Here is a 144,179-nt window from a genome sequence, read left to right on the forward strand (position 1 = left end):
CCCCTCCCCCCCAAAAGAAACTCATTCCTTCCAGCTGATTCCAGCTACAAAAGCTGAACTCTTAGACTGGTGTCTTGTTTAGGGTGGGAGTGTTGCAGGCTTTTGTTTCTGTTCTTGATATTCCATTTTTGTATCTTCATTTTTAGATCTTATGTGGAAATAGTTCCGTTTAGCTGTGTACTTTTGGGTGTGTTTAATTTATTTGTTTAAGACTACTTTTGTTGTGATTGTAATTATGTTAATCTGTTCAACATTGTAAGCTGCCTTCAGCACAGTTTTAACTATGGAAAGGTGGCATGATTATAAAGAACATGATAGGATTTTCTGGAAATCTGGTCAACAGGCAACAACATCCCATTCAGCCCTTATGTGATCAGTACTGCAACCTGATGATGCTCGGGTGGGTGCTGAGACAATCACAAATTAGTCAGACTAGGAGTGGCTGCTGTCACTCACAGGCGTCAATAGTTCACCTGGGCTCTGTCCACAGTCAATGTCAGATGCATCATTCAATCATTTGCTGACACCCTCACTTCATCCCCACTTCATCCAAACCTATATCAGTAGGGCAGTTCAAGTGCTATTTTCACTACAATATGCATTTTAATGTGCACTGGATAACTGGATTGCAAATTTCCAAGTGTGAATTTCACAAGATGGCTGTTTTTCCAGTTGTGTATTGCTTCAGAAACTGCAGGTTAACTTTAAATGTGAACTGAAATGGATTTTTTCCCATTCCTAGTTAGCCCCGAGACACATGTCTTCTCTCGACATCACAGGTATGGATGCAAACACTATGCCAGGCATCCCCAAACTGCGGCCCTCCAGATGTTTTAGCCTACAACTCCCATGCTCCCTAGCTAACAGGACCAGTGGTCGGGGAAGATGGGAATTGTAGTCCAAAACAACTGGAGGGCCGAAGTTTGGGGATGCCTGCACTATGCTGAAATAGAAAGGCCTTTGATGTGACCCGACAAGGCTTTAGAAATCTATACATCAATCTATATGTTCAGAAAACGTCCATTCTTCTTCTGAGAATGCGGCCATCTCACAATGCATTCGAGGAACTGCATGCTTGAATTCTGCACTACCCATTCAGTTTGTTATAAAAAGAAAATTGTAGGAACTACTTTCACGTGCAAATCAGAGATTTTTGAATTCATCCAGTAAATCGGTAAATCTAAATCTCTGGCTCTCTGCCTCAGCGCATATAGCAGCTCCCAACTTCCTCTGGTCATTCAGCTCCTCAGCTTTGTCCAGGAATAGTCAATACTGAGAACCATTTGCCAAACATGTAGAAAGTCAGTACCTCCTTTTGCATTCAGCTACATTTGGTAAATATGAACTTGGCAGACATTGATTTCAGCTAAATGGTCTTTCCTAAAGCTGAAGATATATTTCAGGAATGTCTTCAGGCACCCTGTCAGGGTCTCTTTAATAGGGACCAGCAGTTCAATTAATAATGTCTTTTGGAATTTACCAGAAGGGAGACAATTTAACTAATTGCTTCAAGGTTCATATAATCCCTCCACGTCCTCCGGACATGGATCGAAACCCTCGGCTCATGCTACTTTTTTGTTAGCAACAGCATTCCTGTTTTTATAGCATCAGTTTTCAGCTTTTTAGTTGAGCAAAATTAACAAGGTTTGAATGGCAAACGGGGGGGGGGGTGCACATGGTGGCACAATGCTGACCTCACCTAATTCTGGCTCTTTAATATTCAGTGGGAAGCACTGCCAAGTAAAACAAAATGCCTGTCCCTGGGCAAATTTATAGATAGTCTTTCCACCTGTAGGTCAGCAGGTCACAGGTCTGTTTGAAATGCTGCTAAAAGCTCAGCAATGTACAATTGCAAACTCTTTATGAAAAGGAACTGTTTGGGGTGATGACAGACCTTCTAAATGTGAGGTCAAGCAACTTGTTCTGAACGGAGGCACTAGAAATAAACCGTTGGGTAGAGGGCTTCAGTCAAAGGTGTCAGGAAGAAATTACATACCGTATTCACAACCAGAGTCAGTTCTAAATTCTGCTTGAAGGACATATTGCATTTAATTTATAACGCTCCCGTTAACGTCTCCTTCAGAGGTGGATGTTTTGAGGCAAGGTTTAGAAACTGGGTGAGTTTATCCAATCAGCATGTGTATAGAAATGTCAAGGCAGCCTTCCCACTGTGGTGCCCACCATATATTTTGGACTGCGATTCCCATCTGCCCTGGCTGACATGGCTGCAGCTGCAGAATGCATGCAGATTGCTACCATGCAGATCTTGGGATCTCAAATCTCAGCGTGAAAACTCGGCTCACCTACCCCCCCACCCTTTGCCTCTTGCCTTCCATTCTACATCATAGTTGCAGCACCCCCTGCAGCTCCCCCAAGGCTTTGTGCCCAGTGTAACCGAACCGGCCATGTGTGGCGAAATAGTGCCTGATGATGATTCCAGTTCATCATGGGTTAACCTATCACTCCCATGATAGGGAGGTGTTCCCTGGGAGGCGGAGCTAGTCAGCGTTCTAAATGGAGGGGGAACAACCATTAAAAGGCAGTTGGGAGTGGAGGGTTAGAGAGGGAGGAGGAGGTTAGGTTTGGGTGGATGGGAAGAAAGGTTATAACCATTATTATCAAGATGCAGGAGATGTATTAACAAGTCTGTGTTATATGAAAAGAAGACAGGCGCTTTTAAGAACCAGAGAAATCCATGTTTTCAAGTTGAATAATAAAGTTAAATGTGCCTAAACGTTCGTGGACTCGGGCAGTGTCTCAGTACCTTCAGAGGTGTGACAAAGAGGCGAGAACAAAGCTTTCCTGTGGAAGAGGAAACTGTTTGCTTTTTCTCCTGTCATACAAAGGGCTGGTTAGCGAAGCCAAAGGAGCCACATAGTTGCCTAAGGAAGAGGCACATTGTAGCAGTAGGGATCCATGGGAGGGAGACCCCACTGGTGGCAATAGGTTTCGAACGCAGAGCCTGAGGTACCCTGGAGACAAGTCCAATTTGGACACTGGAGGTTTTCTCCCGTTTGTAAGGAAGCACAGGGAGAGCTTCTGTTGTTAAAGCAGTGAGGGGTGGGAAAGTGGGAATCCCTCACACCATGCTCCCCTAAATTCACCTCTCTTGCTACCCTTTTGTGTGTCAGAATATAGGCTGAGTCAAACTGAGCTGCACTGCAGACAAATTATTAGCGTTTCTATTTTAAATTCATAAATTACTTCCCAAACTTCAGGTGGCGTGCTCCCTTACCAGCAGGGAGATTCCGTGGCTGCATGTGCTCCTAAGAATAAATGAAACAAGTGAAATATAGTTTTGTAACTATTTCACCTTTTTTTGTTTTTTGCTGATATTATGCCTACACGTCTCAGTTTAATCTCCCCCCACCTCTCTGCCACAACCACCCACAGGTTTCTATCATTTGCTTGCTTGCCTCTCCTCCCCACCCTCTTACTGGGTTTGGAGCCAACATTATATAGGTTAAAACTGACAGTTATGAACAGTTCTGGGATTATTTTCTCTGTGGATTTGTTTTCAACTCAGAGCTCACCCACACTTCCTTTGGTCCGTGATTTCTTAAATATTTGGTCCATGGCACAGATGTCAGTCCTCAGAAAACCTGATTGGCATTTGCTCTGGTTCAGCAGCAAATGACGAGATTTCCTGGGCAAAGCAGCAAGGCCAAAGAAAAGTCTCTTGGAGTCATGCTTAGAAGTCAAGGACCCAACGGAATTGTTGGTGAGCCCCCAAACCAGCACTGGGAAGACTTTGTCAGAGTTGAGAAGCTTGTGGTCCTTCAGATATTGCTAGACTCTAACTCACATCCAGGATGATAGAAGTTGAATTCAGCAACTTCTAGAGCAGGCATCCTCAAACTGCAGCCCTCCAGATGTTTTGGTCTACAACTCCCATGATCCCTAGCTAACAGGACCAGTGGTCAGGGATGATGGGAATTGTAGTCCAAAACATCTGGAGGGCCGAAGTTTGGGGATGCCTGTTCTAGAGGGTCACCAGTTTTCCAGGGGTGTCTGAGTGGTAGAAAGATGGGTGGAAGATGCAATTCAGTCATTTTCTCTTTGGTTCCTTTTCAGGTGAAAATCATTCTTCTCAAACTTCCCTTTCCCCTGTGAGGAGAAAGATACAGGGATTCTCCAAGAGCTCTATATTTTCCTTCTGTAGGTCCAAGAGCTGCTTGTGGACAGGAATAGGTTTGAACGGCCATCTTTCCACAAGATCTTCCCGAGCTCCAATTTGCAGGTTGTTTTGCTTTTTAACTGCAAATAACTTAACTGCAAATAACTTTGCATGATGCTCCTAAGTATTCCTGAGAAAAGCTGGGGTTTTTTCCTTCAAATTAATCTCTGTGTGAGCAGAATCTAATATAAGCAGAGGCCTCCCTCTGTGATACATGAAGAATATGCCTTCATTAGTGTCATCTTCTGCAAGCTGGCTGGCAAGACCTTGAGGTGAAATCAAAGACAATCAAACATGAATAAGCAGACAGCAGTCTTTCTTGCTAACATGGATATATTTAAAAGTGTACCTGAGTGGCTGGAGCATTTTTCCAATTTACACTGTCTTGCTAATGAAGACCAAATTGCCCTTTTGCAGCACTCCTGAATAACTAATAACCTTTAAAAGCTTTTTCCATGCCACTGCTTAGTTGCTTGTCAGTTATTGGAGAGCCCCTAGGAGCTTAAAAAGAAGAAGAAAACTTCAATATTGGGGGGGGGGGGCAATGAACTTCCTGCACCACACACACACCACATTTCAAAGCACACTGTTGTTCAAGGAATAATAGCTTGACCTTTGAAAAGAGTTGATAGGAACTAAGAGTCATTAAAAACACTTACACAAAATAACCTGCTGTGACACCAATTTGGCTCAAAAGAAGAAGCTTGCCAAGAGCATCCCAACCCGTGTCAGTGTGTGCAGAATGAACCGTTGTGGCCCAGTCTTTCAAGTAGCTCATCCTTAAAAGTTCAGAAGCAAATTCTGCATAGTAGGGTTCTTACCAACCGGAACACGACTAGCAATAGCTCACCAATGGAAGAAGGAGACTGCAATGCCCCTGAATTAGTCTTGCCCCACTGACGGAAAACAACACTACAGTATTGACAAAATTGCAAGATCTGGGCTTTTCAACCGGAGGGTGGCAACACGAGAACAGGCCTTCTCTGCAGTGGCTCCCCGGCAGTGGAATGCTCTCCTCAAGGAAGTTCGCCTAGTGCCTTCAGTATACACCTTTAGGTGCTAGGCAAAAACGTTCCTTTTTAATCAGGCCTTTGGTTGATCTTACAGTGGTACCTCGGTTTATGAACACAATTGGTTCCGGAAGTCTGTTCATAAACTGAAGCGTTCATAAACTGAAGCGAACTTTCCCATTGAAAGTAAAGGAAAGTGGATTAATCTGTTCCAGACGGTCCGCGGAGTACTTAAACTGAAGCGATCATAAACTGAAGCAAACTTTCCCATTGAAAGTAATGGAAAGTGAATTAATCCATTCCAGATGGGTCCGCGGCATTCGTAAACCGAAAATTCATAAACCGAGGTGTTCGTAAACCGAGGCTCCACTGTATTGACATCCTTTGACCTTTTAGAATGTGGCTTTTGGGGGGTGGGCTATTGAGTTGTTCTTTGTATTTTTATTAGGTAGTGTGAGGGACAGGGGATATCGCGAAGTCCCTCCCCTCCTGAGTTCAAGCCCATCCCCGAGCACAGGGGAAAGCAGAGAGAGTTCCGATTCCAGTGGGGAAGCAGGAAGTCGTGTCCGAGGCTCAGGCAAGGTAGAGGAGCCAGGGTCCCAGGTGGGACAGGAAGGGGCAAATAAGGGGGGGAGACCCATCCCCCCAACTCCGGAATTACGCAGAAAGAGGAGGGGAAAGAGGATGGGTCTGCCAAAGCTTTTGTGTTGGAGAAAGACGCGCCAAAAGCCATTCGGAGGTTCTGAACCCGACTGAACACATAGCTCCGTGTATATAGCAATGACTTCAGCACTGTAAATACGCAGCACCAATAAAAGAATAAAATGCAGAGCTGTGTAGAGTCGTTACTCTGAAGTAGCCCGCTCCGGCCACTGTGACAGCAACCTCCGAATCTTTTTTTTGGGCTACTTTGGAGTTGCCGGGATGAGTGCGTCAGAGGCGGAGAAATGGCGGCAGATCGCGGAGAAAGCCCAACAGGACCTGCAGCAACTGGCGCTGCAGGCACAGGGGGAATTAAAGGCAGCTAAAGAAGAAACCAAGAAGGTCCAGGAGGACCGGCTACAACTTGCGGAACAGGTGAGAGCGCTTCAGGAAAAAGAGCAGCAATTAAGGGCGGTGGCGGTAGAGCTCCAAAACAAGCTGGATGCCGAGAAAAACAAGGCGGGAGGGGCCCCCCAACTCCAAGTGCTGCCAGGAAGGAGAGCGGGGACCCTAGTAAGCAAGTTCAATGGAGACCCGAGGGAATATCATGGCTTTGAGACTGAGATCGTGTATGCTCTTGAGCTGCACCATGATGAGTTCCCTGATGATGAGCACAGGGTAGCGTTTATTGTGGAACACCTTACAGGGGCAGCCAGGGAGTGGCTAAGACCGTTAATCGCGACAAAAAATCCTTGCATGAAGAATGTCAAACTATTTCTAGAGGCTTTAAAAACTATGTATGCGTCCGATAGTCATATGGACCAGACCAAGGAGGAACTGCATAATTTAAGGCAAAGAACAATGACAGTTCGCGAATATTGGGCGAGATTCACCATGCTAGTGCACAGACTGGGGTGGGAACTGCACTCGCCTCCGATGGAAGCGGCGTTCTACCTGGGGTTGAATGAGGATGTGAAAGATGAGCTCTCGAGAGGTCCAAAGCCCAGTAATATGGATCAGCTGAGCAAAGCGGCTCTGGCGGTGGGGGTGAGACAGGAATCCCGGTGGAACGACAAGCAAGCAACGCGCGCAAAGCGGGCTTGGTTCCCACGGTCGCAGGAGAAGCCACTCCCCCAACAACCCTTCCAAGCCACGCCTGGGACCAGCCAGGACCAGGAACCCATGCAAATTGATAGCGCTCGCGCGGGGGCTTTTCAAACCCCAGCGGCGACAAGACGCAAGGAGGGAAGGGGCGGGAATTGCTTTCTCTGCAACTCCCCCCAGCATCTCGTCAGAGACTGCCCACATCGCAGAGAGTGGCAAGGAAAGGCGGGAACGGTTGTGCCCTCCCCCACTGACGCAGCACCACAGCAGGGAAACGGGAAAGCCTGGTTGCAGGAGACAAGGGGCAGCAGCCAGGCGCAGTCAGCAGACAACAGCCCCAGCCCGCCCACCCGCACAGCGCGGAGCAGAGCCAGCCCACCCCTCCCAGAGCAGGAGTGGTTCTAGAAGTGACGTTAACGCTCCCAAATGGCTATCCCCTGACAGTCCTCGCCTTAATTGACAGTGGTGCATCTGCCAACTTCTTCTCTAGAAACTTTGCAGAAGAGCACCAGATCCAGCTTCTGCAGCTGGATTTTCCCCTGCACGTAGCCACCATTGACGGCAGGGAGCTGCTGGGAGGGGCCATCACTCATCAACCCCCCCCCCATGAGAATGACGGTGGGAAGGCACTCTGAGACACTGGCATTCAACGTCACCACCATCTCAGACCCCCCCATCGTCTTGGGCATGAGCTGGCTGGCGCGCCACGACCCCTCCATCAGTTGGCACCAGAGATGCATCACGTTTGGGTCGGACTTTTGTCTGGAACATTGCATGCAGCACCAACCAGGGGAGGGGCCTCCAATAGCCACGGTGGCCACCATGCACATCAAAGGGGGTGAGGCGATACCCAAGCCGTACTGGGACCTGCAGGAGGTCTTCAGCGAAGCGGAGTCCGACCACCTACCCCCACACAGGCCTTTCGACTGCCAGATCAACCTGGTGCCAGGGGCAACTATACCCCCAGCCAAGCTGTACGCCATGTCAGATCAGGAACTGGAGGATCTGCGCGCTTTTATCGACAAGAACCTCAAGCGGGGGTTCATCAGAGAAAGCAAGGCAGCAGGGGGCAGCCCGGTCTTCTGGGTGGACAAGAAAGACACGCAACAGCGCCGTCTTGTGGTGGATTTCAGACGACTGAATTCAGTGACAGAGCCAGTGGCTTTCCCCATGCCCAGAGTGGATGATCTCCTGACAGCGGCACGCAGGGGCAAGATTTTCACCAAGCTAGACCTAAGGGGGACGTACAACTTGATCAGGATCCGGGAAGGCAATGAATGGAAAACCACGATGTTCACGCCTCTGGGCTCTTTTGAATATCTGGTGATGCCCTTCGGGTTGCAAGGGGGCTCAGCATGCTTCCAGGCCTTCATGCACCACGTCCTGGGGTCCCTCCTCTTCAAGAACTGCTTGGTCTTCCTAGATGACATCCTTATCTATTCCAATGACCCAGTGCAGCATGTGAAGGATGTCAGGGAGGTGTTGCAGCGCCTGAAGGAGAACCACCTGTATGTGAAGCTGGAGAAGTGCAAGTTTCACACCAAAGAGGTGGACTTCCTAGGCTACAAGCTGTCAGACAAGGGGCTGGCGATGGACAAGGACAAGGTGCAGGCCATCCTGGACTGGCACAGACCCAGGACGCGCAAAGATGCCCAACGCCTACTAGGCTTCGCTAACTTCTACAGGAAGTTCATCAAGAACTTCTCTCGTGTCACGGCTCCTATCACCGACTGCCTGAGAGGCAAGCAGAAGTTCCGGTGGACACTGGAGGCGCAAGCAGCGTTCGAAAGCCTCAAGAGGGTGTTCGCTTCAGACCAGCACCTGTTCCACGTGGTGCAGGATGCGCCCCTACGCCTGGAGACAGATGCTTCAGACAAGGCTTTGGGAGCGATTCTGTTGCAACTGGACGCCAACAGAGAGTGGAGACCCTGTGCCTTCTTCTCCAGGAAGCTGACCCAGCCAGAACGCAACTACACAGTGTTTGATAGGGAACTTCTCGCGATCCATGCTGCGTTCCAGCACTGGCGACACTTCCTGGTGGGCGCCAAGCACCCCATCCAGGTGTGCACAGACCACAAGAACCTGGAGTTCTGGAGAACTGCCAGGGTGCTCAACCAGCGGCAGATACGGTGGGCAGAGTTCTTCTCGAACTTCAACTTCTCCATCCACTACATCCCGGGGGAGCAGAATGTCAGGGCGGATGCCCTATCCCGCAAGCCAGAGTACATGGAGGAGGAGTTGCCACCAGCACCCAGGCACATTTTCCCCCCATCAGCATGGTCCTGCGGAGCAGCAGTGGTGAGCGAGGCAGAACTCACAGCACTGACAGCAGCTGATGAATTTGCCACCCGCATCTTCAGAGAACTGAGAGGGGGGAGGGAGCAGGCAAAGGACTTCACAGACCGCAGGGGGCTGCTTTTCTACAAGGGTGCACTGTACCTGCCCACCACCCAGCTTAGACGTAAGGTCCTCAAGCAGATGCACGACAACCCAACGGCGGGTCATTTTGGAAGGGACAAAACCGCTCACCTAGTCATGAGACACTTCTGGTGGCCAGGGGTGCGGGAAGATGTTAGAGACTATGTACGGGGCTGTGACACCTGCCAATGAGCAAAGGTGGTCAGAGCAGCACCAGCAGGGTTGCTGGAGCCATTAGCCACCCCGCACAGGCCGTGGGAAGTAGTGTCAATGGACTTCATCACAGACCTGCCGTCGTCCAGGGGCAAGACCGCAGTGTTGGTGGTGGTGGACCTTATGTCCAAAATGTGCCATTTTATACCGTGTGCCAGGGCGGTCTCTGCAGAAGAGACAGCCAAACTGTTTGTTGACCACGTATTCAGACTGCATGGATTACCTTTAAGGGTTATTTCGGATAGAGGCCGCCAATTTGTTTCCAGGTTCTGGAGGCGGCTCATGAACCTCCTGCAGGTGGAGGTTAGCTTGTCGACGGCTCGGCACCCGCAGACCAATGGACAGGCAGAGAGGGTCAACGCCATTCTGCAGCAGTACCTGAGATGCTACGTCAGCCAGAGGCAAACGGACTGGGTGGATCGCCTGCCACTGGCAGAATTTGCCTACAACAATGCGGTGCACGTCTCCACAGGGGTGTCGCCCTTTAAGGCCAACTACGGGCGCGACCTCAGATCTTTCCCGGAGAGGGAGGGGGAGGAGGAGGAGGAGGGCCCGCAGGCAGAGGATTGGGCAGAGGAGCTGGAGACGGTGCACCAGCAGCTCAGAGAACACTTGGAGAGGGCCAAGGAAGCGTACAAAAAGGGGGCAGATCGCCACAGGCGACCGGGGGAGGTCATCAGGGTGGGGGACAAGGTTTGGTTGTCCTCGGAGGGCCTTCCCACCAGAGGGAGGTGCAAGAAGCTGGCACCCAGAAGGTTGGGCCCTTTCACGGTCACGCAGCAGGTAAACCCGGTGGCATACAGGCTGGCACTGCCAGAGGACATGAGGGTGCATCCAGTGTTTCATAGATCGCTGCTGTCGCCGTACAGGGAAAGCAGCAGGCTCCGAGACAGCGAACAAACCCCCGAGGGAGGGGGGGAGAGGGAAGGCAGGGAGCAACTCAATGAGGCCACGGCCATCCTTGATTCACGGAGAGGGGTGGGGGGCCTGGAGTACCTCATGGCATGGGAGGATGCTCCACCGTCACAGAATGAATGGGTCCCAGCCACTCAGATACAGGAGGAATTCCTGGTAGAAGAATTTCACGCCCTCTTTCCCCACAGACCCAAGCCCTGGCACATGGAAAGGGAGGGGGAGGGGGAGGAAGCACGGGAGAGCAGTTCACCATGGCGCTGGGAAGCGGAGTTTGAGGAACCAGAGGACGAGGTATGGGCGTCACCGAGATCCACCCAGTCAGAGGAAGAAGCAGATTGGCAGAACATTTTTACCCCCACCAGCTCTGACGCCACGGACTTTTTAGGATTCCCGTCCTCCCAGGCGGAAGGGGGGGGCTCGCAGGACTGGGGGGAGGTGTTCACACCAACGGGCTCGGAAAGTACTGAGTTCTTAGGCTTCCAGTCGTCACCGACACCTGGGGGGGGACCTGGGGAGGGGAGAAGGAGAGCTTGGGAGGGGGGTGGATGTGAGGGACAGGGGATATCGCGAAGTCCCTCCCCTCCTGAGTTCAAGCCCATCCCCGAGCACAGGGGAAAGCAGAGAGAGTTCCGATTCCAGTGGGGAAGCAGGAAGTCGTGTCCGAGGCTCAGGCAAGGTAGAGGAGCCAGGGTCCCAGGTGGGACAGGAAGGGGCAAATAAGGGGGGGAGACCCATCCCCCCAACTCCGGAATTACGCAGAAAGAGGAGGGGAAAGAGGATGGGTCTGCCAAAGCTTTTGTGTTGGAGAAAGACGCGCCAAAAGCCATTCGGAGGTTCTGAACCCGACTGAACACATAGCTCCGTGTATATAGCAATGACTTCAGCACTGTAAATACGCAGCACCAATAAAAGAATAAAATGCAGAGCTGTGTAGAGTCGTTACTCTGAAGTAGCCCGCTCCGGCCACTGTGACAGGTAGTTTGTGGTTTTATATCTTGATTTTATTCTGTGGTATATATATATACACCTGAGGTGTAGGGTGGTATATAAATTTGTTGTTAATAATAATAATAATAATAATAATAATAATAATAATAATAATAAATGGTTTAGGACACACTAAAACTAAAGTGGCTATTATACAACAAACCAGAGACACTGAATTGCAAAATCACCTGAGACTGGGTGCACACCATCTCAAATACAAGGACATTTATAATGCCAAAATATATGTCAAATTCATCAATCCCCAAATACGGGAATTTTTTTATGATAACCAGTTTAAATGTTTTACCTTCTGCACTCCTCGAAGGCAGATATAATAAGATCCCTGTTTGAGAGCAGTTATATCCCTGTGACAGATGGGAAGTGTGGAAACTGAAGTCCACGTACTATTCCATTGCCCTTTTTATCATGACCTGCATAAACAGCTCATTACCCCAATCCTTTTAAAAAAAGAAGAAGAACAGGGAGAACTGAAGCATTCTATTTAAAATACTTACTATCAGATAAAAATCTTCTGACACACAATGTAGCACGATTCTGTGCATCTGCTATAACCTGCAATTAAATCATGATAAATCAAGGACAGCAACCCTGACAGAGGCATTATTATTCAGTTTATGAAATCTTGTGCTTCAGACACATGGTTCTTTTTCACCAGGGTTCAACTGGGCAAAGCTCTAGTTGGTTAGCGACTCCCGTTTCTCTGCTTTTTTCTGGCTTTTTAAAAATATATAACAATTGTATCCTGTTGTCATAATTGTTGCATTTCTAGCCTTTTAAAGTTACTGGTCTTTGACCAGGTAGCGCTCTGTTCTAAACCACTGAGCCTCTTGAGCTTGCCAATCAGAAGGTTGGCGGTTCGAATCCCCGTGGCGGGGTGAGCTCCCGTTGCTGTCCCACCTCCTGCCAACCTAGCAGTTCAAAAGCACGCCAGTGCCAAGTAGAGAAATAGGTACCGCTGCGGTGGGAAGGTAAAGGGCATTTCTGTGCGCTCTGGTTTCCGTCACGGTGTCCTGTTGTGCCAGAAGCGGTTTAGTCATGCTGGCCACATGACCCAGAAAGCTGTCTGTGGACAAACGCCGGCTCCCTCGGCCTGAAAGCCAGATGAGCACCGCAACCCCATAGTGGCCTTTGACTGGACTTAACCCGCCCAGGGGTCCTTTACCTTTTACCTTTACCTATGATTGTAATACAGGTGGCGCTGTGGGTTAAACCACAGAGCCTAGGGCTTGCTGATCAGAAGGTCGGCAGTTCAAATCCCTGCGACGGGGTGAGCTCCCATTGCTCGGTCCCAGCTCCTGCCAACCTAGCAGTTTGAAAGCACATCAAAGTGCAAGTAGATAAATAGGGACCGCTACAGCGGGAAGGTAAACGGTGTTTCCATGTGCTGCTCTGGTTTGCCAAAAGCAGCTTTGTCATGCTGGCCACATGACCTGGAAGCTATACGCCGGCTCCCTCGGCCAATAACGCGAGATGAGCGCGCAACCCCAGAGTCGGTCATGACTGGACCTAATGGTCAGGGGTCCCTTTACCTATGATTGTAATAAACAGATGGATTGAACTGATTGACGAAGAAACCTGGTAAGCTACGCTTTTAATTTACTAGCATGCCCTGCGACATTTTTAGAATGATATCGCTAATAACGTTCTAATAACGTTAAATAGGTTAGCGTAGATTCAGCCTATGCCTCTGGATACCACTTCCTGGGAATCACAAGCGAGGAGAGTGCTGTTGTTCACATTCACTTTGTTTTGAAAAAAAAAGTCCTTGCTGTTTTCAGGTGTTCACACACCCTTAATTTATTTTTCTGTGGTGTGGTGACCAACAGATGGACAGTGAGAGTGGTCCCTGCGAGCCCTTATGGTTGCAAAGAGAATTATACCGAAAGGCTGGAAGGATAAATACCCGACATGTCCCACTCAGCGGTCTGAATTTCTCACTGCCTTTTCTGTGTTTGAAGTTATAACTCATAATGGCCTATCTCATTTGGACATAAGGACTGCCTGTATAAATTTATAATTTTCAAGTCAGGAACAATGGACTATTCTTACTGTCGGCAGTAGCTGACAATGACTCCTTTTTTCTGTTACATTTCCAAAATTAAAAGAGTGCTGTTGCGCTCAAACTTGATTCTCATATATATATCTGGTTGGCAACTGTGGGAGTAGGCTGTTGGACAAGATGGGCCTCTGGCCTGATCCGGCAGGGCTTTTTCTCATGTTTTATGTCCTTAATATAAAAATCTGGTGTCTATTGCTTGAGCATGTGTATGTTACACTCTCTGTTACAAAATTAACTGGCCTGCTCAGAGCCAAGGGTTCCACCCATATGTGCAAGCAAGTAATGAGTTCCTGCCAAACATGCCCCAAGGCTTACAGAAGCATTTCCTCCTTCCTCGCCAATACAGCTGCACCTCCTAAGAGTAGCAAGCTCAGTCCTCGAGGACTTCCCACAAGCAAATGCTTGATCCCAGATGCCTGCTATTTCATTTTATTTTTGCAACGACAGGCGTCACATCCATCCTCATCACGAAAGCTTGCACAGCTTCATTTTAGCCGTGAATTGTGACACGTAAGCCCTGTGCGTGGCTTTCACACTCTTGCCGGTCTCAGCCATGTGTTTGAGACACGTTTGCCGGGCTCTTCCCACAAGCTCCAAGCAGACAGTAGATAAAACACACAACCGGCAAAGCAAAACCTCCAGCACCGACGAAAACAAAGCCTACGTGGAACGGCGAAAGATAACAGCATCCATTAACTCGCAGCTCACCCATTCCTGGGCGTAGCCCTCAATCATACAAGCCAAAAGCCGGCTAGAACAGGAACATCTTGCAACCCTTCCTCAAAGCAGGCAGAAAACCACAATCTTGCAGATCGTTCCACAAGTTGCTGTGAGGAGAGGCGGTTTTAGGGTGGCACGACTCGTGAAGTCTCACTGGGTGCCGCATTGCCGGGGCCGCCACCACAATGCTGTAGAATGGAGCGTGAGAGGCAGGGGGAACCAAATTTTAACACAGGGTGCCACTGAAATTTGAGATCCCAAAGTCTGCCACTGCTGTAAAGGCCCTGCTCCTACCAGCTGAGCTTCTCTCCTGTCTAACCTAAGGTTGCCAGAGTTTTTTTCCAGTGAATCCGGGGACACTTTTCAACTTCCTATTAAATAGATGGCTTTTGTCAGGGGACTGATTTCTGAATCCGGGGACTGTCCCCGGGAAACGGGGACATCTGGTAACCTTATTCTAACCTGCAACATACAAAGCGAACAAAACACAGTGTGTGTGATTAGGCTCCTTCCTTAGCCCAATGAGCTTACGGAGACAACTGTCATTATTTTCGTTATATCGATGTGTATTTGTATCAGCAGTCATGACCCAGCCAAAACAAAGCAAGTTTAAATGGATCTCAACAGGATGGTTGAGCATATTTAAATATTTTGCATTGAAAGCAATGAGACTTCTAAACGTTTTCGACTCTGATCGGATCTTGCCCAAACCCAGGTTGGCTACCTAGTGGTCAGACACTACTAGGCAATCAAGGCACCAGTAGAAAGCAAATGATAATTTTTTTTGAGATGATGAAATTGCCAAGTTTTCAGCATCCGCCTGAAACTGCTTCCCTTCCTTAGCAGCAGAAATGTTGGGATTGGCACATTTTAGAATGACGTGGAAAGATTTGCCAAATCTATCACTTGTTATTAATGCGCCAGCTTTTTATCAACTCAAGAACCTTGGCTTTAGTTTCTTCTGCATTACAGGGAGGGAAACGCTACCGTTCCACCTTTGAAGCCGTGATGATAGGAAGATTGCCAAAGTGTGATATGCAGAGTGGCTGGAATGAAAACAAAACAAAGCCAGAAATACTTACTTTTCAGTCTTCTAAGGTACATAAAGCCAGTTCGTTTGAGGCAGTGTTGCTAAATCCCTTAATGGTATGTGGAAAAACATCTATTATTCAGGATCTGATCCTGCATGGGAGTGCCAGTTTGGCTTGCATCACCAAGAATAAGACAATAAGAGAATCTGGCAATGCTGGGGTTCTGGAGCAAACTCTTCCCCTGATGCTCACATTGGTCCGGGCAGCTCAGGCCAGGTGCATCCACTTTGGAATCATGGCTCCCTGGATTCCTCCCCCAGCCATAAGTCAAGGACTTTTAGTTTTTGAGAGTGCATGTCACCTAGGGAGGCACACTCCTCCCTGTCTTTCAAACAGCCAGTTGCTTAGCTCCTGCCGGCAATGGAACGAGCTGATCAGGCGCCAGGGGTGGGACCAGCTGCCTGCGGGGGTGGGACCAGCCAGGGCAGGATGCTCCATGGGGCATCCGAGGAGTCTGCCTGCCTCCTCCCACTCAGCTGAGGGGGAGGCAGCGGGCAGACTGTTTGGGGCAGCGCGGAGCCTGCGGTCGCCCAAGCCACCGCATCACTCCCAGGAGACATGCGTGGCTTGGGCGCACTGCAGGCCCCGCGATGAGTGCTGCCCGGCATTTTGTCATCCACCTCAGTGGTGACACCTGGGGTTCTGCCCCCAACACCACACCACACACCCCTTCCTCTGCCCCTGGCTCCTGCTGGTATTTCTTATGCACAAACGGGAGGAGCCAACGGGGTGAGGCAGTTGACTGGCAGCAGGAGACCCGGGACAAGAGTGTAATATTCAAGGATGCTGAGATCAAGGACACACCAGCGGAACTCTGTGCTGCTGTTACAACAGCACAACAGCAAGTGACTTGGGTCTCCAGAGTTTTTGGAAGCACCGGTGCTCAATCCCAGGGACATAAAACAAGTATTTAAAGGACATTTGTCACTGCTACCCAATAATATGCACATGTTCTATACTGCCAGGTCTAGCTATAAAATACTGTTGTGCCCTCCTCACTTCTCCAGGCAGTTAAAAGTCCTGGGGCGAAGCACTTCCCCAGGTTTCCTTTGGAAGGAGGCCACAAGGGGCTTGTGGTGTCTTTTAATGCAGTATTTAATTGATTCCCAAATATACACATTGAGAATAGCTGGAGGCACAGCTTTAAAAACCCTCTGATACAGCCAATGCCTGCCACTCGCACATCACATCTCCAGAGCTGAAAACTGGCAGAGCCTTAATTCACATCTCTCGCTCTGGGGAGATAACCATTGAGGGGCGAGAAGCAAAAGCGCTTGAGAACCCTACAAAAACCCATACATTCCTCTCGTGTCTTCCATCCAGGAAAACAAGAGGCATCACAGGTAGCTCAGTTGGTTAGAGCATGGTGCTGATAACACCAAGGTTGCAGGTTCGATCCCTGTATGGGACAGCTGCCTATTTCTCCATCTCAGGGGGTTGGGCTAGAAGATGGTCCACAGGATCCCTTCCAGCTCTACAATTCTATGATTCTATGATCAGAGTTCAAGGAGACAGTCCAGCTAGGCAAAAATGTTCAAGGAGGGTATTAAGGAGCTGGTAAGGAGAGGGGCTGAGGCAGGGGAGAGTCTCAGGGGCCAGACAAAGGTCTGGAGGGCCACATGTGAAGGGACCCCAGACCCGAGATTCCACATCCCTTTCCTAGTCATTTATAAAAGCATTTCCAAGCTGCCAATTCGTTAATAAAAAAAGAATCATTAAAAAAAACTATGGTGGTGAACAGAAAAATTTAATAGCATTCTAAAAGGCATTAAGAAGACCTGAGGAAGATCCAGCTACCAGACAAGCTACCTGAGGAAGAGAGCAACCAGACAATCTCTCTCACAAAAGAGGCACTTGCCCACTTTGCCCAGGCTACTAAGGGAGTCTCCGGCAGTATAGTTGACATCAGGTGGGAGGGCGTTCCACAGGGTAGGCACCACTGCTAGGAAGGCCCTCTGCCTGGTTCCCTGTAACTTCACTTCTCGCAGTGAGGGAACCGCCAGAAGGCCCTCGGAGCTGGACCTCAGTGTCCAGGCTGAAGAACAGGTGTGGAGAAACTCCTTCAGGCTTTAAAGTTCAGCATCAACTCTTTGAATTGTGCCCAGAAATATGCTGGGAGCCAGTGTAGATCCTTGAGGACTGGTGTTATATGGTCCCGGCAGCCGCTCCCAGTCTCCAGTCTTTTTCCTCCTGGTGATTAGGATATAACCTGCTTCTCCCCCAACCTCAAATCGTTCTGTGAGTTTTTGTTTTTGTTTTGGGTTTTTTATTCTTAAGGCTTTTTTAGACCATCAAGGAAGACTCACTTGTTTATTATGAGTTTGTGAAGCTGATCTGTTTATTCATAAATTTGCCCAGTGGGTGGAAATTACGGTCCCATCTCTCCCACGGGCTGGGATTACTTTGGGGAGTCAGCTGAAATGTTGTAGTTATTAAAACTGAGCCATCTTGATTCAGTTAGCAGTTTTATGCAGCAATACAGACCTTTGGTTTTCAGCAACAGTTAAATATTATAAGCTCATAATGGAAAATATGTCCAAAATCATTACTGCTCCTTTCAAGGAGCGAAACATCTTAAGACCTTTGCTCTGTTCGTCTTTTTCATGTAAGACAGTTCATGCTTTATGTGGTGCAATGATGGATCCGGGTATTTAAAAGCTCTTCCATCAACCCATTTATCTTTCTGATCACTCTGTAAACAGCTTTCGTTCAGCTTCATTATATCCACCCATAAAACAGAGCTGATAAATGAACTTATATCCACCCATAAAACAGAGCTGATAAATGAACTTGCATGATCTCCTTTCAAACTCTGGAGATAAGGACGCTGTCTCCCTTGCCCTGCTTCATTTAAGAAGTGAGGGTTGAAAAGCAGCAAAGGGCTGAGGGTTAACTAGGCAGCATTCAATGGCTGCATTTGTGTCACCAGCAGAGATGTCAAAAGAGGCCACCGATTTGCATATAATTAGCATATGCTAATTTATATGTTGTTGTTTAGTCGTGTCCAACTCTTTGTGGCCCCATGGACCAAAGCACGCCAGGCACTCCTGTCTTGCACTGCCTCCCGTAGTTTGGTCAAACTCATGTTGGTAGGTCAAACACTGTCCAACCATCTCGTCTTTTGTCATCCCCTTCTCCTTGTGCCCTATATCTTTCCCAACATCAGAGTCTTTTCCAGGGAGTCTTCTCTTCTCATGAGGTGGCCAAAGTATTGGAGCCTCAGCTTCACGATCTGTCCTTCCAGAGAGCACTCAGGGCTGATTTCCTTCAGAATGGATAGGTTTGATCTTCTTGCAGTCCATGGGACTCTCAAGAGTCTCCTCCAGCACCATAATTCAAAAGCATCAATTCTTCGGCGATCAGCCTTCTTTATGGTCCAACTCTCACTTCCATACATCACCACTGGGAAAACCAAAGCTTTAACTATACTGTACAGACGTCTGTCAGCAAGGTGATGCCTCTGCTTTTTAAGCTGCTGTCTAGGTTTGTCATTGCTTTTCTCCCAAGAAGCAAGCGTCTTTTAATTTCGTGACTGCTGTCACCATCTGCAGTGATCATGGATCCCAAGAAAGTAAAATCTCTCACTGCCTTCATTTCTTCCCCTTCTATTTGCCAGGAGGTGATGGGACCAGTGGCCATGATCTTTGTTTTTTTGATGTTGAGCTTCAGACCATATTTTGCGCTCTCCTCTTTCACCCTCATTAAAAGGTTCTTTAATTCCTCCTCACTTTCTGCCACCAAGGTAGTGTCATCTGCATATCTGAGGTTGTTGATATTTCTTCTGGTAATCTTAATTCCAGTTTGGGATTCATCCAGCCCAGGCTTTCACATGATGAATTCTGCATATAAGTTAAATAAGCAGAGAGACAATATACAGCCTTTCCCAATTTTGAACCAATCAGTTCCATATCCAGTTCTAACTGTAGCTTCTTGTCCCACATAGAGATTTCTCAGGAGACAGATGAGGTGATCAGGCACTCCCATTTCTTTAAGAACTTGCCATAGTTTGCTGTGGTCGACAGCAGATACAAAATTATAAATAACTGGTATACTTCAAAGAGAAAAACAGAACATCCCTAGTGCGGGAAGACCATGACCAGGTGACCTACATGCCTGTTCATTTTCATAGAATCATAGAGTTGGAAGAGACCACAAGGGCCATCCAGTCCAACCCCCTGCCTAGCAGGAAACACTATCAAAGCATTCTTGACATATACCTGTCAAGCCTCTGCTTAAAGACCTCCAAAGAAGGAGACCCCACCACACTCCTTGGTAGCAAATTCCACTGCCGAACAGCTCTCACTGTCAGGAAGTTCTTCCTAATGTTTAGGTGGAATCTTCTTTCTTGTAGCTTGAATCCATTGCTCCGTGTCTGCTTCTCTGGAGCAGCAGAAAACAACCTTTCTCCCTCCTCTATATGACATCCTTTTATATATTTGAACATGGCTATCATATCACCTCTTAACCTTCTCTTCTCCAGGCTAAACATACCCAGCTCCCTAAGCCTTTCCTCATAAGGCATCGTTTCCAGGCCTTTGACCATTTTGGTTGCCCTCTTCTGGACACGTTCCAGCTTGTCAGTATCCTTCTTAAACTGTGGTGCTCAGAACTGGACACAGTACTCCAGGTGAGGTCTGACCAGAGCAGAATACAGTGCTACTATTACTTCCCTTGATCTAGATGCTATACTCCTATTGATGCAGCCCAGAATTGCATTGGCTTTTTTAGCTGCTGCACCACACTGTTGACTCATGTCAAGTTTGTGGTCTACCAAGACTCCTAGATCCTTTTCACATAGAGTCAGAGGGACTATAAAACTAGCTGGGGGGGGCAGTTAGCTCCCTCAGCCTGAAGTGAGATGAGCGCCACAACCCCATAGTCGCCTTTGACTGGACTTAACTGTCCAGGGGTCCTTTACCGAGGAGGGGGGGAGAAGATGTGTTAGAATAATTCCAAACAAGCTAAATAAAAGAGGAGTCATGTGTATATCTCCCAAAGTGAATGCAGTTAAGATGAGGAAGTTGCAGAGTGGTATTTAAAAGGTGCAGTACAAAGACTGTCCTTTGATTTTCTGGACGCTTGTTTCTCACACCATCTTTATACACCCAAGAGACATTTATTACATATCTTACTGCTATAATTGCCTTTTAGGAATTTTGCAGCGTACCCTCTGGCAAGTGATAAAAACTTTTAAGTGACACCTAAAGAACTGTTAAGCTACTATGTCCCATGGAGGCATCTGGAAGTGATTTCTTTCTCTTTGCATGGATACCTGGGGGAGAATGTACATTTATGGCTGTTTGCTTCCCACCCCACCTCCCCTCTAAGTTCTTAATAAACTGAGGTGAAAGGTAGCCCCTCTAAAAACTGTAAAAATAAATAAATGCACAATTCATTGCATGCTATATTTACTATTTGGTGGAAACAAGAGAAATAATGACCACTAACCAATGGTTGATATTCATAATTATTGTTTCATCTGCTGTAAAGTAAAAAATCTGATACATTTTTTTAAAAAGTGGTTAGCTTGGACATTGGGCCATTCTGGGGGTCTCCTCCCTTGGTTCCCCTCCCTCCAAGTTTGCATTTTTGCAAACTTTGGGTTGCCTCAATCCTGCTGTTACCTCCCTCTTGTTCATGGATGTTTCTGTTTGCACTGCATAAGGATCCATCCTTGGACAATAACTTTCCCGTTAAGTACATAGCCCGTTTATTGTCTTGCAAAGAGTAGCACAGCATTCTAAGGGGATCAAAGCCAACTGAACAAGCCTAGATATATCCATGCAGCAGAATGGTGTGGGGGAATGTGATGGCAGACCCTTGTGGGAGAATGGACTGTATCCATTTTTAAAAGTGTTGTATTGTATTTTGAGGGTGGGGTGAAAACTTGAATGAATTTAATACATGGTGTGGCGATCACACAGGGTCCCAGGATGTTTCACGGTCTATTGATCCCTGTGCCACCACTTTATTTCCCGCTGCCACCAACCAGGCTCCACTTGGTAAAATACTAAGACCAATCAGGGTTAAATTGGAACATAAAACTTCTGTTTATTTATTGCAGTTAACAAGCGCATGGTTTCATAAACGGTCTTCAGTCAATTATAAACACTTGGTGCCTATACCGGTCTATACCTTCCTATACCTGCTAAAGGTAAAGGGACCCCTAACCATTAGTTCCAGTCGTGACCGACTCTGGGGTTGCACCCTCATCTTGCATTATTGACCGAGGGAGCCGGCGTATAGCTTCCAGGTCATGTGGCCAGCATGACTAAGCCACTTCTGGCAAACCAGAGCTGCACCGTTTACCTTCCCGCTGTAGCAGTTCCTATTTATCTACTTGCATTTTGACGTGCTTTCGAACTGCTAGGTTGGCAGGAGCTGGGACCAAGCAACAGGAGCTCACCCCGTCACAGGGATTCGAACCGCCAACCTTCTGATCAGCAAGCCCTAGGCTCAGTGGTTTAACCACAGTGCCACCTGGGTCCCAGGATCCTATACCTGCTAACACTCCCTAAACCAACCCCCTTCCTGCATCTAGTTCCACCCTTCAGTTATCTACTCAACTTCCTAGCAACTAACTGTTGCTGACTCAGCTTATATTCCGCTACACTAACTCAACCTACCCAAAGACTCCCCCGCAATTCAACTCCCACTCCAATCCCAACTGAATGAACTCTGAACCAACTGAACTAACTGAACCCCTCCCCCTCCCCAGAGCTAGTTTTATAGCCCCTCTGACTCCAACCCCCTGGGTTCTTATTGGGTAACCCGTTTAACTGTTTCACCTCCAGCACTATCACAGGTCAACGTCACACATGGTATCAATCAAACCAAGCCTACAAAAGTCAGTGCTTCCAGAAAATGGACTGCCTGCAATTCATTCAGGAGGAAAGGTGTTTTACAGCTCCAGGTAGTGTGGCCGATGGTCAGGGATGATGGGAACTGTAGTTCAAATCCACCTATCATGCTGCAAGTTTATAATCACTGTTTTACAGCAGTAAGGTGGCAACTTCAAAGCAATGTTCAAGGGGCACTCAGTGTTGATAAAATCTACATCCATTTGCTTTGAAAACACTGAAAATTTATATGTCTTTTTAAAAAAAAGCACCTAGAGACTTTGTGGATCACATTTTTAAAAAACTGGATTCCCTTGAAATTTCTCAGAAGTTGAAGATGAAACTCCTGGATTTGGTTTTGAATTCTTTTGTTGCCAGTGATGTTTCATTGTTAGTACTGTACCACTTTTACCCATATACATAGTGGGAGGAATCCAACACAGCACTCTTCTAATAGTTCCACCACTCCTCTCCCCATGTGCTGTTTTAAGGGGGTGCATAAGGCAGAGGACGGGGGGGGGAACCCTCTTTTGCAAGCAGATGTCCTTGTGCAGGGCTTCTGCTGGCAAGACCAATGCACAAAATCCCCTGGACTAATTTTGTGGCATGTAAAAGTGCAATGCAGCTTCTGCTCACAATTCTAATTGTTGTTTTGATTAAGTTTAAGGTGATCAAGTGGGACATGGTGACAACTGATCTGTATGCTTAAACCTGGATCTCCGCAATCATGAATTCTAGAGGATGAGTTCTGGTTTCTTGGAGTGCTACAGGTAACATTTTCATTATTGTATGGATGTTAGTTTGCCGCGAGGCAGTTATTACTTAGCTTTGCTTATTGATTCTTCTTTATGGGAAGAGCTATAGTCTTTCTGGCTGCCTCTCTGGGGAGCTTTCTCATTTCCAAATGTTGGGTGACGTCTGCTGACTCTTCACTGTCTCCCAGCTTGCTAGAGAAATGACTGGCAGCAGACAGAGGTGGACATAATGCAGAAAGATGCTTTTGTTGGCAGCGAGCAGATGTTAGAGGTCAGTCATCTCATCCTCTGGAAAGCCTTGATGGATTGTGTGGCCTTACCTACCTGGCAGATGAGATGTGACACTTGTGTTTCAGAGGATGGGAAGGTTAGCTAGGAGGTTAATCACCCCCCGTTTGCTCCAGGATGCAAAGAGTGCCTTCCTTATAAAAAGTGGTTAGCAATACATCAAAGTGACTTTGGACGGAGGGGACAACATCAGCAAAAGGAGACATGGGTCAGTCAAACAGGCAGGATCACCATGAGGTCACAATTATCAGTTGCTCTCCCCTTTAGGCAGCCATCATCAGCATATGTCACAATGGCTGCTTGCTCTCCTTTATCCTGGCAACATCAGTGTGGGGTCACAATAGCCAGTCTCCCTCCTTCAAGTGGGCAGCATTGGCATGAGGTCACAATGGTCAACCTCCTTCCTTCAGGCTGGCAGTAGCAGCATGAGGTCACAAAGACTGGTCTCTTTCCTTCAGGTGATGACCAGCATGAAGCTTCTTCTTTTTTTATCCATCCCCACCCCTCACAAGTGTTGCTCATTGTGTGGGAATGGGAGATAGGGCTTCCTAAGTAATGGTGTCCCATCACAGCCCAGGAAGATACCAGACCCGCCAAGTGTCCCTATTTTCCAGAGACAGTCCCAGACTTAGAGAAGCCATCCCGGTTTCTGATTTGATCCTGGAATATCCCGATTTCTCTTAGGATGTCCCTATTTTCATCTGAGAAATGTTGGAAGGTATGGAGTTATGCAAGCACCAAGCCAAGGAGGTAAGGAACTAAAGAACCTTTAGAAGACGTCTGAAGGCAGCCCTGTATAGGGAAGGTTTTAAAAATGTTTTATTGTGTTTTTATATATGTTTTTATATATATATTTTTTATATATGTTGGACCCCTTCATGGATCAATGCCTTGTCGTGGCGAAGGGGCTTGAATAACTCGGAGAAGCTATGAGCTATGCCATGCAGGGCCACCCAAGATGGACAGGTCATAGTGGAGAGTTTTGACTAAACGTGATCCACCTGGAGAAGGAACTGGCAAGCCACTCCAGTATCCCTGCCAAGAAAACTCCATGGACAAAGACAACAGGCATATAAAAGTTATGACGCTGGAAGATGAGCCCCTCAGGTCGGAAGGCGTCCAACATGCTACTGAGGAAGAGCGGAGGACAAGTACAAGTAGATTCAGAGCTGATGAAGCGGCTGGGCCAAAGCCGAAAGGACGCTCAGTTGCGGATATGCCTGGAAGCGAAAGGAAAGTCCGATGCTGTAAAGAAAAATATTGCATAGGAACCTGGAATGTAAGAACCATGGATGGAGGTAAGCTGGATGTGGTCAAAAATGAGATGACAAGAATAAATATCGACATCCTGGGCATCAGTGAACTAAAATGGAAGGGAATGGGCGAATTCAGTTCGGGTGACTATCATATCTACTACTGTGGGCAAGAATCCTGTAGAAGAAATGGAGTGGCCCTCATAGTCAACAAAAGAGTGGCAAAAGCTGTATTGGGATGCAATCTCAAAAATGACAGAATGATCTCGATACGAATCCAAGGCAGACCTTTTAACATCACAGTAATCCAAGTTTATGCACCAACTACCGGTGCTGAAGAAAGTGAAATTGACCAATTCTATGAAGACCTACAACACCTTCTAGAAATGACACCAAAGAAGGATGTTCTTCTCATTACAGGGGATTGGAATGCTAAAGTAGGGAATCAAGAGATAAAAGGAATAACTGGCAAGTTTGGCCTTGGAGTTCAAAATGAAGCAGGGCAAAGGCTAATAGAGTTCTGTCAAGAGAACAAGCTGGTCATCACAAACACTCTCTTCCAACAACACAAGAGACGACTCTACACATGGATATCACCAAATGGGCAGCATCGAAATCAGATTGATTATATTCTCTGCAGCCAAAGATGGAGAAGCTCTATACAGTCAGCAAAAACAAGACCTGGAGCTGACTGTAACTCAGATCATCAGCTTCTTATAGCAAAATTCCAGCTTAAACTGAAGAAAGTAGGAAAAACCACTGGGCCAGTAAGATATAATCTGAATCAAATCCCTTATGAATACACAGTGGAAGTGAGGAACAGGTTTAAGGATTTAGATTTGGTGGACAGAGTGCCTGAAGAACTATGGATGGAGGCTCGTAACATTATACAGGAGGCAGCAACGAAAACCATCCCAAGGAAAAGGAAATGCAAGAAAGCAAAATGGCTGTCCAACGAGGCCTTACAAATAGCGGAGGAGAGGAGGCAAGCAAAATGCAAGGGAGATAGGGAAAGATACAGGAAACTGAATGCAGATTTCCAAAAAGCAGCAAGGAGAGACAAGAGGGTCTTCTTAAATGATCAATGCAAAGAAATAGAGGAAAACAATAGAATGGGGAAAACCAGAGATCTGTTCAAGAAAATTGGAGATATGAAAGGAACATTTCGTACAAAGATTACCATAATCAAGGACAAAAGTGGTAAGGACCTAACAGAAGCAGAAGACATCAAGAAGAGGTGGCAAGAATACACAGAGGAATTATACCAGAAAGATATGGAGGTCTCGTACACCCCAGGTAGTGTGGTTGCTGACCTTGAGCCAGACATCTTGGAGAGTGAAGTCAAATGGGCCTTAGAAAGCACTGCTAATAACAAGGCCAGTGGAAGTGATGATATTCCAGCTGAACTATTTAAAATTTTAAAAGATGATGCTGTTAAGGTGCTACACCCAATATGCCAGCAAGTTTGGAAAACTCAGCAATGGCCAGAGGACTGGAGAAGATCAGTCTACATCCCAATTCCAAAGAAGGGCAGTGCCAAAGAATGCTCCAACTACCGCACAATTGCGCTCATTTCACACGCTAGCAAGGTTATGCTCAAAATTCTACAAGGCAGGCTTAGGCAGTATGTGGACCGAGAACTCCCAGAAGTGCAAGCTGGATTTCGAAAGGGCAGAGGAACCAGAGACCAAATAGCAAACATGCGCTGGATTATGGAGAAAGCTAGAGAGTTCCAGAAAAACGTCTACTTCTGCTTCATTGACTATGCAAAAGCCTTTGACTGTGTCGACCACAGCAAACTATGGCAAGTTCTTAAAGAAATGGGAGTGCCTGATCACCTCATCTGTCTCCTGAGAAATCTCTATGTGGGACAAGAAGCTACAGTTAGAACTGGATATGGAACAACTGATTGGTTCAAAATTGGGAAAGGAGTACGACAAGGTTGTATATTGTCTCCCTGCTTATTTAACTTATATGCAGAATTCATCATGCGAAAGGCTGGACTAGATGAATCCCAAGCCGGAATTAAGATTGCCGGAAGAAATATCAACAACCTCAGATATGCAGATGACACAACCTTGATGGCAGAAAGCGAGGAGGAATTAAAGAACCTTTTAATGAGGGTGAAAGAGGAGAGCGCAAAATATGGTCTGAAGCTCAACATCAAAAAAACCAAGATCATGGCCACTGGTCCCATCACCTCCTGGCAAATAGAAGGGGAAGAAATGGAGGCAGTGAGAGATTTTACTTTCTTGGGCTCCTTGATCACTGCAGATGGTGACAGCAGTCACGAAATTAAAAGACGCCTGCTTCTTGGGAGAAAAGCAATGACAAACCTAGACAGCATCTTAAAAAGCAGAGACATCACCTTGCCTACAAAGGTCCGTATAGTTAAAGCTATGGTTTTCCCAGTAGTGATGTATGGAAGTGAGAGCTGGACCATAAAGAAGGCTGATCGCCGAAGAATTGATGCTTTTGAATTGTGGTGCTGGAGGAGACTCTTGAGAGTCCCATGGACTGCAAGAAGATCAAACCTATCCATTCTTAAGGAAATCAGCCCTGAGTGCTCCCTGGAAGGACAGATCGTGAAGCTGAGGCTCCAATACTTTGGCCACCTAATGAGAAGAGAAGAATCCTTGGAAAAGACCCTGATGTTGGGAAAGATTGAGGGCACTAGGAGAAGGGGACGACAGAGGACAAGATGGTTGGACAGTGTTCTCGAAGCTACGAACATGAGTTTGACCAAACTGCGGGAGGCAGTGCAAGACAGGAGTGCTTGGCGTGCTATGGTCCATGGGGTCACGAAGAGTCGGACACGACTAAACGACTAAACAACAAAATATGTTGGAAGCTGCCCAGAGTGGCTGAGGCAACCACGTCAGATGGGCGGGGTAGAAATGATAAAATTATTATTACTATTATCATGGAATAGGACGTCCCTATCTTCATCAGAGAAATGTTGGAGGGTGTATTATACCTCACTGATGAGCTTCCATTGCCCCCTCAAACCATTTCTTTTCTCCTTATGGACACACAACATTGGTTAACCAATGGGAAAGGAAATTGAGAAATGGGGTTATGCCCATGTCAGATATGATGGGAAGTACCATTGTTGTACAACTTTCTTTTTACTTTACTTCCCCCCCTGTTTTCCCCTGCTTTTCATGGGAATTTTCCAAGGCAGCTTTTAAGAGCAGTAAAAACAAAAGCAGAGAAATATTAAAAGGCGCATTGGGGAATACATCAGCAGAAAAGTATTATAACAGTATCCAGGAGTCAGCACAGACAGAAGCCTCTTGTTCGTAGAAAACCTTGCAGTCAGATCTTCACAGCTAATTTTTTCATTAAATATTCAGCGTATATTCCCCAACAAACTCACAGAGGAAATCACTGAGGAAAATTTGGAGAGCATTTTTAAAAAAACCAACTTGGAGCAGGGGAAAATGCTGGTTTTAGTCTCACTCTTCCATAGAGGCTTTTGTTGATTGCTAAGCTAGGCCCTTAATCCCTCGATGAGGGCAGAACCCTTTTGAAGGCTCCCACATCAAGGTGCTATTATCAAATATATGCTTCTAATTTAACTTCCCATGCTATATTAAAGTACCCTAAGGCAAGTGTTGGTGTTGGGTTTGTGAGAAAAGCATAGTGTTGGTGTTTATCTGATGACCTTTTTTTGCAAAGGGCAGTGTCGAGGTTATCCAATGCACATACACACACAAAAAAGGAGAAAAAAATTGGGGCAGCAAGAGGGGGGGAGCTGCGAAATTGAGACCACATGTAAGCCAGGCTTTCTTGTTCTTTCTTATAACTATTTCTTTCCAGAACAGCCCAAATAATTGACTTTTCCTCAAATACATGAGGTAGTAGCCAAGTACACTACATCACAAGTTGAAAGCGTATTTCAAGCGCACCACTTCCCACCAAGAATCCTTGGAATTTACTCCTCACAGAGCTACAGTTCCCAGCACCCTTAGTGAACTACAGTTTCTGGGATTCTTTGGGAGGAAGTTATGTGATTAAATGTATGGTTTACATAGAGGCTGAATCTCTGGTGATCAAAGTGCATTTCACATTGGAGCCTGTCTTGCAAGGGAAGGATCCTGCCTTGGGGGGGGGGCAGGCAAGGAATCACCCATGAAGGATTCTTCTCTCCTCGCCATTCAAATACCAGCTCCAGAGGAGTTATTTTCCTCAGCATAGCAGTAGGGAAGAAGTTAAATGCTACAAATTCCCCTGGGTACCACAGGCCTCAGAGATAATTTGATGGAAAAAATATGACTGGCAGTTAAGATAGTCAGCGGTTATATGCAGCTAAGTTATACTCAGAGGAGTCTCATTGAAATCAATAAATCTAATTTCATCGTGTCCATGGGTTTTCTCAGAGTAGGACTAAAGCTAGCTATAGCCCCATGTTGATAGAGGACAGGCTTACATTTGAAGGAATTCTCTATTTGAAGAGATGCCCAGTCCAAGTCCTATTTTAAATATATAGAGCCATATGGAGGGAGAGCAGGCGCCTTGAAGCCATCAACATTTATTTATTTGCTGTATTTCTTCCTCCACTTTTCAGGCCATCATAATCTCCCAAAGCAGTTCACATTGATTAAAGGAGAGGGAAATGCTATGCTAGCAGACATACATAAACACATAAGGGCAGTGGATTGAAAAGGTAGAGGGTGCAGATGCGTTCTTTAAGGGATGATTTATAAGTAGGGATGGAGGAGGGATTCAATTCACATTCAAAAGTACATCTGCCTAATTCACACAAATCAAAACACAGCCACCATCAAAATTCACACTTCTCTGAATTTTGCGGTGTTGTTCTCCAGCCAAGCAACAGGTACAAAATGCAAATGCTAGAGTAAATGTGTATGAGAATGCATATATTAGTTAAAATAAAGTGCAACGATGCATTATATTAGTGGAAATTGCATTGCAGAAATCTGTATATTAGGCAAAATTGTAATAATGTGTATACCTTAAGAGAAATTTGCACTAAAAGGCAAATGAATTTTCATGAGGACTTCAAAACACAATTCACAAGCTGACATGGAAATGTTGAGAACTGAATTAAGATTGGAAAAATGAAAAAATGAAACAAACAAAAACTGAAAGCTGGCATTTATATCCATTTGCGGCCAGTGTGATCTTCCCTTGCAGGAATCATTCTGCACACATGAAACAGAAACTGTTTAGTTCCTACCAGACAAGCATAGTTTTTCAACCATATTTTACCAGGGTTTCAAGCTGACATCTCACCCTTTCTTTGTAAAATATGCCCTGGAGGACGTTGGTGCTAACATGTCAGTTATATACTGACAATCACACAGACCGTTACCAGATAATTACAGCAATGGAAATGTTAGTCAGATTTGGACCTCACAGAGACGAATGCTGTAATTCTGCATATATGTACTTGGGAGAAAGCAACTCCACTAAATCCAATGGGACAGTTTTATAGCCTGATCCTCTGCATGATTATTACCTGGAAGTAAGTCCCATTGAACAGCCTCAACCTGGTAGTCAACCGTTTGCAAATCTCATTGAAATTGTGCTCTCATTGAAATTGTGGCCTTGTGCCATTCCTGCATGTTTCAATAGCTCTTATCAGGAGAACCTCCTAGTGTTTTGTGCTTTAAACAGTAATGCTTACACCATTTAACAATGGCCAATCTCTGGGGTGCGCTCCTCTAATAGCAAGGAGTTGGTGCCAACAGGACTGGAACCAAAGCAGAGTCCCAGAGGAAAAAAGAGGGAGATCTCAGCATCTTAAGTAGAACTCCAAGAAAAGAAGGAGGAGGAGGAGGAGAAGAAGGAGAAGAAGAAGAAACCCAAGTATGACTAAAGAGCTATCGGTATCAAGCAGTTCAAAAGCACACCAGTGCAAGTATATAAATTGGTACCGCTGTGATGGGAAGGTAAATGGCATTTCCATGCGCTCTGGTTTCCATCATGGTGTCCTGTTGCACCAGAAGTGGTTTAATCATGCTGGCCACATGACCTGGAAAGCTGTCTGTGGAAAAACGCTGGCTCCCTCAGCCTGAAAGCAAGATGAGCACCACACCACATAGTCGCCTTTGACTGGACTTAACCATCCAGGGGTCCTTAGATAAGCCATTTAGAGTTTTTCTATTTTGATGATCCTATATAATAATATGCAAGTGTCTCTGTGTCCAGTCCGTGTCCCTGTGTCCGCACTACTGCACATGTGCCCCACGGACACAGGGATTGGACGCAGAGACTGGACGCGCACACACACGTGCTCTCCCCACCCCCCTACCTACCATTTCCCTGCGGCTGCCAACCGCCGCTCCCGGCTGGACTGAGCGTTGGCGGCGGGGGGGGAGAGCGTGTGCATGTGTGTGCATCCAGCAAGAACAGGTCACGGGGTTCGGAGAAGCGTTTACTTAACGGGCTGAATTACACTAGTCCTTAATAAAGATGAAGCATAGTTAAGCTTCATGCCCGGACTTCATTCCAGGGACCGGGACCGAATTTTGATTACATATAAAGGAAGGAAGTAGCAAGACTGAATGGTTAAGGGCTTTCCAAATTTATCCCAGGCAGTCAGTGTTGACACAGTAAGAGAATTACCACATAAGATTGCTACCATTGATTTTACACGTCTAATACTGCTAGACCAAAGATCCAAGGAGGAACATACAGGTAACATTGTACTATGTGGCTACTGCTTCTCTGCCTCAATCCATTGGAAGATAGCTTTTTCCAAACATAATTAATACTTGCTGATATTGGGAATAGTTAGGACAATTCAGTATATGTTTTCATGGACTGATGCCCCCTCTTTTTTTAAAGGTCAGTTTTGGGAACTGTGATAGCTTTGAAGACTCTATTGCTTCCATTGAAGAATCTCATGCCTGATTTAGTTTAATTACTCCTGGTTCCTTGGCCATTGTATTATATTGATGTGTGAGAGGAGAGAAAATACCAAAATGCAGTCTAAAGCTCAAGAGGAAGGAGGCATATGTCAAGACAAGCTCCCGCCAGAAACAGTACAAAGAACGATTGTATACAAAAAAAATTTCCAAGTAGTTCAAAGACAAAATGTATAATTAGATGGGCTATACACGTCCCCAAAAAGTTAATTAAAATAACAGCTCACTAGTGTTGTAGATTAGCAGAATATAACACCTTGCTAAGTGTTCAGAACTACAAAACATTTTTTGTATGGTGGTTGTTGAAGTTGTTGTTATCATTATTATTATTAACAGTATCAAATTGCCTAGCTTCATATGGTAAATAAATGTTCATGAAATATGGAACGAACACACCCTTGAGTCTTTATTTTCCCCCATTTCTAATAGCTTGCATGTTTTATTTGATTTTAAACAATTTTGTGAAATGGCCATTAAATAAAAGCAGATACAAAGAAGGGTTGCCTCTTAAGAAAGTCTGTGACAAAGGTCTATCACTGCACACGTTGGTGGAAGAAGGGGGGGGGGCTGCCTGACCTGGCAATATCTTCCCAAGAAGTGATAGTGTCCCTGCAACCTATTGGACTGAACGAAGGGGGCATCACAATTCCATTTTTAGCATGGGAAGAATTATTCATATATTTCAGATTCTTCTGATATTTAGGAGTATGATATAAAAAAATTACATTGCAACTATATTCATGTTAAGATGAGATGCCAACAAGCCTTCCAATTGAGCAAACAAAATCCAGCAGTAGTTGCAATTTCTTCAGAATAATGACTTCAGAATAAATATACAGTCGTACCTCGGGTTACGAACACCTCGGGTTACGAACTCCGCAAACGTGGAAGTATTTTCACCGCGCACTCGTTCTGTGCATGCGCAAAGCGTGGAAATCGCGGAAATTGCGCTTTGCACATGCGCAAAATAGCACTTTGGGTTGCGACCATTTTGGGTTGCGAACTGCGTCCTGGAACAGATCGTGTTCGTAAAACCCGAGGTACCACTGTACATGAATAGCACAATCTGATACACACTTGCCTAGGAATAAGCCCCACAGGGTTTACCTCGAAAAAGGGATTACCTCCAGCAAAATAATGTGTACCTAAATGCATATACAGTACTAGCATAAACTGTGCATATAAATGCATATATTTGTGAAAAAAATTATACGTACACAACACGTTGCATAAGGGGAAATTGCTTTGCAAAAATGTGAATATTAGGGTAACACACTAAAACACCGATTAATTTTCATGAGGACTTTTTAAAAATATCAACTGGTGTGGAGATTTTGGAGAGTTGAGCTTAAGAATGGAAAAATGAGCAACTGAGAGAAACCAAAATGGACATATTCTCCCATCCCTACCACCAACGGGACTCTTTACTTAAAGAGGGTGGAGAAAACATTGCTGCTACCACCCTTAAGTTTGTGACAATATGGAAATAAAGTAATGGAATTGTACTTCTGTTCAATGTCTGTGAAAACAGCTTTTGATCGGTCATTAAGGACTTTAAAATGCATGATTTACAGTGAAACCCAGACTTAACTTAAGATCTGGGGCCCTTGTCTGTCTCTTATCTGAGCCAGTAGCTTCTTTCATCTTAATGTTTTTGTGCATTCTGTTAGGTGGCACTAACCCGATATGTATGTAGAGACTGAAAAGTGGCCTTTGAGTGGTGCTCGTCACAGAACAGCAAAAAAAAAAGGTGGATCTAAGCAGAGCTAATCTGCCAGGAATCTCAAAGAAAACTGATCCGCTGTTGCCCTCTGCTGGATACCTCATTACACTTTCAAATAATCCACAAATAGGTTTTTTAAAAGAAAATCTCCATCAATTCCTTTAAAAAAAGAGAGAGAGAGAATATTCTCAACTCTATTATACAAGTGGCATGCAGCACACAATTATACCTAGCTACTGAGTATATAGGCCAATGGTATGAATTTGCATTTGCCATTCACCTTACAAGCTATTTGACTAAAACTGTTGCTGCAATTTGAGATAGATAATAATAATATATTATTTATACCCTGTCCATCTGGCTGGGTTTCCCCAACCACTCTGGGCGGCTCCCAACAGAATATTAAAAACACGATAAAACATTAAACATTAAAAACTTCCCTAAACAGGGCTGCCTTCTGATGCCTTCAGAAAGTCATGTTGTTGTTTATCTGTTTGACATCTGACAGGAGGGCATTCCACAGGGCAGGTGCCACTACCGAAAAGGCCCTCTGCCTTGTTCCCTGTAACTTGGCTTCTCGCAATGGGGGAACCACCAGAAGGCCCTCAGCGCTGGACCTCAGTGTCCGGGCAGAACGATGGGGGTGGAGACGCTCCTTCAGGTATACTGGGCCGAGGTAAATGTCAAAGACTACATTAATAAAAGTTTCATGCTATCAGCCTTAAAAGAAACATTGAACTGGAAATGGCTAGTGAATCCTCAGGTCCCAGGTCCTGTATCTCAAGATGGGATGTCCTGGTCCTAACCATAAAGCAGAGAGAGGATGTTTGTGGACGACAACCCCTTACATCTCTCATCATCCTTCTCAAGTGGCAATTTTGGCTGAGACTGATGGAGTTGGAATACAGTTACATTTGAAGGGCTACAGATTCCTCATCCCTGATCTAAAGCCCTCATCCTCTGCCAGTCTCTGGCCCTTCCTTTGCCACAATTTGCACATTGATGCTTTATAGATGGTCTCTCTGCTGAGACTTTGCCTTGCAACTCAAATGGGAAATTTGAAATTTGTCAGAACTGGGGTGAGATCATAAAACAACTCTGCCCCACCTAGCAACCTGCCTACGGTTAAGACCAGGGGTCACCAATCTAATGTCACGGTCCGGTCGGCGGGCAGTTGAAGCCCTGGCTGAGGACGTCAGGACCAAAGGCAAGATGGTGGTGTAGAAGCAGGAACAGGTGCAGGGCTGAGGGTCCAGCAGCAGGCAGTCGCAGGGTCAAGGAGCAAGGCAGAGGCGAAGGTCTGGGAGTCAAGGAGTCGGCAAGGCAAAGGTCCAAGGGTTGAGGAGCAAGGCGTCGGCAAGGCGAGGGTCCAAGGAACAAGGTGTCGGCAAGGCAAGGGTCCAAGGAACAAGAGGCCAGAGTCAACCAGGCAGGGATAGCGTTGCTGTGGCAAAGAGCTGAAGGGAAATGCTGAGCTTTTATCCTTCCCAGCTCCTGCCACCAGGTGCAGTGAGGTATCAAGTGGCCTCACCTGAGTGGCTACTCCTTGCCTCTCCAGCACAAGCTGAGGCCTCACCTGAGTGGCCACTCCTTGCTTCTCCAGCACAAGCTGAGGCAGGCCCCAGTCCTGCAAAGCACTACAGGCCCCAGAGCCTGACTCCTGCCCATACTCCTGACACCTAAGGCCCATGGACCGAAAGTGGCCCATGGAGGTCATTTGACCGGTCCACGAGCTGCCCCCAAACCGAACTGCCCGCTCACGCACTGCACTACCATGCTGACCCCTGGTTAAGACCATGTGGTACCCAGGGATATTTAGATATCCAGAACTTTGCTCTTGTTTCCCATGGTCTTGGAATAGATGGACCTCTCTTGAAATCATTGACAAATCAGAGGCTGTGATTGAAGCAAAGAGCTTTGCAACTACCCGTTCTACTGTTTCCCTCTCAAGATTGCGGGTGTATGGTTTTTAACATATGTGTATAGGTTAGTTGTTGTTTTAACCAGCCTATTGAATATGGCATCATGGATATTTGCACATTATTGCCGATATAAATTATACTGGAAGATCTGTAGGTGACGTTTTGTTTGATATAATAAGTTCTGCCAATCAGCATGCTCTTGAAGGTAACTGCAATAAACACAAGTGACGAAGAGTTTGGATTCACAAGGATGCCATGGCTGATCAGTGGTTTAAGTACAGACCTTATAAGCACATGATCTCCTGACCATGGGTTGACACATGATAACATTATTGCTCTTCTGTTGAGGAGCAGACAAACTCAGGAGAAAATCAAGGGGCAGTTGCAAAAACAGGCAACTGAGTAACAGGTTTAAGTTGCTAACCTGTGGTTCTCCAGATGTTGTTGGTTTTTTTTTGGAAGCCTCCGGTTTCCTTCAGTCCCAGCCCGCATTGTCAATGGTGAGGGATAAAGGAAGCTGGAATCCAACATCATCAGGAGGGCTACAGGCATGGGCGTAGGCAGGGGGCAGGAGGGGGCAATTGCCCCCCCTAGAAGCAGGGCCGCTGGCCAGCCTGCCCCGCTGCTCGCCCGGTGCCTTCTCCCTTCTCCCTGGCTCGCTGTGGGGCGGGTGGAGGGAAAGTCAGGCAACCGCTTTGCGTGGCTCTGGGGCTTTCCCTCCACCTGCCCCGGCGATTGCAGAGGGAGAGGAGGGGATCGGAGCAGCCCGATTTCGGGCTGATCCTGGCTCCCCCTCGCCCCTGCCGATCGTGGAGGGGGAGGAGGGAGTCGGAACAGCCCGATTTCAGGCTGATCCTGGCTCCCCCTCGCCCCTGCCGATCGCGGAGGGGGAGAAGGGAGTCGGAGCAGCCCGATTCCGGGCTGATCCTGGCGCCCCCTTGCCCCTGCCGATCGCCGGGGCGGGAGGAGGGAAAGCTGGCAAGGGAGAAGGGAGCTTTCCTTGCCCAGCTGTGGCCCCTCCCCCCGCCCCTTGGCCCTGCCCCTTGGCCCCGCCCCTTGCCCCCCTGAATTTCATCCTGGCTACGCCCCTGGCTACAGGTTACCCACCCCTGACCTAGTGCAATTACCCCACAAGGATAAGGCAACTACAGTACTATTATATTTGAGCAATGATGGGTGTTGCAGTTTTAAGAACCTACCACAAGATGGACAGTAGATTCTCTTCTCTCGCAAGCTCACCATTGTTCACTGCTAAGAGGTCTCCTGGTCACTTTAATCCTGATCTATAATATGGATTCAAGAATTAAGTGGCAATGGCCATTATATTTTAAGCCACTCAAGGGTGTTGTATCTATAAAGAACACTTGGTCTGTTGCTTTATCACACTGCTGATATATGTGCAAGAAGCAAACTTATGCAGCTCTGCTCTGCCATAACTTGTGTAGGAATGATGCAATATTACTCCTTGCTATACAGCAGTGCTATACAACCCTCCCTGTCTGGTCCTCTCGAGCCACACCTTCTCCTTTTATCCTTTTTTATCCTTGCCTTGCATCCTCCTTGAGTCACATATGGCATCAGATGTGGGGCTGATGGACATTGTTTAGGGAAAAACAGCCTCAATGGTTTCATTGGGACTTGTGGCAGGCCTAATTTGGCTGGCAAGCTGGAAGTCTGTCGTCGTCCCGTCCCCCCCGCACCCAGATTTAAAGCATTTTCATGACGTTCTTTAGCCCCAAAGCTTCCCAGAACAGTCTACAAATCAGTAAACAAAACGAAGATCTACCAAACGCTGCAGAACTTCATGGATGCAAAATTTCATTGGTGTATTTCAGATTGCAGATCACATTATTGAAGTAACATCATAGGAGGGGCATTTTTAACACCAAGGTGAAACTGTTCATACACCCTTGTCCTTTCTACAGGTCCGTTGCATTCTGTTTGAGATACTGTTGTCAAAGGCAATGTGAGGGTTGGTTGCAGGTGAATCGGAGCGAGAGAGAGGGAAGAAAGAAGGGGGAATATTGATCTTTCATTCTTTTGCAGAGCTTTTGTATCAGCATCACAAGGATAGGTTCTTTATTTATTTATTAGATATTGTTTATTTTGAAATTCATCACTATTCTCTTTGTGCTGTGGTGAGCACAATTTTTGCTGTTGTTGAAAGGCAGCATACAAATAACACTACGATGACGACGGCAGTGACTATGAAATGGTGTGTCTTCAAAATTTGGATGCTCATAAATATTAGGTAACATTCTATATCCAAAGACATTAGCATTCCTTTAAAAGGACCAGAAGATCACATTTAAGCATTGTTGTTGTACAAGTTCAGCCTAGCATGAATAGACCCTCAACACCAATTGGTAACCAGAATGTACAGAACAGGAGGATATTTATAAATAAGATGAAAACAGATGGGAGAGGCCTCCGAGCAGGGGAAAGTTGTGTGTGATAGCAGAAAAATCTCGTGTTCAGCTGGTGGAATTGTTTCAATGAGCATATGCTGTGTTGAACCAGCAAATGAGGACAAAGCTGGTTATTCTTGCTTCCACAAGTCTAGTTGGTAGCAGTAAGATTATCACATCTCTCCCTTTTTCTCTTTTTTTGGGTTTTGTAGCAGAAAGGAAGGATACCAGAGCCAATAAGAAATGTGTCCTTTGTACATATTCCAAGTATTGTTACTTTCATTTGGAACTTGGCCACTTACGTATATTGTAGGGACAAGAATCAACATTTGGTGCTTAATCCCCTTTTTTTCTTAACAAAGTCTGATACCAGAATTAGATTTCAAATATGTCTCAGAATCGGAAGAATCAAGCTGTTCACATTTGACACCCAGAAGTGCTTTCTAAGTAAAAGTTTGGAATCCAAATTCCCTCCAAATCTGGAGTTTGTGTTCTTAAGGCATCAAAAAGCAATGCCATTCTCCAGCATACAGAATGGAGAGGATGTCAGACTGTTAAGCGGAGACACAGTTAGTCCCTACAAAGAGAAAAGGCAGGACAGGCAGGATCATAGAACTGGAAGTGAGTCAAGATGATGAATGCCTCAGATGATGAATGCAGAGTCTGGGACGGTTTATATGTTGCTGTCATGTTAGCCTGCTGCAGTGAGTCCAATTATACCAGGCATGTCCAAAGTCCAGCCATGGGCCACTTGTGGCCCCCGGGCCAGTTTCAAATGGCCCCCCAGGCAATTTTGAAAAAGCAATCTCTTGTGGCCCCCATGCACCTGCCCACCAAAGCCATCTCCTTTTGGTGGGCTTGTCAGATTTTTGGTGAAATTGTGACCCAGCGGGTTAGGGATTTTTTTAAAAAAATGTTTTTCCACAGGTTCAGGCGTCGAAGGCTGGTTTTTTTGGCCATTGATAAAATAAAATAAAAAACCTGTTTCCACCGCCAAACCTTTCAGGGGAGAATTTGCAACAGTTTGGCACCATTTTTGAGTGAATTGGATAATGTTAGATTTTTGGTGAAATTGTGACCCTGCGGGTTAGGGATCCGCAGGTTCAGGCGTCGAGGGCTGATTTTGTGGCCATTGATAAAATCCCTTCTGTTTCCACCCCCAAACCTTTTATTGCAAAAGTTTTTCAGTATTAATTTTATGCATTTTTTTTTAAAAAATCACTATGGTATTTAACAATAATATCTTATGTCCTTTAGAGGAGAAATTGTTAATTGCAGAATTTTAAATACCCATCATCATCCTTGGCTTCACTCAATTTTGTTTTTAACACTCTTCCATTTTCTTTTAGTTGTGAGTGTGGAGGATGGGGAGGGGCCACAAGTGGAGTAGGTATAAATATATTTGGACACAACAAGTATACCTGGTGTTATGTTCCTGTTCATATGTTGTCAACTTAAAAGTTGACAGACATCCTTTATTACTGTGTAATGTACCTTACAATGTTCCTGACATATATTTCAACTTTCTGGATTTATTTTTCATCTGGCTTGAGACAGATATGAAGGCAGAGTGATTTAACACCTGTATAGATTTGTCATCCATGTGACGCATTCCTTAAAAAAGCTCAACAACTTTGGCTAGCCCTCATGCATGTTCACTTCATCAAATCTGGCCCTCTTTGAAAAAAAGTTTAGACACCACTGAATTACACCTTAAATTCCAAGGGTTGTATCCAACAAAGTTGGTCTCTTAGCGCAAGGACTTTGGCCTGCTCGACAGGACTTCCTATATGCCTTTCTCCTGATATGCCCCTATGGTCCCCCTGTTTGCTCCAGAAGGTTGGGTGGGGAAAATCCAGAACAGATACGGGTGACAAGAGGAGAGGAGAGGAAGCTCTGTTGAGTTGGAGAAAGTCCTTGCCCTAACTACACAACTTTCTTTGTTGCAACCCCAAAACAGTTTTAGAGCATCTTTATCCCAAGCATGCCCACATGGTTATTCTGCAATCAATCTAAGAATAAGTTAGGAAACAATTGAATATTAACAAGATTTGCTTCTAGTAACATAGTGGGAAAATACCTCCCCTTCTGCCAAATGTCAAACACTCTATATTTTAACAAGAAGTCAAGCTACTGTCTCACATCACAGCTTTCCTGTTCTCTGCCTGATTTATTAGTCAGAACAAATTATCTGTTCCTCTGAACCAGTATGTTAAGTTGGAACTAAATGTCTTTTTATCTGGTTCTGACTCTGAGCGTACCCAGACCGCTCTTGGCACGAGGCCAGCCACAAATGCATGTTAGCACAGAGATTGCAGAGGCAAAGGCTGAATCCTATTTCTGCAACTAAAGGAAAGGAATTCAGTGAAGTGATAGTCCATTGCCGAGGCAGCATAGTATTCCCTCATTTGTGAGCGAAACAACCCACTCTCCTCTTTTGCCATTTTCATGGATCAGGGTGAATTTGCAGGTGTGCGTGCTTGCAACTGATAACTTACATTTTACTTGCCTTCTTCAAGGCTGCTTTGTGCAGCAATCTCCCTGTAGCTGGCAACCATTTTCCTGGCTTACCCCATCACAAAGTCCCCTCCCCTCCCCTCCCCGTCCCATCCCGCCCCCTTTCATGAGGCTTTGGGGGAAGGCTGGGTTTTCTGGACCTTAAAAAGAGAGCCTCATTGTGAGACCAGGCCTGTATAGATTTCACCCTGCCTCAAGGCAAGGCCTTTGCTGGGAACACCATTGGTTTCTGGTTGACAGGGACAGCAAACAATTTCACTCACACCTAATTGGCCCTGGGCGGTGAGGTTTTCTCCTTCCCCTGGATGTTCAGGCAATGGGCCTGGAAGTGCGCAAGTAACATAACACAGAGAATGGCTTGGAGGTTTAAGATAATCCACACAGCAAGTTGCATAAAGGATAGCTGTCAAGTTTGGGCAGGGAATCTGTCAATTTTAGCAGATGGTGTCCGAGCAAATTTTTCAAAAAACCAGAAAATTGTTCAGGACAACCTAGGCATATGGCAGCCCATGTCAGAAGTGTTTTTCTGGCAAATTCCCTTTAAAAAATTGGTTTAAAACTTCCCAAAAAATTGAGATTTTGCAAAAAAAAAAGGAAGATGATGAACAATTTTGCCCCCCAAGAAAGAAAAATATAAGCGGAGTCGAGAGTGAATTTCATGCTCTTTATTCAGCTCGTAGTCGTCAAAGGAGAAGAAGAGAAGAATGGCTCTTTTCCCCAAAACATCTGCTTATATACATTATTTACACAATGGGCCTTGTGTGATTGGCTACTTCAGGGCTACACCTGTGGGCCAATGAGGTTGTGGATTGACTTCTGCCAGCAGCCTGATTGGCTGCTCCTGCAGGCCAATCAGGTTGCTGATTCACTTCCACCTGGAGTTGGATTGGCTGGCTCCTGCCAGGGCCAGCTCTAGGGGTAGTCTGGGTGGCTGCGCCCGCCCACCAGCCATGGCAAGAAACGGAGCAGGGCGGGGGCGTCGGAGTGATCTCAGACTGCTATTTCTGAGGATTCAGCTCAGTACATAACGAAAGAAAGAAAGAAAGAAAGAAAGAAAGAAAGAAAGAAAGAAAGAAAGAAAGAAAGAAAGAAAGAAAGAAAGAAAGAAAGCTCAATAACTTGGGTGGGGGGAGCTCGACAACTTTTGTGCCCCTACACCAGTGATGGGCAACCTTTTGAGCTTGGTGTGTCAAAATTCGCCAAAAAACCAAGCATAACTCGGGTGGTGTGTCACTTCGAGAAAAAAACCATAGTTTAAATAACAAAAATGTATAATAGTAATATATAACTGTATTTAATAAACCAAAAACTGATTATTTAACCAAACCAAAAAACTCTTATTTATCACAAAGTGCCCAAAGTTGTTGAGCTTTTTGGGGGGAGCTGCTGACCAAAGTTTTGGAGGGTTTTTGGGGGGGTGCAAAAGTTGCTTTGCTTTTTTGGGGGGTGCCCCAAAGCTGCTGCACTTTTTGGGGGGGGGAAGAGAACAGAAATAAATGACGAATAATACCTTCGCTGGAACTAACACGCAGCACTGACATAGTCTGCCAAAGCGCCAAAAAACCCAGCACATAACGGGTTAAAAAACGAACGCTGTTACACCCAACCACTGTCTGCCGAAGTGCCAGAAAAAACAGCATAGAAAGGGTTAAAAAACCAATCGCTGGCTACCAGCAACAACAACAACAAAAAAGGATCCGGGTTTTAACAGCGGAGACAAGCTTTAGCGGAGACAAGCTGTAGGAGGAGTGGGAGAACAAATGGGGGGGGGACAACAACAACAGCACGAATGGGCCGATGGGGTGCGTGCCAGCAGTGAGGGCTCTGCGTGTCACGTCTGACACACTTGTCATAGGTTCGCCATCACTGCCCTACACTATATGAAATGCCTCTATTTTCACAGTGGAAGCCAAGAGTAAGCTTTACCCAAGCCTGTCACATAATGCAGCTCACCTCCCCTTTGCAAGCTACTGACATTTTTTTTAAAGCAATTTTAAAAAACTAGAGCAGGGTGTATGAAACAACATTTGGCTCTTCCAATTTGGAGATAAGCCTTGTGCGCCTGGCAAAGTACCACCACTGAACAGAGTAGCACCGATTGAACTTGTAACTCATTGATCATGTACATGTCTCCAGAGAAGCAGTGATCAAAGAGCAGCCTTCAAATGGTTCAAAATTAATGGAAAACCAAATCTAGAGGATGCAATCCCTGACCAATCAATAGATACAAGATCTAAGTGAATCTGAAAAGCGTCTGTCAGGTTTTCTGAAATACATCTGTTGTAAACAGTATTCATCTTCCAGATTTCCAGGCTTGGGGCAGTCACACCTTTTATATGTTGTTCCTGTGGTGCAGTTAGCATTTGAAAGTTATATTAAGGCAGCACAGCTAGATAATTTGCAAATTATTTTAATGCGATGTTGCATGTAGTGTCTGCAGTGCAATGTTGTGAAGCCACATAAGATTGGTTATTACAGTCATACCTTGGAAGTCGAACAGCTTAGTTCCTGAACATTTTGGCTCCCAAACGCCGCAAACCTGGAAGTGAATCTTCCGGTTTGCGAACTATCTTTGGAAGCCGAATGTCCGGCGGGGCTTCTGTGGCTTCCTGCAGCCAATCAGAAGCTGCGCTTTGGTTTTCGAATGTTCCCGAAGTCAAACAGACTTCTGGAACGGATTCCATTCGACTTCCAAGGTACAACTGTATTGTACTGTCTCTTGGCCACCAGTCAAAGATCTATTTTGTATGTGTGTGAAGATTTTAATTATTTCGTCCCTATCTGATAGAAATAAAATATGTTTATTTTTAGACCTTGCCTTGATTGGGTCAATTGTATTCAAACAAACTGATATTGCAAGGCTAGAGTGTTGCTAAATCAGGCGTAAGGGACCTGAGGCTCAGGGTCTAAATGTGACCCTCTCCCCCCAGGAATGGACAAAAAAAAATGGTTATAATGTACAGATGGTACAGTGGTAACATATATGGACAAAAGGGTTAAAATAAATCCTGTGTTTAAAAGAGAATTTTTACAAAATGCTGTACCATTGGTATGTAAGATATTGGTATCAAAAGTTACTTAGAGTGTATAAAAATGTTTCAAATGTTTGTCGGAAGTGTCAAGTGTCAAGAACATGACGCAGTATTTTATCATGTTTGGTAGACTTGTAAAAAAAGCTTTAAAATATTGTATACAAATGCAAACATTGGTAAAGAAGATTTTGAAGGTCAATGTTCGACTGAATCCAAAACTCTTCCTGCTGGGACTAATATATATACAACCAGAAAGAGAGTATGGAAAATTATTTCACTACAGATTGTTATATGCACAAAGAAGGAAGGAATTATTATTACTGACTATGGAATAATTTTCATTGAGATTAATGGATTTGTCTGAGACGGCAAAGTGGACGTGTTTAATTAAAATCATTGTTGACATTTATGAATGATTGGAAACCCCTTATAGACTTGTTGCGCACAGAAGGAAAATGAGCTTGTAATATCTTGATTTGAAGACTGAGAAAAGGTTGGTTTATGGAGAGTAGAAGAGTTGGATGCTATTATGGAACAAGGGTTTTGCATAAGTATCAAAATGATAGATGGAGATGGAGAATCCGAAGACTTCTGTTCTCTCTCTCTCAGTTTTTACTTTTGAAAAAGCCTTGGTATTTGATATTAACTTTTGTATACTGCGGTTTTCTTTGTTTTTATAAAAACTTTTTAAAAAACTCTCTCTCTCTCTCTCTCCGTGTGTGTGTGTGTGTGAGAGAGAGAGAGAGAGAGAGAGAGAGAGAGAGAGAGAGAGAACCCCCCTCAAAGTAGATCATACCCCTCACCAGCTGTTCTTTGCCCCCCCCCCAAGTGCTTTTGCCAGGCAGCACTGTGTCATTGAACTCTTAACAATACCTCTTGATGGTCTGGATGGAGGAGAGATGGATGTTGTGAGCTGTGCAGAAATTCATCAGCCTTGGAAGATGCATCTATAGTCAGCACAGCTACGTATTTTAGAATACATTGGCGTGATCTCCGGTGCTGTGAAGTCCCATCAGATTGTTTTGAAATTCCTGTATAGTCTGGAGACCATAGGCTTATTCTCCATAAAAGTTTGAAAATCCTTTCATAGTTTTGTCTTATAAAAATACATGACTCGGTACCTTGATTTCATTTATTCCTTCACATTGATTGATCAATCAGTCAGCAGCTATACTTAGGATTGCTTTTTGATGCCTCGTGGAACCTAGACCTAAGCCTAGAATTTCCCTTCATGTTCTCTGTCCAAGAATCTTCTCCTTATGGAACTGGAAGGTTCAAGTGCATATATAGGTATTTGAGTTACTACAGAATGAGAAGGGGCAGACATTAGACTTATGAAGTCTACTTTGTTATTATTAGAAGCCCAGGTATGTACTGGAGCCCAGCGGATGCACTTAGAATTAAAAGAATTCTGAGCCCAGGAGTTTGTTATGAGTACCAGAATTGTTGGAACACAATGTCCTTCTATGCAAAAGGCCACACCCGGATACCCCCAAACCATTTTTATTTCAACAATATAATTTAACGTGGAGGGGGTGTTAAGTCTGAGCCCGTGTTCTGATTTGATACATGACATCCAATCACAGAACATTTCAGGATTTGAGCCTCTGCCACTAGCCCTTGAACTCTGAGTCGTGATTCACAGCTTAGAAATCACGTTGGGAGTGGGAGTGGCCCAGGCTTTCGGAAATGTATATACAGTGGTACCTCTGGTTGAGAATGGGATCCATTCCAGAGGCCCGTTCACAACATGAAAAGGCCATATCCTGAAGCGGCATGTCTGTGCACGCGTGTGACACAATTTGATGTTTCTGCACATGCGTGTGCGCCGAACCCGGAAGTAACCCGCAGCAGACGTAACATGAGGTATGACTGTAAGCAGTTGCTTTGCCGCTGTTGTCCAGTTCTGTTACTTCTATAAAGGTTATTGCTGTTATCACTTTGTCTTGCCTCGTGGGAGCCCACCTACACTTCAGGGGGTATCAGATTGCCGCTATTGTTAAGCAGTTTAAAGTCAAATATCCTTGCCAACCTACTACAAATTACCCTGTCGCCTGTTGTAATACACATACTAAGAACTCAAGCCAAATAGATAGCAAGTACTCATAGTTCAAATTCACTATCTGACAGCAAGAAGATGTCACAATTGCCTCACTTTCTGTGACTCCATAGCACATGTTCAGTTGGTTCAACCACTGTTCTGTGGAAGGAAAGATGAATGACAATTCCCCATAAGGAAAAGGGGAATTCCTGAAATTCATATGACACAACCTAATGATCATGTGGACTCTTGTACTACTGTTACAACCATCTTCCTGGAAATAGAAACAATTTAATGCACAGTGGTTAGATAGTCTGTACACTTTTCAAAAATAAACAACAGTGGTACCTCTACTTACGAATTTAATGGGTTCCGAATGCACATTCGTAAGTAAAAAAAAAAAAGTAAGTTGAATCCCATAGGAATGCATTGGGAGAAAAAATTCATAAGTCGAAGCAACCCTATCTAAAAATTCATAAGTAGAAAAAATCCTATCTAAACAGCATCCAAGTTGGCGGACGGAGCTCCATTTGTAAGTAGAAACATTCGTAAGTCGAGGTACCACTGAATATGCAATCTAAGCACAAGGTTTCATATTTCAGTCTGCCCTCCACACCTAAGACCAAGCGCCTCATCTGTGTCCATAAGGGGTGCAATGAAGGCAATTAGAGCAATTCTGAAGGCATTCAGCAAATCTGCTACTTTCACATATGTGAGTTGCACTGATGCTTCCATCAGCATTGACAGTGATGAAACAGAAACAGGCACAGCAGTGCTTCTGCTAATGCCAGAGTTCGTTACACAAATCACTTTATCAGTTGCCCATAAGGTCTAAAAATGCCCTTCACATTAAACACAGAGGCGTGCGTGCATTGAATGGGTGGCCTGTTCCCCTCATTTCCACCAAAACAGTGTGCTGCTGACATCCCAATAATACGCTGAAGGCTTTCGCATTCCCACTGCAGCTCTGAATGACAGCCTAATGCTGTTATTAAAGAAATTGCTTATCCTAAAGTTTCCCACACTTCATGCATCCTGACAACTTGCAACTCAACCAAGAAGATATTAGCATTTCCTATAACCTTGGATCTCCGCAGTGCAAAGCTCAATACTGAAAGCAGACTGGACACTTGCAGATTTAATATTTCCACACCATTGCCCATCCACACGGAGCTGGAATGACCTGCGCTTCATGCAAAGTTCTGCACTTATTGTGCAGACACATGCAACAATCAAGACACACAGGAGGCAACTGTCATAAAAGGTAAAAAATGGGTAAAGGACCCCTGGATGGTTACATCCACTCAAAGGCGACTAAGGGGTTGCGGCACTCATCTTGCTTCAGGCCAAGGGAGCCAGCGTTTATCCACAGACAGCTTTTGGGTCATGTGGCCAGCATGACTAAACCGCTCGTGGTGCAACGCACTCGGATGAAAACCAGAGAGCACGGAAATGCCATTTATCTTCCCTAGACAGCAGTACCTATTTATCTACTTGCACTGATATGCCTTCGAACTGCTAGGTTGGCAGGAGCTGGGACAGAGCAACGGGAGCTCAGCCCGCCACGAGGATTCAAACCACCAACCTTCTGATCAGCAATCCCAAGAGGCTCAGTGGTTTAGACCAGTGTTTCCCAACCTTGTGCCTCCAGCTGTTTTTGGACTACAATTCCCATCATTCCTGACCACTGGTCTTGCTAGCTAGGGATGATGGGAGTTGTAGTCCCAAAACATCTGGAGGCACAAGGTTGGGAAACACTGGTTTAGACCACAGTGCCACTCATGTCCCTTCCAACTGTCACAAGCCAGAATGGACGGATTTGGGGTAGGACTCTATGGTGCTAGCATCAGCACTATCACCGCTGCCTTTTTATTTTTGCCTAAACACTTTTGGGCATCACCACAAGTGGTTGCAGACCTTTGATGGGAGCAGTTAAAGGAAGCAGGGAGAGGAGAATATTTGTCACTGCTACCACCAAATTAAAAGTCCCCAAACCCTGCATCCAAATCCATTGCTTGTAAATGGAATCACTTTTTTTGGGGGGGGGTGTATCCTTTCTTAGCCCTAGTTTCAGGATGCCCCATTCTTAACCTTCACAGCAATATACATATATGCATATAAGTCAGAGGGAACTAACTGGTCACAATGAATCCATCACCATCTGTGGTTATGAAGTTCTCTCTGACCAGTGGCTTTGCAACCAAGTTGCCATGGGCATTTAAAGAAACAAAATTATTAAGGAAAACCAAGTGCACCTAATCCCATTTGTTGACTCTTATGAGGTTAGAAATTGTGGCACTGGGAATATGTCAGCTGTGGTAGCTGTTGCCCTCTGGGGCGAGTGCTCCAATTGGAGAATAGCTTCTACCAAAGGCATTGTGGACTTTGAAGAAGCATGATCTCAGGATGAATGGGAGAAATAAGCTAAGGGGAAGGCATGTTTGGCAAATCCTCACCATTATCAACTCCCACCCGGAAACCTATGGTCACCCTGTGGAAGGATGTGTGGATCCAGAATTGGCCTCCATAGTCATTTATGGACAAACCACTACGACTGCATTCATGGAAGACAATCTTATTCGGCTACGAGTGATAGCTGAAGGAGGAGGAGGTAGATCAGTAGGCAAGGAGACCAACAGTCACAGCCAATGACAGGCAGACCCACCCCTTGACTGGTTGTAAGAAAGAAGGCAGTCAAGTGGGGGCCACCTAAGGGCACACAGGTTTGTGGGCAGTGCCCTCATGGACCAGCTTCCGCTGAATGTGAGGGACGGGGTGAGAGCTGGCTCTTGATTTGTCTATCAGAAAGTTAAGGTGTCTTTAAACCTAGATTGCCCCTATCAACTTATTCTGTTATGCCAGTTCCTGCTGTTCTCCCGCGCATCAGTCTCTCAAACGGTGAACAGTTTCAGTCTGTAAGTTTTTGCTCTGTTGTATCTCAAGTGCTGCTTGCAGTCCTCTGCCAGCCTCCACTATCTCTGCTTCCTCTTGCGACCATCTACCCTGGGCTACTCGCCGTCCAAGCTGGAGAGCTGCTGCCCATTGCTGCGAGAGAGACACTTGCAAGCCACTCAACATACTATATGCGTGAGCACACACCCGATGTTGTGATCACCTGCTCCTGTATAGGCTCACCTCATTGATGAAAATACTGTATCACACACTCCGATTTCCACTGGTATAATTGTGTTGTGTGTGAGAGAGAGAGACTGCTGCTGCTATCTGGCTTCAGCAAGAGAGGTGGTGAATCTGCCTGCCTGAAAACATCATTATGCTCTCATGTGGATGCTGCCAGTTTAAAGGAGAGAGTCTGACCATTGTGAGCTCATGAAGGAGACTGAAGGAGAGAGTTTGGCTATTGTGACATCATGCTGATGATGCCTTTCTGAAAGAAGAGACACAGGTAACAAAAGGCAGGTTTAAGATGAACGGAGGATTTATCAGAAATCCAAACTTCTTCAGTGACAATTTAAAAGGCCATGTTCTCCCATCATTCCAGGGGACTATATACAGGAGGGCATAGCTCCTGAATCTTAATAGCTGGCTCAGAGAGGGAATTTCTGCAGGGGCATTTTTCATTATGCATGCATGACAAACTGTTCTCTCAAAATTCTCTCTTCTATACAATTGAAAGGTCTAACTTCAGTTTTCATCATCTCATTCCACTCCAAACCCATCTCCTTTAAGTATTAGGCATTTACTTAAAAAGCTATTCATTTCTGTAATCTATTAAAAAGCCCTTTAAGCCTTCATTCACTCAATCAATGCCGATCAATATAATTTAAATCTATAGGTGGTTTACAGAAAAACAAATGTTTCATAAATGAACATCAAGGGGCTACATATGCAGCAAGGCATGTATAAAGTTGTGCCAATCAGAAATGTGCCTTTCCCTATATGTTGAGCACCTGCAAAAAACCTCTTGGATCAAGCAGAACTGGAATTCTCTAGTATAGTATTTTTTTTTGTCTTTTGTTAGGAATACTTGAAGCTCTTAGCTACTAAAAACCAATTCTCTCTATATATAGTGAAGTGTTTTGAGGTGGAACATCACAATTATTTCCAAGCCACAAGCACAGCAGCACAAAACTCCATTCTTAGATGAAATTTATTACATGCAATTAAATAGCTCGCTTTGTCTTTGCCTAGACCTCAGAAGCTCAGCATTTTAATTTAATATCACACGGAAAATGCCCTCAATTCTATAATTAGTTATGGAATCTTAGGGTGTTTTTTCCCCCTCCCCATGGACTACCAATTAAGCAATTGTAACAGAACAATAATTGAAAGTCTATGGGGCAAGAAGCTAGAAAATTAATATTCATATTCTGTTGTTGCTTGGATGTTGTTTTCCAAATAGAAAAACAGCAAAAGAGGGAGTGGAGAGAAGAGGCCTTTAAAAACATACAAAACCAGTGCAAAGATACACATAGCTTCATGGATGCTATCCACTTTATTCAACCACCTCATTTGCTGTTGCAGAAAACAGAGAAAGAAAAGGGAAGTGTGGGTATTCATTATTCTTGAGCAAACATACTATGGCATTCTAAGAGAAAACAAAAGAAAACTCCTATACAGTGGAACCTCGGTTTATGAACACCTCGGTTTATGAATTTTCGGTTTATGAACGCTGCGGACCTATCTGGAACGGATTAATTCACTTTCCATTACTTTTAATGGGAAAGTTCGCTTCAGTGTATGAACGCTTCAGTTTATGAACAGACTTCCGGAACCAATTACACCCATGTTTCAGTTTATGAACGCTTCACTTTAAGTACTCCGCGGACCCGTCTGGAACGGATTAATCCACTTTCCATTACTTTCAATGGGAAAGTTCGCTTCAGTTTATGAACGGTTACTCCGCGGACCCGTCTGGAACGGATTAATCCACTTTCCATTACTTTCAATGGGAAAGTTCGCTTCAGTTTATGAACGCTTCAGTTTATGAACAGACTTCCGGAACCAATTGTGTTCATAAACCGAGGTACCACTGTACTGAAAGATTTATACTATCACAGAAGAACGAAAAGGGGAGCTGTCCAGCCTCTATGTTTAATGCAATTATTTTTCCTCGATTCTGATAAGAATCTCTGAAGGATTGGGCTGGGAAATCCAAACATTTTCTCAGCTCTCAAGATTGTAATTTTAAGTACCCTACTCTTGGCCTTTTATGTCTTTGCCTGTAAACCTGTGTGAATGAATACCTATGGGATATTTGCAGTAGGAACAGATTAGTGAGTGGCATGTTCCAAGTAAGGGATTTGCAGAGGCTTGCTGTACACGCTCAATCTTCTTTGTTAATCAGATACTTTCAGTGACATGTATTTAAGACAAGGTGGCTACAACTTGTTCTAGGACACCCAGAATTGCACACCTGTGGAAGACCATGTGTGTGTTGTGCCTACACACACACCCCTTTGTACACCCAGTTTAAGGATGCAGTCAGCTATTTAAGCTACTTAAGCTCTCTTCCTCTGCTGAATACACATTTCATAAATGTCCACCCAAAACCACTAGGGAGGTAGTCTTGCAGGAACTAGTCCTTTAACAAGTGGTCGGCTGCATAAGGAATATCCACTCTGGCAAGAGGCTCACGGTATAACTATGTTTTAAGTTAAAAAAAAACGTTCACCTGTTAAGTAGTTGTAAGGCACTGTGTCCCATTCTGCTATTGCAAGTCGCGGCCAGTGTGGTGAGGCGGCTACCTTCTTGCCACTGGGGTCACTGCTGCCTACCTGTGCAGGCACACAAGCAGGTCTGCTGGATAGCCTCTACTGGGGCATTCACACAATCCTAAACTCAGCACTGCCTTGTCCAGGGAAATAGGAGTGACCCTGGTGTCAAGACGACAGCTTTGCCTCACCTCATTCACTTCTGGTTGCTGCTGCAGGTCCTTGTTGCACATCGACTCAAATCCACGTTTTGAGTTTAAAAATATGAGTGAAGAACAAACAAATGAAAACAATATTAAAAGGAATTGCTGACAAAATGTGTTAACTATAAATACTGCATGAAGTAAATGCTTTGTCTTCAACTCCAAGTGCAATAATCAAGTTGATACCAAACATAAGGGTGTGCACCTTTACAGAACTTCTGTAATATTGATTTATACCCATTGCTATTGTTGCAAAGTGAACCTATTTTCCTAGCTAAGTTCTCCAATGCAGGTATCTTGAACCTTGTCAGATCCAAGACCCACTATTAACCCAAACATGGGGTCCCTGTCTGAATCTTTTGCCATATATTTGCATGGTGTTGGTGGTGCTCCTGTTGTGACCCACCTTGGATGAGGTCATGACCCACCAGCTGAAGACCATTGCTCTTACTGCATGAGCTGAAACTTTTAAAAATGAAGCAGCTTTTCACTTTTTACACAGGGTGGTCCTCACTAAAGACATCCACAACTCCAGTACCTACACAGCTCATGGGTCAATATTTAAAGGTTGCTTGCACTTCTATCACACTTCTGTACATCTATTGGTGTCTCTGCACATACTTCAGAAATTGAATGCATGCCATTGGCTGTTGAAAAATACTGCATTTTGCACTGAAGCGAGGAGATACATAAGTTCTCCCCATTGACCTGTATATGCAATGGTACCTATCCAATTCAATGTAAAAACACAATTATTTAGCCAGCTCACGATGTGGGTGTGGTATGAAGGAGGAGTGCCAATGTTGAGTATACCAAAACTTCCTGCTGCCATTACCAAACACAGTAGCCAGACTACTGAACAGGAGGTGGAGATCTGAATATAAAATTCTAGTTCTGCCAATGAATTTCTGAGCCCAATTCAAAGTGCTACTTTCAACCTATAATGCATCATGAACCCTCTTTCCTCAGGCCCTTCCAAGAAATATTCTGAGGGTGGCAAGGAGAGACTGGCCCATTTCTATTGGTGGGCCCATTTATGGAATGCTCTCAAACTGGTCTGGTGCAACTTGTCAAGTTTCTGACACCAAGGCAAAGATGGTTTTATTCTCCCAGCGATGTTTATGTGATTTCCTTTCAATGAACGCTTAACATTTTACATTTGTGCTATTTTGGTATATAGTGGTACCTCGCAAGACGAAATTAATTCGTTCTAGAGTCGTTTCGTATTGCGAAAATTCCATCTTGCGAAGCGCGGTTTCCCATAGGAATGCATTGACATTTAATACGGGAGGGGAGGGGGAAACAGGAGGGGGGCCAGGGGTCTCCTCCCGCTGCAGTCTCCACTCCTTCAGGCGCCGATGCTGCTGCCAAGGGCTGCCTGGCGAGCCCTGATGCTGCTCCTACCGAATCCCGCCAGCCCGCCAGGGAGGAGCCACGGAGGCTGCCATGACCGCCGAGGGCAAGGCCAAGGCGATGAGCGCCACGCCGCCGCAGGAGGCAGAAGCGGGAGCTGTGGACGTCCCCCCCAGCCGCAATGGCGGAGCCCTAAAGGTAGGCACCGGCGGCTTCCCTTCCTGAGGCTACTTCATCTTGCGAAGCACAGCCATAGACTTCATTTTGCGAGTCTTCGAAGAAATCGCAAACGCTTTCGTCTTGCGATTTTTTCGTTGCGCAAGGCGTTCGTCTTGCGGGGTACCACTGTATTTCTTATGGCGACTGTATTTTATTATGGTAAATTGCTTTGGAGTGCCCTTGGGTGTGTAAAGCAATATGTAAATATGAAACTAACTCGACTCCGTTGGCTGAAGGCAAAAGGGGGAAATAATATACAGTGGTGCCCCGCTTAACGAATGCCCTGCTTAACGAAATTTCCGCTTAACGAAAGGTTTTTTTCTAGCGGAGGTTGCCTCGCTAGACGAATTCGTTTTACGAAAAAATTGTATAGCGAATCGCGGTTTCCCATAGGAATGCACTGAAATTCAATTAATGCGTTCCTATGGGCAAAAAAAAATTCAAAAAAAATTCAATGCATTCCTATGGGATTCGCTAGACGAATTTTTCGTTATAAGACCCATGGAACGAATTAAATTCGTCTAGCGAGGCACCACTGTACATACATACACACACACACAGAGAGAGATTAAAGGCCTCTAAGGGACGGGTAGCTATACCTCAGTCTTTAAGTCATTACAACAAGAGAAAGATCCCCCCCTTTCATATTAACATACTCACTAGGTTAAAAAAAGAAGACAAGTCAAGTGTTCTGTTTTATGTGATACAGGTAAAACAGCAGTTTGTTACACTAGTACCGAGGCAATTCAATGAACTCACAACTGGATAACAGTGACAAAGCCAACCTCAGGTGCTGGCCATGATTGTTGCTGCGAATGCTTCCCAACTTTCTGCGCTCAGGGCCTAACAATAAGAGCTGCAAGGTCAATTTTGCTAAACACCTGCCATACATGTCACCTAAAAAAAGGTCAAATTTAATGTTTCATGGTATTTTAAAGTGGCTACTAATAACTCAGGTTTGCTGTAGGCAAACTAATTAAAAACATAAGCTCACACAATCACTCAACAGGATAACACTTTATAGAAATAGAAATCTGACAATATGTTTATTGTACCACTAACTCGGCACTCGTGAGGTAATCTGTTAACCTGCTTCTATGTTATTAAAAATAGACCCTAACACTGTCATATGGAGATTTCCCCCCCACATGCACATTCTATGTAACCAATTAAATAAGGTCAACATCATCTCATCTTGCTTTGTTGCAGTTCTGGTAATAGTTATCAGTTTAGCTACAGCTTATTTCAGCAGTTAAAGTACTCTGATTAAACAATAAATCTCACACAGTTCACAGAAGAACCTCTGTATTCAGCAGCAAAGGATAGAAAGAAAGAAAACAGTTAAGGGCGGGGCAGAGAAACGCCCAAGTATTATTGTCCAGAACAGTCCGTGAATGTAGTAACCATATTTCCTCGACGTTGTGTGACAGTTCTGCAGTGCTTACTAGATCCATGGAATTTATTTTCAGTCTGCATTGTGTGTCGGTGTGTGTTCTCAAACCCATTAAATGAAAACATTTTTTCCATATCTTCAAACATGTCATCAAACAGTCCCCCTCCGAAGGAAAATTCTGGGAAAGAACGTCTTTGCCTGCTGTGAGCCTGCTGATGGCTCCGAAAATGACTTTCAAAATGTTTCTTCGACTGTGTGTTGTGGTTTTGGCCAAAGAAGTCGAAGTCTTTAAACAAGTCGTCAAAATTGAAGTTAAAAGGCTGCTGGAAAGTGTTTCCATTGCTTCTTCGTCCTTCAGCATGGCCAAATTGGTCGTATTCCCGTCGTTTGTTTTCATCTGACAAGGTTTCATATGCTGTTAAAGAGCAATGCAAGAGAAAGTTTTAAAATCTGATGTTAGAACATGCTGAGAGAGAGAGAACAGTTTTAGCTCAGTAGAAGTGAATGTACTCTGCATGCTTGACATATATTCATTCAGCTCCTGGCCATTTCAGTTCAAGGTTCTCACATAAAAGAACTGAGAAAGTTTTTGAGCTTTCAAAATGCTGGAGAACTGCTACATCACTGTTGATGATACTAGGTCACAGACAGAACACACTCCACAAAGTCAGACAACTGATCTATACAGCTCAGTACACTAACAAGCAGTGGCACCCCTAGCTCACAGACGTATGCAGAGATGGAACCCAAGACTTCTTGCAAACAAAGTATGTATTCTACCACCGAAACTTTCCAGATCAGCTCCTCATTCTTTTGAATTTAGAATTCTGACAAAATGCCAACACCCCAGCCAAGGACATGACTTGGGTGAACAGTTTTACACATACAGGTGAAACTCGGAAAATTAGAATACCGTCGAAAACTGCATTTATTTCAGTAATGCAACTTATTATTTATTTTTCTTTTAGTTTTTACAAATGCTTTCATTTGGAAATTCCACAGTAATAAAACAAATGGTTACAATAATACAAAAATAAACATCGCTATTACATTTCATTAATTACATTCCATTTATAATTGAACCGCCTAATGACAAATAATTACAATTACAACAAAGAAAGGCTTGACATATCTTGCTTTGCATGTCATGCATCTCATATATTTGTTTCACTTTTTAAGTTGCGTTACTGAAATAAATGCACTTTTTGACGATATTCTAATTTTCTGAGTTTCACCTGTACTTGTGAGAGTAAGCATCCCTGAACTCAGTGGGACTTACTTCTGAGGGGGCATGCACAGAATTGCCTGTAAAGATACAGGACCCGTAGAAGAGCAACAACTTTTTGTTTTTTTAATCCACTTCCAAGTTCTGTTTTATCAAGGATCACATAAAACTTTTTTTAAAAAAAATAAATATGTTTTTAAAGCCTCTCTCGATCTTTTATGCTAAAGTCACCCTGGATTGATCTGTCTCACACCAGCCAAAGATAAAAATTAAGTAAAACAAAAAACCGGCTATTAGTTCAATTTGTGTTTCAATTGTAACTATTTTTAGTTACAATTTAGGACTGTGTAGTTGCTGGAAACTACACTCTCCTAGAAGTCATGGTATAAATATTTACAATAAATAAAGTTGTGCCTGTGTGCAACAGTTTCCAAAGATAGCTAAAAGGGTTATTATGGCCAGATGCTCTTTAATCCCTGGAATTTAGAATTAAGATTCTTCCAGTACTAAGTACTACGGTAAGTACTAGTTCCTTTTGTGCTCCAAGGAGTACACATGACTCTTACACAAGCAGACAAGCTTCATTACTTTCTGAAAAATGCAAGTTTTCTTTTTATACAAAGCAGGATTAATGGTTTGCATCCTACTAAATCAGGGCACGTGCAGAGTGACTTCTGTGAGCATAACAGCATTTCCCCTCCTCTTCTCCCCAGGAAGCTGCTATGAGGATTCCCTCGGCCTTCCGGAGCAGATTTGGAGGCAGTGGAGGGGAGGGATAGAAGTTCTATTGTTCCCTGTGTGCAATGATTTAGTTGGATTCAACCAAATATATCCAGCTTTACTCATCTCCATGCAAAGTGGAGGTGAAGAAATATCAGGTCAATGAGTGTTTAGGAAAATGGAATAGGATTCTACTTGCCTTCTGCAATTTCCCTGAATTTTGCTTCCGCTCCAGGACTCTTATTTTTGTCTGGGTGGTATTTCATTGCTAGTTTGTGAAATGCCTTCTTGATTTGGCGATCGGATGCAGTCTTGGGAACACCTAGGATGTCGTAATAACTCTCAGCAGCCAGGATTAATTCCGTTATCATTAAAATGCAGAGTGCAAATATAAAGACAGCCTGTGTAGTAGCCATTGTGATATTCCTGTGGAGGGAAACAACATGATTAGCCTTTGGCAACAAAGCATCTCACTAGTGAATTATGTACCTTTTTTAAGGAAAGTAATTTTGAAGCTATAATTTTACTTTTGCACCAACTTCTCAGGCATGTAACAGTTCACAGCTGCAGCTAATATATTTCTTTTCACCATGGATATGAGCAGTCTTCCTTCAGAACAATTTATACTTATCCCTAGCTACTAAAAGATTGAACTTTCTTTAATTGTTAAGGCATATTCCGAGCAAGGTGTGATGTACACCTGTTATATTCAAAATAGACCCAGGGAAAACAAATTACTTCGAGTCCATTGTTTTCAATGAATCTACTTCAAATACCGAATATCACCCAAAAGGTTTAAACTGTGGCATCTATTTTTTTACAGTTTTTAATATACAGTACACACATGATAAATATCCTGCCAAATGCTTAGGGTAGGATTAAACGAATGCATCCAATCAGCGGAAAACCTGTGCAACAACTTCCACTTGCACAATGGAGTTCCCCCCTCCTTTGCCCCCCAAATTGGCTTGGGGTGTTTCAACAGAACCCCTGGAATATCCTGTGGTGTAAGGAGAGGGAATAATTTCATCAGGCAAGCCAAAACGCTTGCACCAATGGAACAATCAGAAGAGCGTGCCTTTGAATGCCTCCCTTAGATTGCTGCTATTGGAATCAAAGAGAGGAAAGTACTTCACTTTGGTTGGATCAGAGCCACATTTCTCTATGTAATTATGGTTTCCACCAAACAAGGATCTATTCTCAAATTTCTACCCATAAAGATCTACAGTCATCAACAAGCACCACAGCAGGGGAATGCTGAATTAGGCTATGTTGGGAGGCTTATCTTTTCAGGCCTGCTTAAAATGTCTCCCTGCAAATGTTAAATTTTCAGAAACATATAAATAATAAATTATTATTATTAGGAGTAGTATCAAAGAAACAATAGGCGACCTTATTAGGTTTAGTTTATGAACTCTGTGTGTATGTGCAGAAATACACAATATGCACACACACGTTTCTAAGAAGCCTGCTAATTCACATTTGTAATGACTAAAATCACCCGAGAAAGGGCAAATGTACATGTCTGTGTATCTGTACACTAAGGTAACCTGGTGTTACCTTGTTATTTTTTTCAGTAATGTCAGAAGCAGTGAATAAATAAAGCTTGGGCTATTTTGCAAAAGTTGGCTTTATAATCAAGCTTCTCCTTTGTTGCAAAAAATACTGCCTACCCTGTGCAAAATAAAAGCAATTGAAATAAATTGTAGCATTCTTTCCACCTGCTGTGTCTGCAGGCGACTCTCAACGTACGTTGGGTTTACGTTCTGGCGGCTTCCCAAAGTCTTTTTTCCCTGGATGCCCTTAACGTGCACAAGTTAAATGTGTGTAAGTCACAAGTTACCTTTACTTCCACACCTGAGAGCGGGGCCCTTCCCTTTTCATAACAGGATCGCTAAAGACTAAACACATCCCTTAAAAATAACTGCAGGAGCGGGGGCAGTTCAAGGGTCTCCCCCCCTTTTCAGCTGTGTCTTTGTGGCATGAGAATGGAGAGGTGGCAGTGAATGGAAATAAGTGCAAGCTTTTTTTATTTTAGGGCAAGGGGAGCAACAGTGATAGCAAATGGAAGTAATGTATTATTCTTAGTGTGATGTGATAGCCTTTGTTTCCTCAGCCTTCAAAACCCAATGCTTACTGCAAGCCCTTTGGGGACAAAGAAGGATGCTGATGAAATGGCTATGAGCTACTCTGAGCCCATGGGATATTGCAGGCTATAATAATAAATAAATAAAATTGATAATGCAGAAATGCACTTCATAACTACCAATTCCCAGTTGACAATTCTGTTCCCTACAGTTGTCAACACTCATACTGAAATTTATCACTTCCTAACATGGGCAATTACAATTTCAATGCGTACACTAATGTCGTTTTTGATACGTATGCAAATTATTATACATGTCTATGCTTGCCTGTTTTGCATCTTATTCCTGGTAATGAGACCACAGCAGGCAAGACTTGGACACAAACAAGTTGTTCTTTATTACACTCTTACATATGTTACATTCTCCCAAACTCTCCTTCCTCCATTTTCATCTTGCCCCTCCTTCCTTCTACCAGGGCTCTAGGGTTGTTTAGGGACAAGCTCTAAACATACCGTATTTTTCCGTATATAAGACGTCCCTGTGTATAAGTGTCACCTATTTTGGGGGACTCAAAATTAAGAAAATGCACTAGGCACTATCCATGTATAAAATGACCCCTTATTTTAAACTTCAAAAAATTAGGAAACAATGCAGTCTTTTTTGGTATGGAAAAATATGGCGTACGCACAGAGAAACAAAATAATATAGCTATAAGGATAACACAGCCTATTCTATTAAAGTTTGTACTTTGGTTCAAAACTAAATTGTGCTAAATTACTTTCATTTCATAGAAATCAAAGTAACAATTGTTCTATCTATTTTGATTATGTATTCTGTGTTTTTATATCATGATTTTATCCTGTGAACAGCCCTGGGACCTGTGGGTATAAGGTGCTTTACAAATTTAATAAATAATGAAATACTAAAAATAATAACTATACAACATCCCAGTTTGCTTCTGCTTCATAAAGCTAAGCAGTGATGAGACAGAAAGAATGATGGGAATAAGAAGCGAAAAGGGTTTGGGCATGATATTTTGAGAATAATTCAGATTAAAGCATGGTCAGGTTCAGGTAAAGGCTCAATAGCCTTCAGGGTAACCTAGAAAACAGAGGATGATTGTATTATAAAAATGTTTATTATTGTAATATACAAAAATCAATGAAGGCACAATTAAATAAATAAAAAAAAGGAAACCGTCTCAGAGCTGCTATCTTGTCTGAGAATTGGAAGTACAGTGGTGCCTCGCTTAACGAATGCCCTGCTTAACGAAATTTCCGCTTAACGAAAGGATTTTTCGAGCCGAGGTTGCCTCGCTAGACGAATTCGTTTTATGAAAAATTCGTCTAGCGAATCGCGATTTCCCACAGGAATGCATTGAAATTCAATTAATGCGTTCCTATGGGCAAAAAAATTCCAATGCATTCCTATGGGATTCGCGAGACGAATTTTTCGTTATAAGAAAAGACCCATGGAACGAATTAAATTCGTCTAGCGAGGCACCACTGTATTCCAGAAGTCAGTGGGAAAACATAATGGCACAATAGACACCACAATTTTAGATTATCAACAAGCAGTGCAATATTCCCTTTGTATGAGGTGGGATGTGGGGGGGGAGCTTCTGCTTTCACTTTTTACTAAGCTGTATTGGCCTGGTTTGTAACAACATGGCAAAGCAAACTATGGCTTACCAGGATTGCATGGATGCACCTTGGCTACAGCTGATGGTTAGAGAGTAAAGGTGTTAACTAACCACAGTGCAGGATTATTATTTTTTTAAAAAAATATGTTCATGGTAGGGCATAGTTTGGCTTACTGTGTCATGCGGACAAGTCTAACTCTAAGTTAAAGATATCAAACCAAGGTTTAATTGTGGTTTGTTTGAACAAGAGCAAGTGTGGGAAACCTTTGGCCTTCCAGATGTTGCTGAACTAAAACGCCTATACTGTAGTCCCTGGGAGTTGTAGTTCAGCAAAAGGGCAAAAGATTCCCCACACCTGAACTAGGACTTGGGCATAAGCTACAACCAGGCTAGAACTTTGCATTCTTCCTCTCCAAGCTGTACCACATGCAAGGACTGGGAACCATGGTTTAGTCCACTGGTCTTCAACAAGTGTGTAAACTGGATTTGCCGCCTGATCCAAGGTTGGTCACAATAGAAGCGCTACCACCATGTAAATAGATGGCAATAGATTAAGAAATGGGTCTCCAAATGCCTGTCTGGCTTAAAAGTGTGTCCTGGGACCGTAAAGGGTGAAGTTAGCCAGTTTAATTTAACTCTAGTTCTGGACAAGTCTCTCCTTTGTAATTTAAATGGTCAGTTTAAAATCTTAATTCTTTAAGGTGATGCATTCATATGCTAAATGCCTTGTACTCACAGCTGATCTATGGCAACCTGTATTCAGATATAATTACAGGGAGGAGATTCAAGGCAAATAGTCTGGAACCCCACCCATTATAAGCACTTAAACTCACATCTATCTTATTAGCGTGCAGTGTAGCTGGAACACAGCTCACTTACTTCCAAAAGGATCTAACTCCAGCTTTTCTCCTGGTTTCTTATTTCTAGCTGGTGTGTTTTTTAATGACAGTTTTCCTCTCTCAGCATAAGCAAACTCATCCCCCACCTACTTCATATCACCACCTCGCCCACTGCAGCTTAATCTGGATCTGGTTTGCACAACATTAGGGTTTCCACACGCCCGGAATTTCCCGGACATAGCCAGAATACGGCAGCCGTAAACAGTGTCTAGGCAGAAATCGTTGAAATGCCTGGGGAAATCTGGACAACCCATGTCAGAAGTCAAGATTTTGGTAAATTTTCTTAAATAGCTCAAAAATGTCATTTTTCAACAACTACGGGCAAAACTAAAAACAAAAATGTTTGTGTCCAGATTTTCACTTATTGAAATATGGCAACCCTACACAATGTCACAATAGATGAAGATGCCTTCAAGTATATTGAAGCACTTTCCACCCCCGCCCCACCCCCGTTAACAGCAGCCTGGTATTTTACTTACCCAACCCCATTAAAATTAAAGAAGAGGAGGAAATTCCATAGAGGTTTGTACAGCTAGAAGACCCCCTAGGAGACCAGGGTTCAACCCCCCCCCCCCACTTAGGCATGTATGGTAGCTTACTGGGTGGCCTTGGGCCACCAGTCACCACTTCTAAGCCAAACCTACCTCACAAGGTTGTTGTGAGGATAAAACGGGAACAGGTGGTTTACAATTGCAAAGCATATATAAATAAAAACTCAAGCTTAAAGCTCAACTCAGCCATGACCTTCAACCTCTCTCCCTCTCTCTCTGCCCCCCAGCTACCTCACGGGGCTGTTGTGAGGAAAGGGAGGGGGGGAGAAAAGAAAACCTTTGATCCTGTTAGCCATCCTGAAAAGAACTTGAGATGATGGGCGAAGTTAAGACATATTTGGGGAGAGAAATAGAAAACACTACACTACACTGGCCTCATTCCTGATGCTTAAAAAAGCTCCCAAACCTTTAACAACCCATCTCACAGCTACGGAGACTTGCTGTGTGGAGGGAAGGACCCCCCCCCAAAAAAATCCCGTCAACTCATAACCATTTAGGTTTAGGAAGCAGAGGGGAGATGAAATGGGGCAAAGTGATGTTAAAAGGGCAGGAGGAAAGGGGGTGAAAATGGGAAAGGGGTGAAAAGAGAGGAAGAAGTGTTAAAGTGGGGTTTAAAGGGAGGCAACAGTGGAGCAAAGGGAGATTAAAAGGGGGCAAAGAAGGTTAAAAGGGAGCAGAAAGGAGGTTAGAAAGGGGGAAGGGGGTTGGAAGGGGAGGAAGGAGTGTTAAAGCGGGGTTTAAAAGGGAAGCAAAAGTGGGGTAAAGAGGGAGGTTAAAAGGGGGGGCAAAGGAGATTATAAGGGAGCCACGAGGGAGTTCTTGACCCCCACCCCTCTTCACGGGAGCATCAGCTAACGCTTCCCCCCGGCGGCGGTGTCGCCCCACTCACCGGCTCTCCACATACACACTCCCAGGCGCGCTCCCCTCGAAATCCCGCTGCCCTTTCTCCGGACCGCTCCTTCCCGCCTCTCGCCCTCCCCTTTTTATAGCCTCGGCCCAGAAGAGCGTCGCGAGGACGGACGGGCGGGGCCGCTCCTACCACCACGAAGCGCTCCCTGATTGGCCGCCCGCGGGCGGCTGACGCGGCGCACCCGCTTTCGGCGCACGTGGAAGGAGGCTGTTGTGGCTCTGCTTCGGGGTGACTCGGTGATTGGCCGGCGCCCGGCTTCCGGGGCCGAGGGGCCGAGGGGCCGGAAGCCGAAAGCAGCTCCCGGAAGCGGAAGTCAGTGGAGGATTGGGAGGCGTTGCGTTCACCGCTGCTCGGTTTTTTTGTTTGTTTGTTTGTTTATTTTTACGAACCTTGCACCCGGGAGGCTCCGGGGGGGGGAGGTTTTATCTGGCCGCGGCGGAGCCTTGCCTCCTCCCGCGGCCTCCGCTTCGCAATGCCTCGGTATTGCGCTGCTACCTGTTGCCGGAACCGAGCGGGGCAGAGCGCCCGGGACCAGCGGAAGCTCAGCTTCTACCCGTGAGTACCAAGGGGAGGCTGAAGGGACGGGCTGCGCGATACCCGACCCGCCAGCTGAGATGGAAGTGGGTGGTGTCATGAAGCGGAGGGGAAGGAGAGTGGGTTGTGGCAAAATAGAGGGCGATTTTTCTTTTTTCCAGCTGGTGTTGAAATGACACCAAAGAAAACCCCATGTGTTGCAGAACGGAACACTCTGAACAACATCAAGCAACACGTTGGTTAATAATACACTAGCAATATTTTTATAACACTATACTGTTTCAGAATTCATAAACAGAAGATGTATAATATGTGCATGGAGTCACAAACTAATAATCAAATAAATGTTCCATGAACAAGAATGGTAGGAGTGGCAAGTCACTGTCAAAGGTCACTGGAGGCAGAATGCCTTTCCAAGTCAATATCCTACAAACATGGGTGCTCCAAACGTCACAATAGGGTGCTCCAAGCACAGCAGCAGACAGTGCAGTTCTTCCAAGATACTGAACAAATTAATAGTCCTCAAAGGTACAGCAAATGGCCGTGGATCAGCTATCACTAAAAACTGACTTCAGAGCAATCCATTGCAGCCCAACAGGAAGCCCCCTCTGGAATTTGTCCAGAGACACGCAGATGTTGACGTGTTTTAATCTGTCTTTAATAATCTTTTATGGATAAATGTAATGGATTGTGTGGTTGTTTTTTTGTAAACTGATTTGAGGTTTGATTGCAATTGAACGATATGCAGTGTTTATTTTCTGGGGGGACATGGGTATGCATACCCCTAAACATTTTCATAATCTTTGTACTTTTTTGTTATTTTACTGTATTTATTCTTCCTGATTTGGACTATAAAATGGTGATTTTCTTGAGTCAAAGTGAGAGTACCCCTAAACATTTGTTTAGGGGAAAAAGAACGGACGATATGTAAATATGGACTGGGAAGTAAAGGAATGGAGAAAGTGGGAGTCCACTGAAACTTTTGTGTTGAAAGGGTAGCTGTCATTTGGCAGATTCATGTAAGCACGTATATCTGGTAGACCCGGTGTGAACCTGTGTCTCTGCTTGGCTACTCGGCACTTAAATACATGACCTTTCACACTGCTGTTGAATGCTGCATTGTATCAATTTTCTTAAATTACAATTGTTTCTAAGTGCTATAATAAATTGTCCAAAATAAATAAATACTCAGCACTTTACACGCATCCATTCAAAAAGGGTAGGTTTTCAAAAAGTAATGTATTTCATCCTCTTCTCTGCACCTTGCCTGATAGTCAACTTTAAGATTGGCTGGGTCCAGTAAGAATGGTGTCTCTAGGGGGGCTACATACAGCTTGGTTAACAAGGTGCAAACTAGCAGACAAACATAGTGTAGTCGGGACCTAATTGAGGAAAAAGAGGCAGGACCTGCTAGCCAAGATCTAGATCTGGAGGACTGTACCTGTTGTTGTCTAAAAAGACCACGTAAGCCCATTTCAAAATATGATCAATGCTTTTTACCAGCAACATACTGTGTGATACTATTGTGAATGCTCACAGTGTCCATATGAATGCCTAGCATTTGTTTGACATCCTGCTCTTCAGAGCGAAGTTTCCAGAGAAGCTCCCTACACAAACAAGCTATATCCCTTGTGAAGTTTATCAAAATAGCAGCAGCACAAATAAATAAAATTTGAATCTACAATACTGACCTAAAAAGCATGGGAAGCTGAAGATTTTCAGCTGTCTCCAATCATCACCTGCCTCTTGTCTGGAGGGACCCATGGAGATCTTAATGAAGCAGCAGTTTCATTGGGAAACCCAATGGAGACCCTGCCATGAAGACCCAAGGCAGATCTTAATGAAGCAGCAGTTTCATTGGGAAAAGCAGTCCCTGAGATACCCAAATCCTAAGCCATTTAGGATTTATGTGTCAGTGCTAGCCCTTTGAATTGTGATGTTATGTCACTGGCTGAATTGTGATGTTATGTCACTGGCTGATGCATTATTTAAATCATATAATTTATCCTGAGCTCTCGTTCTTGCTAAGTATGTTTTGTAAGAAATTTAAATGGATATTTTTGCACATAAAGTCTAAAAGGTTGCATGTAATTTTACTTGAAGTGTAACATACTGTTCTTGTAAAAAATATTTTAAAGCAGATTTCCTCTTCATGATAAAGAAAGATTAGAGAAATGGTTACGGAATATGAAACGTGACACTTGGACTCCCAGCAAGCACCAGGTTCTCTGCAGTGACCATTTTACACCAGATTCTCTTGATGTACGATGGGGCATTCGATATTTGAAAACGACAGCAGTGCCGACTATTTTTTCATCATCCGTTAATCAGGTAAAACAGAGAATTTCAAATTAGAAACAAACTGTGTAAAACAGTGTAAGGATGTGCACAATCCGCACCCTCTTGATCCACCCTCTGGCTCTGTTCTGAGACCGCTGGATGATGCCAACCCAGGGGCCACCTGCCCCTGAATTAGTTAGGGGGCAGGACTACTGTTTAATATTTGTTTAAAACCCCAAGTAAACATATGCCTGGGAAGGACTAGGTGGGAGGGAGGAGATACTGTGTCTTCTTCCCTCCAAAACAAGAGTGGAGGGTGCTTTGCTAAACATCATGGGACTTGGGGTTTTTTGCTAATAAAAACTAATTATACTGCTATATACCAAAATGGGCTTCTGTGAAAGGTTTGTACCGTTATACCCAAACATTCTGGGTTTAAAAGGTAAAGGTACCCCTGACCGTTAGGTCCAGTCATGGATGACTCTGGGGTTGCGGGCTCATCTTGCTCTATAGGCCAAGAGAGCTGGCATTTGTCCACAGACAGCTTCCAAGTCATGTGGCCAGCATGACTAAGCCGCTTCTGGCGAACCAGAGCAGCGCACGGATATGCCGTTTACCTTCCCACTGGAACGGTACCTATTTATCTACTTGCACTTTGACATGCTTTCGAACTGCTAGGTGGGCAGGAGCTGGGACCCAACCACGGGAGCTCACCCCGTCGCCGGGATTCGAACTGCCGACCTTCTGATCAGCAAGCCCTAGGCTCTGTGGTTTAGACCACAGCGCCACCTGCGTCCCTCTGTTCTGGGTTTAGTTACCTTAAAGAGTGTTTCCAGTTGAACCTTTCTGCTCTCTTTAAGGCTGTATGGTATTTTATATATGCATTTTAAGTTGCTTTTGTATTCTCCCAGGGGCTTTTGATGGCCCAGTGAGGAATTCAAGTTTGTGTGTGTGTGTCTGTGTGTCTAATGTACTCTACTAATTTTTGTGTTAGACTTTGCTTTTGGAATGTGATATCAGAAGTATTGATTGTTAAACTGACCTTTAAAATCGGTCATTACCGGTACTTCAGTATTAGAACTTTAAAGGAGTCTATTGGAGTGGAGTAGTAGGTGGATGCTATCAATTAGTGTGCAAGCTTCAAATTTATTTTGAATGGCGGGACTATGGAATAATATTTCAGGTTGCAGTCCTGTGCTCACTTACTGTGGAGTAAGCCCTCACTGACCACAGTTGGACTTGCATCTGAGAAAACATGCATAGGATTATGCTGTAATACCATATAGGAGAGGGAACCACCATGCAATGTGTTGTAACAACTTTAATAAAATCAATTATTTTCTCTTCTTTAGGAAAAAGGATTTTCCCAGAAAAGAAAACAAGAGAAAATAGATGTCAAACAAAGGGATATGGGTGTAGCAACTGCATCTCTTAAACTTGCTTCACCAAAGAAAAATATCATTGAAGAAAGCCTATATAGAAAAGCACTTTGTACAACTTTAAACAAGTCTCCAGAAAAGAAAGGACTGCTTAAGAACACAGTAAAAGTTGCAGATGACGTTTCCTGTCTAATTAAGTCTGTTACACAGAATACGGAGCAGACCAGCCCAGTCTTAATGCCAGCTGATGTGCAGAATTCAGCAGCCCACGATTACAGCTCCCCAGAAAATTGTAGTTTTAATAACTCTATAGATAACATCTTCAGTAGCACAACCACAATTTTGCAAACTTCAGTTCATGATCTTCATTCATGTCTTGAGCGCCTTTCAGATTCCAAAGTCACAGTTCCACAGTCACATATTGAACACTTGGGTTCATCTCCAGAATTAAACAATATCACTCTACCAATTAATGACCTTCCATCTGATCAACTGGACTTTCCCATTGCAAGCTGTTCAGTGGAATTGCAAGAAACTGATGAAAACACTGTGTTGCTCCACACTGTTTCACAAGCTTTAGAACAGTTGAATGGTAATAAAGATTCTGTTATCACCATTATAGTTCCTTCTGAGGGTTCAAGAACTCCCTTACTGTTAGAGGGTTCATTTCTACCAGAAGAACAGGAATTAATAAACATAGAATCGGAAACATCTGCATGTATTGCCAGTTACAGTGGAATTGATGTTCTGCAGACTGAGCATTCATATTGTAGGCAAGACTCTGACAGGGAACAACTCTGGCAGAAAATTGCAAAGCTTCACTCCAAAATAGCCCTTTTAGAAATCCAGGAGAGGAAAACCTTAAGCAGGCTCAAATCCTTAGAAGCACTTATCGCAAAACTGAAGCAGGAAAATCTGCTCTCTGAAGAAAAACTCAAGATTGTAGAAAACTGTTTCACAACATTTGAAGTTACTATGATACAATAAAGGTTTTGCACTGATTGTTTCATCTGATTACTACTTTGTACTTCGAAGATGATTGATTCCTTCATTCATTTTTAAGGGTACTATTTAATAGCATTTATTAAATGCTCAAGTTTCTTAAAGGTGCAACAGACGGGCTATTCATAAAGGAGAACCCTTGTATTTTATTTCATGATTGCACTGAAGTAAGTTGTTTGATGTGGCTTAATCAAAGAGTTAGGCTTCACTCGAGCCCCATTAACTTAAAAGTTGCAGCTTCTTTGGTCTACTCGGTACTAAATGTATTCCATGGGAGGTGCACATAGAATTGCAGCCTACATTAAGATTCAATAGATCTTGGTTTCCACTTACTGTGTTTAGCAGAGAGGGTCAGATTGAGTTGTCTATGGAAATAAAAGGGATTTTATTGAAATAAGATGGGTTAGGCTCAAGACCATAGTGTTTTTCTTTGAAATATGAGCGAAATACCCAGTACCTGGGGGGGGGGGGATAGATCCAGTGGTTTAACTGAATTGTTGATTAAACCACTGTGATTTCTAATATCTTCCTAACACAGTGTTTCCATTACTTCCTCTTTCTTTTCAGTTGGATAAATTGCCCATGCAAGGTGGTAATTAATTAGTCTCCTACCAGATTCTGGAAAAGGAGATACTCTGTAGAGATACTTTGCCACTGAATTACAGTTGACTCTACATTTGTTTCTTATTCAACACCGGGATGCATAAGCAGCCTGAATACTGAGGGAATGGCTTTTATGAGCCCCCCCATCCCCCAATATGCTATAGGCTACCCCATCTCTTTGATAGGGATATGGTCCCTTTCAAGATGCATCAGTATTATCCATGATCATAAGTTTTTTGTTGCACAATTGGCTTTAACATACAATGCTCCCAGACCTTTGTGAGATGAGCTGCAATTGGAGAAGTGGGAATAAGGAAGCAGGAAGGGATAAAAAATGAAGAAAGAGCAAGCTTCCAAATTATATCATGACGCGACGACCCTATGGTGATTAAAAGAATGGATGGAAGTGAAAAATGGTGAAGTTTTGGATCTAGAAGGTGCTGGGCTGGGACATGGTTGGCATTTATATTTATTGAAAGATAAAATTGAAAAATATAACTGGTTTTGGAATAATATCATAATAAAATCAGTGTATAAGATATGGAAAAAATATCAATGTATATTGGAGCCAAAAGTGCTTTGGTGGGTATCACCAAAAGAAATTGAAGCAGTAAGAAAAAATAATATGGAGGATAATTGGCCAACTTATAAAGATTTGCTTGAAGAAGTGAATGGGAATTGGAAGCTAAAAGAATATAATGAAGTTAAAAAATACTGCAACGAGTGGCTGCAGTATTTCCAAATTAATGAACGGTTTAAAAAAGATAATGAAATCGGATTTGAAAAAGAAATGCCAAAATTTGGGAAAATTATATTAGAAGGGAAAGGGAAATATATACAAAAATTGTATGATTTGCTATTGGATTGGGAGACAAAAGATTAATTGACGACAGAAGTTATGATCAAATGGGCACAGGATTTAGGGGGAAATATTTTGTATGAAAATTGGGGAAAATTTTGGAAAAGAGATTTAAAGTATATTATAAATTATGATCTAAAAGAAAATGTCTACAAAATGCAGTATAGATGGTACCTTATCCCGACGAGATTGGCAAAAATATACAAAAGTAATGGTAATATCTGCTGGAGATGCAAAGAAGAAATAGGTACGTTTATGCATATATGGTGGAATTGTAAAAAAAATAAAAATATTGGGAAGAAATTTATAAAGAGTTAAAAAAGGTAACAAAGCATTCATTCAAGAAAGAACCGAAAATATTCCTTTTGGGAATGACGAGTGAAGAAATCAAAACAAAAGATATTTTAATTGCTAAGAATTGGAAAAGTGATATAATTCCAAGTAAAGAAGATTGGCTATCAAAATTAATTATATATAAAAATTTGGCAACAAAAGAAGGAGTCCCAAAAAGTCTAGGCAAAGAAAAGGTAGAAAAGGAGTGGGAACCATTTAACCAATATTTAAGAAAGCAGGTTGAAAAAGCAGGTTGAAAAATCTTATAGCAGATTTATGAAGGGTGCAGAAACAAAGAAAAGAAAGGAAAAAGACAGAAAAGAGTGTGCAGAAAAGTAAAGGAAGTAAAATCAGTTTATAGGAAAGGCTGGAAGTCATAGGGGGTGGAGCGGGGAGGAAAAAGGGGTTATGTTTATTTTTGTTTAAGTTTTAAGTTTCATGTTTAGTTTGGTTTAAGTTTACGTTATTGTATGCTGCTTATGTTATTGTTTGAGTTCAAGTTTATGTTTATGTTACATTATGTTACATTATGTTATTGGTGTAATATGATTTGAAGGTGGTGGGTTATGATTTTGTTTCTTATGATTTCTATGATTTATTTATGATTTTGTTTTGTATGATATTTTTAAAGGAAAATAAATAAAGTCTTTTTAAATTAAAAAAAAGGAAAGGAAAGGTGATAGGCAAGGCAGGAAGTGCAAGGAAACGGGAACCCAAATTCAAAGGGAGAGCTAATGGAGTTTCCGGCCACAATAGGGAGCTGGTTCCTTCCAGAAAAGAGTCGGATGAATTATGGGGCATGATCAAGAAGATCCACATGCACCTCTATACAGATGGAGAATATCCAGCTAAGATGCTTTTTATTTGGCCCATCAATCTAGCTACAGGCATGCCTATACAACTGGATTTTGACTGAACACCTAAATATTGATACGATATGAATTCTAATTCCATAAATTGGCATTTTTCACAAGTTACCGCCAGGTGGATGAAGCCTGTGCCAAAATTTGTATAAATGAATAGGGAACAGTAAGTGGTGTGAGTTTTGGATTACACAAAACCAGGCACGCTTCCAGTTTTTATTTTATTGCGTTCATGAATTGCTTCACATAAAATATTCCAAAGCAATTTCACAGCAAAAACAAACAATTTAAAGATGCAGTGTGGGAAGTTTTGTTTTCTGTGCAATGCACATTATTAGCCTGATACCCTGAGACCGACACTTAGGAGTAAGGGAAATGAGCCAGTTGCTGGCTTAAAATTATAGTTTGGACAGTTGAAATGATTGGCACATCTAATGATCATTTATTGTTAGATAAAAGAGCACAGTGGATGTGAAGGTTAGTGCCATTCTAGATGGTATGAAACGTAAGTACTGATTATCCAGCTCTTACTAGGACTACATAATGGTTTGACGTATAAATGAGGTAATCAACTCAAGTCTTAATCGAGCAAGCTTATGTTTGCCTTAGCCTGATGAACTTTTGATCCACAGGAATATAGGTAATAATCTCTACACCTGAATAATTGCCTTTGAAAGTAATACCTTCTCTAATCAGCTATATTATTTTAAGAACAAAGAAGCTTATTTGTAATATAGCTGTTCTGAAATAATCCAACAAGTATAAGAAAGCTGCTTCTTTTTTAGTGCATATAAAAGTTATATTTTATTTAACCCCAGATTCTGACATTAAAACAAATCTAAATAAATTATATTTTGTTACTAGCTGTTTTTCCATTTTTGTGGTGGTACATGTAGAAAGCTTGTTTTGCTTATTATCGTTCTGATGAGATACTCCTTTCCTTTCCTAAATCTGATCCCATTTTTTTTTACTGATGCCAAAAGAGAAAAAATCCGCAGTTAAAGAGGATTTCTACAAGTTCCACATCTTAGTTAATTGAGTATGTATTATTTGTCGGCCATATAGCACCATATGGGAGCCTTCTATAACTATAGCTTTCTAGATTTTTTAATATGGTTGATATATGGCTTGTTTTCTTTGACTATTTATTTGACATCAGCCCATATTATGACTAGGACAATATATTGCTATAGTATATAAACTTCAGAAGGTTTTTTCCTTCATTTGATTTCTGTTTCTGAAATAGTTGGATCCTTTTACATGATATACACACAAGTTCCCTTCCTTGTGTCTGTTTCAAACGTGAAAGAAATACTTGTGGAATTAAGAGAAGCTGCACAGTCACTAAAATAGATGCCTGCAAATTATAATCATACTAAAATGATACTTTAAAAAAATGAATTGGTTTTTCAACAAATACAATAACCATTAAACACTTATCCAACAGTACGGCTAATGGTGTTTATTTTATCCATTGTCTCTAGACATACACTGACACATTCAACATTCAAACATATTACTTGATGTAACCTCTCCACTGAGACTATTGAGTGGTTGGTATAAGGAGGTCTTTCTTTTGGTCATTAACAAGGTTAAAGAAAGGAGTCCACATTTCCTAGAAGGCTTCTCTATTTGTTATGCCTTTAACTGCCCTCCTGTGTCTGGTGAGATGTTCAGACATTGCTGTATCCCAGATACAGCGGTACCGCGGTTTTCAAACAGCTTAGTTCCCGAACAACTCGGAACTCGAACGCTGTAAACCCAGAAGTAGGTGTTCCAGTTTTCGAACTTTGCCTTGGAAACCAAACGTGCTCCTGAGCTTCCGTTTTGCAAACGGAGGAGATGGCTGTTTTGAAGGATCAGGAGGCTCTTCTAAGAGAAGCACTGGAAAGTGCCAGGAGAAGAGGAGATATAGCAGAAGGACGGGCCACTACTATGGCTGTTCGGTTTGCCAAGTTAAAACATCGCCTGCAGGCGAGAAAATGAATTATCCCCAGTCCACATAAAGTATGGGCTTTGGTTGCCTCTAGGGATTGGAACCCTGAGACTTGGGATAGGGATATCTGGGATTCAGATGATGATGAATGTGAATGGATTGAGGATGAGGAAGGGGATGAAAGTACATGGGTGGCTGTTGCACAGCCACTGATTACTAATAAGAGTAAAGGACTACCTGGTAAGCCGCAGGGTACTCAAACAACTAGGATCGTTAGAGATTACATGCAGCAGGTGTTAGCAGACGTAGCAAGAAATAATAGGCAGAATCCAGGAAAGAGTGAGCCAATGGTTGGTGAGACTGTGGGACCAAGGAGCTAGCAGTCTTTACTGTACTGCAGATGAATGAGTAGTCAAATTGGGCACGTTGACCAGGGATACAGTGATTAATCAGTACCTACGTACGCCTAACCCTGGTGTCGCTGCATCTCTATTTGATTGGGTCGCACATGCAGTCCGAACTAGATACCCAGCCGTGATGGACTGGGAGGAACAGATGCCCTCATGGCATACAATTGATGAAGCAATAGAGCAGTTGCAAAGGATGGCTATGCAGACTGGACTTTACTTGCAGAGGTTTGCAGGACTTGATTTCCAGCGTCTCACCGCAGGGATGAGAGCACGTTTGATGAAGGGCTTCCCTCCCCACATGTGAGGTTGCCTATTAGCATTGCTTGGGCCTGCACAGGGGGTAGTAGTGGGGGAGATGGTTGTGCTTTTAAGTCAATTAGGAGAGGTCCACAGAGAGAATGTTGCCAAACCCTGGGCACATGAGGCAAGGGTGGGGGAGAAGTTCCAGCAAGTCAAGTTTAGGCAAACCAAGAAGCCGGCTGGTAAGATGACACGGGGGCAAATGTTTATGGAGCTCCTCAAGGCAGGAGTGTCTAAAGTGGACATCGGCGGTATTGCAACAGCTGAAATATATGTAAGATGTGGAAGCAGAGGTGTGCTGATAGTCACAGGGAGACAGACAGCAATCCTCAAGTAAGGGGCCACCCCAGCCGTCCCAACCACTCCACCAGAGGAGACATTCTATCTCTCTTGGAAGGAGGCCCAGGGGTGGGAGATACCTCAGCCCATGGTTTTAGGGGGATGGCAAGACTCCGGAGATAAGGCTAAGGAAGACAGCCATCCCTGGAGATCAGCGCCCTCATATACCCTTGACCATATATTGGTCTCGAACGAATGTACAACATGTAATGGCCCTCATGGATACTGGAGCAGAGGTAACCCTAATACATGGCAACCCTGTATTAGGGGGCCACAGTATATATCAATGCCTATGGAGATGGGGAAGAGCGTACTACGCAAGTAAAAATATGCCTAGCTTTGGGGAAGTCTGGACGCTTTGGGGCAACTGTGCTAGTCTCTCAGGAACCTGAGTATATCATTGGAGTTGATTTATTGAAAGGGGGGGAATTCCAAACCCCATGGGGCCAGTTCTCTTTTGGGGTTCGGGTCATAATGGTGGGAAGGGCAAAAGTGGACCAACATTAAAAATACCACCCACCTTGGAAAACGGTATATGTAAAGCAATATCGGCTGCCAGGGGGGCATAAGCAGCACAGGAGAGAATGAGAATCCTGACACACAGATGCTCCATTTCCCCTCCTTCTCTGGTAAGACACCTCACAATAGCGGAGGACTGGGAAAGTGGGTGCACATTGCCCGGGGTGGGCAACTGGGCTGGCCATGCTATTTTGTTTTCTCAAATGTGACACAGCCACCTAAGGCTCCCCCTTCCTCTCAGCTTCTCTTTGTGATGCTACAGAGGTATTCCTTGCCTTCCCCTCTGGCCACAAAACTGCATCCCTCTTGGGGACGCTGGGGACATTGAGAAGCTACTTTGAGTAGCACAGTCCCTGTGTGTGTCTCTCCTCTGAAGTAAGTCACCTTGGATTCAAGTGGGGCTTGCTCGAATGTAAGCGTGTGTGCAGGGAATTGCAGCCCAAATGGGAAAACAAACAAACAGCTGGGCACTTTGCAAAGAAAGGAGGCGCTTAGGGTAGCACAGTCCCTGCCATGTCTCTCCTCTCCTTGGATTCAGTGGGACATCTTGAACCTGATTCTTTTTCTGGTGCTAGGGGAAGACCCTTTTTTATTCCCCCAATTTCTGAGATACACTTTTAATCTAGCTGACTATTTTGGTGGCCTTTTAGGAGGGTTTTGTATTTACATTTTATTCTCTTTTGTAAAGTGCCTCGGGTATAAAACTACTTAAAATGTGCAAATAAGAATTCAAAATCCTTGAAAAACGTCCTAGTTATGTAATACGCTTTCATATGCATTTTTGGCAATACTTCATTTTTGTATTATCTTTATTTCATACAAGGCATATTGTATATTTGCATAAAATGGCAGGATATAAACAAAGTGTTATTTTTGACAGAAATGACTTGATAGCTACTTTCCTTTCACACTGATAGCATATCTAATTCTGCATCAATTTACCTTAATTAAACCAATTACTGTAATACGCACAAAGTAATTCACTGAACAAACAGTTCAACAGATATCATTACTGCAAAGCCTTCACAGAAGCAAATACACATAACTGATAACCTTCTTAATTGCTAAAGACAGGATGTGGCCCTCTATGAGCACGTAATCCCCACTGAACCAACAGGGAAATACTTCATTCATCTATGTCAAAATGGGATGATGCTAACAGACCACAAAGGAGTTAATTTCATGCTCCACCTGTCGGGACTGGTCCAAAAGGGACATGGGACATCTCTTATCAACACGTTGCAGCCTGACATTGACCAAGAGGAACCACACACACCTCAACGGCTGGGAATTGTATGGTGACTCCACTCTCCATTTGTGTTTACAATAGGTATGGTATGTCTGGGGCGGCACCATAGCACCCATTACTGTAGTCATTTGCATGACAGTGCTACCTCTACTTACGAATTTAATGTGTTCCGAACACACATTTGTAAGTCGAAAAAAATTGTAAGTCGAATCCCATAGGAATGCATTGGGAGAAAAAATTTGTAAGTCGAAGCAACCCTATCTAAAAATTCGTAAGTAGAAAAAATCCTATCTAAACCGCATCCAAGATGGCGGACGGAGCTCTATTTGTAAGTAGAAAAATTCATAAGTAGAGTTATTTGTAAGTAGAGGTACCACTGTACTTTATTCTACACAACAGCCAGAAGAGAAGATTGCTGGGAGCCCAAAGTAAGGAATTACAGGCGGAGCAAGTTTCCATTTCCCCAGATCCTGCAGTCAATTGCTCTCCTCATTTGCACATTGAGAGGGTAGACACAAATCCACCATCTTCAGGTGCTGATGAGAACCCTCAAGCCATCGCTGACTCGCTCTCTACTAGGAAAACTCACATTTTTACACCATCCGGATCTTTGAGCTTTGGAATCTTGTCCCCAGTGAGTTTTAAAGCTCTGGTTCCACAGCCCAGCTTGGAGTCACCCATGGAAGAAGAATTGTAGGCAAAGATTTGGTAGGGGCTCAGCCTCAAGAGGAGGGGAAGGGGACGTCCTCTGTGCTACATCATCATAGCTCCTTTTGTGGATCAGGGAAATGAATCAACTCTACATAGATGCTTTCATTTTGCATTAAATAGATTTTAAAAAGAGGTCTCCCTAATGAGCTCTGATTTCCCTTTTATTTCTAAAGCATATTCTCAACTTCATTGCTATTTCACAATGGAAGAATTCTTTAAAATTTATAAAAGAGTCCTTTCATATGTCTCTCGTTTTGCCCTTGACTTAGACAAAGGACTTGTCTAACTCGCTGCTAGATTAAAAAGTATGTCCGCATTAAACTTGGAAGTTAATTTCGTGTTGCGATGGCATGTGTAGGATGGTGAATAGATTCTTCACCAGCAGTGAGGCTCCACCATGGTGGAGACTTGTTCTTTTATCTCGTATCTAATAGTAGTCAGTCAGATGTCTCTAAGCCACAGATGAAGACAATGGTTTTCCATTTCTTTACTCCCCAACAATGGGGGTTCAGAGGTCTTTTGCCCCTGAACATGGCTCATTCCATTTTGCTGTTGTGGCTAGCTTGATCCTCCATGAATCCGCCCACTCTTCTTTTAAAAGCATCCCAGTGAAAGGCTATATCTTGTGCCAGCAAATTCCTTATTGCCTGAATAAATTCTTTCACCTGGGATCTACTACTGAATTTCATTGGGTGACTTGAAGTTCTCAAGGGCAGAAGGGGAGAGCTCTATGTCCATTCACAATTTGATAGATGCCTATCTTACCGTCTTATGAAAGAGGACCAAATATATTAGGCTTTCTTTGTAGGAAATATGCTCCAAACCCTTAATCATTTTGGATTCTTGGGTTTTCTTTTTTCTGCTTTATTCCCAGTATTGTTGTAATGTTCCCAAACCAGAATTGCTATCTGCCTAGTTCAGTGGTTCTATTTCAATTTAAAAGGTGGGAAACAAATATTTCAAAAAAAAAAAAACCGGTCCAAGCACTACATTAAAATGCAAGAACTAGTAAAGTTAGTTTTTGTAAAAGTCATCAAAGACCATTTGCAAATCAATATGCCTTCCGACAAAGCTTTTTGCAGGTGGAAACCAACCCCAAATTACCTCACTATTCTGAAAGCAAAATCCTTGGAGAAATTCCAAACAAATTCATGCAAGTTAATAAGGGCAGGATACCAAATTATATTTACAGCATTTCACATTCTCCCTTTAGATCTAGTAAAAATATTTGATTCTACACACATAGCACTGCCAGTATCTTTCCTCCCACTGTTTTCTGAGGCAACCTCATGGCATGGGAAATATCTGGTTTGCTATTCCATCCTATTTACAATTTAATACAGTACTTTAAAGTTCTTTCATCCCTAATTCCTTACAATTTTCCCTCCAGTTTTCTCAATGAGTAATTCATGTTGCTCTTTTGTAAGCTGACTATTCACCAGAAACACACTAGGACACTTGTGGAGTGAAACACACTTGTGGAGTGAACTGCAGACCACCAAGAAGAATGGAAAGTAACTAAACAAAAGTCATCTTTAGTTCTATCTAGAAGTTGTCCCAAATGTTCTACACATTTTCATGAAGAACACCATCCAGTTCCCAAATGCTCACAGCTGTACTCCCTGTGTGAATAAACTACCTTAAATTTTAGACAAAGAGGGCAAACTAAGCAAGAAAGAAATATATTATTTTGTATTTGCAAACACAGCCTAAAGCTGCTTATATTTAACTTTTCGTGCATACTATTTCCCAGGAAGAGATAGGGAAACATACTCCCCCAGCAAGTTACAGTTCATCATTTGCCCCGATTTTTTGTGAAGAAATGTTTTGGTTCCTGCCTAGTTCATATTTATTTTTGTGGGTATCCAATAGTCCAAAGCAAAGTTTCCTTCTTTAGTATGTGAACCATTTAGGGTGTTGCCACATAAATAAGAGCTAGATTTAACAAGGACAGGCACCTGGCTAAGTTTTAACAAGCCAGCAAATAGGGGGTTTTCAGTGAGCAGGAAGTCAGCCTTTAAAGGAAAAAGCTAAAGTAGAAGTTGCAGGCTGGTTCAGAGCCCTAAAAGATTTATTATTATAAACTAACCTTGCCAACAGGGAGTTCACATCTAATTTGCTGAGGAAAAAATAGAGGACAAGGCAATAACTGTGAACGCTCTTTGACTTCTTTCAGATGCAGCAATTCCTACCCCCTCAGCTGTTTTGTCGTTGAGCTGGGAAGACAGGTAATGGCTTTTAATGAGATGAAAGCAAAGTGCTGACAATAAAATAAAGCAAGTCTTGAGACCTGAAGGTTTTCTAAAAGAGCGAAAACACATGGCCAAGTAGCTATGAAACTGGCAACAAGCCAGCCCTTGAACTGGTATGGAAAAAATGAGACAATGTTCACAATAAAAAGAACCCCCACCTATTTTCACCACAAGCAGATATGCCCATATATTAAAGTATGCTGTCTATCTTGTTATACAAATATTTATAGACTTTTGAGCCATCTGAGTGGCTGTTGTCTGTTGCTGGGAGAGACTCTTCTCAGCCTCACTACGTAAAATGGAGATGCCAAAGATGGAATCTAGGTCCATCCGTGTAAAGCATATGCCCGCTTATAAGTTTTTACCCACGAAAGTGGCAAAGTCACCTTGACATAGTCCTGTTGACTTCGTGGCTTGGCTTCAGTATAACTGACTTATTGTGATCACTCATAGAAAGACAAAAGGCTTTTCTCGCAGTTGCTTGGCTTCAGGTAACATTCGTCCTCTGCGACTAATTTACTGGGAGGGCGTTATTGGGTTGTTGGTCTGTGAACCGCTCTGAGACCTCCAGGCATAGGGCGGTATATAAATAAAATACTGCTCTAAGAATAGTACGACATAACACCCGTGCGAATTTGTTTAACTAGAATTAACATGAGTGTTCAGAAGTCACTAAAAGCGGAGAAGATGCAAGTTAGAACTCCTTGCCAAGTTTCATACGTGTTCATTGGCTTTTAAGTTTTTTTTTCTTGCTCTGCTAAACTGCCTGATCAGTTCCGGTTAAGATGGCTTTAGGCCAGGCAGTCAGCTCCAGAGCTCCACAGATTTTAATCGAGACTTAATTGATTTTAACTCGTTTCAAACAAAGTGTTTTATTAACTATCAATTGTTCTTTTAACCTGGAAGCTGGAGAGCAGAAAAATGTTGAGCTGTGAGATAAGCAATAATCAACAAACTTGGAGCTTATCTGTTCTGTCAGCACCCCTTTATCAAGTGAAAGCCCAGGTGGCTGAATTCGACACTCTTAACTATTGAACCTAAAATACCATCCAGAGGCAAGAAAAGAATCTGGACCAGTCCCAGTAATGATACTGGAGCTCATAAATCCAGTAAAGCGGAGAAACAGATGAGGATGGACTCCTATCTCCCCACTGAAAGGACAACGCCCACTTTTTCCTTTTTCCACTTCCCTGTAGCTTTTAAAATTGTTAGTAAAAAGTAAAGCCCCTAAAATAACCTGCTTTATCTCTCACACATTCAATGAAAGCAATTCTCCATTGCACACCTATCTCTTAAGCAATCTTAGTAAGGAAACTGCCCTACAGTACTTATAAAGATCCTTTGACTCCACCTACAAGCTCATCCACCTATCAAGCACCACTTTCAATTTCTCTCTCTCTCTTTTCAAATTATTTTTTACTGATTTTCCAAATTATTACAAATCAAACCGAATTGCTTTATTACAATTTCTTAAAATCAGGTTTCCCGCACCTGTTGCAAACATATGTCAATCATTTCCTCCCTTAGCCGCATCATTTCTTATTTAATGTCCAGTTGCCATCCTTCACTTGTCATTAGTCCATTCTTGTAGCTGCCCGCTCATGCCACTTTCACTATTAACCCTGTAATGAAATGCAGATGTGAAACCAAGTGACAACATTTCATTGTTTGTCTACTTGGAAGAAAGCCCTGCCATGTGAAACAGGACCTGCAGCCTTAGAAAACTCACACCCCCGCAGACAACCACGACAAAGGCTACTGAGGTTGCAATCCTAATCACACTTACTAGGAAGAAAGGGCCGCCACAGGAGCCAACTTGCATAAAATATGGTGGGGGCCCAGGTAAGTCCCACCCCACATAATCACATGACACATTGCATACACACACACACCATTTGAATGGGAATGGCCATCAACTTTGTGGGGGCCTGGCCCCCTCATATATTTCATTGTAGGGGGCTGAAGCACCCATGGCCACTACCGGTAGGAGTTGGCTCCTATGAGCCCCGCTGACCCCAACAGCATTTGCTTCTGAGTAAACATACTCAGGATTGCACCATGACTTGCTTCATGGGAGTACTAGCACAATACCATAGCTGCCAAGTTATCCCTTTTTTAAAGGGATTTCCCCTTATGCTGAATAGGCTTCCTCGCGAGAAAAGGGAAAACTTGGCAGCTATGCAATACAAGCAAGCACAATCTTTCCTAGCAGTCACAATAGCAAACTATTTGTTATGTCTGGACAGGGCTGTCTTAAGCATATCTGGCGCCGTGGCGCATGGTGCAAAGATCCCTCCGGCGCCCCGCCCCCCGTTTACCAGCACGGCTGTCTGGCGGGCGCGGCAGCACGGCGCCCCCTAGCAGTCCGCGCCCTGGCACATTGCGCCACCCAGCCTTGCCTTAGGGCCGGCCCTGTGTCTGGAGCAGGCTTCCTCAAACTCAGCCCTCCAGATGTTTTGAGGACCCACTGGTCCTGCTACGGTAGCTAGGGATCACGGGAGTTGTAAGCCAAAAACATCTGGAGGGCCGAGTTTGAGGAAGCCTGGTCTGAAGCTTTATTCCTAGAATAGATCTAGTTGGAGCTCAGCAGAACTAACTACATTTGAACATACATGTTTCGAATCTGCCACTTTCCTAAAAAATAAACTGTCATATGAACTGTTCCTCAAAACATTGAATTCAACAAACCAGGAACTGGCTAGTTTTATCAAATTAAAATCCTGAGAGTACATACAAAACATTAATGATGTTAAGAGAAAATTAAGAGTCAATCTGTAAGAAAATCATTTCTTTGACTTGCAAAGATTAATTAAAAATTAGTTTACTGATTACTTAATCAGTAAACCAATTTTTAAACTCCAAGTTAATCTGTTTCAATTTATTTGATAATTTACACTGAAAATACAGAATATCATGTGTATTATGTTTGAGTTTGGCTGATTTGAGGCGCTTCCTGGTGATACAACTTTACTTGTGAATTAAATGAAAATATCCAAAGCTTTCTGTTGTATTAACTGGTTGGCTGGCACCTGTATGTCTTGGAAGACAATGGAAGAGTGCTCCTTTGTGGGTGAAGTCAAACTGCTGGGAGGCTACAGCACCTGCTGTGGCTTGTAGAGACCAGTATGGGAGAGACATGTTTTGTTGCAGCTGGAGCAGATGAAGACTTCTGCTTCTCCTGCCTTTAAATGAGAAGTGAACAGCATCTCCCTGCATCCCACCTCACCCTTGTAAGCCTTTCACTGTCTATCATTTTAACTCCACTTTTCCCCCATTTCAAATCGCTATGGAAATACCATAGAAGCACCCAAGATAGCTGTCTAGAACACAGCTTATAGATCTTAAAATGTACTGTGCGTCTGCCAGTGAACGCTCCCCTCAAACTGTGCATGTGTCAGGGAGAGGGAGAGAAAAGAGACAACATTGATGCATGAGGGAGAGAGAGATTTTTTTCCATGGTTTGCTACTTGTGTAGTAACAGGTGTGGTGGAAGATCGCATGCTTTGGAATTTACCAACCTAAATTTACCAGCTGACTGCAGGCCTCTAGCTGAAAACACACCCCTAACTTACCTCAAAGGTCCAGTTCAGATGTCATGTTCACAGTCTGCAAACTGTGGAACTGTTGTGTTGTTGTGCTTAACTGCCTTAACTGAGTGTGTATTAGGGTTACCCCTCCCCAGCATCAAGACACTGCTTTTCAAAATGTCGATACCCATTCCTAGGCTAAACTTAATAAGAGAGGTTTCTAAGCAGCCACTGTGGATGGATCACTTTTCCTGCCTTCAAATTTTAGAGGTACTAAATCACACAAAGAGAGCTGTGCATTAATAACCCCCAAATTTTAATTAACATGGTGTCTCATTCATGTACAAAATTGAAAGCCCAGCTTTTCTGGAGAGGCTCCCCTATTTAATTAGGAGCTTTTGCTGCACTAATTGTTACATTTGTTCATTCCTTTCAAATCATACTAATGATGGCCAGATGGTCCCTTCTCCCCTCCCTTTAGATTACTTACGAAGGGCAGACTTCTGCTCTGCTAACACAAAAGGGGGGGGGGGGACACCAACCTTTTCCTGCTGACATTGACCCTTTAGAAACTGGCTGTGTTGCCAAAGTACTCAGATTTCAGCAGTGACAAACAGCAGCACAGTTTTTTAAACATGTAGTTCCTACAGAAGTCAGCGGGAACACTCTGCTCATGGCTGTATGTAGAACTGCAACAAACTACTCAAATTACACGGTGCCACAATTTGGTTCGCAAATACAGGTTGTATTTGTGTGAGTGTTTGGAGGGGAGGTTATATTTTTTAAATAAAAATGGAGAAAATGGGCAAGCGTTACTGCCTGTACCCAGTGTGACTGGTAGGGCAAAAAGCGGTGAACCCAACAGTGGGTGGACCCAGGGCAAATTGCTGGTGGAAGCAACAGATTCTAGTTTTGTTCTCAACCTAGTGCCTGCTGTGCCCTAGAAGGGGCAGCATTAGGACTGAGGAAGAGGAAGACGGCAGGCAGTACAGAGTGTGCCAGTCAGTTATCACACAGTCCAAAATTGTTGAAAGAAAAGAATGCTGGTTTTGATGGGCTCCTTGCTCTGATCCAGCAAAGGAACTTGTACATTCTTAAAACCTTATTCTATCTTTAAAAATAAAATACAAAATCAGCTGGGACAGAAAGCCCCGAGTAAGGCAATTGTGATCAGTAAAAGGGCATTTGAAAACCAACATGCGGCTATTGTCTTGTAAGCTGTGATAAAACTCCTATTATTAACACCCTCTCCTTTCTTATTGCCAGCTTAATTTCATTCAGGGTTTAACATTCTGCTCCTCAATTGTGCCTTGGGGGGGCTGTAGTATAATATAACAATCATTTTCCTTTCTAATTTTCTATTAAAATACCAAATCTGCTTTGCTTCTAAAGTTCAACACTCTGTTCTAGTTCTTACTTAGCTGCTTAGGTGGAAAACTTGTATCTGGGCAAGACCACTTCAAGCTGCAGAGGGGTGCTCACATGCTCCTCATCACATACAAAAAAAATAAATTCATTGTAACTCTGGCATGGCAGGAATTTCACATTTTGGAGGGCCCCTGAGGACCATCCAGTTGTGAGCCCACACATCTCAGCCACAAGTTGGCTATCTCAGTAAGAATTAGGTTGCTCCTTAGCAGATGTTTCTCTTTGGATTAAGAATACCAAACCCAGACTGACAACCTGGACATGTATTTGTTCAGGTTGGTAGAACAAGATGTTAATTTGTGCTTTGAACTGCCCCACAAAGAACTAAGAATCATGTACTTGTAGACCCCCAAGGATCATCTTAGTCCAACAACCTGCAATGCAGGAATCTCAGCTAAAGTATCCATGACAGATGGCCATCCAACTTCTGCTTAAAAACCTCCAAGGAAGGAGAATCCACCACCTTCCAAGGGAATTCATTCTACAGCTGAACAGCCCTTACGGCCAGAACGTTTTCCTGGTGTTTAGTCAGAATCTCCTTTCTTGTAACTTTAAGCCATTGGTTTGAGTCCTACATATAATCCTGCTACTTCCCAGTTCCTGACTGGTCTATTCCTTTTGAATAGGCTATACCCTTTGATTTCTACATTCCAGTCATGAGTCTCATCCCACCAGGTTTCAGTAATGCCTGTTAGATCATATTTGCCACTCAGTATTAAGAGCTCAAATTTGTCTTGCTTGTTTCCCATGCACTGTGTATTAGTACAACTGAAACTATGGGCCATTCCCTCCAGCAGCTTCCTTCTTGTAGTCTCCTGCCCTTTAGCAGGTTTCTGTAGCACCACTTCAGTTTCCTGTGTATCAACAAGCTATTATTCCCGGTACCAGATGTTCCCATCGTCTGTAATATTGTCTACCTCCTCCCTAAGATTTAGTTTAAAGTTATCCTGATCAGGTTCGTGAGACTCATAGCAAACATCTTATTGCCATCCACTATGAGGTGCAACCCAGCTCTTGCTAGAAGTATCCCCCCCCCCAAGGAAGCAGAGGCCAGTGTCAAAGAAGCACAGTAGTGCATTTGGATCTATTAGCTTCTGAAAATTGTTCCACATATATCTACACGTGTGTGTGTGTGTGTGTGTGTGTGTGTGTGTGTGTGTGCATGCGCATGCATGTGAATGCACCCACATCTGCTCCAAATCTGCTCAGGAAGGTCAGGAGAACCCCTGGAACAGCATGCAGGGAGCGGGGAGGTTGTTCTACCTGCAGAAAATTGCCTTGCATTCCACCCATGTATACTTAGTCACAACTTGATTCACTCATCTAATGACACTTTGAGATTTCAGGAACCAAGGTCTTATTAGCATTGCTGAGAGGTGGTGTGGCAGCTGTGGCACACATGAAGCATTTATATGCTCCTGTCAAGTATTCCCCCTGCCCCATCCCTCAAATCATTCCATGAGCATAATTCTGGTCTTTCCAGGCGGAATTCCTTCCCTTGTAGCGGCAGTCTCCCCTTAGTGCTTTACTAGAACAAATCAGCAATGTTCTTTCCTATTTTAGTGAAACAAGGTGGGGTTAGCTTTCCTGTACTTCCTGAAATGTGCAAAGGAGCCCTCAGAGTAAACATTCTTACTGGCCCTTCATAACCTTACATTCTGCTACATATTCTCTCTTAAACATTTGACTTTCAGATCAGCAGCTACACAGACTGCCTGATGCCAGCATTTTTCAAGCCATTTGTTTCCCATATGCTTCTATTTTCTTCCTCTTCATGCCTGCCTCATTGCTTATAAGCAAGCAAGAGAATAACTTGTTCCCCACCTACATGTCCTTCCTCCTATTTGCGCTGCTTGCTTCTCACTGACATATTCTCTAGACAGACCTACTGCTTACCTATTGAGGGATCTACAAAGGCACTGATTTCCTTTCTGAGTCATGTTTGTCGCATGCCGTGATTTTGTTTCTGTTCTTCTGCAGTTTGGCTTCTGACAAAAACGTGAGTCATCTCATTGTCTGCTGTGGTGGAATTTTACATAATTAACTGCACTCAGCATCCTTCAGTACCCCTATGACCTAATCAGAATTATTTTTATTATTGATTATTTTGATTAGATTATTTTGATTAGATTAAACATATACAGAGATCAAGCACATTTCTTCCCAAATCCATCATTATAATATTTAAAGGTCGGAGGATTTTAACACATTGTTAAATATTATCAGGTGAAAGCTCTAAATGTAGATAGTTTGAATTGAACTGGCCTAGTATTGTTGTTCTTTAAAGGCTTTTTATTTTGGTTTTTGAACAATACAATTATAGTAACATACTAATAAAAATGGCAAGTCAAAATAGGAATGAGGTTGACATGAGTTATAGTGTTTCAACCATACAAATATACTGTATCGCTCAGTATGATACATGTCTCAAGCTAACCAAATGTTCTCATATTTCTCCTCATTCTGTTCTTATCAATAAATGGCCAGTTCAAATAAAGGCAGGGAGTGCAAATTGTTAATCCACAGCTGTATGGAAGGCAATGACGGTGCCTTTTTCCAATACTGAAGCACCTTGCATTTGGCTGACCCAGCAGACACATGACACAGAAAAGGCCTGATGGTAAATTCCCAACTATTGAGGATGTAATTCAGCAAAACACGTACCTCTTTAAAATGCTGTGAGGTTTCCAAGACTAAATTAATAATTGGTGGTGGAAAGAGGGAATCAGAAAGGGAATGATATCCATTTCCAAGATTGGAGTGCTTCAATGCTTCCCATGGCCCCAGAAGGGCATCCCAGCAGAATATCGCAGGTTTAATCTGTTTTCTTTTTCAGTATTTCACATATATTATTGCTGCTGCCAATATCAGATTATCAGACAACAAAAGGTTCCTGCTAAGCCAGCTCTTCTCAGCACCGTGCCTGCTGTTCGGCAGCAAGGATCTATGCTTTCCCCTGTTCCTTATTTCCACAATGCAGAATATGCACGGTTGGACCTTGTAATTCAAATAGTAACACAACAAAGTTTTGATTTCGGTGTCTCTTTAAGATTTGGACTCAACTCCAGTTGGAGATTGAGAAACCTGTAAAGCAGAGAGATAGAGTTCAGTACCCCAGGATTCATTTCCATTATTATTCCCCAGAAATACTTTTCTAACATGTTCAGGATTCATGCCTCCTCATATGTATTTACCGTATAACAATAGATTTTGCATGCATTCTAACACTCCTTGGACAAGGGTTCACTGGTAGCTGTGTGGGAAATGACCGGAGAAATGACAGCCTCAGGTGATGGACACAAATTCTGTAAAAAATTCCAGAGGTGCAGCAAAAACAACAAAGAATCTTGTGGCACCTTAAAAACTGATTGTGGCATAAGCCTTTGTGGGCTGACAAGGGGCTTTGCATCCAAAAAAGCTCCTGCTATAATAAATTTGGTAGGCTGGAATTCAACTATGCTTCGCTCAGAATCGACCCACTGAAAATAATGAACATGCCTAAGTTACATCCATTGATTTCAGTGAGTTTACTCCAAATAAAACATACCGGTAGTTACATATCACCCTTTGGCTGCACTCCTATACCCCTTAACCGGAAGTAAGTTCCGTTGAACTTGTTGGGCCTTACTTCTGAACAGCAGACAAGTTTAGGATTGTGTTGTTAGTCTTTAAGGTGCTACAATACACTTGTTAATTCTGCAAACGTCCCTTTATTTGCTTTTTATTTTTTAAAAATGAGGCTGTCTAGTTTAAAATAAACTAATTAAAACCACATAGTAGTGACAAAAAATGCTCTAATGTGCGCCCAAACCAGTTATCAACAACTACATTTTAAAATGTCAGAAATATCTGAGAAGTCAACAGGATACCTGAGCCAGCGGCATAGCAATCTTTGCCGGAGCCTGGGGTGGGGCAGACAAAAGTTAGTGAGCTTTTTTAATGAAGTAATAGTTGTGCAGCTTTTTTTGGAAAATCTAAGTTGTTGAGCTTCCTGTCCCTACCAATTTCAGGGACAGGAATTGACCCCCCCAGCACCCAAAATGCCCAGCGACCGCCATGATCTCTCAAGCACCCCTGCTGCCCAACACAAAACACCCTCTGTGCCCCCCCCTACAGACCCCCATGCCACCCTATGTGTCCACCACCTCTTGTGGGAGTCTGTTTCATTGCTGAACAGCTCCTACAGAAAGTTTTTCTGAATGTTCTTTCTTGCAAGTTGAAGCCATTGATTCAAGTCCTACCCTTCAGAGCAGGAGAAAACAAGCATGGTCCCTCCTCCATGTGACAGCCCTTAAGATATTTGAAGATGATTATCATGTCTCCTCTCAGTATCCTCTTTTCCAGGCTAAACATACCCAGCTCCTTCAACTGCTCCTCATAAGGCTTAGTTTCCAGACCCTTGATCATCTTGGTTGCCCTCCTCTGCACATGTTCCAGCTTGTCAACATCCTTCTTAAATTGTGGTGCCCAGAATTGGACACAGTATTCCAAGTTGGTCTGACTAAGGCAGAACAGAGTGGTACCATTACTTCCCTTGATCTGGAAACTATACTTCTGTTGATGCAGCCTAGAATAGCATTAACTTCTTTTGCTGCTGCATCACACTATGGACTCATGTTAAGCTTGAGGTCCACCAAGACCCCTAGATCCTTTTCAAATGTACTGATAGTAAGCCAGGTGTCCCTTATCCTATATTTGTGCATCTGGTTCTACCTGCCTAAGTGCAGAACCTTACATTCGTCCCTATTGAAATTCATTTTGTTAGCTTGCGCCCAGTTCTCCAATCTGTTAAGGTCATTTTGAATTCTGATTGTGTCTTCTGAGGCATTAGCTACCCCTCCCAGTTTGGTGTCATCTGAAGATTGGATGAGCATCTCCTCAATTCTTTCATCCAAGTCATTTATAAAGATGTTAAACAACAACTGGCCCAGGACAGAACCATGTGGCACTCCACTTATCACTCCCCCCCCCCCCCAGGATGACGAGGAACCATTAATGAGTACTCTTTGGGTTTGGTCAGTCAACCAGCTACAAATCCACCTATCAGTTACCCCATTCAGCCCACATTGTACCAGCTTCCTCACAAGAATATAATGGGGGAGGTTGTCAAAAGCTTTACTGAAATCAAGATGCACTATTGTCCACAGCATATCCCTGATCCACCAAGTTTGTAATTCCATTAAAAAAAGAAATCAGATTGGTCTGGCATGACTTATCTTTGAGAAACCCATGCTGGGTCTTAGTAATCACAGCATCCTTTTCTAAATGCTCACAGACCGACTGTTGAATTATCTGTTCTAAGACGTTCCCTGGTATTGATGTCAAGCTCACTAGTCAGTAGTTACCTGGGTCTTCCTTTCTCCCCTTTTTGAAGATTGGGGACAACACTTGCTGGCCTCCAGTCTGTGGGGACCTCACCTGTTCTCCCAAGAATTCTCAAAGATAATAGACAAAGGCTCTGAAATTACACCTGCAAGCTCCTTTAGTACCCTTGGGTGCAGCTCATCAAGCTCTGGAGATTTGCATTCATTTAGTAGCTTGGTGTTTCCTTACTACCTCTTTTCCTATCTTGGGGGTGAAACTCACTCCTTGCATCATTTATTCTGTTATCACCAGGTTGGGCATCACTTTCCTTTTGGGTGAAGACAGAGGCAAAGTAGGTGTTGAGTAGTTCCGCCTTTTCTCTGCAGACTCATGCAGTCTGCACCAGATTGCACACTAATGGGCATCAACCTATCAACTGCATACCTGTACAGAACCCAGCCCTGATCAGCCCAATGTATTGAGAGGCACCACTGTCAGATTGCTACTTGTCACAATATGCCTGGTTGCAGACATATATCTTCAAAAAAATTCCATCACTTCCTGTCTTAGCGTTATTACCATCTGTTGAATTTCATGCAAATTCACAGTATTTTTTGGGACTGTGGAAAAGTATGCAGTATGCTTTCATCTATTTGGGTCCCCCCTTCACAACCACATAATGCTAGCAAGTTACATTAGCGTTGCAAAACACAGAGAAAAGAGAGCAATAGCTGCACAAAACAAATGTCAGGTGCTTGTCTCAGGCAGGCAACTTCTCATATTTATTTTAGAGTTCAACATTACTATATTGTTCTTTTTATTTGATAACAGCTCTGGTAATGGCTTTCATTTGCAGTAAATCTCTCATTCTGTCTTTCTCTTTCTATTAAAGCTAGGACGATGACCTTTCTGAGATGCCAGGACGGAAGCTTTAAGAAAGAAAAGAGAGAATCATAGCCAGTGTTAAGAGGGTATTTAATGAAAATATAGTAATTATAATATCACGGAGCCCTTAGAAAAAGCTTCCCAGCCTGCAGAATACCCAATAATGTAATAAAGTATAATCAGTTCAGTGGCTAAAATATGTAAAACAATATACCAAAAATATTTTATCTGTCAGCAAGTTTTCCATAATAAAATGTCACAGCCACAATAACTGTTGGATCATAAATCACATTCATCCTCCCAAAGCTTGTGGGAATAAGTGCTTCTTCAAATGGCATCTACATTTTAAGACAAAGGAGTACAAGCATAGTTGTTAGGGAAACAAATCTCAGTCAGTGCGCCACAATGGAGAAGGCCGTGCCCCATGTCCCAGGAGTTCACCATGTGACTGCACTGAATAATCAAGTCAGCTTTTAAATCTCCCTAATGCACCAGGGTGATGCTATGTAGGAGGCATGGAGGGCAGCTGGGACATTTGCTCAGTGAAGCTGCCTGGGGTGCTTTGCTGCAGCTACCCAGTGCATTTTTTAGTACTGGTCATCCCTTTTAAGAGGTTTTTGGCCTTGCTTTCCAGAGCTCAGTGGCATGCCAGAGTGAACTGTTTCTTTCTTCATTTCTCAATGCCATGGCATAGTGCATGGAAGGGAATAAAAGGTCAGCTCTCTTGCTTGTGCGTATATAGAAAACTAGGTCATTGGATCCAGCATTGTAGACAGCATGTACCCTGTTTCTCATATTTTAAGACATACCCATAAAATAAGCCATAGCAGGATTTTTAAGCATTCAAGGAATATAAGCCATACCCCAAAAATAAGACATGGTGATAGGCGCAGCAGCAATGCCGGCCGCGGCAGGAGGAGGAGGGAAAAAAATGAGACATCCCTTGAAAATAAGCCATAGTGTTTTTTTTTTGAGGAAAAAATAAATATAAGACGTGTCTTATAATATGAGAAACACGGTAATGCTTAACCAAACTCCAGCCAGAGTTAAGAGCACCCCATGTTTCTCTAACTCATATCGGCATCATCCATTTTTCATCCTGGATAGTAGCTGCTATTGCCCCTCTCCATTATGTACTTAATAAGGGGACAGTGTGATGTTGTCAGCTACCATCTACAATATTGTAGTCTAGTTGCATCCTGAGATAGCTCCAGCAAGGAATTCTCCAAACTAAGGCTGCAACCCTAACCCCATTTACCTAGGAGTAATGCTCCTTCATGTCAATAGGACTTATTTCTCAGTAGACATGGTTAGGATTACACTACAAACTGTTTAATGACTGTTTAATGTACATCCCCATTAGGAAGTAGTGATTTGGGCATTTTCTAACCCAGAAGGCATTTCCATGCAGTCAGTCACACGAGAACTGTATGACGATTCTAAAACCATATGTATATGAGCTGCCCCGGCAGGATGCAAATTTTAAAAGGTTAATTAATTAATCAATGGGGGTGTTGTTGTTAAAAACCAATCGATTTATTAAGGAACAACTGTACCACTAACTGGAACCAGTCATTGGGATTGTATCTCACTGGCCATTTCCAAACACATTTCAATGTGCTGCTGTTGTGCTTACTGTACTTGCAAACACTACAGGCACTGAGACCCAAGCATCTGAAGGAGTGTCTGCTCCTACTTCCACCAGCAGGACTAATGTACTTCCACTACAGGACATCTTTGGAGATCCTTCTCTGGGTGCCCTTGCTGCCTGAAGTGAATGAAATATGACCTCATTGCTCCTGGAAAGAAGGCCCTTGCACCTACATTGATTTCCTGCCAGCACCAGTCAATGTCATTATTTAACCAGGCCTTTTAACTGTTTTTTATTGGACCATTTAAACACTGCAATTTTACCTACTATTATTTTATTATTTTACCGTATATTGGGATCAGTCTGGAAATAATTGTGTTGAACAGTGACACAAAAAAATTATGAAATAAAATAAAATGTCACAGGCTTTCTAGTGAATATACACTGCTTGTGCTGTATGCAGTATAAATAAATATACATCATTGTATGTGCACATGGATTATATACAATTTCTAAATACCTTTCATACAGTAGAGTCCCAGCACACTTTGTGTGTTAAGTGGAAAAAGGAATTAAAGGTAAGGTGTTCTTTCTGGTCCTTAACTCTCTCCCCCACAACCCTTCTCCATCACAACCATGCATTATCATGGTACCGTCACTTAAGTGTGGGTATACCCCATGCTGCAGGAGGTAGTCAGTCTGGTTATACTGCTGCCTTCCATTTGAATTTTAAAATTATGCATTTATGGATTTATGGATTGCAAAAGGTATTGTAAAATAACAATATAGTCTTATTTCAACAACCTTCTTTGGGATGAAGGGTGGGATACAAATTTAATACAGATAAGAGCCAAATTTTAAATATGGTAATTTCACTTCTGTAAGCAAATAATTATCCTGTTGTTACTTGTTACATGTAGGCTGTTGTAAGGAACGAATTCAGTTCCTAATATTCCTTGCCTCTTCATGGTCCCTCCCCCTTTTCAGGTCCTTTTATGCATGCAGAGTTCCCATAGGTCTTACGTGACAAAATATATTCAAGGCCAAGTACAAAAAGATCTATGAATTTAAATTTTAGCTACACATGCATCCCACCACATTATTAGAAGTTCATCTAACAGAACTATCATCTTCTATTAGAAAGTGTGACTCCTACCATACTATGATTTTTGCACGTAAAATAATGTTTTAACCTTCAATCAGAAAATAAGGCAAAATTACAGCAGTTATCTCAAGTTAAGCAAGCAGTTTAAATTCATGTCAAACAACGACTATTTTGTTAGCTTTCCAAGCCTCAATTTGGTTATCATTTTCACTGTATAATTCAAAACATGTACTCCTCTGGTAAAGATGCATAATAGCTGTAAATTGTGTGTGACTATGGGCATACTTTTGACTGTTTCGGATTAATGTGCTTTGATTCTTAACAGATAAGATAAAACACAAGAAGGTAGTGATTATCCACAATGTTGTATGCCTGCACATTTCTCTACCTGCTAATATGCCACATGCACTATGGGAAAGACTTTGGTTGTAATAGAAATTAAGAGGGCCACTTGTTCTAGAAAGAAATGGTTCTCGAAATGAATCCATCAGCTCACTATCCAGCTATGTTTTTCAACATACACTGCCAACAGCGTGTTTTGATTTCCCTTGTGTTTAGACAATATCAGCAATCTTAAGTGTCCAGGGGCGGAGGCGGGGAGCAGGAACGATGCATGTGAATGAACTAGCAGCCTGATCCTGTTTATAGAAGGACTTGGTTTTCTTTTATCAGTTGTTATTTATGCCAATTCAATTGCAATGCACACCCTACACATTTACTTTGAAATAAACCCAGGTAGCCGGTGGGCACACACCAGCACTCAACCAGTCCTCCAGTCAGTTGTTTCGCTATGGGAAGCAGTGGGGTTTTACTGGGAAGCACTGGGGGAGGACCAGGTGGCAGGGACATTGCCATGCTGCAAACACACGAGCGGAAGCACCGGATTGGCTTCACAAACCTTTGTTGTTCTACAAAAAAGCACTCATATTTCAATAACTTTTCCTCCCTCCGGTGGTCGGTACTGTCATCAAAACAAGCAAGAGCCTTATGAAATTCATGGATCGCAGGCCAAGATCCTGTTTTGAGAATCTGGTCCTGGTCAAAACAACCTCAAATTTTGCATTATCAGAAAACAAAGAAACAAAAAATTAAACGCAGAGCCAAATGCAACCATTCTCAACTGTTTCATAGTCTAAGCCACTGAGCCTCTTGGGTTTGCTGATCAAAAGTTTGTAAGTTCGAATCCCCTCAACCCTGTGAGCTCCTGTTGATCTGTCCCAGCTCCTGCCAACCTTGCAGTTCGAAAGCATGCCAGTGCAAGTAGATAAATAGGTACCGCTGGTGTGGGAAGGTAAACGGCATGCTCTTGACATTATACCTGATTTGATGTTGTTTGATGTTTTATCGTGTTTTAAATATTCTATTGGGAGCCGCCCAGAGTGGCTGGGGGAACCCAGCCAGATGGGCGGGGTATAACAACAACAACAACATTCGTTTGCAACGGAAAATCATTCAAAAGGGGGGAAACTTTAAAAAAGGAAACGAAAATTTCTAACGGCCACGAAGCCACACGCTTTTTGGTTCGTGGGGTTGTTTCCTTGTTTTGGATTGAGCGCGTTCACACGACGCAGCCGCGGCGCCAAAAGCACCCACTTTTCCCTCGACAGCCGCCGTTTTTATATCCCGCGCTTCTTCTCTTCACAGGTTTTCCCGCTCTTTCCCACCCGCCTAGCGCCGGGAGCGCGCACGTGGGGCGGCGGGCGCGCTCCCGCGGCCCGTCCCCGCCGTCCCTTGCCCGGCCGTCTCCTCCTCAGCTTCGGGGGGAGGCGACCCGCCTCAGCCGCTCAGCCGCCGCCGCCGCCCGCGACGGATAGAGGAGGACGGAGGGGGCAGCGATGGTAGGTGGCCCGGGCCCGGGCTCGGCTTCTCCTTCCGTCGACCCGCAGGCCCTCCCTCGGGAAGGCCCCGGTGCGGCGGGGAGAGAGGCCCGGCCTTGGCCGCCGGGGAATGGCGGGTCTGGGGCGGCGGCGGGGGGTGGTGAGGGACTGGCTTAACAGCGGGGCAAGCGAGAGGTGCTGGGTCCTACCTCGGGTGGGGGCTGGGATGAGACGGGACGGGCCTTCTGCACTTCGGGTGCGATGGGAATATCCCTCCCTCTCCCTTGGCACTTCTTATTATTCTTTTCCTCCTCCACCCCTCCTCCTTGCTGTACTGCTTCTTTTTTAAAGGTTTTGGCCTAGTTTTTCCTCCTAAAGACCAACCCGATCGACCTCACGCCGCAGGTGGGGATCCTGAGTGATGAGATAACTCTCTACTTCCCCCACACTCCTCCCTCTCTGCAATCTTTGGCGATGCCTGCTCAGAAGCAGGTCCCATTCAGTTCGGTGGGACTTCCTCCCCGGGGGAAAAAAGATTACAGCCATACACACACAATTTCTTGAAATTAGGAAGCCAAGTCCCATTGCATTCAGTGGGACTTCCTGGGCAAGTATGCATAGGATTTGCAGACACACACAATTTACTGCAAGTAGAAAGCTGGGGTTGTCTGCTCAGAAGCAAGCTCCATTCAGTTCAGTGGGACTTCCTCCCCCAAGCAGATAGGATTGCAGTCATGCACACATAATTTCCTGCAAGTAGGAAGCCAAGCCCCATTGCATTCAGTGGTACTTCCTGGGCAAGTACGCATAGGATTTGCAGATCACACACGCGCACGCACAATTTCTTACAAGCAGAAAGCTCTATCACGGAAAAGGCTAGATTAAAACCTTCCCATTCCTATTTGCTGATTGAAAATGAATGTTTTAGCTTGGCACCCAAACTTTGTTATTTGCAGGGGTTTTTGTTCTCTTGCCTGGAGGAAGGTTTTTTGCTAGTTAAGACTCGGACCAATGAGAGATCGGTCGCTGTGTCTGCAGCTAGTACGAGAAAGGCAAGGCCTGCAGCTTTCGCCTTGACATGCTAGTTAATAGTAGTTAATAGTAATAATAGTTCACAACATTAAGGGATTTATATGCATATGTTGCCAAATGTACTATAACTTCAGAAGCGATGAATAAATCTTTTACCACTGGTAGGAACTTAGGAAGTTGCCTTATACGACATTTAACCATTGGCCCATCTAACTTTTGTATATGCTGACAGGCAGCAGCTCTGCAGAAGAAACTCCTGCAGCACTCACTAGCTCCCACTGAGAAGTAGCAGCCACTGCTGGGGGTGGAAGGGGGATCCTCTTTGGAGATTTGGGCTCCTTCCTGTGTGCAGTGGCATTTAAGGTAGGGACAGTGATGACAGCATTTCCTTCTCCAGCAAAGCAGGTGGGCATATGGCAGGTCAAAGCAGGAGCCATCTCTGCTTGCCTGTCTCTTCTTCCGTATCATCTCCCTCTGGAGTGCTGGGGATTGGGCCCAGGACAACCCCTTGCTTTAGAGGCAGGGGAGCAGAGGTACCTGCCACTCACAGGGAGCAATGGTAGCAGGGAGCTTGCCATGTCCCCTTGCGCCATGTGGTGTATTGGGCTATGTTTTCCACAGGCATCTGATTGGCCACTGTGAAAACAGGATGCTACTGGTAGATTAGATGGGCCATTGGCTTGGTCCAACAGGGCTCTGTTTATGTTCTTAGGGTCACTTCTGCCTCTCAGTTGCTTTCTGTTGCTCCTGAAGGAGCATCTCCACCCTCATCGTTCTGCCCAGACACTGAGGTCCAGTGCCGAGGGCCTTCTCGGTAGTGGTGCCCACCCTGTGGAACGCCTTCCTATCAGATGTCAAGGAAATAAACAACTATCTGACTTTTAGAAGACATCTGAAGGCAGCCCTGTTTAGGGAAGTTTTTAATGGTTAAAGTTTTATTCTGTTTTTAGTATTGGGAGTCGCCCAGATGGGCAGGGTATAAATAATAAAATTACTGTTATTATTCTGTTTCTGACTGGCACAACACAACGAACCACATTGCCGTGATGGCAGCAGCTGTTGCCTCTGCTGCTCTGTCAGCTGCCTCCATACACTGGCTATCTTCTCCTGGTGGATGTGGCAGATAATCCCAAGGACCTTACCGCCCAGAGATAGAAAGTGAACAAGGGAAGTGGCTGCTTCTTCCAGGTTTCTTCACAGCTGCATTGCCCACTAAGGCATGTAAGCAGCATAGGGAGTTCAAAGAGAAGGTGCAACCTGCAGTTTCTGCCCATTTGCTCTTTGCTTCTGGGTGGAGAATACCTAAGTCCACGATGCACAGACCTAACTGCTGTACCACCTAAAGAGAGAGAGCAGAGGGGACAGCTTTTGCTTCCTGCAACTGCCTCTGTTCATTCAGGTGAGCAAGCAGTGGTGGCAGCTGTGGCCTTTAAATGATTTGCGTCTCCCTCTGGGCAGTGTGGCAGGGATGTTTTCCCACTGGGGAAAGGTGGAGGCGGCCCTGAGCATTTTTGCAGAGAACCCACTTTCCCAGCTTGGAATAGGCCGTGTCTCACAACTGAGAAGCAGTATATATTTTTTATGGTGGAGGATATGAAATTCACCCATGTTCTTAAACACCAAAGTGGCGTTATTCAAGTTGTTGAAATAACTGTCATATATTAATGATATGTTTGAGCTGTTGCTCAAGTGAAAAAACCAGTGAGAACAATTTCTGAAAAAAGTTCTCAGGGTTTTCAATGCTGCCCCAAAATCTTTGGGTGGTTGGTAGAGTGCTAGTCACTAGGGCAGTAAACATGAAAGGAGTGTGGTGCAGTTTTCCAATTTAAGTAACTTGCAGTGCAATCCTACCTCTGGCTACTCGGAAGCAAGTACCATTGCATTTAGTGGGGCTTAATCCAAAGTACGTAAGTGGGTATTGGATTGCATCTTTATTATCAGTGCCTTTCTTTTCCCCAGAGGGGGTTACAGCATAACCTTGCATATTGGTGGGTTTCTTTTGTTGGGGTATCCTACAGCCCTTGTGTGCATGCATGCATTTATATCTCAGGGAAGTGTTTGAAAGAGCAGGAAGTCATCAGATAGTCAGCCACATTAGAGAACCCTCCTTCCTCCAGTCTTGAGCCTGGTGTTAGAAATCTGAAATCTAGGTATCTGACTGGCCCTTGGGTACTCCTGTCTATAGGAAGCAGCTTGGCAAATCCAAGACACCTTGAGAAACTTCCAGCATCTGTTGTTCCTCCACCAGCATTTCCCCCCATCAGTTGTAAGAGATACATGGACTGAATTCATGCACTGGCATGTTTATGGTTCTTAAAGTAGGATTCTAAAGATTTATGCTACATTATTATTATTTATGTTGACAATAAAGAATAATGCAGAAGTCATGTGTATGTAGCAGCCAAAAGAACTTTAACAAGGCCTTGACTAAATACGTATTTGTTGTTCTGCCAGTCATTTCACCACTTCCTTGTAGGTCCCACCAATGATTAAACTGCGTACACAGCTCTCTGCTTGTAATATAGATTGTATTAATAAATAGTTTGTTTCTTACTCCCAGAGAGCTGTCTCTTACTGGTGTGTGTGGGGGAGACTATTCATTTGGAAACAGAGGGTATTAAGAAAACCAAACACATTGTTCTTTGCTAAGCCATGAATATGGAATACACACTGTTAAATTGGAAAGAGGTAGGCAAAGAATTGCAGTAGAAATATTGGCTCATGAATGAATTAATAGGCAGATTGTGACTAAAATATTAAAAAATTCAATAATAGATCTATATTTTACAAATCTAGTTTTTCAAATGAAAATTCTCCTTGATATTCATCGTGCTTTGAGAGCATTCAGTCAGAACAAAACACCCACAAATGGGGAAGATTTATGCAAATTGGAATCTTGCTAATTTCCTGAAATTATGAAGTTAATATGAAGCAAAGGCTTTCACCTGCATGTTAAAGGAGCCCAACTGGCACATTTGCATCGCTCGTGGCATTTTAAAGCTAGGTCTGTGGTGTCTGGTAAAATTGAAAAGCAACTTACAATGAACTAGGGCAGTATTTAATTTCTTTGCATCCAAAAGATAAATAAATTTAGTGGATGTTCACATACTCAAACTTAGGAACATAAGAAAACGCCTGCTGGATCAAACCAAAGGTCTGTCTAGGCCAGAATCTTGTCCCCACAGTAGTGAACGAGATGTCCCTGGGAAGCCCATAAGCAGGACATGAGTGCAAGAGCACTCTCCTCTCCCTACTTGCTGTTCTCAGCAAGTGGTATTCAGAGGTTTGGGACACGGGTGGCGCTGTGGTCTAAACCACTGAGCCACTTGAGCTTGCCGATCAAGAGGTCGGCGTTTCGAATCCCCGTGACGGGGTGAGCTCCTATTGCTGTGTCCCAGCTCCTGAGTTTGAAAGCACATTGGTGCAAGTAGATAATAGGTACCGCTGTAGCAGGAAGGTAAACAGTGTTTCTGTGCGCTCTGGCTTCCATCACAGTGTTCCGTTGCGCCAAAAGTGGTTTAGTCATGATGGTCACATGTCCCAGAAAGATGTCTTTGGACAAACGCCAGCTCCCTTGGCCTGAAGCGAGCTGAGCGTGGCAATCCCATGGTTGCCTTTGAGTGGATGTAACCATCCAGAGGTCCTTTACCTTTTTACCTTGCCTTATTCAGAGGCATAGTACCTCAGATACCTTACACAGCCATCATGATTAGTAGCTGTCTGTCCTCAAACTTCCAGCAGCTTTGTTGGCTAGCTCCTGGCTCTAGTGTTATGAGAGGAGGAGAAAATTGGTAGTAATTTTATTTTCTGTGACGAAGTGCATGGGACACCCTGCATAATTTTATACACCCCTATCACGCCCTGCCCCAGGAATACACATTTCCCCCCTCACACTAAGGAAGCCCCAAATGTTTTAAACTTTTTGATCGCTTGTTTCTGAACCTTTCCCAGGCTTATCCAAGAAATCAAAGGGTACAGTCGTAGACCTAAAACAGCATTGCAAGTTATGTTCCTTGCATCTGGCACAACACTGTTCTGTGTTGCTAACAATTTACATTGTTTTCTTCCAGTTCTCTGCTTCCAGATTCTATGTAATCAATTTAATTCTGAACTCTTGGGCTGTTATTGTAATTACCAGGGTGCGGTTTATTTTCTGTCATTGACATAACCCCACTCCTTGGTTGTATAAGAGTTCAAAGTATAAACTAGGGTTATAAACTGGTTGGTTAAATTCATTTAAATATTTATAGGATACCAAGCCTTATTTTCTTCTGGGGAGCAACAGTGGGAGAGTGCTGTTCCAAAGTGGTGCTGCCACACTAAAATACCTTGCAGCTGCAGAACGTGTATGATGCGGGACCTGTAACAGTGCCAGCTCTGCAGCGAGTTATTGGTCATTGCTCAAAGAAATACCGTGTTTAAATGTTTCTTCACCCAACGGAAGAATTTGGATATTGAGGGTTGTTCAGGGGTTCACTTGAGAATGTGAATGTTCACACATGCAAGCCCTGCCCCCAATGTCCCCAGATGTGTGGATTCCTGTTTAGACCTTTGCATGATTTAGAAGGGGAATTTAAAGTGCATTTTGCTACAAAACCCACTTAGGAAACTCCCCTTGATTTGGAGCCCTTTCTTACCATGGTTCCCAGTAGCGGGGAGGTTTCAGCAGAGTGCAGTTCAAAACTTCCTTCGAACCTTTGTAGTAGTTGCACCAAGGTCGGAACAGGAGCCAGCGTGCCTGGTGACCCTAGGGATGAGGCTTGTATGTGACTCCTGCTCGCATCCATAGTTTCAGTGTTTGCATATTTGCAAGGACGCTTGAACACACCTGAGTAAAACATTAAAATGTCTCAAAACTGCACCCGAGGTCTATTGCTGTTAGAAGGGAATCTTAGCGTTAGTAGGTTGGTGGCTTTACAGGCATACTTCATGTTACGTCCGCTTCAGGATGCGGCCTTCAGGTTGTGAACGGGCCTCCGGAACGGATCCCGTTCACAACCAGAGGTACCACTGTACTGCAAAAGATACATTACGTATGTGCGAGCTTTGGTTCCCCTCCCCACTAACCCAAGGGCTGTTAGTTTAAGTGAACTGAGGATCAGGAAATGAAAATGATAAAGGGAAAAGTTGTCTGAAAAAAAAAGAATAACCAGCTACCCTGCATATTCACACATGAAATATGTTTAAACTGAATCTAGGCCTGGTTGTATTTCCCAGACATTCAAGAAGACAAGTGATAGCATAGGAGTCCTTTGAAAAATATAAAGTGAGTAGCCCGTTGCTTCTTATAAGCTTAATTACAGTAATGGCTTCCACAAGAAACAGTTGTAGATCTTGAGAAGACGAGCTTTGTATCCAAATGGATAGGGACATTCTGATGAATCACATCTGAAGTTGCTCCTTAAAAGTAACAAGTTCCTTTATTTAAAGGTAAAGGTAAAGGGACCCCTGACCATTAGGTCCAGTCGTGACCGACTCTAGGGTTGCACGCTCATCTCGCATTATTGGCCGAGGGAGCCGGCGTATAGCTTCCAGGTCATGTGGCCAGCATGACAAAGCCGCTTCTGGCAAACCAGAGCAGCACATGGAAATGCCGTTTACCTTCCCGCTGTAGCGGTTCCTATTTATCTACTTGCATTTTGACGTGCTTTCGAACTGCTAGGTTGGCAGGAGCTGGGACCAAGCAACGGGAGCTCACCCCGTTGCCTTCTTCCAATAAACCCCCACAGCAGCGTATATAAAATCACGAACAACAAGAAATTCCCCACCTGTACGCTTACAGTCTGCAAGACACAACACAAAACAAAAAGGGGGTAAGGAGGGAAGAGGAAACTAAGCAAATTCAGGCACCAAATCTTAAATTACAGAGTTCTTATAATGACTCAGTGATATGAAAATAGCAAGAGATGAAGCCAAATAGCAGAACCAGTGGGGGTACCCTGCTTTCCACCATTTTGACACGATGCTTCTAGGTTCTGTTGTCAGCCCCACCAATTAATCAAAGAGCAAGTTATACCCTGCAATTAAAGATTTAATGGAGTCAGTCATTAATACCACAAGATTATGTCTATTATATCAATATAGGGGAAACGAGTAGCATTTGTGCCAAATCAACATTAATCTGCAACTTAAGCATAGTGTAGGCAAAACCTGGGACGCAGGTGGCGCTGTGGGTTAAACCACAGAGCCTAGGGCTTGCTGATCGGAAGGTCGGTGGTTCGAATCCCTGCAACGAGGTGAGCTCCCGTTGCTCGGTCCCAGGTCCTGCCAACCTAGCAGTTCGAAAGCACGTCAAAGTGCAAGTAGATAAATAGGTACTGCTCCAAGCGGGAAGGTAAACAGCGTTTCCATGCGCTGCTCTGGTTGCGAGAAGCGGCTTTGTTGTGCTGGCCACATGACCCGGAAGCTGTATGCTGGCTCCCTCGGCCAATAATGCGAGATGAGCACCGCAACCCCAGAGTCGGTCAGGGGTCCCTTTACCTTTACTTTAGGCAAAACTTGTACCATTGTCTTAAGTGTATCTACTGTCATTAAGTCCCACAGGGTTCAAAGGGGTTTACTTCTTAGTGAATAAATGTGTCCTCTTCTCTCTGACAACAGGATTTGGCTGTTACATGCATTTGGGATTCATCTTAAAATGGCAATGGAATATTGTCTTAATTGGTAACAAGAATAATGGGAGGGACTGTGTACTATGGTCTGATTATGACACCATTTTGTAGATATTTGTTATTTTCTCTAAGTGAATTTCATGACCAAGTGTGAATTTGAACCCAGGTTCTCCATCCTAAATCCAACGCTAGTTCTCAGGATTACATTTTAGGTGCTTTGTAGCCACCTTGACTTCACCGTTGAATTTGTTGATAGTTTGCTTTGACTTGAGGTTTGCATTTATAGGTAAATATTGATAACATGATGATTGGTGCTTATTGTTTCCATTCAGGTTTAGCGTTCCTATATGGTATGTGAATACTGTTCAGTCTTTCTGTTGACAACATCTTCTAATGACGTATATGGGAATGACTACATTCGCTAAGTATGTTAACTAGTGTAAGGTTGTATGATTTGGAAAATTACAATTCTGTTGTTGTTTGACTAAATGAAACAGATGGCTATTTCTTTTTTAAAGTACTAAATGAAAATAACCATTATTGAGTTATAGAGGGCTAAACCTGCACTTCTCTGTATTTGTTTCCGAGATTAATCATGGTGTTTTCCCCTTAATTGTATTGTCAAGAAGCAAATTATGCATAGCTAGCACTCTAAACGTTTCTTGGTAATTTTGTCAAATGCACAGTGGGAAAATAAGTATTGCCATACTGGTAAAATCATACAGCGTAGCAGGGAAACTTAAAATATTATTCCATTCCATTTAAAGCTGTCTGGTGGAACAAAATGACTGTACACTAATTAGTCCTATATGCAATTTCAGTCCTGAAGGGTTCCATCTTTGTGACACTTTAGTTTTCCAACTGTGACGTGGGTATTCCTATAGGAGGGCACCGTTGCTAGGGAAGGCCTGAACATACAGGAAAGGAAGGAAGCAGAATGAGTATCAAATTAAAAAAAGAACAGTGATGCCTAAGAGGTAGTCAATCTGAACAGAGGGAACCAAATGCTACCGCACAAAAATGGCTTATTTAAGAATTATTTTGTGGTTTGGGGCAGAATTCCCTAAACTGAGAAAGACTTTCTACCTAAGGAATCCCAAAAAGCTCCTGGCAATCATGATGACTAATACTGCACTTATAGCAGTGTGGGCTTTCCTGTTTTTTAAAAAATGAAGCAGAAAAAGAAGTGATTTCCCCCCTTTGCCCTTATCAGTAGAGATCTCCTTTAGCATGTTTGCCTTAAGAGTTAGCAAACAAATTATATATGCTGTATGAATAACTGGGACAAAAATACAATCGTCCAGATTAGTTGAACTGAAATATTTGAAAAGGAAAAAAATAAAGTACATTTTTCAATATTCAAGCATATTCAAAGCTTTACTAGAAAATATAATAATTTTTAAGACATGACAACGCTTACTCTATCTATCTATCTATCTATCTATCTATCTATCTATCTATCTATCTATCTATCTATCTATGATAACAGTTTAATAACACATAATTACACATTTCTGGATTGAACAAAGCCATCCACTGATGCATCACCCTTGCTTGTGCTAAGAAAATCTAGCTAAGACTGCCTACCCATATAAGGCTCAGAAAAATATTTTATGGGCTAGATATTTTGTTTATATTGTGATCTTGTGATCCTCCGATGAAGAGTGATATAGAAATAAAATAAATAATAAATATGGAACATGGTCTCTGTGAGTGGAACTGTAGCTAAAAGCCATTTGGCTGTCCTTTTAGTTGTCATTTTTATCAGAGATCCATTCTCTGCAAGCCTTTGGCCCTCCAAACCATGTATTTTGCCCTCCAAGTTAGAGTACCAGATCCTTTTTGAATCCATCTTAAATTAACTATCTCTTTGGCTTTAGCTTAAAGTTAATTGAAATCTCTCCTCTCCCCCTACTTGCCAAACCAAACACATGTAGGGTCTTAAACAGGGCATCCTCCAAACCAGTGAATTCTTTCTAGCGTTAAGTTTCCTTCCTCTCTCCCATAAACTCATTTAGTATTTGATGCAGGAATTCTTATAGGAGCTCAGGGATGTTGCCAGAAATTTAGAACTTTGAACTTAGGCCCAACCTACTTAAAATGCATACACCCCTGTAATACAAAGCACTCTTCCTAAAATTCCCAGAATGGGGGGCGCTAGGAGGACATAAGAACTGAATACTGGTAATATGACACAGCACTATCCGCGTTGTACATAAGGCACTGCTGAGTAATGGTAATGTTTTCAGGGCAACTCTGGCGATGGAGTGGGACTGCTTATCACAAATCTTTGTGGAATTTTGGAGTCCATGGTGCACCCGTAAAGGGCTCCAGCCTTTTGGAGACCAAGGGGACATTTGCAAACCAGTGCAGTTACACATGCACTGCTGTCGCACATTCCCCCCCCCCCCTGTCAGCAATTCAGCTTGAAAAGTTTTAGCTCTCCATTCCCAGGTGTAACACACACACGCACGCACACCCCTGAAATTGCTCCCTGCATTGCAGGAAGGCGTCAAAGAAGCCTGCTATTGGCTACAATAAACATGTTTATTTCAAAGCTTAATTCTATGGGAGGTAAACAGAGAAAGGAATGGGATCTTGCAAGTGCAGGCACCATTCTTGTAATACATGGGCTAGGCAGCTCAAGACTGTAGGCTAAATATTTCCAGGCAACCTTTTATCACATAACTACAGCTAGTGGGTAGGATGGCAGATAGGATATGGTGCAACTTGTACAGCTTCTTCTGTGTCTGGAATTTATACCTCACTGTAGTTGTGCATCTCTGTAGGATGATTGCATACTATCACATTCTGATTACCAGGCACCTTTTTGCATTATTGACCTGTTTTCAGAAGTGCTCACATTTAACCAGAAACAAACTGGCAACTCTTGAGAGGCAGGCTTCTAGAAAGAGGGGTTAGTTTTGAAACCTGTATGATGTTTTGTTTCTGGTACCTCAAAGTGATGGCTTTTTAACTTCTAATTTTTTGTGTGATGCTGATGGTGTATTATGAACAACATGTTTTGAACGTGAGATGCCAGCTTGGTACCGTACCACTCAGTGAAGCCTTATTTCAGAAATTTGCAAGCACAGCCTTGTGCCGAGAGAGAGGAATGCTCTAGCCCAGGAAAAGCAGAAGATAGATTTGGGGTCTTCTGGTAGATCTCTAGAAGGTCTGCAGTGGATGAGTGTGGGTTTCTGACTTTTAGCGGTCAACAATAGCAAATAATTAATGTCTTAGAAATAATTTACTTGGGTTGCTGAAATTAAGAATGCTTGGTGGAAGAATCTGTACAAGCATTTTTTGTGCAAAAAACCTGTAAGCTCAGTTTTTATAATGGGGGGGGGGCGCATCAGCAAATATGCTCAGAGGCACGCTCTTCCTTAATTCTCAGTGTTTGCCAGCCCCTGCAAATCTTTTTTTTTCTCCTAGCTCTGGCTGATGCACCCTGGGGCTTTGGTTAAAAAAGAAAAAGAGCAAAAAACATTTAGCAAATAAAAGTAGATCTTGCAAGCTTGAAACCTGCCCAGCCCTTTGGGTACAGTGCAAAGTGCTTGCAATACCCCTCCTTCTTCACCCAACTCACTCTGCTTTGAGAGATGGGAGCTGTACATGTACTAATAGAGGAAGCAGAGTTGGATCCAAGCCCTGAAAGAAGGGGTGAGCTGTACCTTTATGTCAGGGAGGGGGCTAACACCATATCCTGTACTTACAACACATCCAATTGGTGGGATGTATTAAGCAACATGCCAACACATAATAAACCATAATTACTTCAGTTTAGACCCTTTCAAATGCAAGAAGTTTTTTTCTCTCTCTTTAAACAAATTAAATTCATGTCTAATTTGACATTGTATATTTCTTGTACACATACGGAAGTTTTGCTGTGACTCTGTGCAATCACCAGTGGTGTAATTTGGCCTAATTAGCCTTTGCTTAGTGATTTGGGATGTCTATCAAGGACTGTTATGTTCTCAGGAAACGTAGTGAGTTAAAAGCTAATGTGGTGACCTCATCTCTATTCATTAAGCTCCAGAGTATAAACTGCACTGGAGAGGGACTGTTAAACCATATCAGTCCATTTTTATACTGCCAGTTAATCTGATTTAATTTGGATACTAAATTTATCCAATTTAACATTTGCAGTTATAACGGGAAATAATTTACAGGAAAAAATGCAGTATATTGTTCACTTCCCCTTTTGCCTTGCTTGCAAACATTTCTCGGGATTTTGTTAGTGGTGGTGAGGCACAATCATTTTTATTTTCTTGGGTTCTTTAAAATGATGTTCATGTTTGAAAATTGGTATGGCTTCAAGGGGAAATTATTAGCCAAGGACTAATAGAAAACACACATTTGTATCATTCACTTTGTGCAAGCGGCTTGCCTTTCTACTTAAACTGATCATTAAATGAGAGTGCAGCCACCGGCTCTTTAATATTAGAGCTATAAGCACACTGTGTCGCTGTGCTGCTGGTCCAATCGCTCTTTGTGACTTCAGCTATTGGCTCAGAACGCTGCTTGTCTGACTCCCATCTGCAGGGCTCTAACACCTCCTGCACTCAGATCCATTCAACACACAACTCGCGCCAGCTGACAAGCAAGCAGCAGCAGCGGCAGCTTATCTTGCTCTCCTACTTTGTTTTGCCACACAACAAAGCTCTCTCGCAAGCAAATGAAGCTGGGATTCATGATGGGGAGGAGTTTGACAGATCAAGTACTGGATCAAACTTAAAAAGCTAATATCTTAATTCAGCATACTAGAGAAAAAAAAGGTCACCTTGCCTTGCTGGAAAAAGAAGCACACAATCTCAGCCTTGCAGCTCTGTGTTCGGTACCTTCTGCTTGCCTCTGTTCTACGTAGTTAGGCTATCTGATTACACAGACAAGGATACTCATGGTAGATGACAAGGGAAAGAACATGAAATGTCTCACCTTCTTCTTGATGCTTCCAGAGACAGTTAAGAACAGGTCCAAGAAAAGCTCCAAGAAGGCAAGCAGTAGCAGTGGTGGCAGCAGCAGCAAGTTACCTCCAGTTTGCTATGAAATCATTACCTTGAAGACTAAAAAGAAGAAGAAGATGGCTGCTGATATTTTCCCCCGAAAGAAGCCGGCAAACAGTAACACCACTGCTGTCCAGCAATACCACCAGCAAAACATCAATAACAACAACATCATCCCAGCTCCAAACTGGCAAGGACTGTACCCCACCATCCGAGAAAGGTAAGCAAGTTGGGAAATGGTTTCTTAATATTGTGCTTTTCAGTTCAGTGGCAATCTGTAGTGAGATGTGTGCCCTCTTTTCGAACAGCATGCCTTTCCGTTAGGCAGTGTTCAAAGAAGGGGAAATGATTTTACTTTCCCCTTGTACATTTGTTATTTTTTCTGCTGATAATGAAGAATATTTTTGCATGCAAGCTGCCTTGTTTTAAACTCTTAGGCATTCTTCTCTCATGAAGGCACATTCACGCCGTATTAATCTTCATATTTGATCACACAGTTTAGCATTTTTACTTTTACAAAAGTTCTTGCTAAGTTTTTCTTGCAGTGTCATACTTTTCATACTTTTTTTTAATTAAAAAAGGCCATACCTTGGTACATTTAATGATTATTAAAGTCATTTAAAATATGCTTTTTTTCCAAAAAGGACTGTATCCTTCCTCTCTTTGTGTTTGTGTGTTTTCTTGGTTGCTCTTGAAAGATTGTAACATTTTAAGGAGCTGAATTGCATGTATGGGATGCTGAAACCCTAAAATAACGTATTGCCTCTGTTTGTAGAAATGCAGTAATGTTCAACAATGACTTGATGGCAGATGTTCATTTTGTGGTTGGTCCACCAGGTGGGACCCAGCGGTTGCCAGGACACAAAGTAAGCAACAGCTGCATTACTAGATCTGACATGGGAAAAGCAAGGGAAACATCAACTGTTGCCATTGTAACAGTGTGGGAGGTTTGGGTACTGGAACTGACATAATTATGGAAGCTTTTAAGCATCTTTGCCCGGTGAAATCCTTTAGCAGTTTCCCCTCCAGTTAAATATCTTTGCTACTGTAATACAAGGTTGGGGAAATCTGTGCCTGTTTCTGGACCACAGTTCCCAGCCATGCTAGCCTTTGGGCATGGGAGTTGGAGTTCAACGTGTTCCTCAACTGTGCAGTACAATATTATCCCCTTCAAAATCTTGTTTTACTGATTTATGACATTATTATGCTATCCTTCCACCAATCTGCCCTCCTTTTAAAAACTCACAGCAACCCTATGAAGTAGGTTATTCTGAGACAGCGGCTGGTCCAAAGTCACCCCATAAGTGGGAATCTGATGCCAGGCCTCTACATATAACACTCTTAAGCACTGCAACACACTGCCTCCCAGTGGAGATAGCAATGTATTAGAATAGCAGTCTGTTCAAGGGTTGTGGATGCGGTTTATCCAGGATTCTCTTAGTGAGTTTTGCTTTAAAAATTTAGAGTGCAAGGTGAAGCCATGCAATGCTCTCTCATTACTGTTGATTGCCTTCATGGCTTCATTCTTAACGCTCACTGTGGCGCTGCCACATTTCTGCTTTTCTGTTGACAATGAATTTTGTTCTAAAGCATGAAATAATATTTCCCTTTTTGAACAGTATGTCTTAGCTGTTGGAAGCTCTGTATTCCATGCAATGTTTTATGGAGAGCTTGCTGAGGACAAAGATGAAATCCGTATACCAGATGTGGAGCCTTCTGCTTTCCTCGCTATGCTGAAGTAAGCATCCTTCTTCATTGCTGGAAGTGAATTTGTTTGTACTTGCTCTAGTAATGTCACAGTTAAAAAGTTAGGCATTGTCATAAAGAAAGAATTGATGTGCAAACGCAGTCATTAGCTTATGGATACGGTGTCTGTAGTTGTGTGTTAATTATAGGACTTTTTAAAAATGAATATTTTATTTATCCCTCCCTGTGAAACACCCTTCCTTCATATGTCAAAGAGATAAAGAATTACACAACTTTTAGAAGACATCTGAAGGCAGCCCTGTATCGGGAGGTTTTTAACTCTTCATGTTTTATGTTTTTAGATATGCTGTAAGCCGCTCAGAGTGGCTGGGGAAACCCAGCCAGATGAGTGGGGTATTATTTATTTATTTATTTATTTATTTATTTATTTATTAATCCCTCACTTCTCCCCCCCCCCGGCCCCCATTTCCTGCATATTTAGTTAGTTAGCAGGTCACATTGGTCAAGCTGCTTTTCCATATACTTTATACAGAATGGAACATAATAAGGAAGAGCTTTAAAACAGGGTGAAAAGGAAAGATTCCAAACTACTAATATACTGTTGCCCGTTTTAGATGCAAAACCAAGCCAAACCATGGCTTAGCACAACTGAGTAAGCATGCAAGTCTCCAGAGTGAAGATCACAGCCTCAACAATCCTATCTCAGTCTTGCTGCTGTCATGCTTCCTGGGGCTAAGCCATGGTTTGCCTTCCTTCTGTGATCCAGGGTCATGGTTTGACTCACTTCAGAGATACAATGCACGGCAAACCAAGAACAAGCCTTGGTTGCAGCTGGTGGTTTGTCTGGTGCAAGACGAACCATGGGACACAATCTTCACTCAGATCTCACACATTTCCTCATTCCCAATAAACCATGAGTTGGCTTAGCATTACAGGTGAACCAGGTCTGCATTTGTTTGTGCTACTCCTTTTTCTAACAACACCATTCCTTTTTATTCCTGATAAGTGCAGGATGAATTTTCAAATGTTAAAAATAATAGTATTTCCTTAAATGCTGTTTCTGCATTTTAAACTTGAACTGAAGAAAGGACATGCATTTTTTTGGGGGGGGAGGGTTATTTCTCTCACCACCTGGCTTGTTTTTCTTGCATGACAAGTGGGAAATAAGGAAGCACAAGTTGTGTTCTAACAATGATTGCCCATTAACTCAGGATTTAATTTGGAATGTGTATTTGGAAACATCAAGCATTTCTTATTAAAAAATAATGGTTGTTTTTCTCTGTGTCGTCTATTACTGTTTTATATGTGTGCTCATATATTATAAGAATCTTTTCGATCTCCCATTGAATCCCCCTGCAAGCTTTGCCTAACCATGTATCTGCTAAATATTAGTCTCCTGGCTGGATTGCCTTGGCGATTGTGAAGGGCACTTTGTAACTTTTCCTTAGGGTGCTTTTGCTGTTTGTAGCTGTGGTTAGTCAGCACATGAATGTGTGAAGAGCTTCAAAGAAAGGAGATGACACGTACGAACCGGCAAGACGCAGTTGTGTCGTCATTTGTGGCTAGATCTGTCAAACTGCGAAGGTTGCAGTATTTAAATATAGGTGTTACGTCCTGATGAAAATAGGATGTTGTCAGGTGAATAGTATGATCTTTTCAGGTTATAAATACCAGCAGTGCCTTAGGTAGATATGGGATCTTCGGTTGAATCTTACCATACCAGAAAAAAAAGGTTTTACTGCTTGATGCAGCTCTACAGTGGAAAGAGTTTATATATTCCTAAATGCGGGCACTAGGAGGCATTCTCAAACAGAGCACAGTCTAATACAGGTTTAAGGGCACTTCACAACCTTTGATTTCAATAGGCCTTTGATTTCAGTAGATGCTTGTGTGTGTTCTGCTGTGCACTTGATTGTACTCTTGGCGTGCACAGCTCTGGAAACACGGATTTAAGAGTAAGACGAGTGGATTCATCCTAATGAAAACATGTTTAATACTCAGCATTTACACTGAGCTGGACCCTCCCCTGTCAAAATAGGGTAGCAGCGGAAACACCACAATGGAAATACCATGTTTTCACTATCCATAGCTAAGGTGTGCCAGGAGAGAAGAAAGAAGGGAAGAGTGCAAACCAGGCCACTGTTATCTCCTTTCTTCATTTTTTTCTTTTGGTGATAACCAGTTCATTATCTTTCTGCGGCAATTTTTAAAAAGCATCTCTAAAATTAGGAGCCAGACAATTAAAGAAAAGTATGGCTCTTAGAGTAGGCTTAGGTGTACTTTATTGTCCTAGTTCATGACCAAACTATACAATATGTTTAACTCTTTCATCTCCTGATAACAGTCCTGAGGAAGATACCTCTTCTGAGGCTTGTATTTGTTTTGTAGGGGAAATCTCCAAAACCAGGGTAGAGGAGGGATTTTCCTCAGGACTGCAGCTGGGGATATCTACCCCAAACTGCCTGGTGTTATTTGTAGTGTTGGAAAATGGCCCATTAAAGTCACATTTAACCACATCTAGCCAAGGTACAGCAAAAAGGTAAATCTGTAAAGTGGCTTAAAGCATATCTTACTGATATTTGTAAGCCACTTTTCTGTTGAAGAGTAGGGTTAAAATTATTTTAATAGAAAAATAATTAGGCCCCTGGTTTCTAATATGTGTACAATATGTTCGAGTATGTGGTGTTAAAACCTACTTGGTTTCTATATCTCATGTTTTGAATGCATAAAACCTCTACACTGGTGATGTGCACATTTGTCCTGAACATAAAAGAAAAATATGCATTTTACTTAAAGTATTAGTTATCATTTCTATGTATGGTAAGTTTCACTTAAACAGTCGGAGCTCTTGTCTGACAGTTGCTTTTAATCCACCAAAAATCCCCTAAGCAATTTCAGTGTTATAATAAAAGTTTCATTTTAAAAAGACCACAGGTAAATTAGTCTGTTGCTGCTTTTAATAATAGCTGTGCAAGTTAGATATTTAACATCCCTAAGTGCTGTATTCTATGCTGTATTCTTTCTGACACTGAAAATCCCAAGGGCTAGAAGTACATGTTAAAACATTGTGCATCCAAGAGAGATTATGGTTGCCTTGTAAATGAGCAGCTAGTGCCCCATAGGGAAAATCAAAAGAAGTAAACACAGATCTTTTAAACAAGAGCTAAGTGAAATTGACATCAAAGCTTCACAAATATAGTTCAAAATATTCTGCCACTCCCCCCCAGCAACAAATGGCTTTTAAACAATGTCATGACTACCTTCATCCTCCTTCCTTTGCCCCAGTGCCAAATCAAAATCAGTTTGTGCTACTTCCCTCCCTCCAAATAATTAACTTTGCTAGAAATTACTATGTTTCCCATTGTGATCTGCAAGTCATACATACATATATGGCTGCTCTAGTCTAAACTCTTCATCATAGTCAGGTTCAGCATGAATTGCATGCATAGTCAGGTTCAGCATGAATTGCATGCAGAGTATGGAAAACTGAAACCAGATTGAAAGAGAAGTACTTTTGCCTTGTTCATGTGCTCCAGTAATGCCTCCTTTTCTTCTTCTTCATTGTGCTTGGGAGATGGAGGAGGATAGGCAGGAGAAACTAAGGGTACTACTGGATATGCATTTTTGGAGTATGCTGTGAGTTCACTTGGGAGAGAGCCTACCAGCCTCTTTGGGGGGCTATCCCAACCTGAAAGAGTTTGGCTTCAGAACCCAGCTAGTTCCCCTAACAATTTTGCAGGCGCACTACAGTCTGCCCCATAATCTTACGTGGAATGGATTGTGGAAGATGTTCTCTGGAGTACTTTGAACACTTCCCTTGAGTGATCCGATTGCAATGTCAGTTGTCAGAAACAAGGAAAATAAGACCTCTGTAGATGATAGGATGAGGGTGTCCATCTAGTTGACCACCATCCTTTCCAACAATGGCCAGCCCCTGATGAAGCCCACAAGCAGCCCCTCCATTGCCCGCAGATGGTATCCGGAGAGACACAGCCATTGAACCTGAATAATCAATTTAACTAGTCATAGTGAAAAAGCATTTTAGAGAGAGCGATCTTCCATAAATATGCCTGCTCTTTTACTGGCTACCTAAGCCAGTGGTAATTACCACATGTGTTGGCGAATTCAGTACAGTCGTACCTTCATTTTCGAACAGATTGGTTCTCGAACATTTTGGCTCCCGAACGCCGCAAACCTGGAAGTGAGTATTCCAGTTTGTGGACTATTTTTGGAAGCCAAACGTCCGACTGGGCTTTGGTGGCCAATCAGAAGCCACACTTTGGTTTCTGAACATTTTGGAAGTTGAATGGACTTCTGGAACAGATTCCATTCGACTTCCAAGGTACGACTATTTTATTGTGAAGAAGTGCTTTTGCTCTGCCGTGAGCAGTTATTGACATTTTTTCATGAAATACAAGAAATATTTCACCATGCGCCAAATTTAATTGGTTGTCAACTTTACACTGTAAAGAGCTAAAGCTGAAGTTGATTGATTCATGGGGTTGCCAGTTAAGGGCACACTTATTCATCAAGGCAACTTGCGTTGCAGTGCGTTGCAGTGCTGTGGAATGAAAAACGACCAGATGAAACATTGCCTCCTGAGCATTTGCGGATTTTGTCATCATCATTAAAAAGTCACCCATATTGAGGTTTTGATGAGCTTAACAAAAGGTAGATGATAAACCAACAAATTAAGCATTTGTTGCAAATAATTCCAGAACAACGATATTAATGTTTTATCATACATGTGTCTTTCACTACTAGTGTTCTTGAAAAATGTCCATCTGTTTTGTTAACTGTATTACATGCGTGTCTTTTATTGCAGATACATATATTGTGATGAAATTGACTTGGCTGCGGATACAGTTCTGGCAACTCTTTACGCTGCCAAGAAGTACATCGTTCCTCATCTTGCCCGCGCATGTGTTAACTTCCTAGAGACGAGTCTGAGTGCAAAAAACGCTTGTGTACTGCTCTCCCAGAGCTGTTTATTTGAGGAACCAGACCTGACTGAGCGCTGCTGGGAAGTGATTGATGCCCAGGCAGAGCTGGCTTTGAAATCGGAAGGGTTCTGTGACATTGATTTTCAAACACTCGAAAGCATCCTCCAGAGGGAGACCCTGAATGCCAAAGAAATTGTGGTTTTTGAAGCTGCTCTCAGTTGGGCCGAAGTAGAGTGTCAACGGCAAGAGCTACCTGCCAGCATAGACAACAAGCGCAAAGTCCTTGGGAAGGCGCTCTATCTCATCCGCATCCCTACGATGGCGCTTGATGACTTTGCAAATGGTGCTGCTCAGTCCGGCATCCTGACCCTCAATGAAACAAACGATATCTTCCTTTGGTACACGGCTGCCAAAAAGCCAGAGCTGCAGTTTGTGAGCAATGCCCGGAAAGGCCTTGTCCCGCAACGCTGCCACCGCTTCCAGTCTTGTGCCTACCGCAGCAACCAGTGGCGCTACAGGGGCCGTTGTGACAGCATACAGTTTGCTGTTGACAAGAGAGTTTTCATTGCTGGCTTCGGGCTCTATGGCTCCAGCTGTGGATCGGCCGAATACAGTGCCAAGATTGAACTCAAACGGCAAGGCGTTATCCTAGGGCAAAACTTGAGCAAGTACTTCTCTGACGGATCTAGCAACACTTTCCCGGTGTGGTTTGAGTACCCCGTGCAGATCGAGCCAGATACCTTTTACACAGCTAGTGTGATTCTGGATGGAAATGAACTCAGCTATTTTGGACAGGAAGGGATGACAGAAGTTCAGTGTGGCAAAGTAACTGTGCAGTTCCAGTGCTCTTCAGACAGTACCAATGGCACTGGGGTTCAGGGGGGGCAGATTCCAGAACTTATCTTTTATGCCTGAAAGAAGATGGGTTCCACAACATGGAGAGTGCTGCTCTATGGTGTATATGTCTGGTCCAGACCTGTTTGATACGTACCTTGCTGTCTGCAGATATGTGATCAGTACAGGTAATATGTTCCTGAATGCAGTGAACAGCTTAATGCTTGCTGTACTTTTATAGCCTAAGTGTAAAATTCTTTTTACTGGGAGCTCCCAGGAACAAGCAAATTAGCAAATTATAAAAGTCAAGAGTTTCACAGCCTTACGACAGATGAGATAGCCCTTTTTTGTGAAAGAAAGGAAATAGATGTTCTTCTCCATGCTGTTTCCCACCTACCCTTTTAACTTGCTACTTTCTGCTGTCCTCCTGATTTATTTATTTTTGTTTCCTCCGTGTCATAGGCTTTTCAAACATCTCTCTGTTTATTTTAACGGACACCCCCTCACACTTCCACTGGAGGCTGATTTGGCAGCAACACCACCAATTCACACAAAATCAGTTTTGGTAGAGGGACAAGTTCGATCTTCCTGCATGTACTAATCTGATGTTGGAAAGTTGTGTTAATTGAGATGGACCACTGGGATGAACTGGTGCATTGAGAATGTCTACAAAGGAAAGTAAGTCTCCTCAAGGAGCAAAGTGGTTTATGCACAGTAAATTCTTACTTTCTTCAACACCATTCTCCCAAGCTGCTCCTGAGACACAAAACAACCCCTACTTGTCCAGCTAGTGCATTGAAATGAATGGTGTTTTCACCACGGCACTGTCTCAGTGACCGTTTCTTTTTAATAAAGAATTTCCCCATTTAATCAGCCTTGGTAGTCACCCTTTATGGGTCAACTCCCTTTCCCACAATTTTCTGATGCGTAAAAAAGGAGCAAATCCCTAGTGACTATTTTTTCTTTTTCCAAAGGCAGTTGAAAACTTTTTGGCATGGGGTTACTTTTACCACCTGAGTAAAAATAATACCAATTTTTGTAGTATTATATTACTTTAAATTGCTATGGATAGTTCACAAATTAACTAACTTGGCAGATAAATGGATAGAAGCAAGAAGCAAGTAGTAGGTTTCAAAGACTTCTCCATTTCTGGGTCAATATCCATATAGCAGGTTGGATAAATGCAGTTGTACTTACGTATTCACCCACATTTTTTCTTTTTAAAGATGCTCCAGATCTGTGATTTTTTTAAAAAAAGATGCCCAAATTTCTTGGCTTTCAGAATCCCCCTAACTACGTACTGTGTCTGGGATCAGACAGTAACATGGCTGGCGTGAATGCTGTTTGTAGTTTTTCTTCTTAGAGCTGCTTTTTAGCACAGCTGTAAATGGTTGCTTTGAGTAGCATTCATTACCACACTGCACAGAATGCCTGTTAAGACACATCTCTAAAACATGTATATGTTCATTTTATAGGAAGTTTTGATTTTTGTGTGATTGTAATGAAATTGGTAACTGCCGGCATTTTCTGAAAAGGGGACATTTGTGAGTTAGATCTTCCCCGTTTTAATTTGATCTTCATTCAGATCTAAAGTGCAGTTTTTCATTGACCAGAAGCATTTTTCCTCTCTCTCATTTTAAATTGGTTGTCAGGCTTCCCGTAGAACCATCTGCGTTCTTGGCAGGAAAGGGCTGCAGGCTGGGGGATAGTAAAAATGAAAGGAAATAAGCATAACTGAATGATACAGAGCAATTTCATGTTCATGAAATAATAAAAGGCACATTTTCAAGTAGGCAACACTTGTCTCTGCTTGAAAGTTGCTTACAGTGGTATTCCCAAGTTGATTTTCATCTCCCCTTGCTTTAAATTAAGGATATGATTTATTCAGTAAAGTAAGCATGAATGCTTCCTGCTACATTGTTCAAGGTGGGAGTGTACCTCCCCAACACTAAATCTACACTGATATGACTATACTGTATAAATGTTTCTCCCACCTCTCTGCCCACCAATATTGTACATTATCTGTTCATGTTCTTGCTCTGAATACTTAATCCTGGCTTCTAGTAGTCTTTTAAGTGCCATTAAGAATCTAAAATATGGTGGGATTGGGCATGAGAAAATCCAGCCTTCAAATGTTTTGTGTTTTGTCAGATGTGTATAATATAAAAGAAAAGACAGAGGCTATTCTTAAAGGGAAAATGTTATTATTGCCTTTTTAATGATTTCAAATGGTATGATGTAAAGCAGAAGGATTTAAATGCTCTCATGTTGTATTGGGGTTGCTTCCTGATCAGATGGTATCCTCAAGAACCATTGTGGCTGGGGTGCTTAGACTCAGGGAGAACCAGGTAAAAGCCCTGCTCAGTCACAAAATTTCCCGGATGCACTTAGGCCAGTCTCTCAGCCTAACATTCCTCACACTGATGCTGTGAGGATGGAATTGGTGGCAGGGCATCAAGGAAGGGCAAGACAGAAACAAGAAATAATAATCTGTGCATAATGTGCTGGGAGAGGGGAAGGGGCTTCTGCAGATGCTTCCCCATGCTTTTTCATGAACCTCAAATAAGAGTTACAATGGAATTGCATGGTTTGAGCAAGTAGTGCCATTTCCCTTAACTAGCAATCCTATAAAAGCCAATTTCCAGACTAGGGTCGTGTGGGGTTTTTGGTGCCCTGTGCCCTCTTGGCCTCTAGATGGCATATGTACACTGCTGCTTTTAGTTACTGCCCCATTGAAACAGATGGCTGTCAAGAGGTCCAGAATGGTATCCGAGTGTAGCACTTTATATTTCCCGTAAGCGTGAATGTCTTGCCATTCACTTCCATGGAGGGAAGTAACTGGGTTTAGCTGGGGAGAAAGAGAGCTAGGTTAGCGCCCCCCCCCCCCCGATTTTGGAATGCATAGCTCAACCTCCCCTGAAAAGGGGCGTCCTTCTGTCCCCCTTCCCTTGTTTGTCAAAGTGACAGGCACTTAGTCAGTTTGAACCTGAAAGCAGAAGTGACTATCATTTGAACTTCGTCATATTTGCCTACCATTATGAGCAGTTCTTAAACCAGTTTGCAGTGGTAAATTGCAATCCTTTTTTGACGGTACATTTCATTGCACCATCTCCTTTACTGTACAAGGGTAACGTCAATGAGGTGTGCTGTCAGATACAAAAAAATGCATGCCTTAAACCAATATAAAAATTAAGCAATGTATTGGTTTACTCTTAAGATAAGGGAGGCATAGCTTGCTGCATAAAAGTTAGCATGTGTCTTCTGCAACTGAGTCACTTAAGCTGATCAAGAGGCCTGGACTTCCCCATGTGTTCCTTGAAAAAAGAGAGATGAGTTCAAAGTTTAAAAAGTATTAAATTTGACTTTAGTGTGGACAATATTTTAAGGCATATTTTGAAACTGATTTGCATTCAAGGCACATACTGCAGAGGTATTTAAAAATTATTTCTGCAACCATGAGAGCTAAATACTTTTGCAGCTGTCATGAAACCACCCTTCCCTGCTTTTAGATTATATGGGAGAGAACTAAGTTATGCTTCCAACACAATTGGGTGTTTGTATTCTGCTTGGTGCACATTATTTTATGTGCCTCACAATGCACTCTTATGCATGTCTACTCAGAAGTAAATCTCATTGAGTTCAGTGGGTCTTACTTCCAGGTAAGCATGTAATTTAAAGTAGAATTTAAAGTGTGCATTGCACTACTTTTGGCAATTTTCAGTTAAAATGCCTTTAAAATTACAATTAAACTTGGGCCACTTCTAGTATGAATTATTTTGATTGTCAGAACCTGTACCATGCCTTTCTGAGGCATATTCAATGCAACTTGTAATCAAAATAAAAAGAATGCACAGCAAAAAGAACAAAAAATTGAGGGAAATGGCAAAGCAATAAAAACTCTAGGATAATCTGGTAGGGGGAGGGTGAAAAATGAAGATGCGCTGCAAAAGCTTGCTGTAATAAAATTGCCCTTGCTGCTCATCTAAAAGTGAGTAGCGATAGGGTCAGGAGCACCTCTTTGGGGAGGCTGCTCAGATGTATGCCTGAGAAAAGTATAAATGGGATCAAAATGAAAAATGAGAATGCTAATATATTGATAAGGAGGGAACACACAAAGAATGGGGGAAGTCCACATTTTCCAAGTGTGCTCTGAGAATTTCAGAGTTGGTTCTGTAGATAACACCAGGAAATTCAGCCAAATGAAATCTGCCACCTAAAGTGACACTTTTAACCATGCAACTAGCAATTTTATGAAGGAGGTTTCGTACCTTTCAGAATTGTCCACGTTGATCTAGTTCCTGGTCAGTTGTTACTCTCCAGGGAGCAATCTGGTAAAGAGTCTTGCACGTGCAGACCATCCCCAGGTAGAAAGTAATGTTTGATACTGCATTTGGTTGAATGCAAGATCTCCATGGTGTTGTATTCAAAGTAGAACTAAGGCTGTTGTTCCATCAACGCAAACCTTTATGCTTGCTGGACAGAGCTATCTCCCCTTCCTCAGCATGCCATTCCGAGGATTCTCCCAAACCCCTGAAGATGATTTGGGGAGAGCACAGTGGAAAGTCCCAATGCGCTAGCAGAAATCGTGGTCCTAAGGCTTCTGTTACTTTCTTCAATGGGGCAGGGGGTTAGAGCATAGTAGATTGCATACAAGAGCCTCTAGGTTCAATTTCCAGCATCTGAGAAATACACACACATACCATCTGAAACTAAAGCTGCTGCCAGTCAGTGTATACTATTAAGCTAGATGTACCAGTGGTCTGACTCTGTAGAAGACAGCTTCCTGTAGATAATGAAACTTCTACGGACTTGAGTTTTTTTCCGCTGCTGATTAATCTAAAGTGCTTTTTGCCTGAGGACCTATGTCACTTTTAGAACGAATACAAGAGAATGTCCAATGAAATATGCCAAATAAAAAAATAATTACAGGGTTGTCATTCAGCATCTCTGAAATGCACAAATGGCTGTGTGTGTACTTTGCTGTTCTCTTACATGAACAAGGATGTGCAGTGAGGAATCTGTACATGCACGGAGGCACATCTCTGTGGATACAAGGTCCTTGCATGCAGGGGGACTATGTATTTGTCTCTTAAATGCATAAAGTGCCCCACAACTGCTGCTAGGGGTATCTGTTAACATTAACACTAATTATATTATTGGCATTCATATTTTAATAGTGCTATTTAAAAGTATCTGCTGGTGATCATACCACCACTATCAATGAAAGGTTTTACCCAAATGGCATTGAGTCAATCCTGTTTTCTATATCTACCCATGTTAGGTTGGATTCATTCTAATCAATGTTTGTTGCCTTAAATGGTTTGTGGATTGAACTATAAGGCTGCCAGCATCAATCTGCTGGAAGCAGGGGATGTCCGTAGAATTGTTTCCAAATGAGAGCTTTGTACCCTTAAATAGAAAGTCAGTATCCTAAATGTATGAATTCCTGAATATTTTGGTTTATTCTTCTAAGGCACCAGACATATTTATCTGGAACAGAACAGAGCCTGAGATGTGAGAAAATATTATAGATGCTGTTTAAACTTCGCCTAACATCTTGTTGCATGGCGAGCTGGAAGGGGGAAGGGAAGCTGTTAACTGGATTTGTGGTGTAATATACTTTAAGCATATCTGACATAGTATTTAAGTAAATGTTCTAATTTCTACAGTACTTATTGCACTGATTTTTTTAAATGTTAAAACTCCGTTATTTCAAAGACAACTGCATCTAGTTGTGCTTGGAGCAGTGCTTGACTATAGCAACCGATGGCATTATTTATGAAGGACAGATATATATAAATATGAAGTACCTCAAGTTGAATGTTATCGTACTGTATCTTTAATGTAACAGTGCAGAATTTTAGTAGACACATGAATGTGTATAATCACATTTAAAAGGCAAATAAAAATTGAACTGGTTCTTACACTGTTTCCTAGTGTGCTTCTGAAACCTTAATAAATTTGCAGTAATACTTGCTGGACTTTGGGCATCAGAAAGGCTTGATGTACCTGATAAATTCCATCTTGAGGAAGAACAACAAATGGGTTGATCAGTATTTTGTTAAATGCTAAAACCGAAGCAAATGAGATAGGAAGGAGTTGTGGGTTTGAACGCTTGAGAAATGTAAATACTACAAAAGGTGGAATTCAAGTGGGCAAGATCCAACTTCAGTTGGGCCAGTTTGGTTGGGAGCTGTACCTCAATGGGAAGAACATGGGGAAGGTCCCATGTTCAATTTTCTGCAGGTAGGGCTGGGAGAGAACCCTGTCCAAAACCCTGGAGAGCTTCTGCCAGTCAGTGAAGACAATACTGAGCTAAATGGACCAATGTGCTGATTCAGTATAAGGCAGCACCCTAGGTTCCAGTGCTTACTGCAGCCCATGAACAGAAAGCTCTTCTACTGTACATGGGATTGGTGGGTGGGCAATGATATTTTATCCCTCCCAACCCCAGTGACAGTCCTACATGTAATGGTGGTGGTGTCATATGTCATAATGTGCTCTTCCAGGTTTAATCAACCAGTAGTTTTTGGAGGGGGTGAAAAGACCACCTGTGCTAGAGGAACAATCTGTAGAGGTTGGAACGATGATCATGGCCACCAAGATGTGGGGGGGGGGGGGAGAGAATACCTGTTGGCACATCTATTCCTGGACAACGAAACCATGCACACAATGGCCAACTCTTTCCTGTCCTTACCCTTTCACAGAATATGAAGCTCAACATAAAATGGAACTTTCTTGAACTCTCTTTCTTCAACCGGCTTCTTGAGTGCAGATTATCTTTCCCTATTGATAGCAATAAATGATCAGAGATGCTTGCATACGACACAATGGAAAAACAACAATGTACCGAAAATAGGAGCTGCCCAATCTATTCACCAGGGGACATGCCCCTTTTGGGATGCTACGGGAGTGAGAAAATCAGTGTCTTAAGCAGCATACAAATTGACAGCCAAAGGTGCACATTATTGGCTGCTAGTTTTTGCTGGCGGAGGCAAACGTTTGCATCAAAGAGCTCTCCTTGCTCCCTCTCTAGACTTAAGATGGCACAGAGAGAAAGCAATCCTCTTTTCAAGAAACGGGTATCCTTAATCCAGTGTTTCCACTTGACTCCCAACGGCCCATAGTAGCGAGGAGTGCCTTTTACCGCCTTTAGCTGGGATGCCAGACACATCCATCTCTCAAAAAGGCTAACATAGCCACAGGCATCCATGTGTTGGTAACCTCAATACAGGACAGCTGCACTTTGTGGGGCTGCCCTTAAGGCTGATTCAAAAGTTGCAACTAGCAAAGGATGCTGCGGCTAAGTTGTGAATCAACTTACTACAGTAAACCAGGTGGCGCTGTGGGTTAAACCACAGGGCTTGCCAATCAGAAGGTCGGCGGTTCGAATCCCTGCGACGGGGTGAGTTTCCGTTGCTCGGTCCCAGCTCCTGCCAACCTAGCAGTTTGAAAGCACGTCAAAGTGCAAGTAGATAAATAGGTACCGCTCAGGTGGGAAGGTAAACAGCGTTTCCGTGTGCTGCTCTGGTTCGCCAGAAGTGGCTTTGTCATGCTGGCCACATGACCTAGAAGCTGTACACTGGCTCCCTCGGCCAATAACAACCCCAGAGTCGGTCACGACTAGACCTAATGGTTAGGGGTCCCTTTACCTTTACAGCGAACCAGGCCAGGTTTAAGGTTTTGTTGATGGGATATAAAGCTCTAAACAACTTAAAGCCAGGTTCCCCAAGGGAATGCCATTCCCCATATACCCCATCTACCCAGTCATTATGATCTGCAGGCAAGCACCATCGCCCCTGCCAAACCTCAGCTTGAACTGTTAGTGGATGCTGCTGTATTGTGTCTTATTAATTAACGTACCACCAATTTTATCTTTTTCATTTATTGATATTAATGTTATTTTAGATGGCTGTGGGCTGTCTTAATATTATTATTATTATTATTAAAGATTTCCTTGATTTACAAAAATATGTGCAATGTCTCTCGTAACATTTTTACAAATCAGTTTCATTTGTTGAGACATTGGGAAGAAAAGGGGGAAAGAGGTAGATGGGGGAATATGATATAGAAAGGATTTCAATAAATTCATAAATTAAGAAAGGAGTTGTATTACATACTGCACAAACAGTGTCCTACTTGGTGTGCAGAAGGAATATACAGTCCTTCTGCAGTCTGAAATGGCACAAAGGAAAACTGTGATTCTGCTGACTTTGAGTATTGGCCCTAACTTTTGCACAAACTGAATTAAAGAATCAAGTGCTATCAAACCATAAGCCAGCAAAGTTACTGCAGGAGTCTTTCATCTGCTTTTACCTGCAAAGCTAGGGGTTGCTAGCAGGTAAAGCAGAATATGGCAGTTTTGTTTTTAATTTGCCTATTCCACCCGCCCATTAGACAGTCTGCTTGGCTTCTGTAACAACATTTTCAAAAGAATCGGCTCAAAGTGAAGGTGAAATCTAGAAAGGTAAGATTTATTCTTCTTGTAGGGTATGCTTGTGTTGAAAGAAATAGATTGCAGCAGCTTCTGCTTCAAACAGCACCAGCAATATCTTTTAAAGTAACCCAGTTTGTGGGAGTATATTAATATTCATTTTGCTGCAGAATGTTTGGCGTTCTGAAAAAGCAGAAAAATAAGCCCTGGACCTCGTTTTAAACTTTATAGACCTAATTAGTGCCACTCTCAATATAGGCATCTTAAGATCAAGCTTGACTAAATTGATGCTTTTTATAGTGTAATCTGGGAATGGGGGCAGATAGCTTTAAATAAGTTCAGTTTTACTTTGCTATGCCTTGGGGTTTTTTTTTTCATCTGACTCATGCCAACCACGAGGGTGCATATGTACTAAATTGATACCCAGATAAATTTATCCATTTATTGTTTGCATGTACAGCATGTTCTTTACCAGAACCCCCACCCCCGGTTCTTCCTTCTGAACTATCCAGCCGTTCCCTTCTGCTGTCTCCTGGGGACCCCTAATCTAGAATATTGCCAGGTCATCAGTGTGGGAAGTAAGTCTCATCTGCCATCCAAGTTAGTTTCTGAACACAGAATGAAGGAGTGGGCACTGTCTTGTCTTGTATTTTGCCCTTTGGGGAGCAAATGTCTTGGGCTGGCCCTGCCTGGGTCTCAATGAGCAAAGAAGGATATTGTAAAATGGGTCACATACCACATCCCTCCCAGATGTGTATTTTAATGCTAGGAATGGTATATTCTGCCCAGAGGTCCAGAGAGGCCACTTGATGGCCTGAGCCATACTTAAAAGAAAAAATGACACATGAAAATGAAATAAGGCACAATCAGTCAAAGAGTGGTTTGTTTATACAATCAGCTGGTCCGAAAGGACCATGTTCATCATGGTCTAATCTTGTGCCATCAGGACAGATAATATTTTTGTTCATATTTTTTAAATTATGCCTTTTACCAAATTGTACCTTTTGTTTGCTTAAATTTGCAGATCTAAGCTGATAGCGAAACTGATCAAGTCACACACACACACACACACACACACACACACACACACACACAAAGTGTTGAAATCATAGCCTCACTTTGAGCTTGTGGCCGTGGGCTAAATGGCTCACCTGGGCCCCACTCTGATTGGCCCTGATTCTACCTCCCACATGGCCACTGCATTTGAGTAAGGTGCAAATGGATGGATGGATGGATGTAATCTCTAACCAGCCAGAGTCCAGTTTGCAGCACACCTTTCAAAGCCAGATTCACGGAAATGAAACACCAAACGAAATACTAACGAGAGCATGACTTGTTCTGGGAAAGGAACCCGTAGTAATTACACCTAGAGAACTCAAACTGATATCTAATAGAAAAAAGATACCTTAGGGAACAATGCTGAAAAGGGATAGAAATGATGGATTAATAGGTTTTCTACATCACTAATTTTTATGTTCCAGTACAGAGAGTCAAGAGAATAGGGGAGATACACAGGGAGGGGGGCATGGGCCGGCGCCATATGCTCAGGAGCTGATAAGGACACTTACACAAATAGAGAATTGGGACAGCCAAATAAAGCCCCCTATAAATAAGGTAACAAAGCACATCTCTGCTGTTTGTCATGCGGCTGGAAAAAGCAGGCAGGTGACGCCTGCTTTTGTCGAGCTCCTGCTAAGACTCCCTAGTTAGTTAGAGAAGCAAATTACCTAAGGAAGGCCAGAATGAAAGGCTCTTTCGGAGGTTATTAGTGGGACTGGTCTCCTCATTGCAGCACTTGATTGGAGAAAGACAGAAAATTACAGGGCTTTGATTGTAGAGGGGAAGCTTTTAACTGCTTCCTGCTGTTCTGTCATTTGGTACTAGCCCCAAGTGGCCAAATTAAATTTGTGTCAGGTTCCTCATTCCCTGACCACAAATCACTCTCTTGCAAGCTAGTGTTTTAAGAAGTGGGAGAAGCTTTGCACATGGTAGGAAGAAAAATACTGTATGTTCCTGCGTATAAGACTACTTTTTAACCCAGGAAAATCTTCTCAAAAGTCAGGGGTCGTCTTACACGCCGGGTCATATTTCTTATACGGCGAGTACGTATATCCCAAACTCTATATTTTAACTGGAAAAGTTGGGGGTTGTCTTATACGCCCAGTCGTCTTATACGCCAGAATATATGGTATTCCTTCTAAATGATTGGGTGGGCGTAGGGATCCCAATGACCACCTGTGATCTAGAGTTGGGTTCTTTAAAAAAAAAAAACCTACTAGCAGTAATTTGTAACCATCATTCCTTCAGCTAAATCAGGCATCCCCAAACTGCAGCCCCCCAGATGTTTTGGCCTACAACTCCCATGACCCCTAGCTAACAGGACCAGTGATCGGGGAAGATGGGAACTGTAGTCCAAAACATCTGGAGGGCCGAAGTTTGGGGATGCCTGAGCTAAATTCATAACCCCACCCCCCTTGCAATCTGTTTTGCTATGTGATCAAACAGAGCAGCGCGGGTGATTTCTGTGAGCATTTTCACCCCTCCCATTCTGAAAATCTGGTGATATCTGCTGTTGGGAGGGAACAGTTAGGAATTGTTACTTTGTTGTTTTTCATTCCTGACTCTGCTCTCTGCTGTGTGCTGTGTGCAGTTTAATATCTTCTGTAGACAAGATGGCTAAGTGAGAGGCTGTAACACTCACAAAGCCAGATCTGTAAATATGCAGTAGTTAATAGAAATAAATGAGGAATGTTTTGAAACCTCTACAAATGCTTCTGCTGTTCACTGCTGATTTGGTGCTCATAAAGCCCAGTTATGAGTCCATGATTCCCGGGTGTATGCTGAAGGTGTTCCAGACGTCCTGCCCAGGCATAGGGGCCTAAGAAGACCTGGACAGATCCTGGCATTTACCCACATATGGTAGCAGGCGGATGGTTGCTGGTAGCAGACTGGTGGTTGCAGATGGCTATTGATGGTTGGATAATTGGATGTTTCTGATCCATTTCCATCTGATGCTGCACATCGGAGTTGAGCTGTGAGCTGAAGCTGTTTTTCAAGCTGCTGTTTGATTTACAGAAAGGTATGTTGCTGGCTGCCAAGAAGACAGCAGAGACGCTTTTCCAGTTTGCCTGTTAATTGTGCTGAGTGGGGAGAGAAGTTGCTGAAAGAGTCAAGAGTATTTGGGGTGCATGAAGGGAAGTGTCTTGCTGTTAACTAAACACAGGCATGGCTTCTGCACATTCTGGCCAGATGTCTCTATCTTTTCCTCTCCTTACACCAGAGACCTATCCTACGTGGCAGGTCAAAATGAAAGCACTTTTACAAAGGGAAAAGCTTTACCATACTATAGAAGATGACCCCCCCCAATGAGGATGATGATGGATGGCCAGCGTGGCATGAGGCAGACATGAGAGCCAGGGGGACAATTATTCTGAGTGTCCAGGACCAGTTGTTGGTCAACTTGGAGAACCAGCAGACTGCACGGGCTGTTTGGAATAAACTTCGAGATATGCATCTAAGACAAAATGCAGGATCCAGTGTGCTTTTCTTTAAAAAGCTGTGTAGGCTGGAATTGCAGAAAGATGGTGATTTGCCCAGCCATCTAGCCCAATTAAAACGTCTCAGACAGGATCTTGTCCAGCGAGACTTAAATATTTCAGAAGCTGTTTTTGCAATGCTTATCATAAACAGTTTGGATGAATCTTATGATGCTGTAGCTGCTCAATTGTCGTCTTTGCCCAATGACCGTCTAACAGAAGATTATGTGTCTAGCGTGCTCTTGAATGAGTGGGATCGCAGACAGACTGCTAGAGAAAGCAGGGACAAGGCTGTTGGAAATGCCTACAAGCCTTCAACAGGGGAAAGTGAAAGTGTTGCAAAAGCTCTTAAAATGCGCCGCTGTTTTTCTTGCGGAGAGGTCGGCCATTTTAAAAATCAGTGTAAAAACTCTTCAAAGAAGAAGGGCAACTTCAAAGGCAAAGGGGGAGGAGGCCGAAAACCCCAAGGGCCAGCTGCATCAAAGGCTTTGATCTCACGCAGTTCTAATCAACTCACACGTTCTGTTTTTGTTGTCGACTCAGGAGCGACAAGGCACGTGGCCAATGATAAAAATATCTTTCTTCATCTTGAGAAACAGGGAGGAGCAATTCATCAAGCGGATGGAACGACTATTAAAAGTTTGGCTCAGGGAACGGTTTCTTTGCAGAGCCTTAATGCAACAGTTAAAAATGTTATGTATGCTCCTCATTTGCAGGATAATCTCTTGAGTGTTTCTCAGCTAGACGCTCAAGGATTTAAAGTGGTGTTTGCAAACTCTCGGTGTGAAATTCTTCGAGATAACAAACTCATTCTTTATGCTAAGTGTGTTGATGGTTTATATGTATTGCCTTTTGTTACAGGTACAGCTGCTGGAGCAACTAAAGAAACTGAAAAGGCGTGCTGTAATATATCAGTAGATAAGAATGAGAAATTGCATAACCATTGTATTCATGATTATCATCGTTTGTTTGGTCATTTGCATTTCCAGGCAGTAGGTAAAATGCAAAATATGGTTGAGGGCATGAAAGTTCAAAAGTGTCCTTATCATATGAAATGTGTCTCATGTGCAGAGAACAAAATTAAGCAAGCTCCCAAAGGTACAAAATCTGGGAGGGAGGTTAAGAAACCTTATGAGATTGTGCATGCAGACTTGGTTGGACCTCTAGCGCTCTCTAGAGGAAACTCATGTTATTTTTTGGTTCTGATAGATGCCTATTCTAGATATGTTTGGGTCTATATGTTACAAAAGAAGTCTGAAGCCTTCTCTAAGTTTCAAAAATTTTGTGCATGGCTCAGGAATGTTCACGATGAGCATGTACGTTGTCTTTTTACTGACAGGGGTGGAGAATTTTGTTCAGAACAGTTTGAAAACTTTACTGCTGAACAGGGCATAGAGCACATGACTGCCACGCCCAGATCTCCATGGCAGAATGGTTTATGTGAAAGAGTAAACCAGACCTTGCAACAAGGAATTAAAACTCTGTTGCATGATTCAGGCCTACCCAACCCCTTCTGGGCTGAAGCTCTATCGTGTTTCACCTATATTTACAACCGCAGGTATCAATCAGCCATTGATTGCACCCCATACGAAATGCTGTTCAAAAGGAAACCGTTTGTAAAACATTTAAAAATTTTCGGTTCTGAAGTTTGGGTGCACACTCTGCAAGGTGACAAACTGAGCAAATCTGGTCAACATGGCATTTTTCTAGGTTATGAAAAAGGTTCTTATCGTGTGCTGATGACAGACACAAACACAATTAGGCTGACCAGAAGCATGGATTGTAATCCAAAATGGGACAAAGTTGGCATTTTTCAATGTCATCCCATTTCAGATGATGAGGTGGTGAAACCAATTAACAAAGAGGCAAAACCTGTAATTGATGCTGATGGTAGCACAGATTCTGACACTGATACAGATGATCAGAATGAAAAGACCTCTTTTAAGAAATCAGATGGGTCTGACACTGATCTAGAGGTAGAATCTTTGCCAGATACAGGTCACCATTCTCCCAAGGAGGAGGAACCAGACCCAGAGGATCCCAGAGTATTGCGTAGATCTGAGAGAACTACCAAGGGACAAGCACCTAAACGATTTTCTAAAGAATTTGCTAAAGCTGCTATTTCAGATATGGCTACCACTAGGAACCCAAACTCAGTTTTTGAACCAACTAACTACAAAGAGGTTCAAAATTTACCTGAAAAAGATGCCGAACCTTGGCTTAATGCCATGAAAGCTGAATTGAATTCCCTAAAGCAAAATGACACGTGGGAATTGGTTCCAGTAGAACCAGGCATGAAACTTGTAGACAGCAGGTGGATTTACAAAACCAAGACTGATCAGACTGGTAAAGTGGTCAGATATAAAGCCAGATTAGTTGCACGTGGTTTTTCTCAAGTTCCTGATCAGGACTATCATGAGACATATTCACCGACAGTCAAATTTGAGACAGTTAGGCTGTTGATGAAAATTGCTGCAGAAGAGGGCATGACCATATCTCATCACGACGTAAATACTGCGTTTTTGTACGGAATTCTCAATGAGAGTATTTACATGTCACCGCCAGACGGAGTGCAGATAAAAAAGGGAATGGTGTGTAAATTAAAAAAATCCCTGTATGGTCTAAAACAAAGTGCTCGATGCTGGCACACTAAGCTGACAGAAGTGCTGTTTTCCTTAGGTTTCCAGCAAGGAAAGGCTGATTCTTGTGTTTTTGTTAAAGAATCTAACCAGCACAAATTGTACTGCATTTGTTTTGTGGATGATATTTTGTTTTTCTGGAAGGATGCAAATATTTACAAAACCACTCTTGCAAAACTGCAAAAGCATTTTGATATGAAAGACCTAGGGGAAGTCAGCAATTATCTCTCACTGGAAGTAGAGAGAAATAAGCAAGGTGATGTTTTGCTGCATCAATCACGTAAGATCAATGATGTGATTGAAAAATTAAATCTGACAGATGCCAATTCTGTAGACACCCCCATGGTCACAGGGTACCAACATGATACTAATGCTAATGTTTTTCCTGACACTACATTGTTCAGAAGTGTGTTGGGTAAACTTAGTTTTATAGCAAGGTGCACAAGACCAGACATTGCTGTTAGCGTAAATTTGCTCAGCAGATATGTAAATCAACCTACAGTGCAAGACTGGAAGGCACTGAAACGCATAGTTAGGTATTTAAAAGGCACTATGCATTACAGGTTGAAGCTTACTAGCCAAAAATCTGGAGGTCTTGAGATCTATGCCGATGCCAGTTTTGGTAGTGATACAACTGATGGCAAGAGCACCTCAGGTGTGTGTTATTTGTACAATCAGTGCCTATTTGATTGGTCTTGTAAGAAACAGGCAACAATAAGCATGAGTTCATGTGAAGCAGAACTCAACGCTTTAAATTTTTCCCTCATGAATGTAGAGTGGTTATTGCAACTATGTGAGGATATGAGAGTTAAAATTTGTTGTCCAATTCAAGTTTATCAGGACAACAAAGCCTGCATAGAACTAATCCATTCAGAAGGGTGCAAGCAAAGAACAAAACATTTGCTAATCAAATTGCACCGTGCCAGAGAATGCATTCAGAAAGGAGTTGTAAAAGTCTCATATATGCCAGGGAAAGAAATACCTGCTGATGCTTTGACTAAAGCTGTTAATAAGGAACAACTTGGTATATATGTAAAGAAATTGCTTTTGTGCTAGATTTTCATAATGGTCAGAATGAAAAGGGGGAGGTTGTGAGCATTTTCACCCCTCCCATTCTGAAAATCTGGTGATATCTGCTGTTGGGAGGGAACAGTTAGGAATTGTTACTTTGTTGTTTTTCATTCCTGACTCTGCTCTCTGCTGTGTGCTGTGTGCAGTTTAATATCTTCTGTAGACAAGATGGCTAAGTGAGAGGCTGTAACACTCACAAAGCCAGATCTGTAAATATGCAGTAGTTAATAGAAATAAATGAGGAATGTTTTGAAACCTCTACAAATGCTTCTGCTGTTCACTGCTGATTTGGTGCTCATAAAGCCCAGTTATGAGTCCATGATTCCCGGGTGTATGCTGAAGGTGTTCCAGACGTCCTGCCCAGGCATAGGGGCCTAAGAAGACCTGGACAGATCCTGGCATTTACCCACAATTTCTGCGATTTTGGAGCGGCTTTTACCATTTCGTCTACTATTTCTGCAGAAAGGAAATACTTTGGGAGCTCGACATTGGAAGCTTCTTTGTGTGCTGAGCATTCTGTGAGGTCATGTTGACTTACTGGGCAATTTCACAGTTCCGACTAGAAGAAAAGAAACAAGAAGGAACAAATAGCCAATAAATCAAATCCCCTTTCATAGCTTTCTTCAGACTTGATTCGCACAACAGTGTTTTTTCCTCAAATTAGGAGGTCATTTCCCCCCCAGTCATCCCCTGCTGGGTATCTTCCTGTTTTGCAGTCACCTCTACAAAAGATGGAGGCAGTAATGATGTCACAGCAAAGTTCAACTACCTGGATACACAACTAAGATACGGGAGGTACTTTGCGAGCATGCTGAAAGCTGGAGCAAAGTTTCTAGAGGTGGCGCTTTGCAAGCAAGTCACAATCCATTCCCATGATATCTGGATGTGATATCATGTATGGCACAGATGAGTAACCTCTAATGCAGCACAGTGGGGTGGCAAAAAGGTGCCCCATCCACTTGGGACACAGTCTCTGCCCCCTGCCCCCACCCTTCCTCCTTCTCTTTCTCTGGCTCATCTGAGCCAGATCTCTCTCCCTCTCTTTCTCTCCTCCCATTCTCTCACATTCTACTGAGAGCCAGTGTGGTGTAGTGGTTAAGAGCAGTGGACTCGTAATCTGGTGAACCGGGTTCGCTTCCCCGCTCCTCCACATGCAGCTGCTGGGTGACCTTGGGCTAGTCACACTTCTCCAAAGTCTCTCAGCCCCACTCACCTCACAGAGTGTTTGTTGTGGGGGAGAAAGGGAAAAGGAGATTGTTAGCCACTTTGAGACTCCTTCGGGTAGTGATAAAGTGGGATATGAAATCCAAACTCTTCTTCTTCTGGGCCTGGCAATGGCCATCTGGCGTCCCTTTCTCCTAATACCGCCCCCCATGCCCCTCAGCGACACACATCGCAAGTCCCACAGTCTCTGGAGAGCAAAGAAAGGCATGCTCTTGCCCACGGCTGTTCTACCTGCCACGTTCTGGTTTCTCTCTGTTTGCTAATCTCCACCACTGCTACCCTTGAGGGAGGAGCAGAAGCCCTTCTGCATTTGCCATGCCAACGCTGGCGGTCCCTCTGCTCACCTGCAGCCTGCCAGGTTGTCTCTCAAACTGTGTCCAGCTTTCCGCATGCTCTGCAAGCCAGTGCCTCGCTGCTTTATCTCAGCTGCTGCCAACGTCCGTGTGCCTGCCTCCATGATACCATCTTCATTTGGTGCCAGGCCACCTTGAGATGCCTGGCTGCAAGCATAAGCCCTGTGATAGCTGGGCAGGGCTGGGGGATATATCAATGTATCATCCCAAACTGGTTTGAAGTCCACATCACAATAGCGCAGGCATCCCCAAACTGCGGCCCTCCAGATGTTTTGGCCTACAACTCCCATGATCCCTAGCTAACAGGACCAGTGGTCGGGGATGATGGGATTTGTAGTCCAAAACATCTGGAGGGCCGAAGTTTGGGGATGCCTGCAATAGCGGTTTCATGATTTTTGACCTAGCGATATATCATGAAACGTGGTGTGTGTGCATGCGCGCACATGTGCGTGCTAGGCAAAAATCACAAAGTGGGACAATCCGTGAAGCCAGCTCAAGGCTTCTCTCGATTTTTGCAACCCCTGTTAACTGCCGGCTCAGCTCTCCCCTGCCTCCTGCAAATCAGAAGAGGAAGTGCTGGCAAAAAACCACGATGTAAGAAACACCATGAAGCCAGACAATGCCTCTATATAGCTCCATCCTTATTTCAGACATCATGATATTATCGGTATACTGCAATGTTTAGGTGGCCTTGTCGTGGCGAAGGGGCTTGAATAACTCAGAGAAGCTATGAGCTATGCCGTGCAGGGCCACCCAAGGTGGACAGGTCACAGTGGAGAGTTTTGACTAAACGTGATCCACCTGGAGAAGGAACTGGCAAGCCACTCCAGTACCCCTGCCAAGAAAACTCCATCTCACAATGTTGATGAAAGCCAGATATCGCCCAGCCCTAGGGCTGCGACTGGGGTGACAGAGAGAGAAGGAGGGGGAAGAGTGAAAATGAAAGCTGAACCAGATGTTGGTGTTGTTGCTGCCTACTGTCAATAGCCAAACAAGTGGAGCTCTTCTCTAGCTTCTCTGGTTTTTAATGACTGATGTTTTAATGTATTTTTAATCTTTTGTTGGAAGCCACCCAGAGTGGCTGTTGAAACCCAGCCAGATGGGTGGGGTATACGGTAAATAATCTATTATTATTATTATTATTATTATTATTATTAGATTCAAATCAGGGTTGTAATAATCACCAAGCACCACTAGGACCAACACCAATTCCTCCAGGATTCCTTCCACCACCAAAGCTCTTATCTCCTTGGAAACCATACGTGGGCATTGCTCTCACAATGGCTATTTCCATGACAGTGTAAATGATGAAAGCTTTCAGATCTTCTTTCATTGGAAAGCATAGCATACTGGCTGCATATGCCCTGCCCTGCCATGAATCTAAAGTGATTTTATGCACTTCTCAGGTGAAGTGGGGGGGGGTGCCATGATGCATGAAAACCAGCTTGTGGGGGCAGGGGGTGGAGAAATGGCTCTGAGTTTCCTTTTCTTAGAAATATTTTTCCCCTTTCCGCTTCCCTCTGAGTGAACACAGTTTAATATTTTCTTACTACCTATTCTGTACCATTTCTACTCACCTTTTAGCTCCCTCCCAAAGCGGCTTCCGGATTCAAAACACAAAGATACGCCAGGAAGCAATGAGATTTTTTTTAAAAAACCCAAATGCATCAATTAAATCATCAAAACAGCTGGGCCTATTTAAAAATGCATTGCCTCAGCAGGTGCTTAAAACAGATTAAGGATATTGAGGAATTAAGAAGAGAAGTATTTGCTGCTCTAAGAACATATGAAGAGCCTGCTGGATCAGGCCAATGGACCTGCTAGTCCAGAATCCTGTTCTCATAGTGGCAAGCCTGTGGGAAGCCTCCACTGGTATTCAGAAGCTTTGCTGCCTCCAACTGTGGAGACAGAGCAACACCATTGTCTACCAGCTCCATCTGGTACGTAGGCTGAGACCCTACCTGCCCACAGAAGGTAGCCCCACTTGGACTACTGCTATGCGCTCTATGTGGGGCTACCTTTGAAGGTGACCCGAAAACTACAACTAATCCAGAACGGGGCAGCTAGACTGGTGACTGGGAGTGGCCGCCAAGACCATATAACTGTTAAGGTATGAGACCAGTCCTGAAAGACCTACATTGGCTCCCAGTACGTTTCCGAGCACAATTCAAAGTGCTGGTGCTGACCATTAAAGCCCTAAACGGCCTTAGTCCAGTATACCTGAAAGAGCGTCTCCACCCCCATCATTCAGCCCAGATGAGGTCCACCTCCGAGGGCCTTCTGGCGGTTCCCTCCCTGCAAGAAGTGAGGTCAGGGCCGTCTCTAGGCCCAGGTCCGGTGGCGCGGGGCACCAGGCCACCAAAGGCACTGCTACGCCCGCTGAGAGGCGCGCCGGAGGCCGCCCCAGGCGCACCTCTCAGCTGTTCAGCGGCTTCAGGCCGCTCTCCGGAGGCGCATGGGCCTGGGGCCACCTCCGCCGCATGCAGGGGCATCGCAACAGGGGGCGGGCAGCGCCCCCTGGCCCAGGGCCAGCCCTACGGCCAGGCTGGGTCGCGCAGGGCTCCGGCCCTCCAGACGGAAGCCGCGCTGCGCCCACCCGCCCGCCGTGCTGGGAAACGGGGCGGGGCGGGGGCGCCGGAGGGATCCATCGCACCAGGGCACCAGGTATGCTTAAAATGGCCCTGAGTGAGATTACAGGGAACCAGGCAGAGGGTCTTCTTGGTGGTGGCACCCACCCTGTGGAACACCCTCCCATCAGATTTCAAGGAAATAAACAACTACCTGACTTTTAGAAGATATCTGAAGGCAGCCCTGTTTAGGGAAGTTTTTAATGTTTGATGTTTTATTGTGTTTTTAATATTCTGTTGGGAGCCACCCAATATTCTGTTCTGTTGGGAGCCACCCAGAGTGGCTGGAGATACCCAGCCAAATGGAAGGAGGAATAAATAATAAATGATGATGATGATGATGGCTGGTAGCCATTGATAGCCCTCTCCTCCAAGAATTTGTCTATTCCTCTTTTAAAGCTATGCAGGTTGTTTCCCATCACTGCCTCCTATGCCCTCTTAAAGATCAAAACAGGAAGACAGTAAACAATCCCTTTCGGGTTTGAGCTCCACAATCTGGATGATGCTACTGAGAAGTTCTACTCTCCAAGACCACCTCTGAAGATGACACAACATTAGAGCAGGGTCTCAAACATTGAACACAGAAAGCAACCAGGTTCATGTGAGAGCAGGCGATCCTTCAGCTGACACGCCCCAAACTTTTTAAGGATTCATATGTAATAACCAGACATGCGGGCGGCCCTGTGGGTCAAACTACAGAGCCTGGGGCTTGCCGATCAGAAGGTCGGCAGTTCGAATCCCCGTGACGGGGTGAGCTCCCGTTGTTCGGTTCCAGCTCCTGCCAACCTAGCAGTTCGAAAGCACGCAGTGCAAGTAGATAAATAGGTACTGCTCCGGCGGGAAGGTAAACGGTGTTTCCGTGTGCTGCTCTGGTTCGCCAGAAGCAACTTAGTCATGCTGGCCACATGACCCGAAAGCTGTACGCCGGCTCCCTCAGCCAGTAAAGCGAGATGAGCGCTGCAACCCCAGAGTCGTCCGCGACTGGACCTAATGGTCAGGGTTTTACCTTTATGTAACAACCAAGACTTTGGATTGGAAATTAGCGCAAATGAAAAAGAACTGGTGTGTTATGTTCTGAGAAGGGAACTCTGGAACTACACTGACGGCTGCATTTTGCACCAGTTGGAGTTTCTTCAAAGCAAGCCCTTTCAGTAGTCCAAATTGGCTCGTGTTTGGCCAATAGCTGTTTCAGTCATTCTGCTGCATATCTGTCACCCCAGTGGTTTATCTGAGCTCCCCTCAGCCTAGAACAGGCATTGTACTCTCAATGGAGCAAATTAGTAGTAATGAAAATCAGGATGAAAATGCTTAGGGATGGAAAGTCCCATCAAAACAACTCTGTAATCCTCCTTCTGCGTCTGCTGTGATATAAAGAGTATCTTGCCAGAAAGTAAATATAAAATATGAAGAATCCCCCCCAGCGTGTAAGATTCTACTTTTAAAGAGTGTCCATTTAAATAACATGAACACACACACACACACACACACATGCACCCACGCAGAGAGAGAGCGAGAGTGCACAGAATCTCTTTAGGCTTGTATTTCCTCAGTTTTTTATTCTCTCTTTTTCTCCTGAGAGAAGTCACTGGGGAAGCAATTTGTTTCTTTTTAACTAAGACAGGAACCTTTGAAGTCATGGAGTCTTCTGCCTCACCAAGTACCCCGTTTAATCTCTCAGGGTGGGGCAGTGTAGTGGGGAGGGGGGGGGGTTGGTGTCAAATCGAAGCTTTCCTGAGCTGTTAACTACTTGCAAGACTCTTACATTATTTACAGCTCTGGCAAAGCGATTTCCCTAGTCAGCAGACAGGCTATCTACAAAGCACACTCCTTGGATATCAGTTAGTTGCTAATGATAATGCACAAGGGATTCTGCCTGGAGAAGGAACCTTTAAAGATCTTTAGAAATAACCTGAGTGACCCACTTTCTGTGTCAGTGCTTGATTTAGGGCGGTGCAGGCAGTTCAACCCCCCCCCAACGGATACCGAACCAAGGGGGTGCAAAATTGAATTGAGAAGATCCATTTGGGGCACCAAATTCTGGGCTCACACAGGGCACCATATTGCAACAGATTGCCAAAGTCCGCCCCTGTACTGTACCACATCTGTACCGTACATTCAAAGCACATTCAGTGCACATGACTTTGGCCAAAGAATCCTGGGAAATGTGGTTTCCCTCTTGCAAAGCTAAAATTCCGAACATCTCCTGAACATACTTCAGTTCCCAATATTCTGTGGGAGAAGCTACATGCTTTCAAAGTACTGTACATCGGATGTGCTTTAAATACATGGTGTGGACCTGAAATAGGTTTTCTTGCTTTTCCCATCAGAGTGCAAAGCCGTTGATGCCATTGTCCTTTGTAAATTAGCTCATAAAATTAAAATACACATTTCCATGTTGTGCCAACGTAATCAAAGCTTATTTCACAGATACAATACAGCTGTTACTTAGGTGAGCTACACACCAGTATCGGGCAGCAGGGAGAGGTGCTGATGCTTACCTGATCTGCTGTCACTGGCATCACTGCGCTTACCAGGAGCGAGAGGCAGAGGGGAGGTTGGTGCGGTGCAAACACACAAGTGAGCCAATCCAACGGAGCCCTGGAAAGACAGAGGTGTTATATGTCCTGAGTTCTCAAGACCAGGAGGTGGGGAGATGGCCTGCCTTGGATAGGGCTGCACTCCACAGGATGGAGCAGGTATGTAGTTTGGAGGTGCTTCTGGATTCAGGAGGCTCGGGTAGCCTTGGGGACTAGGAGTGCCAAATTTGGCCCCTTTGGGGCAGAGATGTCTCTGGTAGCTTCCAGATTGGATAACTGCAATGTTTTCTATGTGAAGATAACCTGAAGACAACCGAGAAACTTCCACTGGTCCAAAATGCATCAGCTGATGTTTCCTTTGTGGGAATGTTCAGGAATGTGGATGAGGAAATATTATTAAATATATCCTCTCCCAGCTTGTGTTAACAAGCTCCAAACTTAGCATAACATTCCCTTTCAATGCACAGCAGAAAACGGTCATACAGGTTTGCTTAAACCTCTAGAATAAAATATATACTTCCTGGATTTTACCCTTTATCCCTCTTAAAAGAAAAGACACGGCACAGTGCTCTTTTAAAAGTATAAAAAGAGTTTACTTACAAGCTTCCTGAGATACAGCACAACTCAAGAGGTAGACTAGCTTAGATAAAAGTAGTATATACATGTGAAGTTCACTTATATGAAGTGAGACTCCATTTCCTCTCTCTCCTAGAGAGAGTCTCCTCACTAAGATGTTGCTTGCTCAAAGTGTGTGGTCCAAGAGAGGGAAATGGCTACTGGCCAGTGAATTTATCTGCCACCTTTCCCATCTCATTTGCATGTGTGGAGGAACAGGAAACTGACCTGGTCAGGTGGTCCTCCATGTGGTCACTCTAGGAACTGTTGTGAGTTGACTGCACCTGTTTACATCCCACATCCTTAAGAACACATATCCCTCTGGTTTTGCAACAGCTGCACTGGTTCCCAGTTCGTTTCTATGCCCAATTTAAGGTGCTCATTCTAGTAGTGTTTCCAGGCCTAAACTACTTAGTCCCCAAATATCTGAGAATCTACCACCTTCTCTTCAGACCCTCTCAGGTGTTAAATTAGAACTTGCTAGTTCTGCCATCCTCAGAGGTACAGGGGTGCCTAGGAGCCAACGCCTAGGGACCGAGGTTCCTTCAGCCCCCTAATGAAATATTTGAGGGGGCCACAGCCCCCCAAAGTTGATGGGCATTGCCATTCAAATGGTGTGTGCATGCCGTGTCTTGTGATTGATTATACAGGGCGGGGCTTACTTGCCCCTACCCAATAGGTAAAGGTAAAGGGACCCCTGACCATTAGGTTCAGTCGTGACCGACTCTGGGGTTGCGTGCTCATCTCGCATTATTGGCCGAGGGAGCCAGCGTATAGCTTCCAGGTCATGTGGCCAGCATGACAAAGCCACTTCTAGCGAAACCAGAGCAGCACATGGAAACGCCGTTTACCTTCCCACCGAAGCGGTACCTATTTATCTACTTGCACTTTGATGTGCTTTCGAACTGCTAGGTTGGCAGGAGCTGGGACCGAGCAACGGGAGCTCACCCCGTCGCAGGGATTCGAACCGCTGACCTTCTGATCAGCAAGCCCTAGTCTCAGTGGTTTAACCACAGCGCCACCTGGGTCCCTTACCCCCCCCACCCAATAGTTTATTCAAATTGGCACCCCTGCAGGGGTGTGACCTGGGAGAGGGCATTATCTGTGAGAGCCCCTAAATTGTGGAAACCATTATTGTTGCTGCTGTTGTTGCAAGAAGGGATTGAGAGGAACTGCTGAGTTCATGGCAGATGCAAGATGCGAACCAAAAACTCTCTGACTCACAGCCTGGCATCTTAGCTGCAACAAAACAAGAGCTAATGTAATGTTTGTCCCCAAATAATTTCGGCTGGATCTTAAGCTTCCTCCCGCTGGCAGTAGCATCTCCTGGGGGGAGTTCCATTCAGGATCTCCCCACCAAATAAAAGAGGGAAAGAGGCAATTTTGGCCAGCTTCCCTTTCCATCTGCAGTCTCCAGAGCTGCCTCCCACGCTGTTCCAGAAGGTCCCTCAAGCCCCCAGAGCAGATTTTCAGGGACATAGAGGAAGGGAGGAATTGATGGAAATCACATCCTCCCCTATTCAACTGGCAACATTGAGCAGAACTTTTCTGCAGAGGAAGGAGCCCTTCCTTGTTTGGTACCAGAGGCAAAGTCTAGATCCAATCCTTTATTTTCTAATTTTGGGGAAAGTTGGATACTTCTAATAACTATTATGTCTTTTATTTGAAAACTTCCTGATGCTTCCAGCTTGTTGTCTCTCGTTTGATAATAAAAAGTCCATTTAGAGCTGAGGCAAAGAAAACAATTCATACAATGGCAAAAAAAGCAATTTGTAGAAGTTGCAACTTCTCTGTCTGAAAGTTTTGAAGGTTGGAACTTGCCTGAAATCTATAAAATCAATTGGCTATCTGTAAAATAACTTGCAGGCAAAGCAGCAGGACGGAGAAGCAAAGAAAGGCGTATGATACCTTCTATTTTCTTCCTCTCAGAACTGCCGCACAACCAATCAAAGCAGTCAACATAACTCAGCAGGGTGAATTTAAACTTTTGACTTCTATTCTTACTTTGCAAAAGGAAGGGAGAGTGGGGAAAAGGACATTTGTTATGAAAGGAACAAAAACGGTGCAATATTTTGTGCCTGGGATATTTATTCAAAGTCAGCGAAACGGTTTGCTCACAAAGGACATAGCACCTACCCACCCGAAGGATTTCCGAATTTACAATTGACCAGTTTCCTGTCTTTCAAAGCTAGCTTCATGTACGTGAGCAGAGTGTGCCGAACGCCCTCAGAACTTTTCGGAGCCTGGTGCTTTCACGCTTGTTCTCGCCCTAATAAATCAAAACTTTCAGGCCTGCACTCCCCAGTAAAAACTACTTTGGTTAAGGGGAAGGTTGCTGTTTATGCATTTTTACAGCCATGAATCTTCTGGCTGGTATTCCTGCTGACTATAATGCCTCACAGCCATTCTGTAATTGCGAGTAAAAATGCCACTCATTTGCCAAATTACTTAACTAGAAAGGTTTGCTTACAGAAAGAACTGAGGAGAAGGGAGGGAGAGGAAGGAGGGGGAGATTTAAAAAGGCTGCTTGCAGAAATTATACGACAGCAGCGGGAGAAGTCTAGGGAACCAGGCAGAGGGCCTTCTCGGTAGTGGCACCCACCCTGTGGAATGCCCTCCCACCAGAGGTCAAAGAGAACAACAATTACCAGACCTTTAGAAGGCATCTCAAGGCAGACCTGTTTAGGGAAGCTTTTAATGTTTGATTTCTGTATTATAATGTTTTGTTGGAAGCCGCCCAGAGTGGCTGGGGGAACCCGGCCAGATGGGCGGGGTTTAAATAATAAATTATTATTATTACTAGTCACCTTAAGGATTTGTCTTTCCCTGAGAATAGCCCAGCAACAAATAAGTCCCAGCAAAGGAAGAATGGATACAAACACTTATGGAATATGCAGAAATGGTGAAATCTACCGGAAGAGTAAAAAAAAAAAAATCAAGACAATAAACTTTTTATAAAAGAATGGAAATGTTTTATTGAATATATACAGATAAATTGTAAACAGATAAGGACATTGGCATGATTATTGTAATAACCTGCAGTTTGATAAGAGTATATATTTAAAGTAGATGAATAAATGAGCAAATTCAGTTAATTTGGATATGCAGAAGAAATTTAAAAATCAATTTAAGGAACTGCAGAAAGAGGGGCAAGGAAGTCAAGTTTTGAAACATTTAAATGATTGTAAAATTAGTGAAATGTATAAACCTGAACATTATATTAACCATATTGCAAACACTTTAATTTACTATATGGAAATTTAATTCAGCATGCGGCCCCCAGGTTCTGAGTCAAAGTATTCTTGCGGCCCATTCTTGCGATCTAAGAAGTTGGACTGCCCTGCCTTATAGGTTTTATTACAAACATGGATTATATATATACCGGAGAGAGAGAGAGAGTTACGTGAAGACAGGAGTGCCTGGCATGCTCTGGTCCATGGGGTCATGAAGAGTCGGACACAACTAAATGACTAAACAAAAACATATTGCTACGTGCATAATTAAATCAATAATAATAATAATAATAATAATAACAATAATAATATTTATTACTTATATCCCACGAATCTGGCTGGGTCTCCCCAGCCACTCTTGACGACTCCCAACAGAATATTGAAAGCACGATAAAACATCAAACATTAAAAGCTTCCCTAAATAGGACTGCCTTCAGGTGTCTTCTAAAAGCCAGATAGTTGTTTATTTCCTTGACATCTGATGGGGGGGGCGTTCCACAGAGCGGGTGCCACCACCAAGAAGGCCCTCTGCCTGGTTCCCTGTAACCTCACTTCTTGCACTGATTGAACCGCCAGAAGACCCTCGGAGCTGGACCTCAGTGTCCGGGCTGAACGATGGGGGTGGAGACGCTCCTTCAGGTATACTGGGCCAAGGCTGTTTAGGGCTTCAAAAGTCAGCACTTTGAATTGTGCTTGGAAACGTACTGGGAGCCAATGTAGGTCTTTCAGGACCGGTGTTATATGGTCTCGGCGAAGTGAATTCTTGTAGATGAAAGCTTTTAGCACCATAAATATGATAGTCTTCATAGACTAACTTTTAAAAAATAAATAAATAAGCTCCATCCACCTGTCTTGACATGGATCCCAATGCTAACCCATTCTTGTCTCTGTCAGAGGCTCCCTTTGTTTCCTTGAGACAGGTATTTAGTTGCTCTGCCTTTCTACTCCATTTGTAAAATAAGAGACAATATAATTCATTTCTTCCTTATTGGGGTGCACATTGAAGATGAATGAACTTATAAATGGAGGCACTGTTACCATGGTGATTTGGGGCAACAAAGGCTTAGAGCAAAATCCCGGGAAAATGTATTGGCCTGTCAGAACAATAAAATATTTGAGTGTAGGCCCAATTTTATTGCAAGATTCAGGACTTAATCAATAAGGCACTAGCTGGAAAATAAAAAGGGGGGGCAAGTGGAGAGAGAAAAATATTACAGAACGTGGAGACACTTTTATTCTTAGGAAGTAACTGGTTATTAAATGGAATCAGGGAAAGTTTTTTGTAACTTGAGCATGACAAGCTTATGGGCTTGATTGATTACAAGGGGCTTTATTAAACCAGAATGTCTTGAATTCACATGTGCTGGAAGTTCCAAACTGTGTTTAGGGTAAGTACCCCATCTCGGGTTTAGACCCTGTTCATCCATCAGAGCACCCAATAATGCTCTCTCTACTCGGCTAGGTTTTCCTTTTATCATCATTACTGACTCTCTCCTCTGTATACTTGCCATCTACTATCATTTCTGTCTTACTTATATACTTTCAGCCATCTTCACTGCGTTGCCCCCATTAGCTCCCCGCAAAGCCGCCATCCTTTCCCCATCGTGCTCATTTTGAGTTTCAACACCCAGGGTTTGGGCGCCTGCAGCAATTTTATGAAATAACAGGAAAAGAAAAATCTCTGCAGCTAAAAATGGAGGGAAGTTCATTCAATACTAATTCTGCACCGCTGCAAGTTAGAATGATTTCAGTGGGACTAAGTTGCATTTAACTAGAGCCGGGGCTGCAGCCATCATATTTTTTCATCAAGTTGCAGGGTGCTTCAGAGGAAACTTTCTATATGAGCACATATTCCACCCTTGCATATTTGACCATTTTATACATTGGACATGGAGCACAAACTTTTACTCTACTCCTGCAAGGCGGGAGGACAGGGATGGAGGGTCGACGCAATTGTGATTGAAGCTATCCTTCAAAATCTGCAGTGAGTTGGATCTTGTGATGCAATTCTCCATCCAAACGACATGTACAAAAATGCATAGGGCAAATATCAGTGAAAATAACGTGGAGAATTAAGATGGCGACTGCCCGTGTTGGACTGTTGGTGCGGCTTGGGAAACATCCCAGTTTGAAAAAGGAATGCAAGGATTTATGGGGAGGCTGGACAGAAAATCCTCACAGAAACAGTGACTTTGTGTTAAATCTCGCTTGAAAACATCTCAGAAGCTGTGACAAGAGAAGAGAAAAATAAGAAAAGACCTGTTGGGAAAGATCGGGATTATATTGGACTATAATGATTGGAAAGAATTTGGAATTTGGAATAGAATGGCAGCAAGTATCATTACTCAGAATCCTCAGATTTTCAAGCATGGGTAGTCAAAAATTTTATGATTCGGTATAATATTTGGTTTAATAGATATGTATTTGTATAATTCGGAACAATTGATATGATAAGATTTTGTAAGTGAAAATTCAATAAAAATGATTTTTCAAAAAAGAGAGAAAATTGCTTGCAAAACGTTTGCAAAAGTTAAAACTGCATTTCAAGGTGTATTAGGAGAATTCGCAATAACATGTTGATACATTCCGAGCACAGGAATGATGATGATTAGTATTATTATTTTTAAAAGAACAGGAATTGCTGCAGAAATGTGGAAAACTGAATTTAAGACTGGAGAAATGAGAAAGGCAGAGAACTGAAGTTTCATTCATCCCAAGCAGAGGGCAATGCAAAGTCTTCTTACCACACCATTTTTCATTATCAACAGAACAATGGCCGGCAGAGATACCACTGGTGGTACCTTCCGGCCACCTGCCATTTGAGTGGGTGCATTGAGGCACTCCTTGCTGGTGGGGTTTTTCCCCCTCAGCAATGTAGGTTTCCCAGCACTGCTGGGTGGCAGACCCAGTCAGGGCTGAGCAGAAGAATACTTCATAGAATCATAGAGTTGGAAGAGACCACAAGGGCCATCCAGTCCAACCCCCTGCCAAGCAGGAAACACCATCAAAGCATTCTTGACATATGCCTGTCAAGCCTCTGCTTAAAAACCTCCAAAGAAGGAGACTCCACCACACTCCTTGGTAGCAAATTCCACTGCCGAACAGCTCTTACTGTCAGGAAGTTCTTCCTAATGTTTAGGTGGAATCTTCTTTCTTGTAGTTTGAATCCATTGCTCCGTGTCCGCTTCTCTGGAGCAGCAGAAAACAACCTTTCTCCCTCCTCTATATGACATCCTTTTATATATTTGAACATGGCTATCATATCACCCCTTAACCTTCTCTTCTCCAGGCTAAACATACCCAGCTCCCTAAGCCGTTCCTCATAAGGCATTGTTTCCAGGCCTTTGACCATTTTGGTTGCCCTCTTCTGGACACATTCAGCTTCATCCAATACTCCCAGCACAGCAGATCGGGCATTTGGATCACCTGGCAAGTAAAATTATGATGAACAAAGCTGCCCGAGTCAATATATTGTAGGACCAACTCCCTAGCCACACAGTTTCACATAAATGCTTTCGAATTTGGATGTTTTGATCATTAAACAACACAATGCAACCAGTTCATGCCAGGGAAAAGGGCCATTAGATTGATATGCAGCTGAACCGCTCAAAGCCGTTTGTCTAATTTTCGTAGATACACCATTTATTTTAATAACTCTTTAAATCTCCCCTGATTCATGCCTTCCCCAATAATAATCTCCCTCACCAAGACTTATTGGGATCTGATTTGTGGGTCTGCTTCGTTTAAGAGAGAAAAGCCAAGCTACTTCCCATGACATCAAAGGTTTGAGTCCCTGAAGCTTTATATCGCCGCTGCAGAACCTTTCATGCTTGAAACAATGATGAAAAATGACTGTCAGCTATGAAATCAAATTACATAAATCTTTTGCTTCTTTATATTTAGAAAGTACAATCCCACACCCACCACACACAATTTGTCCTGCCACAAATGCACACATCAGGGCTATGCTGCATGACAAATGTGTGAGGTTGATCTATTTATAGTTCTTGCAACAGCAACACTGCCAGTACAATTCTGAAGCAACTGCTGCATTGCTTTTATTTTGCAACATTTTAAGATGCTGACTCTGAAGTCCTAAATGCCCTGGGCCATAATTTAGGGGGCACATAGAATCATAGAATTGTAGAGTTGGAAGGGACCCTCACCAAAGACGATGGCCATCCCAGCTAGACGTGATTGGAAAACAAGAGAGATACACACCCAGAGACTTCATCCAGAGATGTCACAGGGGAGATGGAGAAAGTTGTCTTTTCGTTGCTTATATTGCAGGGATGTCCAACTTCCAAGAGACTGAGATCTACTCCCACTAAAAACAACTGTCAGTGATCTACCCTTACCTTCCAAGTCCCAGACTGCAGAATCCGGGACCGGCAGCCGTGTGACACTGGAAGTTGCGTCGACGTAACTTCCGGTGTCGCTTTGCCCTTCTATGGGCACAAAAAATGGCCGCCACCGGCTTCGAAAGTCGCTTGTACGCATGTCAGGAAGTGCGCCGACGCAACTTCCGGTGTCGCTCCGCCCATCTATGGGCACCAAAAATGGCCGCCGACACCGGAAGTCGCGTCTATGCACTTCTGGACATGCGTAGATGCGACTTTTGAAGCCGGCAGCGGCCATTTTTGGTG

General features: G+C 43.4%; 3 protein-coding genes across 5 annotated transcripts; 2 read left to right on the forward strand and 1 right to left on the reverse strand.

The window, feature by feature from the left end:
• Window positions 1–53,480: 53,480 nt before the first annotated feature.
• On the reverse strand, window positions 53,481–62,001 carry DNAJB9 (DnaJ heat shock protein family (Hsp40) member B9). Its single transcript, XM_035110074.2, has 3 exons — window positions 61,885–62,001; window positions 56,016–56,242; window positions 53,481–54,286 (listed from the first exon to the last, which is right to left on the reverse strand). The coding sequence occupies exons 2-3, from the start codon at window positions 56,230–56,232 to the stop codon at window positions 53,850–53,852; spliced, it is 654 nt and encodes a 217-aa protein (XP_034965965.1). The 5' UTR covers window positions 56,233–56,242; window positions 61,885–62,001; the 3' UTR covers window positions 53,481–53,849.
• Window positions 62,002–62,227: 226 nt separating this feature from the next.
• THAP5 (THAP domain containing 5) lies at window positions 62,228–70,501 on the forward strand. 2 transcript variants are annotated; one of them, XM_035110072.2, is made up of 3 exons: window positions 62,228–62,460; window positions 64,578–64,770; window positions 66,072–70,501. In XM_035110072.2, exons 1-3 carry the CDS (start codon window positions 62,378–62,380, stop codon window positions 67,083–67,085), a joined length of 1,290 nt encoding a protein of 429 aa, XP_034965963.1. In that variant the 5' UTR covers window positions 62,228–62,377; the 3' UTR covers window positions 67,086–70,501. The 2 variants fall into 2 exon arrangements, with proteins under 2 accessions (XP_034965963.1, XP_034965964.1); XM_035110073.2 differs by having other exon boundaries at window positions 64,581–64,770.
• A 22,519-nt stretch (window positions 70,502–93,020) lies between these two features.
• On the forward strand, window positions 93,021–119,193 carry BTBD3 (BTB domain containing 3). 2 transcript variants are annotated; one of them, XM_035110069.2, is made up of 5 exons: window positions 93,021–93,152; window positions 105,733–106,000; window positions 106,556–106,646; window positions 107,400–107,518; window positions 112,313–119,193. In XM_035110069.2, the coding sequence occupies exons 2-5, from the start codon at window positions 105,858–105,860 to the stop codon at window positions 113,343–113,345; spliced, it is 1,386 nt and encodes a 461-aa protein (XP_034965960.2). In that variant the 5' UTR covers window positions 93,021–93,152; window positions 105,733–105,857; the 3' UTR covers window positions 113,346–119,193. The 2 variants fall into 2 exon arrangements, with proteins under 2 accessions (XP_034965960.2, XP_034965959.2); XM_035110068.2 differs by lacking the exon at window positions 93,021–93,152 and having other exon boundaries at window positions 99,790–106,000.
• Window positions 119,194–144,179: the final 24,986 nt, after the last annotated feature.

The sequence above is a fragment of the Zootoca vivipara genome, chromosome 3 (genome assembly GCF_963506605.1).
Source record: "Zootoca vivipara chromosome 3, rZooViv1.1, whole genome shotgun sequence".
NCBI classification, from domain to species: domain Eukaryota; kingdom Metazoa; phylum Chordata; class Lepidosauria; order Squamata; family Lacertidae; genus Zootoca; species Zootoca vivipara.

Coding starts and splice junctions, on each gene's coding strand:
- DNAJB9 (XM_035110074.2), bottom strand. CDS start 56,232: ATGGCTACTACACAGGCTGTCTTTATATTTGCACTCTGCATTTTAATG. Junction 54,287..56,015: donor ATTCAGGGAAATTGCAGAAG/GCAAGTAGAATC, acceptor GCTCTTTAACAG/CATATGAAACCTTGTCAGAT.
- THAP5 (XM_035110072.2), top strand. CDS start 62,378: ATGCCTCGGTATTGCGCTGCTACCTGTTGCCGGAACCGAGCGGGGCAG. Junction 62,461..64,577: donor CGGAAGCTCAGCTTCTACCC/GTGAGTACCAAG, acceptor AATATTTTAAAG/CAGATTTCCTCTTCATGATA. Junction 64,771..66,071: donor TTTCATCATCCGTTAATCAG/GTAAAACAGAGA, acceptor TCTCTTCTTTAG/GAAAAAGGATTTTCCCAGAA.
- BTBD3 (XM_035110068.2), top strand. CDS start 105,675: ATGGTAGATGACAAGGGAAAGAACATGAAATGTCTCACCTTCTTCTTG. Junction 106,647..107,399: donor AGCGGTTGCCAGGACACAAA/GTAAGCAACAGC, acceptor CTTTTTGAACAG/TATGTCTTAGCTGTTGGAAG. Junction 107,519..112,312: donor GCTTTCCTCGCTATGCTGAA/GTAAGCATCCTT, acceptor CTTTTATTGCAG/ATACATATATTGTGATGAAA.